At 42.4% G+C, this 105531-nt stretch overlaps 5 protein-coding genes across 9 annotated transcripts; 2 read left to right on the forward strand and 3 right to left on the reverse strand.

Annotated features, from left to right (window-relative positions):
- The first annotated feature begins 9265 nt into the window (after nt 1–9265).
- Nucleotides 9266–49730, forward strand: tab2 (TGF-beta activated kinase 1 (MAP3K7) binding protein 2). Of its 2 annotated transcripts, none has more exons than XM_084031299.1 (7): nt 9266–9611; nt 37323–37511; nt 38762–40457; nt 43325–43485; nt 45303–45396; nt 46630–46725; nt 47658–49730. In XM_084031299.1, exons 2-7 carry the CDS (start codon nt 37410–37412, stop codon nt 47795–47797), a joined length of 2289 nt encoding a protein of 762 aa, XP_083887425.1. In that variant the 5' UTR covers nt 9266–9611; nt 37323–37409; the 3' UTR covers nt 47798–49730. The 2 variants fall into 2 exon arrangements, with proteins under 2 accessions (XP_083887425.1, XP_083887426.1); XM_084031300.1 differs by having other exon boundaries at nt 46630–46710.
- Nucleotides 49731–52651: 2921 nt separating this feature from the next.
- On the reverse strand, nt 52652–60907 carry LOC311026931 (endoribonuclease ZC3H12A-like). The gene is made up of 6 exons (XM_084030652.1): nt 60764–60907; nt 59393–59840; nt 56321–56460; nt 54454–54688; nt 54256–54362; nt 52652–53993 (listed from the first exon to the last, which is right to left on the reverse strand). The coding sequence occupies exons 2-6, from the start codon at nt 59686–59688 to the stop codon at nt 53116–53118; spliced, it is 1656 nt and encodes a 551-aa protein (XP_083886778.1). The 5' UTR covers nt 59689–59840; nt 60764–60907; the 3' UTR covers nt 52652–53115.
- A 5928-nt stretch (nt 60908–66835) lies between these two features.
- ppil4 (peptidylprolyl isomerase (cyclophilin)-like 4) lies at nt 66836–72459 on the reverse strand. The gene is made up of 13 exons (XM_084030657.1): nt 72368–72459; nt 71981–72048; nt 71184–71248; nt 70943–71060; nt 70412–70554; nt 69928–70024; nt 69580–69696; nt 69371–69495; nt 68873–68939; nt 68561–68672; nt 68080–68176; nt 67837–67969; nt 66836–67125 (listed from the first exon to the last, which is right to left on the reverse strand). The coding sequence occupies exons 1-13, from the start codon at nt 72435–72437 to the stop codon at nt 66919–66921; spliced, it is 1419 nt and encodes a 472-aa protein (XP_083886783.1). The 5' UTR covers nt 72438–72459; the 3' UTR covers nt 66836–66918.
- Nucleotides 72460–72499: 40 nt separating this feature from the next.
- ginm1 (glycoprotein integral membrane 1) lies at nt 72500–76941 on the forward strand. 2 transcript variants are annotated; one of them, XM_084030967.1, is made up of 8 exons: nt 72500–72641; nt 72758–72829; nt 72940–73039; nt 73759–73913; nt 74397–74556; nt 74638–74867; nt 75040–75203; nt 75276–76941. In XM_084030967.1, the coding sequence occupies exons 1-8, from the start codon at nt 72546–72548 to the stop codon at nt 75403–75405; spliced, it is 1107 nt and encodes a 368-aa protein (XP_083887093.1). In that variant the 5' UTR covers nt 72500–72545; the 3' UTR covers nt 75406–76941. The 2 variants fall into 2 exon arrangements, with proteins under 2 accessions (XP_083887093.1, XP_083887094.1); XM_084030968.1 differs by having other exon boundaries at nt 73762–73913.
- An 801-nt stretch (nt 76942–77742) lies between these two features.
- Nucleotides 77743–84868, reverse strand: katna1 (katanin p60 (ATPase containing) subunit A 1). Of its 3 annotated transcripts, none has more exons than XM_084030196.1 (11): nt 84728–84868; nt 83665–83830; nt 82961–83100; nt 82223–82427; nt 81350–81465; nt 80901–81006; nt 80653–80811; nt 79877–80003; nt 79549–79683; nt 78820–78946; nt 77743–78379 (listed from the first exon to the last, which is right to left on the reverse strand). In XM_084030196.1, the coding sequence occupies exons 2-11, from the start codon at nt 83824–83826 to the stop codon at nt 78181–78183; spliced, it is 1476 nt and encodes a 491-aa protein (XP_083886322.1). In that variant the 5' UTR covers nt 83827–83830; nt 84728–84868; the 3' UTR covers nt 77743–78180. The 3 variants fall into 3 exon arrangements, with proteins under 3 accessions (XP_083886322.1, XP_083886323.1, XP_083886324.1); XM_084030197.1 differs by having other exon boundaries at nt 84711–84730; XM_084030198.1 differs by lacking the exon at nt 84728–84868 and adding an exon at nt 84457–84476.
- Nucleotides 84869–105531: the final 20663 nt, after the last annotated feature.

Consider the following 105531-nt stretch of genomic DNA (forward strand, 5'->3'; position numbering starts at 1 on the left):
GCTATACATTGTGTGTGTAGATAATGCAGACACGTCTAGTTCACACCTGTATGACATCTAGTGCTCTCCTCTCATGTTTTTGATAGTCTTGCATGTGCCTGTCTTTTTCTAATGGAGAACTTGAGCACTTCCTGTTGCCCTCTCTTGGCAGTTTGTACAGATGGACGGACGCTCCATCTGCAAATCAAAGAGCTCCTTCCTTCCAAGCCTTCTTTTCTGAGCTTGTGTCTCAAAACATGGTCACAATATAATTCTCTGTCCCTCCACAGCCTCTTTTAACAAGCGCCTCCTTAACTGGGGAGAGATGGAATGATGGGGTCTGACAGAAAACTACAAGCCCCGAAGTCTCGGGAGCTGCATCAGCAGAATACTTTGCAGGTTGGGGCGTCTGTCCGTACTTCTACATACTATCTGTATTATGTGTGTGTGTGTGTGTGTGTGTGTGTGTGTGTGTGTGTGTGTGTGTGTATGCGTGCACACATGTTTGAAAGTTTGAAATGTACATATGGCCTAAATGTATTGTCTTTTCATAGCATTTATAGTTAAGGCAGCAATAGCTCAGCGCAGGAATTCAAATGTTTATTTAGCTGCTTTTAGCAAAATTTCACTGTATAGATGATAAATGAGAAAAAAGTAATGTATATTTATTTTATATCCTCTATTATAATAAAAATAAAATCTCTCTTGTCTCAATCACCTTCAAGTGAAGTAATTGTTGCAGCAGCGAACCACAGTGTTGCTGATCCCGTTCACCACTTGATGTCACCCAAGGGTGACTATTCACCACGCCGGGTCCTACAGAGTCTGAATGCTATTACTGTCATCTTTTTGAAGGAACAATGCATATTTTGTATTTTTTTGGGTATAATATTTTCAAATAAAGCTCAATCTACTAGATTTCGGGGCTGTAAATCACATCTCGTGGTCTTGAAGACACCACATGATTGAGGTCCTGGTGTGGACCAGAGCTTAGTGGTTGTAAATGTGGAGGTGCTTGGATGTCGATCGCCTCCTTGATCTGTCTCCTGTCATCCATCAGCTCCAGTGACTTTTATCTCCTCCCTTCAAATGGTTTTATTATTTTATTATCGGAGATTATAATCTCCAGTGGTAACCGGGCGGTTAACCTCCAGTTCAGTGAAGCCAATCTTAAACTTGCAGTCTCTCTGCGGGCCATCAGGGGGCAACTACTTGAGTTGGGGTGTCTCTGTCACATGTTTTCCTCAGATCCACACGTCGCTCTTCCGCAGTCCAAATATGGTCACTTCCTTCACTGGTTGCAAAAGTTCCAAGGAAATCGTTGTAACCACCACTGATGAACTGTAGCAACATGAGCGTGTTAGCAGAAGGAGCATGTGCACAGTTAAGCTAACATTATAACACCACTGATCAATGTTTTGCAATGTGACCTGAGTCTGAACTGAGTCATATCGGAATTCATGCAACTTTTACGTCATTCTGTCGACATTTGTCAAAATCCGTCGCAATTCTTCACAGGACCCTGACCAGTTCACACACATTGGGAGCTGATATCGGCAACATAATTAGTGTGAACAACCAAACAACGCAAAAAAATTGATCTAAACAGTAATTCGTAACTAAACGTTAAGGCTTGTACTGTGACCGTACCATAACCTTAGACACAAAAAATTGGTAAAAGCACTTATTAAGTGCTGAGACTCAGAAACCAAATATTCCTTCAGAAAGATGCAACACATGACAAAGATCTCAAAATATCATCACAAACACAGCATGTAGCACTGATACAGCAGAACGTCCAGGTGGCTTAAACACTGCATGTGTTGCATAAAGCGTCATGATGACGTCGGAGTGAATGTGTCTGGATGATTTGAGGACTTTTATCCACCGTTTAGACATTCCACAAGATGCGTCAACCCAAGTGAGGTCTCTTCATCGGGCCGGTGGTTTGACACGTGAAAGGAATACAGGCAAGCTGAGACTTGGCATGGAGCTCGTGAGTTCTGGCAGAAGCCCTGGACCTCCGGCTCAGCCTGCAGTGTCACGGCTACCACCTGAAGGAAATTTATGAGTTGGCGAGAGCTCAGCAGAATGCTTTTTTACACAGATGATCCCATTGCCCACTCCGTCTCCAGGTGCTGCAGCTTGGGTGTACACACATGTAGACCTCAACCCAGTCAGGCCGCTGTGTTGGACTGGATGCCCAACAGACAGGGACCAGGGTTCCTCTGCACTTCACATCACGGGGCTTCCGTTAGTCCTGATTTGAAATAGTCTCATTTGGATTGCATAATTTAGTTTGGTGCTTTTGCTTTTTTTTCCTTCTTCCCATAATGTAGTAACACACCTGCATGCAGGTACATGCAGCTGACAGAGTGTAGCATGACACGATATGACATGACTGAGGGTAAAAAATGTGACAAAGACATGACGTAAACATGACATGATACAACCTGATTTGATATGGTGTAAAACAAACCCCTGATGCTGGCCATCAGGGGGCGACTCCTCTCTGATGGCATGGAAGTCTATGAGAAAATGACCCTACTTCTCTCTTGATTTATCTCAGTAAACATTATAAACATGAGTTTATGGTCTCAATCTCTAGTTTCAAGTCTTCTTCAATCCAGCATGATGTTCATTTAGTACATTATGATCCATTTAGAGTCAAATAGAACATAAAGCAGGGGATGGTTTAGGGCGGGGCTACTTTGTGATTGACAGGTCTCTATGACGCTACCAATACAGTTAGCTACTAAGATGACATTAACACTTAACGATTGAGTTGACCTTGAATTATGAAGATTATTATTTTGTTAACATCTTCACACCAGAATCCAGATGGATCCAGATGTGTAGGACATATAAGTGAGTAGATGCATCCATGCATGGCTTATTTTCTTTACCTTGCATGGCAGCTGGATTCCAGCGACGCCATGCAATCATTTTCAAACACCCAAATATACTATTAATGTTAAATACATTTCTGAAAGACCACACAGCCATTCATTTTCCAAAAATAACTTCAAAACAAAAATAACTTCCCCTGTCATATTTTAGAATAAATCTCTTGAATATGTGATGGTTTTCAAAGATAAACTACGCATTCACAGCGTGGATTATTTCTTTGCTGGAGGGTTATTTTGGGTCTATTGTGCATTTAGGGTAACACAGTACCAGTGGCCACTTCTGACTCTCTCTGTTGACCAGCTGGCTGCCTGGCATGGGATGTTAGATCGATGTCTTGGCCTGCTCCTCCTCCTCAGACTCTATTGTGTTGTGGTGAACTTAGTTTTTGTGCCAAGCTGTAGAATCCTAACGAGTAGAGCAGGTTGCACTTGAAAGAACGATTCACCTGAAAATCAATCAAGCATCATCTGCAGTCATCAGGAAATGACTGGAATGAAATGTGGTTGTCCTTTCACTCTATAAGAGAATGAGTATAAATGGCTTTCATGACCTAAATCAGAAGTCTCAGATGTAAATAATTATTTTTTGGGCTGCATTTGCTAACATTTCAATCTGCAAATGACTTAAAACACAGAACCCCAAAATATGAAATATTGAAATAAATGTGACACATTTCACAACCAACACAGACTTAAGGAGGTTTTCTGCTGTTTTTTTTTTTTCTTAACTAAATAATGGTGCTTCGTAACAGTTAAAAGATATAAAGATAAAAAAAAAAAAATAGTACCTCTTCATTTAATCTTTTTTCCTTCTCTTTCAGTTGGATTTGCCAGACTTGTCTCTTTTCCTGTCACGTTGCCCGAACGTTCCCCTTCAGACACAACAAGACAGCGGCACCGCTGTGCTCTGAAACCTATTATTTTCAGTGGCTCTGCAGATCATGAACGTCTGTAACAAATTTCACGGCAATCTATTAAATAGTTGTTGATATATTTCAGTCTAGACCGAAGTGGTAGGCCCAACTGATCCACGGACCCACACTGCTAGCGTGGTTGAAAATACTGTTAAGAAAGTTTCCATAATGACGGCGAGGTGTTTCCCTTGTAAAATATTTTCACCACTGAAAATTACCTTAATTTTAATCTTTCTCAAGCCAGATCCACGCTTACGTTATCAGCCACCATTTGTTTGCAGATCGGCTGAGCTGCAGCGCAGCGAGTCCTCTCTATCCGCTGCAGCTCTAGCTGGGAAGTGCCGGGTCCATCCACAGAGTGTCAGTTTGACCTTAAGGGTAGGAGATCGGTGTCTGGAGCTCCGCCATCACACCACTCACTCCCAGTCTGCTCTTGAAGCTGCCTCCAACCACAACTCGATGCTTACAATCCACAGACCTTGACATTTCAATTGCCTCTTAGTAATAAACTCTCCACTCTGCTTTTAAAAACAGGCCCAGGCTGTGTTTGTATCATTATCTGTTACCTCCTAATGAGTCCAGGGCAAGTTCTAGCTCTACAGCAGTTTTGCAGATTGTCTTTAATACAGTAGTTTGTTTTGTGTAAAGGTCAATCGATTATATACGTATATATATATATATGCATGATCATGTGGATCTCAGGGGTCAATACTGGTCTGTACACGGTTTTCTGCACAGAACGAAAATCTGAGAACTTGTATGTTACCATTAAAATGCTGTTGACACAAAAGTATATTAATCTTGTTAACGCTACTGAATTCCAACTTCAGAGCATATCTTTGATTGAGGGACTACCTCCACCCAGCTATCAGGGCAACTGCTGAGCCAGCAGCTAGCAGCTAACAGTTCTAACTTCATAAACAGTGAAACAGCAACATTGCTGACAGTGCTAACAGTGTAAACCTGAGGAACTGGAGGGAGGCTGCTTCTGCAACAATGGCATGGGTTGGGATGGTGTTATCAGCTGAGACGGCTGTATGAGTGCAGTTCAGAACAGCGTCCATTAGCTAGCCAGGGAGGTGCGGTCACATGTATACATACATTACCTAAACAAAGCAGAGGAAGAGTGACTTCTTTCTCAGCTCAGGTAGCCATTACTGCACTATAATAGTTTTTGCTGCTTTATCAATGGTGCTTATTTAGAATTTAGCAACTTTAAGTCACTAGCTGGATGCATTAAAGACAAAAAGAACTCCATGTCACACAACACGGGTCCAAGTCACGTCTAAACAAAAAAAAAAGCGACTTTTTATTCATGTAAAAATATATCAGTAAGAGGCTTCTTGTCTCAGATGGATACAGACAAACCCACACTTGTCAGTTAGCAGTTAGCTTCTCCCAACCATGAGGTGCTTTACAGTTTTCACAAGGAGATTGTGTGGAAGGTCATCTCATTTGAAACAATACATTTATGATATGATGTTAAAATATATAAACAAATATGCACACCTGTAACACAGCATAGATGAACGAGAGAGCCTGCACAACCACAAATGTATTCCGAAAATCTCCACTCAAATACATGATGCATTTCTTGTCTATTAACAAGACTAAGACTAAAAAGAAGGTATACCATAGATACAGTATATGTTTACAAATCTAGATCAAAAGATTTGTTAGGGTATTTGTTGTTTTGTCTATTTCATGTATTATCTCTTTGGGACTGATGTGCTTTTAATTCAGTTGCAGTTGGGTACTTTGGTTTTTGGACACTTATCACCCCGGGGTTGGATGGTTAACCGTACCTGTCACAATAAAGCCTATTGTTAGATACAGTACATGGGTGAGGTAGCCATTCCTAAACATATTGACCTGAGGAGGCCTGACTGTCCGAGTCAGTGTGCAGCCGTTGCTCTCTTCACCAGCTACAAAGTTGGGTCGTGCTCATAAAATAAGTGTTTTCACATGTCACTGTTGTGCGTTTGAGAATAGAATAACTTCCTGCTCTGTCCTTAACACAACTGTGTGTTGAGCTTGTTGGCACTGGAGCGACTGCATATGGCCAGTGGACAAGCACAGAAGTTTGCTTAAGAGGGGGGAATAATGACTGGAGACCCACTGCGGAGCTAAATCTAAACTGCTGACCCGTGACAAGCTGTCCTCGGACCGTGAGAAACGGGCCTCTTTCCATGCCAAGAATGTGGGTGGCCGGCCTCCTATCTGAGGAGTGTGGCCAGTTGCAGCGCTGGAGTGCAACAGCAGGTTTTTTTTTTTTTTGTTAATGTCTGATTTCTCTCAGGCTGCTGCTGTTATGTGCACATGTTGTTTTGGACGAACCGCGCTGTCATTCATTGTAATCTTGGTCTACATACAGGATGCACAGAGGGAAGTGGACCTGGTGGAATGGGAGGGTTTACTTCCACTTCCACTTGTAAGGTATGTTTTGTGAAATAATACCAAAACTGTTGAAATGCAACCACATTCATGAGGTTCAGGCAATGGAAATTCTTGAGAATTTTGATTCTGCTGCACCCCACCCCTGCTGATTCCCCATAACCCTCACAACACCAGGACATCGCAACGTCTGTAGGGCATTGTATAAAGTAATGAACCCTCTGTGAGAGATCTGGTCACAGAGGATAAGAGGCTGCACTGTGCTGTCAGTTTGCTACTCGCACTGAAGGGGATTTCAGCTCCCCGGGCTTCAAACCCAGAGTCAAAGGGGTCACGGTCTGCGCAAGATAGCAGAGGCCACAAACTGTGTGTGTGTGTGTGTGAGTCACTGCAAAATGCCGACACATGAGACGCCATATGTTTCCACCCAGTTCACGGGAGAACAAATGCACTGTCCTTTTTTCATGAGCATTCCCACCAGGGTCTCATTTTCTCACTTACCCCATGTGTGGGGTCAACGCAGCAAGAAGCAATAATGTTGTAAAAGACGTAAAGAAGTATATATATATGGGTCACCTGTTTATGATGTCCGTGCAGAATGAAACAATGGTGTCTAAGAGTGGATGTGACTGTGAGAAGAAACTGGAGGAATTCTTGATGGGCAGATTAAGCCTTCAAAGCAACGTTTTTTTATCATGTGACATCAAATAACCCTTCTACCAATTAAAATTCCATAACTCCAGAGGCTTTCATCAAAAATGCTGGAGCAGACCAGACCAAACTGACTGTCATGGCTATCCCTATAGAGCCACGCCACCGCTAACACAAACGCAACACTAACACTATAAACTGAGAATGAATTAATGACGGAGCTGTAAAAACACACTCTGCACTGATGCACTTTCACTTGCTACCTGACAGCTCTGCCTGAGTAGTTGAGCAAAGAGTGTTTACAATCCTCCAATCAGGGAACACATCGCAATTGGTCTTCACTTGCCAATTTCACTCGTCCTTTTTAGGCTGAAACTTGGACTCCAGGCCTCATGTACTGCAAAAAGAACTGCAGCAGGTCTCATCCGGTCGACTGTCGGATTGTTGTTAAAAAATGTTTAATGCGGACAATGACATGGAGTCATGCATGCTTTGTTTAATTTCAGTTTTGTGTCTTGTTTGACTCAGAAAGCGTAGTGTCGTCTCTAACTCCGTCTAATGACAGAGAGTTCAGATGAATGAGTCGTCTCAAATGAGTCCATTGCTCAATGGGGGGGACAATCATTGCGAGTAAGAGAACACAACAGACTGAACTTTAATGCTCACAAGCAACATGCTCATATTTTATCAATATTTTATCAATCAATCTCCTCATGTTACGGCAAAATGACTGTGAAGACAGAAGCTTGAGTTTAATTATCTCTGAACCAGAGACTGTATATAAGACGTGGACGTAATAATCATCATGACGTCACCGGTTCATGGACGACGGTTTTGAAGCTTCAAGTTTGACATTTTAATCGTACCAATCTTGCAACCTGTCAATCACAAGGTAGCCCCGCCCTAAAGCTGCTATATGGTCTATGTGACTCTAAATGGATCATAATTTACTAAATGAACATCATGCTGTATTGAAGAAGACTTTATGTAGACCACAAACTCATATTTACAATGTTTACTGAGATAATAAATCAAGTGACAGGTAAGGCCATTTTCTCATAGACTTCCATGCAATCAGACTTCTTTTTACAAGCAGAGGTGTCGCCCCCTGATGGCTAGCAGAAAGAATGCAGTTTTAAGGCATTTGAGGGTTTGGTTTCACTTTTCAGATTTGGAGGTGCTCTGGACAGATATGCTGCTGTGTATGAGACGGCTTTGTATTTCACACTCAAGTATGAAATGTGTTGTTTTTCTCTGTGCGGGGACGTGTTCATCTATAATTATTTTCACATTCTAGCAACTGGAAACGTCACATATGCTGCTCAGGTGACACAGATCTTTCGGAGTCACTCAGAGTTTTACACAATAAGGTTAATAGTTTTTATTTTTTTCCGATATCCGAGTTATTTTTGCCAGTATGGAACCAATTCCGATGCAGAGTATTGGATTGGCACATGCCTAGTAGAAAGTAGGCCTACAGATATTTGTTATATTGAGAGTCAAATTAAAACTGTTGTCAAAATAAAATAAATACTCAAGTAAGGTACAGATACCTGAAAATTCTACTTAAAGCTATGGTCTACATTCTTAAAATCAGTTGAGCCTCTGAGACAGATTTGAAAAAAGCATCCCCCCCCCAACCAAACCAAACCCCTCCCCTCAGTGTTCCACGATTCGACTGGGTGGGAGTGGACGAGGCGGGATGACGAGGAGCAGGGGAGACGAGGGGATTGGAGGGTACGAGCCAATGGGAACCTTCCAGAGCAATGGCTCCCATTGGTCAATTTCTATGCAGGCCTACGGCTGATAGACTGAATGGATTTATTTTTATTCCAAATCGTAGACCATAGCTTTAAGTACGGTAACAAAGTATTTGTACTTCGTTTTTTCCCACCTCTGCATAGTGGCCTTCATCGTTGAAATTGTTGTCATTGTCCCATTCGAATAGTTTTCATTCCAGAAACCTTAAATGATCAGAGTTTTTCCTTTACTTGCAATCTCAACTCTGTATGGAAGCCTGCCACTGTCAGAAAAAAACGAGAAACTTTCTCAAAATAATAACTTAGTATCTCAACATAATGAGAAACTTTCTCAAAATAATGAGAAACTGTCTTAAAAGATTGACTTAGTATCTCAAAATAATGACTTAGTATCTCAGTTAACATCTCAATATAGACTTGGTATCTCAGAATAATGACATACTACACTAACTAATTATTAAGTGCCTCATTATTTTGAGACACTAAGTCATTATTTTGAGATACTAAGTCATTATTTTGAGAAAGTTTCTGTTTTTTTCTGACAGTGGCGGAAATGAGCTTCCATATTCAGCAGCACAACTTTGGGAAACTCTGAAAAGAAAAAAAGAAAAAGAAAAACAGCTCTTCCTCTCGCGATAGTAGCTTGCTTATGCAGCCGCCATATTCTTTGACAGTATTTTGATTCGTATCTGCTGGAAGTGAGGAAAAAGAGAAAAGTGAAGGGCTGTCGAGGGGAGGGGGGGCTGAAGAAGAGGAGCTGTCAAAAAGTTATTCCCGAGTCTCTGTCAAACGGCGGAGAGCCGAGGCTCGGTATCCCTCCCCCTAACGCTATTTCGAGGACACACAAGGCCCGGGGGCCTCGGTGCAGTTGGCTCTTCGTCTCCCTTGCAGTAGCTGGATTCCTCTCGGCTTCTGCTCTCACAGTTCCGCGGCCCTCCGGAGGTCCGGCGGCGGTCTCGGGTGTCGAAGGCGGCCCGGGGAGCGGCGGCGGCGGAGACGGAAAGGTACGTTACATATAAGTTATCTAGACGTTGACCAGCTAGCAACAGCCGGAAGAATGCAGTTTTTAATAGCGTCACTGTGAAATGAAAAAAAAGCATTGAGTGTATTGTGCTGCGAAGCGCCTTTTATATGCAGTCTCATTCCGTTTGAAAGAAAATGGAGAAACAACTTTTCAGATGTGGGGAAAAAGTTTTTGTCTACGGTGAGAAGCTAGCTGGGTTAGCTTTAGCTAACTTGAAGTGTTTGGAGGCTGTTACCGTCTCGGCCGAGTTGGCAAATCACCGTGTTAAGTTTTAAACACGTCCACCACCACCAAGTCCGCTGTAATATGGATGTATGTAAATGGGTATTATTAGTGTTTTTTACTTTAGCACAACGCTAGCTGACACTACATGTTTTGTAGCCTGTTTTAGCTTGCTTTTTTCCATTGAGCTCCCATTTGAAACGTCGACTTGTCGTGGATGGAAACGTCCAAACTGTAGCTTCACTTAACGTTATTCGCGGACTATTTTATCTTCAACGAGCCTCAAAATAACGCGGCTCAATGAATGGTTTACCTCTTGGCTACAACACGGAGACTATTGTTTTGTTTGCTTGTTGGTGTAACATGGAAACTTTCAGTTTGGTGAAGTTGTGCGTCAGTGAATGCACCGTACATGCAACGTTAAGTCATTGTTCGTGTAAGCTTCACTGTGTGTGCATTCTGTCGTTTTTCTGTTTTTCACAATAATACTGTGCACATACAATAGAGATGATTGCACGACTGGCCGAGTTAAACCACAGGAGACACAGTAAACTTAACAGTGTGTGTGTTGGTTGTTTTTAAGTAAGTCCTCACCTGTTTGATAACTTAAAGACACTTCGTGGACCAGATGTTCCTGGTGGATATGATAGAAACTCATAAGGGAGGAGGGTCTGAGCCTTAGTCAGCCAAAATGACAGCTCAGTTTGTTTGTATTCTTGGTCTGGTTACGATGGGAGATGTTTCCCCTGATTTCTCTCTCCTGTTGGGTTTATCTAGTCGAATCCACTATGGGTGCCTGGTAGGCCCAGGTTGCAACATTTGACCTACTTTTTGTTTGCTGTTTGTTTGAAAGGCAAGAGTCGGGTATTTGGGAAACCAAAGACATGGAAGTCCTTTCAAAGGTTGTGTGATTTAAAATTTGTGTTGCTTATTTTCATGTTTGCACAGGACTAGTATTATGGGGACCTCACATGATTTAGAAATTCCCGATCCCTGTGTTTTGTGCGGGGATGAGCAAAGTCTGTATTTTACTTGAATTTACCAACGTTCTCCCCAGATATGATTGAAAATATCAAGACCTGCATAACATTTGTTTCCTGTATCCTGCTTTACTTTTTCTTGCGTACACACTGAAATAATGCAACACTAAAAGCATTTATATTGAGCTTGTTTGAAAAATAGAAAAAAAAGTCTTACCGCATGCTGCCATGCTTGTCATCCATCCTATCATCCTTGGATATTTCACTTTTTTGTTGGATTTAAGCTCGCTCTGTCTGTATGTGGGTGTCATGTAGCAAGATGAGCCTCCTGAATTTGCACCCAAAATGCCGTCAAAACATTAATTTATAATTTCCAATGCAGCCTGAATTTTTACTCTACGAATAACAGACATGGCCGATTTGCACGGGTTTAACAACACAGATGCAATTATTACACTTTACTGGAGGTCCCTTGATGAGTCCCGTGCGAATAGGGGTTAAGTTGTTTTTAATCATGCTGATGGCAAACAACCATAACAGAAATATAACTGTTTTATGATGGGTATGTCAATTCTTTCTTTCTTGTAATTGCAGCATGTGGTTATAAAGCCTCTCTCAGTTCGTCGTAGCTAGGGATGCAAACAATTAATCGATAATCGATTAATTGTCGATAAGAAATTACTCGATTAAAATAAATAAATTGCAATTAATTGCGTTTTGAACCCGTAATTCCCCGCCAGTCCACGCAAGGGCGCGCTTGACACCAGACGTACTTGACGCACATGCGTGAACACAAGCGAAGCAGGGCTCTGACGACAACAAGACGAGAAGTGGTGTTTCCCACACATTGACGAGAAGCCTCCATAGTCTCGATGTTCGCCCAAAATTATTTTATCAAGGCAAATGATCTTAACTAGCGGCTCTAATAATAGGCCTAAACAGGAGGGCAGCAGCGCTTATTATAAGGGGAAATCCTCGCGGCTGGTTTGGCTCATCAACGTTCTGTTTTCCACCGCTGCCATGGCAAGGCGTCCGCCGCGCCGACCCCCCCTCAGCTGGCGAGTGTGACGCCGCGTATAGCCCCGTTCAAATACGTCGCTACTCGCCCGTCACTCGCTTTCTCGCTGAATTCTACTCGCTGGCAAAAAAAATTAACTGCCGCCGACGGAGAGTTCAAGCAGCAACTCTCTGTGGAACTCTCTGTTGACGTCGACTGTCAATCATCTCTATTCTACATTCTGATTGGTACTCGCTTCACTCGCGTCGCAGAAAGTTAAAGTTATTTTATCTCCGTCCCCACCCACATCGCATCGCCTGTCCTGGCCACGTCCCACTAGAACACGTTCACATTCATTGACAGCTGTCGCTCAGAGATGGACGAGTGGAGACGTATGTGAACGAGGCTTCAGTCAAAACCAAAACACCAAGGAAGGCTGAGGAATAGTCACCCACTTATAATAAACTAATAGTTTAAAGTAGGGATGCAAACAATTAATCGATTATCGATTAATTGTCGATAAGAAATTACTCGATTAAAATAAATTAATTGCAATTAATTGCGTTTTGAACCCGTAATTCCCCGCCAGTCCACGTGAGGGCGCGCTTGACGCCAGACATACTTGGCGCACATGCGCGAACACAAGCGAAGCAGGACTCTGGACAACAACAGGTAAAACGAGAAGCGGGAGCAGTGTTTCCCACACATTAACGAGACTATGGCATAGTCTAATTTCGGCCGCCATTTTCTCGATGTTCGCCCAAAATTATTTCATCAAGGCAAATGGACTTAACTAGCGGCTCTAATGATAGGCCTAAACAGGAGGACAGCAGCGCTTATTATAAGGGGAAATCCTCGCGGCTGGTTTGGCTCATCAACGTTCTGTTTTTCCCCCGTCGCCATGGCAAGGCGTCCCCCGCGCCGACCCCCCCTCAGCTGGCGAGTGTGACGGCGCGTATAGCCCCGCTCACATACGTCGCTACTCGCCCGTCACTCGCTTTCTCGCTGAATTCTACTCGCTGGCAAAAAAAATTCACTGCCGCCGGCGGCTAGTTTCAAGCCGCAACTCTCTGTGGAACTCTCCGTTGACGTCAACTATCAATCATCTCCATTCTACATTCTGATTGGTACTCACTTCACTCGCATCGCAGAAAGTTAAAGTTATCTTATCTCCGTCCCCGCCCACATCGCATCGCCTGTCCTGGCCACGTCCCACTAGAACACGTTCACATTCATTGACAGCTGTCGCTCAGAGATGGGCGAGTGGCGACGTATGTGAACGAGGCTTCTGTCAAAACCAAAACACCAAGGAAGGCTGAGGAATAGTCACCCACTTATATTAATCATAATAATAATAATAGTCATAATGATAATAATAATAATCATAATAAACGAATAGTTTAAAGGCTCAGCACTGTGTTTTAGTCATTTTTGTTTTCATCTTTTCTTGAATGCTTAAACTCCTCAACCCCATTTAGTATGTCAACATTTGGATCAGAACCAGCAGTTTGTAAGAAATTGGTCAGGAAACGATATGTCATATTTTGGTTCTCAAAATTCCCCAAATCAATGCATTAAAATGAAATTATTCAAAATATGATTTGCATTTTCTTTACATCATAAGGAAGATAGCATTTTATGTTACGTATACAGTAGATAGAACCTATTCAGAGGGAAATTCAGCTTCTCAGAAGAATTGCCGCTTATCAATTAATCGATCATCGATCGATAAGATGAAACAACTATCGATTAATGAATTACTCGATAATTTGCATCGCTGGTCGTAACGTTTAGTTTTTTGTGGTGGTCTACTTTGCACAGTGAAAACCCGCTCAGGGTGTGTTGAAAGTGTTTCTCCATGTTGTATCGCTGAAACTGGTCTTCATATTAACGTCAAATGATGCAACATGTTAGGTTATTGATCTGTGCCCAATTAGTGTTTTTACTCTAAATTTGGCAGCTATGCAATGCAAATTGAATTCAAACCCTAAATCGACCTTGTGAAACAACGTCGAGGGCTTTTACTCTGCTGTGTTTAGAAATCACAAATTTAAAGTACAACCATATTAACTAGAGATGTTCGGATACTAATTTTTCCTTCACAGAGTACCAATCCATTAAATCCAATGGCTCATAATTCCCTCTAACATTTGTCATATTCCTGTGAGAACTTCTCCTTCAAACAACTGTATTTATTCAAGTTTATCGCCCAAACTTTTGGAATACATTTGAACGCATCATGATAACGTTATAGTTTACCTTTGCTTAGTAGTCCTTTTTTTCCTCTATTTTTTTCTGAATGGAGATTAAACGCATCAGAATGTAACTCAGTAGATAATGTGATTTTTGGATAGCTGCACAGACTCCCATAATTGCCTATACCCGATCCAGGGTTTTAGGCTGTATGAGGCATTTCTGATACTTTAGATAAACTTTATACCTGAGTGTTTAAAAAAAAACATTTAAAACCCAGGCTTTTTATTTTCGTCTCCATTCTCAGCAGACGCTGACCGGATTTCTCTACCCATCTGTTTGCTTTGAGTTTATTCACAACTGTAAAGAGCTCCAGAATTACTTTTCCGTCTGCATCTAAACACCTCCAATCTAAACTGTGTTCCCATCATAGCTAGACTGTAAGAGTGTATATCATTCATTAGCAGCATGTGCCTGTCTTGACTTACCGTCAACATTGCACTTCCTGACCAATAAGCTGCCATGGCCAACTGTTTATAGGTGCAGACCCCTAACTGAAACCATATGTGCCTGTAGCAGGGCAAATATGTTGCTAGGAGGCCTTGCAGATTTGCCACTCTTTGGAGACTCTGCATCGAATTCTCAGAGCCTGTATGATAAGTGCTAAATCAGGATTTTGACGAGGATCTACACTTGTGCAGAACAGTGGCTGCTAATTGCTTTGTTTGGATGTCATTTGGCCTACGCTAACATGGCTAAATCAGCGTGACTAATTGAGGGCATGCAGATCTAAACTCAAGATCGTGTCACTGAGGTTGCCTGGATGCTTGTTGACAGAGGCTCAGATAGAATTGGGCTCACTTAATGTGTTTGCTTTTGTACAATACACAAGCAGGACTAAACACCAGTGTTTAAGAACTTTTCCAACAAGCTGAGGTTGTGGCATGTTGTCGTAAAGTCTGTGCCAATACTTAAATCTTATTTCCTGAAAAACCTGCTTCCTGATTCATCATTTGCAGTTTGCACAACAACTTATCACCAATCAGAGCAAAGGGTGGGAGTGTGTAGTTTTTTTTTCTCCTTCATTTTCAAGGAGAAGGATAATTGCTACATTCGAGTGTGTCAGTTTAACCCAGGAAGTGATTTCTCTTTTTCAGATTCTTTCTTTAAGAGGCCGCAGACTTTGAATTGGTGCAGATGTATAACTTGAGATGTGTTCTTTCAGTCAGCCTGTGTGTGTGCATGTGTTATGTTTGTGTGTGTGTGTGTGTGTGTGTGCGCATCAAGAGTGTCAGAGTGCCTAAAATGCCAAACGGGAATCGAGTAGGTGGAAGGGGAAGGATCCATCACATTGTGCCGTTGTTGCAGACTCAGGAAGAGGGCTTGGTGTTTTTTAACCCTCCCCCACTCCAGTGTGGCTGTCAGGAAGAGAGGCTCTTATTGAAGCCCCCTCCCCCTGTCGAGCTCTCCTGGCTTCTCCGCTTTAAATGGAGTCCACTGCTACACATGCTGCCTGTGGTCTGCTCCAGTTCAAGGGTTAAATTGCATGCATCGGGGCTGACGCTGCACAGTCCACTGCACCTCTAGCTGTTTCCTGCACAGAGCGTCTTCATTTTTCTTTTTTATTGTTGTTGTTGGCACCTTTTGAAGCGACTTTACAAATTATCCACAATTATAATTAGGCATGGGGCGATGTGAGAATTTTAGCTTGACCAAAGTAATTGCGATTCACAATATTATCCTGATAATTATCAAAACACGTTAAAAACTCTTAAAATTTCACTAAAACATACTGGAATCACTTTAACTTACATTTAGTTAAGAAACACATTTTTTTTGCAACAGAGAATACTTGAGAGAATACTTTTGCGAAAAACAAATAACAGGGCTCCACAGTGCGACCATTTTGGGCACACATGCGACCAAAATTCGGTGACGTGCGACTAAATATTTTCCTACACACCGGTACGCCTTGTGTGTAGCAAAATGTTTTTTTCCCCACAGCAAACGGCGAAGAACAAATACCATGGTCTGAGGTCTGAGCCAATCAGAGGCCGAGTAGGGACGGGCCTTTGTCTCTAAAAGGCTCTGTCCGAGCCGGTGTCGTGAACCTGGTGGTGGACGGTCATAGTTTGAAGAACCGGTCGTTTTATTCGGCCTCCAGTTCGCCGCGGGCGGGCCGACATTATGCAGTACAACCAGAGCCAGGCTGGGAACACTGCCTTTACTCTCAGAGCGTCATCGTTCGGAATCGTTAAAAAAGCACCAGAAACACAACCGATACCTGGACAGGTGTGTGGTGGGCCGAGTAGCCCCCCTCCCCTCCCCACGGCGTCTCAGCGTCGGGCAGCCACAAACCAAAGCAGTGAGGAGTCAGACATGATAATAACTTTTAACACCGTTTATAATATCACCAAAGATGAGCATTTTAAGTTTATTTTTAAACAATTTAGGTTATTTTGATTTCTTGTTTGTGAGATTTAAATAAAGGAAAAACCTTTATCTTTATCTTTTTTTCCTTTCTTTTTTGTTATCTTTATTCCTGTTTATAGTCATTGACTGAATGTGTTTTAAAATTTCCAGTGTATATGGGCACTATAAATAAAATGTATAATAGGTGTATTATTGCGCTGCCAAAAGGCGCAGTGAAAAATTAATAACGTTATCGCAAATAATAAGAATATAACCAATGCATTAATTTACAGTTCTGTTACTGTCTGCTATGGACACATTTGGTTTATGGTCAAAACCATTGAGGCTCTCCTTAACCAAATCTAAGTCAGACATTTATTTAGCTGATGTGATGAAGTTTTATATGCCAAACCGACTAACTGCACACAGATTGGGTAATGTAGATAATGTAATGGAGATACACAAAGATTAGGTAATTCAAGCATTACATTATAAATGATAATGGAATGGAGTGACGTTCCTGTTGCCTCGGGGGCATTTTCTATTCAGCTAAAACTGTCTTATTAACACTTGTATACAGTCTTCCACTGTTTTCTTAATCTGGATATAAAGAGAAGTGCCACTGACAGTTTTCCATTTTATGTGCTGGGCTTGAGTTTGGTGATCGCTCATGGCATTTTCTTAGATGTTCCTGTGTATTTCTTGTTGTGCCTCTTCCTGTTGTCTGTTTGAAATGATCGAACACCTGGAAGGTCTGAATGAGGTCATTTCAATCACAGTTTGCGTAACAAAAAAACTATAACATCCGAGTCATTTTGAAGGGTTGTGGTGCAGCTCATGTTGTGTGAAAGATACTGGTGATAATTGGTGGGTAATCTTGCTGCTGCCTGATTTTGTCCAGGCCTGTGTTCCCTAAGATGTATAGATCCCAGGTAACTCTAGCTTTAGTGTACAAAACGTTTAGCGTGAACTTTGCCACACACAGAAAGCAGTTTCAGGCGGCTTTATCCAGTGTTGCTGTCGGGGCACTTGGCCCTGCGACACTGTGCAAATGAGATTCAGTTCCACTTTGTTGGCCTTCTGTCGACATGCCTCACATCCTGCAGTCACAGGTATTATTAAAGCGCACCGTCTTATTGTCATTGCATGCATCAGCAAACGGGGGACGAGTGAAACTCGTCCTAAACTGAGACTGCGTGCTTGCTGCCCCCCTCCCCCAGCCCTGTGCCCCTCGACTCGGGCTCAAGGTTCCATCTCTGGTGGCTTTTCTATCCCTTTTAAAATCACTGCCCCAGCTTCCTGACACTGACATGCAAGCTGGACAGACCTTGAACTAGTTTTCTTTTCCAGCCAGTCAGCTCGACGGGTTCACTATCAGCACACATTTGCACATGCACACACATGTACAATTCACTTGGGAGTGGTCCTGCAAAAACCTCAGTCTTCTCCTGTATGAAGAGACCTGTATGGGTGCAGCAGTTAGAGGGATATGCGCGGGCAATGCTTGCCATAAGGAAGCCGGTGCGAGTTGTGGATGTCATCGGGACTTACACATCTAGTGCAAAGGCTTCGCAGGTTGTTGTGTGGCACCTGGTTGTGCACCTCTGGATAATATATCCTGCCTAGTGACTAGTGTTGTCACGATACCAACATTTTGGTACCGGTACCAACATGTGTTTCGGTACTTTTCGGTACTTTCGATACTTTTTCAAATAAAAAGTGAACGCAAAAAATGTCATTACTGACTTTATTTTAATAGAAAATCTTAGAACAAGAACATATTAATCAGCAAATAAAATAAAATACCACAAAGACAAGCTTTTCTAATGCACACAATTTAAAAAATGTTAAAATATAAATACAATAATATAATATAAAATATAATAATATAAATAAACCAGCTCTTTTTTTTTTTCTTCCAGAGCTACTTTTGTTAAGAGTGAAGGGCGGTGGCGCTTGCTTTTAGCACTGAATGTGGGTTTTTCTTCCTGAGTAAATGACCTGTCGTTCCCTGAGCTCAGTGTGCAGGTCTGGGTGCTTGTCCTTTAAGTGTTTGGCTAAGTCGGAGGTGTTTCCACCGTTAGCCATGCACGTTTTAAACACCGTTTACACAGTGGTGCATCAGCGTTAACTGCCTCGCTTTGCGCATTTGTTTTAAGCTAAAGTACGGCCATATCGCACTTCGCGGCGCTGGTTTGTCCGCAAGTTGCGGCGTGGTGACGGTTGCAGCAGCCAGCCATTCTCCTCTCCGTGCTTCGCTCTCTCGCGCTCTCTCGCGCTCTCTCGCGCTCTCTCGCGCTCTCTAAGCTTTCCTCCTGTTCAGTTTGTTTCTCCAGTCCACGCTGCTCCCTAACTTGCTAGCGGTTTCCTCCGGCTTGCCTTTTATCTCCCCAAGCTGCGGCTCGCTCCTCGTCCTCTCAGCTGTAGTTACAACGCGGTGACGTCACGTGGCGAGTTCGCCGCGCTGTTGCGGGCGCTGCCGGCGGCGCTGCAAGTACCGGTCCCGTCCAAATGCAATATGGTACCGTTTTAAATGCCTCAGTACCCCGGTACCAAATTAGTACCGGTATACCGTGCAACCCTACTAGTGACAAATAGTTTACTGCTTAAAGCACTATTAACTTGCGTGAGTATTTCACAAAGATGACCAATTTGTTCTTTTTAATGCTGTAGAAATGGGAGCTCTAATAATCTACACTTGAGTAGATATTTTTGCCAGCAAAATCAGTGTTTACAAGATATTTAACCTTTCAACCTGCATTTCATTATGATGACAGGGCTTCTGTAAAGGTGTTAAAGTAAATCCATGAATATGTGATTTGAGTTTGCAGTTGATTACAAATCCTTCTCTGCATTTAGAAGGTTGGTTCATGCTGTTTTTGCCGATAACACTCAATGACTCTTAACAATATATTTTGTTTGTACACTCTGGCGTTGAGCCTTTGTGCGTGCCTGAAGCTCGTAGACTTGCACAAGTAAACAAAGCTTTAAATGTCCTGGTTACCTGGGTGTTAGATCACACCTGACAGCCTTCTGGTCCCATCCTTTGAGCATCAAGGCTACTGGGGCTCCATATTTTATTACAGATATTCACTATAAAATGTTTTTGCTACAAAAATGAGAGAACCTGTACATTTACACGTTCACCTGTTGAGGTTGTTCATGTCATCACTTAAGTTGAATGCATCTTGTGCATAGATAGTAGAATAATGCAGCGATGATTCACTTGTGTCTAGTGTTGTCACGATACCAACATTTTGGTACCGGTACCGGTACCAACATGTGTTTCGGTACTTTTCGGTACTTTTCGATACTTTTTCAAATAAAAAGTGAACGCAAAAAATGTCATTACTGACTTTATTTTAATAGAAAAAATTACAACAATAACATATTAATCAGCAAATAAAATAAAATACCACAAAGACAAGCTTTTCTAATGCACACAATTTTAAAAATGTTAAAATATAAACACAATAATATAATGTAAAATATAATAATATAAATAAACCAGCTCTATTTTTTTTCTTCCAGAGCTACTTTTGTTAAGAGTGAAGGGCGGTGGCGCTTGCTTTTAGCACTGAATGTGGCTTTTTTTCCTGAGTAAATGACCTGTCGTTCCCTGAGCTCAGTGTGCAGGTCTGGGTGCTGGTCCTTTAAGTGTTTGGCTAAGTCGGAGGTGTTTCCGCCGTTAGCCATGCATGTTTTAAACACCGTTTACACAGTGGTGCGTCGGCGTTAACTGCCTCGCTTTGCGCATTTGTTTTAAGCTAAAGTACTGCCATATCGCACTTCGCGGCGCTGGTTTGTCCGCAAGTTGCGGCGTGGTGACGGTGGCAGCAGCCATTCTCCTCTCCGTGCTTCGCTCTCTCGCGCGCGCTCTCTCCACTCTCTCGCGCGCGCTCTCTCCACTCTCTCGCGCGCGCTCTCTCCCTCTCTCTCTCGCTCTCTCCAAGCTTTCCTCCTGCTCCGTTTGTTGCTCCAGTCCACGCTGCTCGCTAACTTGCTAGCGGTTTCCTCCGGCTTGCCTTTTATCTCTCCAAGCTGCGGCTCGCTCCTCGTCCTCTCAGCTGTAGTTACAACGCGGTGACGTCACGTGGCGAGTTCGCCGCGCTGTTGCGGGCGCTGCCGGCGGCGCTGCAAGTACCGGTCCCGTCCAAATGCAATATGGTACCGTTTTAAATGCCTCAGTACCCCGGTACCAAATTAGTACCGGTATACCGTGCAACCCTACTTGTGTCATTTAAATACTACTCTCTACATTTGCTAATTATAGTACTCATTAATACTTGATGTGAGCTTGTTTAGTGGGAATACAAGAAAAATAGATCAACATGACTGAAATTGATAGTCATTATTCATTATCTTAAGTCTGGCAATGAGCCAAATTAACCCTAACAACACCAGAGTGCACAGACTTGGTGAACTGTTCAGTGAAATAAATTAACTCAAAATAGAAATCTTGTGTAACTGGCGATAATAAAGCCTCGACACGGTGGAATAATTAAAGAGCAGCTTCTTTTCATGCTAATGAAGTGATTTTCAAGTTTCCTTTGCAGAAACTCGGCTATGAAATAGGATAGTAGCCCAACCATCAATTAAGGGAATATAGCAGAGCTCCTTCGTCGGCTTCCTTTGGATGTAGCATTTAAACTAATTGGAACCAGAACCGCTGGTGTGTTAAACAGGCATGTTTGGAGAGACAGCATTGTGGCTCTTGAGACACTCGGGCATTGTTCGTGGGATCAGTGTTGTGCTCGAAGCGTTCCTTTCCAGTCTTGTTTAGTTTTTTTATGATTTATTGGTCAATAGTAGCGGCAGACAAGTTGAATCACATTGCCCATTATTCTGAGTGACAAGAAAATGTGCTGTTGCAACACTATCACATTAACATGCAATCACTTGGGCCTGCAGAAGACTTGTTTACTTCCTGTTGTTGGACTTATGATCTTGGTGTGGTTCACTTTCACTTAAGGTGCCAGAACCAACAGGTTTCAGGGATCAGTTTGACAAAAAGTAAGTAGTTAAAAAATGTATATACTTAAGTAACGTAACTTTGAGCAAGGGGGAAAAAGCATTATTTTTTTTGGATTACAATTAGCATTTTGACTTGTGATGAGTGGTCATTATTCAATATCTTCAAAATATAATAAGGAAAAGTTTTTCAAGATTCCACTGATATCCAAACACACAACCCATCCTGTCTCCCTCTTCATTGCTCTGTTAACTACAAACCGCTGCGGCTAGCTCTTCACTCAACTTCTTATGATTGGATATTTTTTTGTTAATGCCCCTGAGTGGAGGATGATGCAGGATCATCACACATTTAAAAACCGTAACGGATGCTGAAGACACTATAACTTTCATGTTGCTGGCACTTTACAGGCTTGACATTTCGAGCAGAAAATATCTCTGGTTTCAAATTGGCAAAGCAGCTTTTTCCAGCACTGTTGGACAAACAAGAAATCAAATGTTAACTTTAATTACAAGTGTCTGTCTTTGGTTGCTTGATGGCTTTCTCTTACATCTACAAACTACTGGCCTGAACGTAACGCCGGAGGCAGCGCGCAGGAAGATGGTTCAGTGGTTATCTTTGACCTCCGTGCTCCTCAGTCGTACACACACCATTCCATCTGCAGCAGGATATGTGCATGTGTGACATAAACACTTCCTCCCATAATGCATTGCTCTGAGAAACACCTCCACATCACATTTGACCTCCACAGCTTTGTTGTACTTTTTTGGGTGTGCAGAGCCAGAGTGTCATAATAATAATATTAATAATTTAAAAAAAGAGGTGTACAGGGAGTAAATTCAGCTCCATCCATAGTTTGCAAAGTTTCTTTGAAAGTTGTTATAATCTTAACTTTGAGCAGTGGCCACTTTTTAATCATTGGCATTGTGTTTAATACTACAAAAGAACATTGTTCATCACAGTTGATGCTAGACAGGATCCCTGAGACATGGAGAAATGCAGACACACACTCATAGATGCTACTGGTCAACCCATTTCTTCTCTACCACACAGGCGTGACAGGATGTGCATTGTGAAGAATTGACAACCTGATGAAATTACTTAAGATATCTACAACCTCATTACCTCATGTACTGGTTGGTGTGGTCTTTATTACAGTCTGTTTCTGTCTTTTTCTCTGCTCTGAAATAAATACTTGACTCCACACTGATGTCTAATGGAGCCTTTCCAGACCTTGCATGACATCCTGGACCTGCATGCTGTTTTGGGGGAGGTTGAAAGGAGGTTTGGTCCTGGTTTTTGTGTACCTTGTCCGTGTAAAACTCCCATCTGCTGAAGTTAAAGCTTTCGCGCGGATGCTTTGTATCCCTTTTTATTTTTTTTTAAAATCAAGCTCTATTTTTTTACTCTCCCTTAAATGACCTCAAGCTAGACATCTTCTCGGGATAAAAAAAAAAACACTCATAAGTTGATGGTGGTGAATTTCTGTTATCAGGATAATCGTAAAAATATCCACACGAATGACTTGAAAAAGATGTCTAGCTCGATTTACTAAAATAGTTTTGCAATGCATCCACTGTATTGATGTCATGTGAAAAAGCAGCGAGTTCACCTCACGGCTCCTTGTTTTCTGTACCAAGGATATTGTGGGCTCCCGTCTTATCGCTCCTCTGCTTATCCTGTTGGGCAGGTTCTGGCCCCACGTCCCCTCAGACTCCCTCTGACTTATCCCTGTGGATGCAACACAGAAAGCTTTTCTTATTCTCTCCTGTTTTGTAAATGCCATACGGGGACCGCTCTGTCCTTCATCATTTCTCCCACAGTCTGCTGATGGTCTTTCATCTTGCTCAGGTTTTCTGGAGAGGGCTTTGATCTCATGTCCTATCAGTAACGGCGTGGGCCTCCAGGCTCTCATACTCCCTTGCTCCCTTGCTGTCTCACTCTGAAAACATATTGTCAGGGCGTGGTGGACAACGCAGTCCACCCCAGCTGAAAAGCCTTTGTTTGTTGTGGTTCAGTGTAGCTTTGCCAATGGCAACTGCCTGTGTGGGTCTCTATGAAATTCTTGTAGCAATAGTGGTCTGTTTTAATAAGACCCCATGTTCGCTGATGTTTTGCAACCAATCGCATCTCCGATACAACCACCTGAGCTCCGGGGGAAGAAAACAAACCTTACTTCCCATAACACTTTTGAAGGGAGTGCTCCCCCCCTCCTCCCTTCACTGGAGATTGCACAACAGCACTGCAAAGCATACACACAAGTAAAGCTTGTGGAGCCTTCATCCTCACATCCGCAGTGTGCGAGGATTTTTATTTTGAGTGCAGAGACAAGTTTCTAGAACTAACCTGGTTAGTGCGAATCCACTAAAGAGGACTTTGTCTTAATTGTTTAAAAAGGGAAGTGGAGAGTGTAGTTCGGGGATGTCCCTGACTTAGCCAAGTCCACCCTGCGCCCATTCCCCACTCACTTCCATGACGCCCTTTGGCCTCACAAACCCGCTGGCCTGCCTCGGTTCCTGGTTAGAGATGTCATAACAAGAACCGGTCTGCTGTGGTATTCCTTATGGGAATTTGCTGCCTTGGATTTTTGTGTGTGTGTGTGTGTGTGTGTGTGTGTGTGTGTGTGTGTGTGTGTGTGTGTGTGTGTGTGTGTGTGTGTGTGTGTGTGTGTGTGCGTGTGCGTGTGCGTGTGTGTGTGCGTGTGTGCGCGTGTGCGTGCGGTTTGGCTGCAGAGTGTCAGGCAAGTCTGCCGCTGGCACCCTCCAAGGCACACCTGATGGTGCCAGTCTACGCAGAACCAGCTCTTTGTCGTAACGCCGGTTCTCTGCAGGCAGCACAGCTGATCACAGACGCACACTGCACCTCCACACATGGGCCAACTGTGGCTTCGTGGGATAAGACAGCAATTCATGCACACACTAATTTTGCAGCATAGAGCACGGATGATTGATTGAGAATGGACCACAAGTCAGTCATATACAAATCTTTGTTCAAGACAAAGGAAAATAAAGTGAGGACAAAAGAGGTTGACTGATTAATTGGTTTAGCCTGTCTGCATGACATACTTTTTATTATTTAGATAGTTTTCAGGTATTTCTTTCAGAAAGCGTGAAAAAGGCTTCAACACATGTGTAACATGGGGTGTAAGATGCATTTGCTGCATTTTACCTCTCACTGTCTTCAGTGCAGGAATGTGAATGATTTGATCTATGATGTGATTACATCTAGAGATGGGACGATATAGGATTTTATCTCACAATAAGTTGATCGTGGTGAATTTAATAAGGGTTATATTTATATTGATCACCAACGATTGTTGTGATGATATCAAACAGGGCTGTATTACAGGTCAATTAAAAAAAGAAGTCTGCTAACTGAGGGAGACAAGTATGACTATGAATGTTTTGAGAAGGCTGCAATGAGAGCAAATGGCATCTCAGCAGCAGATGAATCACGTGACCTGGCTGCTATTTGTCTTTTGGTTGGCCTCAAGGTGGAGAATGATACTCCTAACAGCTGCGGGAAGCATTTCCGGCGGTGGGTTTTCTCCTCAGCCAAGCACACGGACGTCCAGCAATACACTGAAGCAGGGATCCATCGATAACTACTTCTCCACCAACTATAAGAACTCTTAGCATTTTGAAAGTGTGGAATTGTGCAGTTAAAAGGCCTTACTTTGACTGAACCATATCAGGGGTCACTTTTGAAATCTGTTTTTTTTTTATCAGATTAACTATTAATGGCCCTGTTTTAACCTTTAACCAAAATCTCATGCAGCATCTGGAATAAGGACGGATGAGAGGTTAGAATGCTTCATGGAGGCATTTTTTTCCTGTGTGAAAAGACTCGATCGCACCACGAAAAGTGGAGTGAACAGAATGAATAAGCCGACCAAAGACCGAAGTGCTGTTAATGTCCCACTGTCTGTGTGCTTCAAAGAGCATGATGACATACAATAAGTGCATTCGCCAGGCAATAAAGGGTGAAGATTTGGCTGGTGCATACTTGGCATGTCATCGCTAAGCGCCTGAGTGCAAGCAGTCTCATTGTGTTCAATTGCCTCGCAGTGAGTGTTGAGAGATGGCACTGCCACCCAAAGCTCGGGCTACAGTGAGCCGGAAGGTCACCAGTTTGAATCCCAGGGCAGCTTAGTCTGTGAGGTGAAATCGGATGAGAAATGCGTTAAACTTCCTCAGTTGCTGCAGTGGAGGTGCTTAAGGAAGCTGTAACAGTTGGGGAAGTACACCGTTTCAGATTTAGGGCATGTAATGTAATTGACGATTGTACCTTCTAAACCACAGCAAAGGTGATGTTAGTGTTGAACTAGATGGTTGATTCATGCTGTGCGTTTGGTGTGAACGCGCTTCACACTGGGAAACCTGGCTATATCATATTTCTGGAATTTTGACTTTAAAAATGACTTGAACATATTCAAATAATAATCTAAATATTCATTTATGTTATTGTTCTTTTTGACACTTGACGAAAATATTTTACAATTAATGAAACAAATAATCTATCTATAGAATGAACATTAGTTGCAACTGTAGTTTGCAGTAATCTATTCTGGGACCCGGTCTTAAATGTACAAATGTACAGCAGGAACATTAAGTATACGTTGCAGATGAATACAGATTTTAGATTTTAGAGACAATTCAAACTTCAAATCTGTTTTGTTTTGCAGGAAATATTGGGTGTGATCTTTGAGAGAGATGGCATGTTCTGTTTGCATGTCTGCATTGTTGCCCCACTGAGAGAGTGTGACTTCCTTGTGAAGGTGGGGCTGTGGAATGGGATTGACATGGAAGTTATGTCTGGTATTCATTGCTGCTTTTTGTATGCATCTTTGTTATCTCAAGGACTATAAACCAGGTATTAGTCAACCTCCAGACTACTGAACATGGTACGCGTGTTGCACAATTTCCCTCTGAATGTGACAAATACATGCCTTGCATCTGACTACTTGATATGAGAAATTAACTATAACCACAGCAAAGCACACTTGCCAAGATAACCACACAATTCCTCCAGTTTTATTGGTGCATAATTGGATGCTGATGTACATATCTAAACACTTACTACTAAATCTTAAACTGATGACTTCTGTCAGATCCTGATTTGTATGGGTTTATTGCTAAGCTAAAGATAACTCAAAGAATTCCCAAACTTCGGAAGCCTTTAGTATGACATCCTGCTGCAGAAACTGACAAATAATTTATGATTGTGAATCATGGAGTGGAGGAATTTGGTGCCACGCAGCTGGCCGGCAAAGCTGACCAGCCTTAGGAACTCCCGGCGGAAAATCTATCAGAACCCAACTGTTTCTGAACCTTTTTTTAGCCCACTACCTCGCTGCAGTCCATGTTCATCCAGCCCTCACTGGTATCAGATCAGTTTCCACATAACTTGGGTTTCCTTCAATTCATTTGGTGTCCGTCTGTGACATAAATGAGCAGTTGTATTTTCCTGAGCAGAGCAGTGACCACTCGCTCCGTTTGGTAAATTTAAACAGGCTGGAGTGTTTTTTTTTACCTGATAAATGCAGTTCACAGGCTGCTTGTACAACACTCTTCCACTTTACAACTCAGCTGGTATTTAGTTGTTTTTAGTAGCAGCCAGCAGGTTCAGTCTGCCACATGTCAATGAGTCACTGTATGAGTCGTTGTGGATAGACTCAGGAGCCCCTCCACACAGTGCAGTGTTGCTGTGATCAGTGAACGCTGAGCTCCTCTGTGTGATCAGTGTGAACAGTGGAGTACCTTTACCGCTGGCCTGACTGCCTGCTGCATCTAATTATTCAGCACTTTGGCTGTTAAGGTGTGTTTGTACGCAATATGCGTCTATCTAATATGCAGAATATGCTAAAATATGGCACAGGCCGGCATTGTGCGGTGCGCCACACGCATAATTCATGTAATTAGCTTATTTCTACTTGAGCAAGAAATTCATGCGAATGCTTATCAGCTTTAAGATTTTCCTCTTGTTGAATCAGAAATGGAGGCAAAACATGTTTGCGGTTTGAGGTCACCCAGAGCTCTACCATAGAACCTCACATTCGTGGAGCCGACCTCCTATTGAATCCTCAGATGAACCTGACTTCAGTTTAACAGTGTTGGCACACAGTTTTGTGGCCCATTGAGCTTAATTACCCCCGGGCTAAACCAACTAGCATGCTACACCTGACAACAACTGGTGAGCTGCCAAAATGTTACAGGTAGAACTCCAGACTTTCTGCTCCGCATGTGCAAGTAGTAAAATCAAAGCTGTTTGCATCACAGGGCGAACCGAACGGATGCCTCGTACCAAAACAACGAGCTGGTACCAAAACTTTCCAGCATGAAAACGTGTATCATTACACCCCTACTAATAATCATTTTGTACAGTAATGGGAAAAATGAGCCGAGTATTATCTTGACATTGATCTATTGGCATAAGCCGGCTAAGCCGTCCTACGCACAAGTGTCATTTTGATGCAGAAATTTCTGAATCATGTTTTACTGACCTGTAAACTTAAATCAACAGGATGATCGTTGGCAGTAAGGCCCTGCTTCCATTCAAGAGCTGGTGTAGTCTCTCGACATCCTCTGTGTTTGTGACTCAGAGGCCAAAACACAGTGGCTTTATAATTACCACTTGACAGCTGGTAAATGGGAGCTTTGGACACACACACATAAGGGCAGCGTTGGTCCTTCCAGTGATTGACGGCTGCCTGCCAAAACCTCTGGCAAAGTCAACAAACGGATCTGCCATAACCTAAATTTACCAACAGTTGGGTTATGTCTGGTCAATTTTCTCACTTACAGACTTGAGGGTAGGGGGGGGGGGGTTCTAAAACTGTATACAAACCCATTTGCTTTCACAGAAGTGTTTATTTTTTTAATTAAATTTAAATCATTAACTGCTCATTCATTAATCTCGGTTTTAAAGTTCTGAGTTTGGTAATCGATCTTGGATTCTACACTACACTACAATCTGGTGGTCTGACTAGTGCGTATAACGGATTATAGTTCAAATGATGAGTTGATTAATGAGTTGATTAGAAATCCATAAAAAGATTTCCAAAACAATGAAGTCTAAACGCAGAACTTTTTTTAAAGCGCAAAGAAAAGACTTTCCCATTTTTCAGCAAGACCGTTGCCATGTAAATGTAGCCAAATGAAGATATTAATTGTCAGAGTATTGTATTGTAACAATACAAATAATGGTTAGTTGCAGCCTTTTAATAACCCTACAATACTTCTTTTCACTTCACAAATAAACAAACCTGTTTGTAAAAGCACAAAAGAACAAACCATGGCTTGCATTAAAAATGAAATGTTACTAATTGTGACACTTTTTATGAATTGCATTTGTTTTACTGAGTTGTCAGATTTGGTGAAAGCCTGGCTTTGCTTGTGTTAAAGGAATAGGAAGAGCAGGGGCTTTTTTTGTGACTTGGAGCTGCATCACTGAATCTGTCAGCCTTCTCAGAAGACAGGAAAATGCCTTTATCTGTCTGGTCACCCCTTCCTGGTACTCGGCAACAAAAATATGTCTCATCTGCATCCTGCATTCAGCATTTTCCATTATTGGCTGCTGCACACACCTTGTTGTTGGAGCATGTTGCTTTTTTTTGGGGGGGGGGGGTATCTCAGCCACTGTCCAAATATAACAGGATCATCCAAGATGTGCAGCATCGGGGAATAATAAATGACATTATATGGAGCAGAAAGTCAATAGCTCTCCAGTGTTTGGTCAAGCCTGAGCCCTGCTGCTGCACTGTGCTGACTTCATACTATCATGCAAAACAAAGTGCTCAGACATGCATCAAACTGCCTTGAATGCTCATTTTTTAATGTTTGCATTGCTCCCCACCCCTTCCAATCATCCCTGCTGTGATTGGTGGGGTAAAATCTCCACCCTCCCCTGGCCCTGTGGCAGTATTTGGAAGAATAATGCACTACTTGCAATCAATGCCAACAGTTTGTAAAGTTGTTGCCTCCTTCCAAGCAAGCTATCCCAATAAGGTGTGAAGGTACGGTCACGTGGTTTGGATACCGTTGTGTTGCTGAATGTTTTATGGCTGGAAAAGTACCCTATGTCATGTAACCCGTCTTTCCTGTAAGTTGATTGGAAAGTTTAGCTTATAACTTTTACTGTACCTGCTCAACAAGAGTCTGTGTTGGTGCTTGTCAGCTGGCATGTTTCTATAATGTGAGGAAACACACAGCACAGTGCACCACTGAGACAGTCTTTGTTCAGACTTGGTCTTTCTGTTCACTTATTCATTTTTGCTTTGTAGATTGTCACACCCTCTCTGTTATGTTTAACATTCTGATTGTCTTGGAAGAAACCATAGGAAAAGAGTAGTGGTTTAGGATAAGGCTTTTCATGTTGCTGGGGTTTCTATTTTAAGCTCAGGCTGTGGTCCTGACATATAATGCCTAAGGAAAGAAAAGCAGGGAGGAGGGCCTTCAGCAACAACTGTTGTGCAAAGGTGGAAGATACCATTTGGATCTGATTTGGGGTAGCTTTTTTTCTTCTTCTTCGAGTACTACCTTCGAGTAGTTAGCTGGCATTCATTTTGACACAGTCATGGTGCTTTGGGCGTATTTGGAGCTGGTTCGGGTCTTAAAGGCCTTTCAGTTCGGATTGTTGTATGATGGTTTTGTTTGACACAAATTTGCCTTTGTTTTTTTGTCTTTATTTATTCTTCATACATATATATATATATATATATATATAGCCAAACTTCTGTAGCCAAACTTCAAAACCAAAAACAATTGTAGATATGCGGCAAGAAAAAGCTTAATCTGGGTTTCAAAGAATTTCAAAAATAACATAGACCTGTAGTTTGCAACTGTTTTGGCTTGCACACCTTTTAAAGTGAAGCAATGTCTACACATGAGTCATGATGACACTTTAGTCTGAGTTGTGAGCAGTTCAACCAAAGAGTGACGATCCCTCCTCAGACGGTTTCATTTGAACAGTAGAAGCCTGAAGAAGTTGAATTATCCAATGTTTTACAATAATAAAATAAAAACACAGATGAGAGAAGTCAGGAATAGTAATACTATACTATCCCGATAATTATCAAAATATTTGTAAAAGTCCCTTGAGGGGCCACAACTGCCTCGGATTTACCTTTTTTGATCAGGCTGTATTAATTGATGACAGGCCTGCGAACAATTTGCTTGTGTTGGAGGTGACTGCAGGTGAAAGCAGCTGTCAGGCTCTGTGATGGAAGACACACATTTGTACTGTTTAAGAAGCTGCTGGATGAGCTCAGCATTTTGTTGCCCACAGAAATCTTGTGTTGGAAGAGTTGGGGGGAGGAGGAGGAGGAGGAGGAGGAGGGCAGGAAGAAAAAGTAGGAGGGAGGTCGGAGTCGACTGGTGTCTGAGTCCATGCACACGTTCTGACACAGACAGAAAAGCAAGCCGCAGCAAGCGGCTTCACCTACTTACCACTTCTAAATACCCCCTTTCCTCTTCTTCTTGCCTTATACGGCCACGACAGGCACAACTGATACATTCACAGCGTTTATGGCGGAAAACCAAAAAAGTTGGACTGGCAGTCCATTGACTGAACAGAGAGCTCAAGAGAGAGGCGCTCCTTCATGTTTCTTAGACCTCCCTGTTTCCCACAGTGCCTTGGGAGGGGTTGGTCGACCTGGGGAGCTGGTGCCCTTGCCTGCTTCCAATAAACCACCAGCTGCAGGCTGCGGTGCTGAAGAATTTTTGATTTCCTGAACACATACTCCCCCCACCACCACGCACACACACACTTGCACACAAACACTCTGAAAGCCCTGTTTTCAAAAATTGGGCAAACTAAAAGCCGAACAGGCTGTGCTAGCAGAGCTGATCCCAGCTCTGTGTGCACTGTGAGGCCCAGGCTTCATGGCACAGTTGAGTGCAATTTGGGTTCTGCACATAAAGTGTGGTTTGTTTCTGTTCTAGAGACATTGCCTAGAACAAAAGAAGTGCTTCATGCATGGGGCTCGTGTGCAAGCCCAACATACTGAACAGTAAACGTGTTGTCTGCTGGTGTTGTCATTATTATGGTGAATTTAAATTGTTTGAGGAAAATATTATTGTCTAAAATGCATTTGTCTCCGTGATGTGGGGAATTTTTCATTCTGAGCACATAAACTGGTAATAAGAATCAAGATTAATGCTCTTGGCTTGGTCCGACCTTTTTCAGGATGAAGTTTCAGAATGTTTTAAGACAGTCTTGTTGAAGATGCACAAACGTTTCAAGTTTCCACTGATGACACAATTGCAGTTCATCTTGAAGTTTAGTTGGACTCATGACATTAATATGGTGGGAAATCACTTTGATTCAGTGGGTCACAGCTTTTGTGATGACTTGAAAAGCTCTTCTGTTAAGACTAGTCTCCTGTGAAGTTTCCATGCAAGCCTGTGCGTTCCTGTGCTCCGTGGGAGGCAAGGTATGGCCTGTGGTTCTTCAGAGTCATTGAATCAGAATGAAACGTTCAAATTCAAGTTTCTTTAAGAACGATGAGTGGATATGAGTAGTTTGCTGAAAAAGGAAGAAGGTGTTGCACGAGTGGAGACTGCTTTTGGTTGTTTCCATTATGGCTGCAGTCTGACGCGAACCACACTGCAACCAAGAAACCAGGCTTTGTTACAGCCCAGCTAAATCTTTACTCCTCTAACACACCTAACCGATCAATATGTAATCGGCTTGGATTGTTTCTTACAGTCCATCGCATTCTTGGCATTCTCAAGCATAAATAACCAGCAGATATTTCAAGTGATTTACTTTCAGCTCCGTTTTTGCATATTTGCCAATTAACTTGGAGATGTTGGCATTGTTGTTAAAAGAAGTTGATATGGCACTCTGTTAATCATTTTGTTGATTGTGCACTCCACACACACACACACACACACACACACACACGTCTATTGCTTCTTTGGAAGACTGGGGGCGACGGCTAGCGGTGCCCACTGCCGATTAGTCCCTTGATGTTTGTTTAAATTTGTGACAGAGCAGTTAAGGTGTGTTCACACCAAATACGAAGTATGTTGTGAAGTCACAGATATGCCAGGAAAACAAATGCCTTCCTGTCTGAATTAATAGCATCATCCAGAGCTGCTCTGTGAGTTTCACTGAGCTGTATCCACTATGAATAGCAAGATACAATTCTTACTACAGAGAAATTAACCCAAAATCAACAATTTTGTTTTGATTAAATAGCAATAAATGGATAAAAACGATGTCGAAGTAACTACATAATGATGGTGACAAGTTAAAAGTCTGAAGTCATGTCTTGTTAGGTAAGCAAGGAAACAACTTTGAAAATACTTGTTTTCTGAATGGAGTTTGGATTGACCAGATGTAGCTATGCTAACACTCCATTAACACTCAAAATAACATGATATTAGGTTCGATTGTAAAGCTCTGGGAGACCTTAGACTGCTACAGTATAGTTTGTCTCCATTGCTGATCCAGTGAAGACAGGAGAATCTCAACGCTGACGAATAAGCCTAATTTGCATCGCGTCATTTGAGCCTCCCCACACCTCCAAGGGCAAATTTGTTTGGTTTTTCTACATTGACTTTGTATGCAATATTATAGTGCAAAAAATTAATTTGCTTTGCGTTTGGTGTGAACGCACCTTTAAACATCCCGAGAAATACTGTGGGGCTGTTCCTTCAAGCTGCTGAGGATGTTTCTGATTGATTGATGGGATCCTTACTGTATATAATGTAGTATACACTATCGTATTTCAACTACCATTTCTGCAATATTTTGTGGAAGATTTACTTTAACAAGATCGGTTCTTTCGCAAACAATCAGCATTAGAGCATCTAGTCTTTGCAGGCTGCAGAGAGAAAGGCATGACATTTTGTTGCGTTGATGTGTAGCCCCTTTGTTTACACCAACTAGTTTTGTGTGGGTTATCACGGTGGCCACAGCGCCAGGTGCCAGGCTGATATTTCTGCCAATGGCTCCTGTTGATTAATTATACAATGTATTTAGGCTTTAATAGATTGGGACATTTTTAAGGTGCATTTGCTCTGGCAGAGTGAATGAGCCTATTGACGGAGCATGGCAGGCCTTCTACTTCCAGAAATGAGAGTGGGACTTTGGGTCAATGCTTTGGCACGGTTAATAACAGCCTCAGCAATAGAAGCTTTGTCTCTATCTCTGCTGGCAGTGCAGCGCTGCCTCAGGCACTGTTCCACCACCTCCTCCAGGGACTACAAGGACTAATCGGCCCCCCCTCGTTGGAGCTACCCCCCCCCCCCCCCCCCCCCCACACACACACACACACACACACACACACACACACACACACACACACACACACACACACACACACGTACACATTGGCCCGGCTGCAGGCCTATAATTACATACAGTGAAGAGGTGTGGACTTTTTTTGTTTTTGAAGCCAGGAAACAATCTAACCACACTGTTGACCTGTATCTGGGTCAGCCGCCAAGTAGTGAATTTCCTTTCCCACAATGGTTGAGTTGCCCAGCCTGAACAGAGCCTGAATGGTGGACTGTTGCTCTCTCTCTCTGTGCAGTGCAGTCTCATATCCCCCTTTAATTCAAACAGGTAGATGCTTTAGGCTCACAAAGTGGTGTGTCAAGTTAACTACTTGAAGGGGGGAGACATGCTTTAATGGAGGCTGTAAGATTTGATCAAAACATGTAATCTGAGACGACAAACTATTCTTCTCTGGTTTGCATTTAGAGGCTCTCCATGCTGTGTTTTGTGCTTCTTTTTTGACACAGAGAAATTAATTCCATAGTAAAACTTGAGATTTCCTATGAAATTGACAATTATCATACAAGGTATATTTGCTTATCTACAGTACTGGAAAAAACACACCTACAGTATGTTCATTGTTAATAATCAGAAGAAATTACATTTACAAACTCACAGCTGATGTTATTTTTAATTTAGTAGTTCATTTAGCATGCTTATAATACCAATGTAAACATGCTTTTTTAAAAATATATATAACACATTAAAGTTGCATGCAATTTTTTAAAATCAACTTGAAATATATACACATGAGTGAAAAATGAGTGTGAATGCTTAGTGTGATTGCATACAGAGTTGCGAATAGATGCAAATTTGCCCTGGGAGGCGTCGGGTAGTCACAACACATCGCAAATGAGGCTTATTCCCTCAATTATTGAAACATTTTTAAAAAACCTGACGTGAAAGCCTATCGGCGTTGAGATTCACCTCCTGTCATCACTGAATCAGAAATGGAGAAAAAAACAGATGCTAGTCGTCTGTCATCTCCCAGAGCTCTACGGTAGAACCTCACATTAGTACACAGACTACATGGAAAAACCAGAGACTGTCTATGGTACAAGCAACAAGGTTGCTGCTGTATTTATGTCTAGATGGTGCCATTTTAAGGGGTGATGGAGCAGCTAGAATGTTAGCATAGCCTAGCACCTATCAATCCAAACACCATTCGGGGAAAAAAAAAGTTGTTTGCTTATCGTCTTGCAGACAGACCTAACAAAGCATGATATCAGACTTTTTACAAATTGTCATTATGCAGTTATTTTGGCATAATTTTTATCCATTCATTGCAATTAAATCGCAACAAAATTGTTTCCTTTTGTGTTCATACCGCTGTGGTAAACCAGCCGATGTGTGTCTTGCTATTCACAGTGAGTACAGTTACGTGAAATGTACGGAACATCTCTGGGTGATGTTATTAACTCGGACAGGACGGCGTTTAGTTTCCCGGTGTATCTGGGACTTCACAACGTGTACAAAACAGCAATATTATTATTTCAGCTGTGATGGATGAAACGTTGGTGTCTAGCATGTATAGTGGAAGTGACACAAATAAACACAACTGATCCTGCATTCAAACTCGTGTGAGTGATGCAAGGTGAAAAGTCACTGCGCGTTTGTAAACACACCTTTACAGCTGACCCCCGACTTATGGCATTACACATCCTCCGTAGTTTAGACGACACAGAAGCACAGCTGCTCGGATACCTTCGCTGTCTTCCTGGCAGAAATCAAAGAATGATGTGATTGGAGGCACATCATGAAATTGTGCGTACAAGTACATGAGTCCTCAAAATTCCCTTCCTCTCATGTATTAAGATCGTTGTCTGCATCGCACTGCATCGATCACCATAGAGCAGAACAGGGCGTGTGCTCTATGTGTCACAATGTATTGAATGGCATATCTGAACCTCTCAGGATGATGTTTTCGAAAGAGTGCGGTTAGAAGAGAAGTGTGTGGCCGATTGAGATACAACTGCAAATGTCTTGAATAAAGCCTTGGCTGCTTTAGAGAAGTTGTACAGTGGCTCGTAGTAAAATAGTGTGGTTTCCTTGGCCAGCTCCCAGGTATGAGTATAGCTTATGCGTAGAGAGTGGATATGGAAACAGTAAAGCACTTCCATCAGTGAACACCCACCAGCCACGCATTTTTCTCACCAGCTAACATTTGAAAACATACATTCAGTTTGCCAGTTTATAAGGTACACATCTCATACAACACCCGTGCAATAATCCCACCTTCATGAATTTATAATAATTTAATTTCAAAAAGACTTTACTTTTGTTTTGCAGGCTGATGGTTTTTTTTTTGTGTGCTATTGAACTATATTTTTTTGTACTGAGAGGTGTTTAGAATATTTTTTTTCCTCTGCTAAATCAATTTCAAGAAGGGCAGACTAAATATTCAGCAATGTGTTGAATAACAATCAACACACTGAAGGCTTGCATGTTGACGAAGCTGGTGGCAGCAGCACTTCACAGTGAGGAAGGTTTTGGTTGATTTGCAGTTGAACAGACATCTGGTCCCATTAGTCCCACATTAAACCCAGGTTGGAAAACCAATGTTGAACCCTTCACACCAGAGGTGAGCACTGGGCTTCCTTGGATGTGTGGATGAATGTGTGACACGTTAAAATAATGATTTTAATGATTCCAGTGCCGCTTTTAAGAGCTTTAAGCATATTTTGATGATTATCAGGATAATATTGCAGTTATTTTGGCAGGATAATCAGGCATTCACTCAAGAAACCCTTTACATATGACATTATGGTATAAAAAATAAATCAAGTTAGAAACAGTCCCATTACAGCACAAACATAGAGGTTGAAAGGGAAAATGTTTTCTTGTAGCTGTTTGAGCTGTAGATGCAAAGGAAAATACACACAGCTTCACTGTTTGCTTCCACTGTATGTGGAAATTTTGCCCTTAGGCCCGTTGGAAAAACCTTTAAGGGTTAATGGATAAATTAAAACGAATGTCCGAGATTTCTGTGCGAGACAGTCGAGGGCAAAAAAAAGTTAATAGCCCTGCAGCTCCGTCTTTGTGCTGCATTGTCAGAAATAATCCTAGATTCTTGGGAATGAACTGTTCTGCAGGGCTGCCTTACGGTGAAGCTAAACGGATCTTTATGCTGAGATTTTCCTCCAGACCAGACTACTGTTCACCCCCGTCTTTAATACGTGAATGTTGATGTAAAGATTAGTTGGAAAGGCCAGTTTTCCCAATAGCGAGTCAGAGGTGATTTCCTCTGCTCCACTTTTATTAATGTGGGGGAGAGCTTCTGAAGTGATTGCCATTGATTATCACTGAAGATCTGTGAAGTTTTGTTTAGAAAGCTCCCGGCCACAATGAAACGACAATCTCAAATGTCTGGCTATCGTCTTGTAGGGTGGACTTTCAGGTGACCACATTGGCTCCTTCCCTGCCAATTTTTTTTACGTTACTTTTTTCATTGAATAATAACAAAAACACAGACTTCTCCAGCTCATATGACTGTCCAGATTCCTTTTTGAGTATGGACTAGAGAGAGATTGGATTCTGCATGTTTTTTTTTTGTTTTTTTTTGCAGCAGTCATAGCGAGAGCAGTTTCTAATGAGATGTTTTCCTTTTCCCTTTTCTTTGTTTCAATTTAGAAGATGTTCAAGATGAAGGCTGTTTGCTGCCTCAACTGACACCCCAGTTCAGAACAGAACAAGCAGTCCTGACCTGGCAACATACGAATGGCCCAGGGAAGCCACCAGATTGACATTCAGGTTTTGCATGACCTGCGCCAGAAGTTCCCTGAAGTCCCAGAGGGTGTTGTCTCTCAGTGTGTTCTGCAGGTGGGCAAGTTTAAACTTGAATTAAGAATTTTATGTTCACGCAAAATAGTTCAATATCAACTGGGCTCTACTGCTAAGCGTTGCTGTTTTAAATAACATTAAATATTACTACCCGACGGACTGAAATTAATACACAGTCTGACAACAAATATATCATGAAAGATCTGAGTAAAAATGTATTTGAGCATCTTTGCCTCTTTACCTTTCATGCAGTGTTTCCCCCACGTTCACACAGCAGCGGCGCGCCACCGCTGCTGAATTTTCTCCGCCGCTGCAATAAAAATCCTTTAAAAAAAAAATTTTTTTTTTTTTTTTTACGTAGCTCCTTTTGGAAAATGTACAGCGCGTAACGTCAATTGCGTCAATTGCGTCAATTGCGCAGCACGCGGCACATGTTTGAGAGTCAGCATCAATGGCCCCCCCACCACCAAATTCCCCTACAGAAGAGCCCTGGAGCTCTTCTTTAAAAAGCCCAGGAGAATTAAATGCTCCCAGGCTGGATGTAGCCTTTGTGGATGAGCAAAAACTTCACAGTTCTCCATCTGTTGTCTTCTTTGTCCTCATCCTCCTGTTGCTCTCTTGTCCTCTTCCCCTGACTCTCACTGTCTCACAAAGGAGCTGAGCTCACCTGAGGTCTATTTGTAGTGCTAAGGCTCACACTGATTGGTATTCAATTAGCTTTATTTTTTATTTTTCATGTGTGTGAGTCTGTGTTTTTTTCAAATTTTAGTTAGCTTTATAATTTAAAAAGATGTGTTTTGCCCATTGTTGCAGGAGATTTCATTTTTGAACAAAGTGTCTTATGTAAAAAACAGTTATGCTTTGGGCATAGCAACCATGTTTAGTGTTTAAGCATTAGGCAAAAATCTGTAAATAAATTGTGCAAATTATATTTGCGTTGTGGCATTTTTTGTTAAATATTACTATACAAAAATATAAAAATCTGTAAATGAAGACACAAAAGGCAAAGTTACAACACCAATAATCCCATCTACAGTAATACACAGGACTGTTTGAATAGGATTTAAGTGCATATTCTCCTCTCAAAGTGCACCAGATTCATGCATTCCAATGTAAAGGGTACAAAAAAATTTCGGCCGGGGGGGCATGCCCCCGGACCCCCCTCGAGGGTTAGGGGACAACACCACCGCTGCTGAAAAAAATCCTGCGGGAAACACTGTCATGATTCTTCATCTGAAACGCTGATATAAAATAAATGCATTTCCTCTCTCTCTCCTTCTCTCCTTCAGAACAACAACAATTTAGACGCCTGCTGTGAATACTTGTCCCAGGTCAGTCCGGGCTACCTGTACAGTGAAGAAGGAAACCTGAGCTTTTCTGACGACCCCAGCTTCATCAGGCTTCGTAATCACATGACCCAGTTGAACCTGGGCCTGCAGTCTCAGAATGTGCATGTGGCCCCGGTTCGGGACGGCCTGAGAATGAACGGCAGTCGGACTCTGGCCCACAGCCTGAGTGACGGGCCCCTCCAGACAACCCAGGCCCCCAGCAGTGACTTCTTTCAGCAGGAGCCTCAGTCAGCCCCAGCACAGGTGCCCTCCAGCATCAATGTATTTGGTGTGATGGAGCCCACACGCAAACCGCAGCCTCCACAGCACCTTGGACTCTACCCTCTAGGTGTCAAAGGAACGACTATGGGTGTCCAGCAGACACCACGCTTCAACCCCATTACCGTGACGCTAGCCCCAAATATCCAGACGGGCCGCAACACACCCACTTCTTTGCACATACACGGCGGCCCACAGTCGGGCCTCAGCAGTCCACAGGGTAACTCTATCTACATCAGGCCCTATGTTAGCCAGTCTGGTACGACCCGGCAGAACCAGCAGCAGGGAGGCAGGGCGCAGTACAGCCCAACCTCCCAGCCCCAGCAGCAGATCTACCAGATCTCACACCCCTCCTCCCTGTCCGGCTCCTGGTCCGGCCCTCAGCACGCCTCCTCCTCACATACCTCACAACACCAGACCCAGGGCCACCAGACCTCTCACGTCTACATGCCTATCAGCTCCCCCACAAATCCCCAGCCGCCCTCCATTCTTCCAACTGGAAGCCAGGCCTCGTCCTCCGGTGTCTCCTCATGCTCTTCTTCCTCTTCCTCCTCCTCTGTCATGCCCACCTCCCTGTCTACCATCAGCCAGTACAACATCCAGAATATCTCCACTGGCCCACGGAAGAATCAGATAGAGATCAAACTTGAATCTCCTCAGAGGAGCAACTCTACAACCACGACTGCCGTGCTGCGGACAAGCAGTGGTCCCCGGTCTTCATCCACCTCTTCTTCCTGCCCTTCCTCTTCCTCCTCCTCAACCGGGGTGGCTACTGTCCCCACCACTCCTCTGTCCATCGGAGGCCCTGGTCTGAGTCGCAGCCAGCCGACTGTTTACATCTCTGCCAGCCCGCCTACTGCTGCTACCACTCCTTCTGAAGAGGCTGTCGTGGCCTCAGCCGGCTCCCGCTCCCAACCAAAGTTTTACATTTCTGCCAACGCTTCCAGCGACGACAGTGGGGGTCGGAACCCTCCCACAGTCTACATCTCAGCCAACCCTCCCTTGCAGGGGCCCTCGGGGGCCAGGAACATGGGGGGCCAAGTGAGCATGGGCCCTGCGTACATCCACCACCATCCACCAAAGTCCCGCGCCTCTTTAGGAGCGGGAGGCACAGCTTCTTCCCCACGTGTGGTAGTGACTCAGCCTAACACCAAATACACTTTTAAAATCACGGTGTCCCCCAATAAACCCCCTGCTGTGTCCCCCGGCGTTGTGTCCCCTACGTTTGAGCCCAACAACCTCCTCAGCCTACCCTCAGACCACCACTTTGTGGAGCCAGACCCTCTCCATCTGTCAGACCCGCTGTCGCCGCACAGGGAGAGGCCGAGTGAGCCTCGCAGACTCAGCATGGGCTCGGATGATGCAGCGTACACGCAAGGTGAGCGATTGCCGAGTATCACTTTTTGATCGTAATCCCAGTCTTTATGCCATAACAGAAACAAATGCAGAAGACCATAAATGAATTAATCTCCTAGAAACAAATGTCTTATAAGTGTTTATATTGTTCCATGCCTTAACTCGATCCTATGTAAATAATTACAAACCTTTTAAAACTTTTCATGCAATGTTTATTTCATTTTTTTTCTTACAATACTTGACATTATAGCTTCAAGCGTTGTTTTCTTGCGATTTCTTGATGCTATTTTCACAGATCATGTCTGCAGGTTTGCAGTACATACTTTAGATAACCAGTTAACACCCACAGCTTGGACTAAACACACAGAAATGTCCAGCAAAGGTTTACGCTGTGAATCCTCCACCAAGTAGGCCTCTGATGGCTTGTTAAAGCTGTTTGTTTCGCTGTTTATTGGTCTTTTAGCAAATGTCAAGTGGCTAAAGAGTGCACAGTGATGAGGCCAAAAGACCGGTTAGACCTAATAGACTTGGTACTATGCAGTTTTCCTTTTTTTGATACCAGCAGTGTGTCTAAATGCTTTTTCCATCGCTTCTTGCCAAGAAAGTAATTTTACTATTAAGTATACTGTGTGATTTTTAAAAGTCTCCTTCCATAACATTGACTGTAATGCATTTGTTGAGCCAAACTGTGTATACTTTCTGTCACTAATGTTCAGTCGTGCTCTGCATCTCCACCTCCACGAGGTAGATAAAAGCAAAGGTTACTGGCTCGGCGACGGCCGCTGTGATGACGGTTGTCTTAGTCCTCTGCGCTAAATGCCGATGACCCCTGAGACTGGTGGATTCTGTAGTGTGAGTCAAACGTGTCAGAGCGCGCTGCTGTTTCCTTTTTTGGGCTTTTGACTGCATCACATGTGAGTCACTGGCTGTGGCTCCTGCTCTGCGGTGACTACCACCAAGAGGGGCTTCACACCAGGCGTGCTGCCTCTGCTGCTGACCCTCATCGGCCCACTTTCCCTCTGCTTTATCTGCTTTGGCTTGGAAAAAGAAAATGTCAATTGACACCAGAAGTGTAACCGATAACGACACACCTGTCACCCCATAACTGTTAATAATTAAACATGAATTGCAGATGTTAATCGTTGCCATTCGCACCAAAACTGTAGCACTTACTGTTTGCAGTGTTTCCCCACAGGATTTTGTGAGACTATGGTGGGTGGACCTTGGACCCTCTAGACCAGTGTTTACCAAACCATTGTGACCTAAAAGGCCTTATCTATAGATCGTGAGACGAGAAAATGTGTGTGTAAATGAACCTTGCTGACTATCTTTACAGCCATTTTAATATCACCTTATAGTATCTTGAACAGGTAAACCAGCCATTTCGAAGAACACACTCAGAACTTTATTTTATGCTTCTTGAAAACATATTACACATGTTAAATATTTTATAAATGACAAAAATTGCATTTACGTGGAGTTAATAGTTCATGTATGTTCGCTCTCATCAGTTAAACAAACAGAATTTATGCTAGCCTTTCATATTAGATGTTATATGTAGACTACAAATAAGAGAACAATCGGAACATTCAGGCTCCCTCGTGTGGCTCAAAGCTGTACTGCAGATATGTGTAAATTAAAGACTAAATTCAGAATATTTACTGGGCGACTCGAATAATATGTCCTGAAACCCACCTTTTGGGTCTCGACTGCTCTAGAGGGGGGTCTGAAGAGGGACGAAGAAGTGCACCAATTAATCCAATTAAGAGTTCTATGAAGAACTTGTGCCCTTTAAACTAATTTGTGCTTTTGTTCAAGACAGTGGTGCACTGTAGCTAACTACATCTTTGCTACTCAAGGCTGCTTGAGTTTCTTTACTTGGTTATTTCCTTTTTAGGCAACTTAACTCTTCAAGACCACTATGTATCAGTGGGGACTATTGTACTTTAAACTTCACTACATTTATTTGTCAATATTCTACAATATAGGCCTACTGTAAATATATTATTTGAAATGGGCTATTCTGTACACTGGATATACTTTTACTTTTGGTACTTATAATTGCGTATAATTTAAATGGTAATAATTTTGTATTGTGTATGTTTAGACTGCTGGTTTTGTTGTGCATTGGTTACAACATTGGTTGTATAAATATTGGTTGCATTATTTCCTTTCCTCAAGGTTGGTCTAGTGTGTCCTCTGTTAAAGGAGATAAGGAAGGAAGCAGAGAAGCACCTTTCATGGCATTTAGAGGATTCGATCAGCTCTTACCGTGGTTGACACGGGTCATTTCACTCAGTTAAGCAAAAGAGACTATCAGACTGCAGCGCCGGCATTTAATCACCAGAAGTGGCAAATGTTTATGTGTAGCAGCACAGAGAGGGTTGTTTATCACTGAATGTGTGTGTAGGAGGTGCCACCACCTGTCAACAGATACAGGAACTATAATGAATTATGGGAAACACGTTTTGGAGGCTTGACCTGAACGTGTGTACATTAAAGGTTTTGTATTAAACGTTGCAGCACAATTTTCCCCGCAGCAGTCCGCTAACCAGGACACGTCTGATCTCTTGGTGTTACCACAATAGGTGATGAAACGCAGACCGATGGACAACAGTGAGGAATCTGATGTGGTTCCCCCGTCTCTCCTTACACAAAGATGGTTCTGTGCTTAAAACTGGTTTGACGAGTGTATCTGAAAATGTGTCGGTAGTTTATCCACAGCAATGATCCTTTTTAAGTGAATGTTATCAGCGGTTTTTATTTCGTTTTGATCTGCATTTTTTGTTTCTCAATGTATAAAATGAGTTGTAGTTGTTGACTAGCGACTGAGTGTCGCACAAAGAAGGCAGCTGATAACTGAGTGCTGTGTTTGTGTGTGTTCTCCAGCGTTGTTGATCCATCAGAAGGCCCGCATGGAGAGGCTGTGGCACGAGCTGGAGCTGAAGAAGAAAAAGCTGGAGAAGCTAAAAGAGGAGGTCAATGAGATGGAGAACGACCTGACCAGGAGACGGCTGGAGAGATCCAACTCAGCCTCCCAGATTCCTTCTGTAAGCTTTTTTTAATTATTTTTTTTGAGGCTATAATTTGATAGTGACAGTTGAAATACAGACAGGAAGTGATAAGATAAGGGCTCCAGACTGAATTAAACATTGCAGCAGTGGGTGCGACGGTTTCTTGTGGTCGGTCATATTGACGCAGGTTGTAAAAATTCAGTCATAATCTATTATTACCTGCCATTTTAATTATAGTCTGCAATTTTCCGGGGAGCGGTACGCCCAGTTACCCACCCATGCCTGCCTCCATGATGCTTTTTCGGGCTGTGCCGATGTCCTTAGTCTGCCTCCATGAACTGGCCCCGGATAAGACCAGGGTAATGGATTTAAATTGCTTTATTATAAGACATAGCCGAGGCATTTTTGAAAAGCAATGCACCTTTTGTCAATCAAAGTGGATCAGACCGAGCCACTGGAACTGCACTGTCACTTTTTCTTTGACTTTTTTAAACATTCAAAGCTTCTTTTGAGGTTTTTGAAGGAAGCTTCTGAAGGAATACTGTGAGCCTCCCTTTTGTGTGGGAGAGCGCAGTGAAAATGTTTTGAAACGGTTAAATGCCAACATGTGGATTGAAGGAGGATATTTCATTAGATATCCTGCTGGAAATTATTACTTCTGTCTTTTTTTCAATGTATTTTTGAGTTTAGGACTAAGACGGTGGCGCACACGGCAGCGGCGGCAGCGCTCACTGTACTGAATGTGTATTTTAAACAATGAATTAAGACTACGGAGCAAAGGACGATGCATTTATAAGGACATGGAGAGTTACATGAACATCGACCATGAGGTCACTTTTCATGTCAACACCCGAAGCAGGATAATTCTATTTTTTCCTGTTGTCCTCCGACAGACGACTTCTCTGGTCTTAACAGACTCTCTGAACATGAGATTCACTGACCCTAAACATGCTTGCTTCACCTGGAGGAAATCCTGCAGCATGTGTCCTTCTGCAGTGGTGGCGTCGATGCAGCGGCGTCGCTCAGTAACCCGTGGTGATCACTGACGAGCTCCAAGGCCCTCCAGTCTGCAGAAATATTCTGTTCAACCAGTAGACCTCCACATGCCCCTGCAGCCCAATTCTACGCATTTGTAGTGTTGGTAGTCATATTCCCAGCTAACACGAACTACATTGTAGAAAAAGTAAGGATGTTTGAAAGGAAAATGTCAAGGAACTCAATCCAACAACTTTCATTGGCAGAGCAATCGCTTAAAAAAAGAAACGAAACAAGTTCAATATGATTTGAGAAGCAGTCATCAGAGATCTTCTTCATAACTGCAAACAGATGCTTTTTCTTTCTGGTTAATACTGACAGATAAAGGCTGAACAGACAAAACAACACGATCTGGGTCACATCGCTCCTACACCCTGAAACTATGTTGATTACAGGGTCGGGATATGATTTGGCTGCTATACTTCCATATTTTCAGACTTGACAGAGCGCACAGCTTCTGTCAGATTCGATTCACAGTTCATTCTGCAGCCATTCAACAAGTTATGCAGCTAAAAACGAGTTTGTCGAAGCCTCACGGGTTCAGATTGTGTGCCGCTCTTAGCTTGTTGAGTCAGTTGTTTTTGTCGGGTGTTGCAGTTTGGAGGGGCAGCTGCGACAGGTTAATTGGCTGGTGTTGCTGAGCTTGGTCCAGTGTTGTTTACTGAGGCGAGCCAGCTCTGGAGAGTTGCTGCACTTGCCTCCTGACACCGTCACAGATCTGCTCCACAGACTTTATGGACCATTTTGCGCCTTAAAGCTGCCTGCGTGCGACGGCTGATCCCTTTCCTGTCTCATTCTGTTTCCTTTTTCTTTTTCAGATTGAGGAAATGAAGCAGTTGCGCTGCAAAAACAGGTTACTGCAGATCGACATCGACTGCCTCACCAAAGAAATTGATCTCCTTCAAACCAGAGGTATGATTCTGTGCATCTCTCTCCGACCCGGCATTGTACTCGTCTGTGTTGTATAATAATAATTGCAGCAAGTCATTGAGTAAGGGAGGTCAGATTTGATCCAGGGACTGCAGCTGCTCACATCCTCCACATCCTCTCTGCACACACATTGAAGGCGCTGCCATTGTGCTGTTAACTACCGGTTCTTCCTGAATTGCATCCTGTGGCTGGTTGGTAAAGGGGTTTATTGGGCTCCTGGCAGCACTTCACTGCTGACAGAAACTGAGCTGCTGACCGGCCGCGTCACACGGCGGCTCACGGCAATGAAAAGGGGATCAGTTGTGTTAACTCGCCCACGCGACGGAGAGGAGGCGGGGCTTACCGCCATGTAGACACCAACAAGGTTTCATCCACCACAGCTGAAATAGAGACTATTGCTGCTTTCTACAGGTTGTGAAGTCCCAGATACACCAGTTCGTAATCACCCAGAGGTGATTTAAGTGCAGTAAACAAATCATTTTTATCTGTTTATTGTAATTAAATCACACCGCTGTAATAAACCAGCCTGCGCTAAAAACGAGTCATGTTTAAGAGGCCACAGCTCTATAATCACCCTTTAATTATTATAATTACAGTACAGACGATCAGTAGTTGTTTCAGAAATGATCAATTCAATTAAATTACATTTTATTTATAGTGTCATCAGAAGTCATCTCAGGACACTGAACACATTGAGCAGGACTAGAATACGCTCAATGTGTTCAGAGTTAATAAGTCCCAACATCACCCAGGAACAAGCGTTACAGCGACTGTGGTGAGAAAAAACTGCCTTAAATGTCTTCTAGGCAGAAATCTGGTGCAACCCAGGCCCTTGGGTTCCTACTGCATTTGGTGTTGGTAGAAGAAGTGTAGTAGTAGTAGTAGTAGCAGTAGTGGTGGCATTAACAGAAGCAATAGTATCAACAGCAAATGAATCCGTTATCAAATACTATGTCAGTATGGATGTGATCAATACCTTTCTGAACACGGTCCCTCCTGCCACTCCTTTCCATCAATGTGACGTGACGTGCGTAAGCTAGGGTAAAGTTAGTTTTCATGTTGGTCAGTCCGTCTGCTGGACATTTGACTGCATTAAAAAGGACTGAAGCGAGATGAACCTATAGTGAATGAATATATATATATTTCTATTCACATACATGTATTTACTCCAGGTGTTGACTGAATTGCACATTATGTCATTCCATCCGTTTGCAGGACCACACTTTAATCCCAGTGCAATCCATAATTTCTATGACAACATTGGATTCCTCGGTCCTGTCCCCCCCAAACCCAAAGGTACTTTATCTATCGGTAAGTTTAGGAGGTTTGCATGGTCATTTACTTAATCTCTTTCTATTGGATTTACTACATTAGTGTCACAATCTTATTCATAGATTATATACATTTCTCCCATCTGTTACCTTAAACCATCAGCCATAACATTACGACCACCTACCTGATATTGAGTGGGTCCCCCTTTTGCCACCAAAACAGCCCTGACCCCTCGAGGTGTGGACTCCACTAGACCTCTGAAGGTGTGCTGGTATCTGGCACCGTCAGCAGCAGATCCTTTAAGTCCTGTCAGTTGGGAGGCGGGGCCGACATGGATCGGACCTGTGTGTCCGGCACATCCCACATAGGCTGGATGGGAGTGAGATCGGGAGAATTTGGAGGCGAACTCATTTTCCTGCTGACAGAGGTCAACAACAATGTCCAGCTAGGTGGTATGTGTCAAACATCCACATATATGGTTGGACCCAAGGTTTCCCAGCAGAACTTTGCCGAAGCAACACACTGCCGCTGCCAGCTTGCCTGACCGTTCTACGTGTGTTCTGACACTTTTCTAGCAATTTGACCTCCAGCCGCTCTTCTATTGGATCTGACAACATGGTCAGCCTTCACTCCCCATGAACTTGTCACCAGTTAATGGGTTCTCCATCCCTGGAGCACTTTTAGGCAGTCCTGACCACTGCAGACTGGGAACATCCCACAAGAGCTGCAGTTTTGGAGATACTCTGACCCGGTGGTTTAACCATCACAGTTTGGCCCCTGTCAAAGTTGCACAAATCCTTCCAACATATCAACGGCAGGTTTCAATTTAACCAGATCATCAGTGGTGTTCACTGATGTTATGGCTGATCGGTGTATGTGCTACAGGTCAAACCGTGAAGCTTAGCCAGATGATTAACACATTTAGATATTCATGTTTTCATCACTCCTCTTCCTCATCCTCCTCTTCACAGACTCGGGCAGTAAGATTGTGAAGCCCATCGCAGACCAGGAGGAGGACGAGGGGACGCAGTGGAGCTGCACCGCCTGCACCTTCCTCAACCATCCCGCCCTCAACCGCTGTGAACAGTGCGAGTTCCCGAGGCACTTCTGAGCCAACAAGGCTGCAGCGTGCCGCCCCCCCCCCCCCCCCTCCCCATCACCTCTGCCAGCCAGACCACAATAGAAAAAGGGGCTTTCTGTTTCTTCTTTTAGTTGTATGAAAACTTGGATGGGGGCGTAGCCATCATGCGTCCAGTTTTTTTTTTTTTTTTCCCTCTCTCCGTTCTCCTTTCCTCCCTGAGGTTTGTAGAATGCTGTCCACTGAAGGCTTGACTGGATAGCGTTTTAAAGCTTGCGTTTTCCGTAACGGCTGGCAGAGTCGGATGATACCTCACCTTAGAGACTCAGACGGCGTGGGGTCGAGTCTGCTGACGGGCAACACTTTTCCCCGGGGAGACCTCGCTGCTGCCACTTACAGTATTACGAGTGTGGCTCTGCAGTGTGATGGCACACCTACACACACACACACACACACACCTACACACACACACACACACACACACACATACATTTCTATTGTTTTTCTTCCTCTGTGGTGGCGTGACCAGGGAATTGTCTCTCCATCTGAAGGGAAAACTAACGGACTAATCGTGGACTTTAAAGTTTGTTTGCTGTTTCTAGAGGATGTCAAAGAGGGAATGTGCCCCTCGTCCTCCCACCTTCAGTATCCCCCTTTTCCATCTCTTCGGTTCATAAAGAAAAAAAAAAGAAACTTAAGTTGCATGCTTTGTGTACAGTACATGGAGGCAGAAACTCCCCTTGAGCTTTTTACTGTACATAATTTTAGAATGTGCCTTGAAAGCCTTCTTCCTCACACTATGAATCACTTGTATTTCCTGTAAGTATAGCTTTATAGACTTAATTAACTTTTTGTTTTTGTTTCCCTCTTTCAAACAAATAAGCACCATGCTCCCTTTTTAAGCTTTTGACTTGATTTCTGTGAGAGTTGAAGCCTTGCAGAAGGAGCAAAGTCATCATGAAGCTACGTCTGCCCGGTCCGTTACGTCGCTTGTGTAATTGCTGAGTTTCCTGTGTACGATCTGCAGATGCAGCCGAGACAAAGGCGATGGAGGAGTCTCTTTTTTTTCTTTTTTCTTTTTTTTCAGGACGCCAAATATGTCGGGACTGTCGGGGGAGGGAAGGGGTCAAAAAATAAAAGCCAAATTACAAACTGCCATTTTATCTGACAACTGGAATGTAGGTTTAATGTTTCGGGGGACAACTTCACCTCAGTGCAAAGAGACACTCGTTTTCCAGTACAATCAGGACGCTGCTGCAGATCGATGGGATCATCCGATTGGGTTAGAGGTTTCCATGTTGCTGTGTGCGCCTGAAATGGGTTTTTGTGAGGTAACAAAGATCAAACGTGAATATGTTTAAAGTATTCCTGTGATGTAGAAATATTCATATGGGTCCCATGCCTTTATATATATGACAGGTCGCAGTAGTCACAACATCTTGGAAGCAGACAACATGACTGTCCACTTTGTATACTCATTTCTATTTGGCTCGTTTCATCCTCCTAAGCTTTTATTGATGAGGGTGTTTCAAAAGTTTACTTATTGTCATTAACTTACCTTAACTGTGGAGTAGTAACTTTTTTTTTTCCACACTTGCGAAATGTTGCCTTGCGTCAGTGCCTTTTAGAACTATTGAATTTGTATTGATTATCTATACTGTCACATCCAAGTGCCATTTTTACAAACAGAATGTTAGTATTTTTTTAAACCCATTTTAAAAGTAGAAGATGGATTATTGTCTCAAGCACTTATGCCATAGTTTTTCCTCTTTTTTTTTTTTCCAAATCAAAGAAACCAGTTTTCAGCTTTATCTGCACCTTGGTGTGAAGAGGCAGTTTATTCATGTTTTATTAAATGGAAAAAAATAATTTGGATATCTAAAGTGTCTTTTTGATTTTAGCTGGGAAAACTGTCTTTGTAACAGATAAGTTATTTGTAAAAATAATTAAAAAAAATCTATTCTGATTTTTTTTGGAGGTTTGTCTTTGTGATGCTGATGTTTTTCCATCCACTAGATGTCAGAAACGACCAACATAGGTTTCAGTTGAGGCAGCTCATCTGACTTGGAGATTACACTCGGTAATGAAACTAACTGAGCAAAGATTTTTGTTCAATATGGGTGCATTTGGATTTTATGGCTCTGGTATTGGGATCTTTTTATTTATTTATGCCTTTATTCATAGCAGAGTGATGGGGGAATACAAGACGGTATTGGACCTCTCCACTTTTTACAATCCGACTTAACTAAAGAACTTAAACGCACTAGTACCGCACTTCCAACTCCCCTTCATTTTTTGGGAAATTTCCCCCCAGGCCTTTATGTAAAGATTGTTAATTGTGTAATAATAATAATGATGATATTTTGTGGGGAGAAATGAATTGAAAACGCTTCAGATATGATATCAATTCCACTTGTCATCTTATTGTAAAATTTTCTGTTCCTGGGATCCCAAGTTTTAACCCACATTGGAAAAAAAAATACTTGAGGAGAGAGTAACTTTTTCTTAAACTCCAGCACACAAAAGTCATAGTAAATATGTCGAAAAAGTAATAAAAAAAAGTCTTCTGAAAGTCATAGTATAGTACAGCAAGATTCATGCAGTCATAGTATAGTACAGCAAGATTCATGAAGTCATAGTATAGTACAGCAAGATTCATGAAGTCATAGTATAGTACAGCAAGATTCATGAAGTCATAGTATAGTACAGCAAGATTCATGAAGTCATAGTAGTCAGCTGAAAAGCCATAAAAAGGCATAGTATCCACCCAGAGAATTGTTTTTGTTGCTGTTTACATTCCTTCTGATCCAAATGACCTAAAGGAATGCACTGCTGTTTTTGTTTTGTTTGACATGTTTTACTTGTGTAGCAAATGGGCTAAAACTGCATGCATAAAGACGAAATACATAAATGGTTCTTGATTCCACCAAAAACATCATAGTATGTATGTCGAAAAAAGTCATAGTATGGTATGACGAAAAATGTTCAATAGAGTATGTCGAAAAAATGTTGGTATAGTATGTCCAAAAAAGTCATGTCAAAAAAGTTATAGTATATTTTAAAAAGTCATAGTATAGTAAAAAGTCAAAAAGAGTCAAAATGGAGTATGTCAGTGCACTGTGGTGGAGTTGGTGCCCACGTACCCAGGCTAAGTCCTCACTGCAGCCCCCCTCTGTCCCCCGTCACTCTCAATAAAAAGGCCAGAAAATATGTCAAAGGAAGTCATAATACAGTGTCTTAAAAAGTCATAGTATAGTATGTTGAAAAAAGTAATAAAAAAAAGTCAAAGTGTAGTATGCTGAAATAAGTCATAGTATAGTATGTTGAAAAAAAAAAAGTCAATAGTATAGTATTTTGAAAAAGTCAAAGTATAGTATGTCGAAAAATACTACACTTTTCCTTTGCTGTCCCCAATCATTTGCTGGGTCCAGAAACCGATACGAAGCTGTTGTTGTAGTAGTTCTATTTGATGTTGTTGTAGTAGTAATAGTTGTTGTTGTAGTAATACTGGTAGCCGCAGTGGTAGTAATACTGGTAGCCACAGTGGTAGTAATACTGGTAGCCGCAGTGGTAGTAATACTGGTAGCCGCAGTGGTAGTAGTATGCTCAGATGAATTTAAATGTCATTTTCGTCTTATATCATCCTTCTCTTCTTTTCTCCATAGGGCAGAGTTCGTGTACCAAAACTGAGGAAGAGTTTCAATCACGTCATCTACGTCCTCTTCATCCTCGTCTTCTTCATTTTCATCTTCGTCTTCTTCTACTGTACGAATGTCGAGAGATTTTATGTTCGTCCAAGTGTTGATCATGTCCTGTCGAATTAAAACCTGAAATACTCTTTGTTGAGTGCAGTGGTTCCTTTTCATTTCATGCTGCTCCAGTCCAGTTATGATCTAGTGTTTAATAAAACATCATGAATAATTATGTTGATATCTGGATACTTTGATTTTTTTTTTTATGTTATGAGTGATTTGTTTGAAGAGAAAATCAGAATAGAATAGTTTGTGTAATTGTTTCATAACACGGAGGAACAGTGCTCCTTCTGTTCCTCCGTGAACAAAGGAGCAGATATCGGTCCTGCTGTTGGGTTGTTGTCCTTCTTCGGCCCCCTCCACGTCTCCTGGTGTACCGGCCTGTCTCCTGGAATCTCCTCCATGCTCTTGACACTGTGCTGGACACAGCAGACCTTCTTGCCACAGTGTGCATTGATGTTCCATCCTGGATGAGTTGCACTAACTGGGCATCTTCTGTGGGTTGGAGAAACCGCCTCATGCTACCTCTAGTGGTGCAAACACTGCCGAAATTCAAAAAAGAAAATAATCTGCCAGAAAGGCCCAGATCAGAGAAATGGTCTCTGGTCACCACCTGGTCTTTGATTGATTCCCAATCAGTGCTGCTTCCTAATTGGACAGGCTGATATCTCAGAAACATCATTGACTTACAGTTACATGATGTTGTTTTAGTGTTCCCTTTATTTTTTTTAGCAGTATATATATATATATATATACACGATGACAAATTGTGACACTTGGTATGGTTTACTATACTACTGATATTTTATGCTATATTAATAGAATATGATATGATATTTTCCTAATACAGGACAAGTGGTAGACAATGGATGGATGGATGGATGGATGATATTTTCCTGCCATTTCACATTATGATTGTATTTCAGGATATTTTTATGACATACCATAGTATTACTTTTTTATGACATCTTAATAAAAAAAAGTAATACTATGACTTTTTAATAACATTTTTATGACATACTTTACTATGTATATACGTTTTTAAACCAGCAGAGCAGTGCAGCGGCAGCTCCCAGTTTAAATCACTGTTGATTCCTGTTTATTTAACACCATGTTGAAGATTCATCTGACCCACCTCAGGACAAGCTGATATGATCAAGAAACCTTGTGATTACCAGAGCGATTTAAGGTGCTTTTATTTCACAGAAACTGCGAAAATGCAAAAATCATATAAAAGCAGATCAATGACATTCTTATCACAAGTACAAGTACATTATAATAGAGTTCCTCACTTTGAGGCAACATGAGAAAACAACACATGCTGCTTTAATAAAAGACTGTCACTGCTACAATAAGTAGCATGTACGGAGCGTAGTGCATTGCACCTTTATATTAAAGAAATAGCATTCAGTCTGCTACATTTTCAAGACTTCATCAGATTGAGTCACTTTTAATGCTGAAAACAAAGGGTGAGTTTTGAGTGCGAGTTGTAATAATTAAGAGAAATGCTCTCTTTTTCAGGTTTCACTTTGCTTCTGGGATGAGAACTCTGACGGGGACTCAGTTTGAGTCAAACAGACCAGAACGAGTCTTTCTAATCTAATAGGAGATGTAGCTGGTCCTGTGGCTCTGGATGAGAGAAATCAGTTCGGTCACGTCCGAGACGTGCGGGTAGGCATTCATGACTTGCTCCACCATGTTCTGAGGGAAGAGGGTGCTCAGTTGGCTCCTCAGCCCCTTCCTCTCGCTGGACGGGCTCTTGGCTCTGTCCTGCACCCATGGGTCCCTTGGTAAGCTGTGGCTCTGTCTGTGGCAGGGCTGTCTCAAGTACTGCTTCTCTGGAAAACGGCCAGGATGCGCCCCGTTATGTGGAGGCAGAGCAGGGCAGGAGCTCCACCCTATGTGGTGGTGGGACAACCTCGTCTCCTGGTGACCACACCTGCACTGACCGTTGTGTTGAGGGTAGAAGCCTCCTTCGCCCTGGCTGGGCCCCTGGTTGTTCCCGCCGAAGGAACCTGAGAAGGAGTAGTTGTCGTGGCTGTAGCTGCCCACGCCGCTGCTGAAGCTGTGCAGGGGACGGTCCATGCTGTGAGGCACATCCTTGATGTACATCCTGGACATGGAGCTCTCCATGGAGCTGAAGGCCTCGTCCACTTCCAGGCTCGGGCAGGGGTTGAGGCTGGTGTTCGGTTGGCTTTGCGGGCTGCCGGTGTCTCTGTGGTAGATGAACTGCTCGATGGGTGAAGCCCTGAGGGATTGATCCTCTGTACTCAGAGGTGGAGGGGTGGATGAAGTGCATCTGTGCTCAGGCTGATAGGCAGCAGGGCAGCAGTGGGAGTCCTGCAGGCTCAGATTGGGCGAGACGTTCTTGGCTCTGTCTCTCGACGCCCTCAGTTCATCAGCCACGGACAGTTGTGATTGGTTGGCCCGCTCCGGATGGTAGAACTTGCATTTGACTCCATAAGTACACTTCTTTCCTAAAAGAGCGAAATATTATTCATGCGTCATTATTATTATTATTATTATAGAGGATTATATAAAGGATTATAAAGAGGACTATATCGAGGACAGGATGCAGACATTAGCATTTAGCCTGAAGCAGAGCTGTGCCTAGGAGCAGCCTGCTAGCATAACACATTACTGCTGTTATTGTGCCGTTTCGATCCCACGGGAGAGGACAAGGAAGTGTAAACTGAGCGCTGGTGTCTTTTGTTGGGTGAAACTGAGAAGGAAACCAACCATAAGGACAGTGCTGCAGCTTGTTGTCCGGGGTCCACTGCTTCTTCTGTAGAAAATCATCAATGGTGGGACCGTTTCTACCCAGAGGGTCGTCCGGAGGCATGAATCTGCAGCAGCACGGAGACACAGTCAGGATCGGGTTCGAGGGGGAAGCCTCTCTTCAACCACACATGTAGAAGAGCTGTACAGCGACCTTACTTGTCATTGGCGAAGGTGTACATCAGCAGCCTCTCCTCTATGAACTTCTTCCACTGGGGGTTCTCTGTCTGCAGGTCACGGTAGTTGTCGTTGGACACGATGATGCCGTCCGACTCGAAGGCCAGCTTGATGATGTAGCGGTCATCGTAGCACACCACCCTCTTACCGTTCCGCCAGCGGGAAGGCGTGTACACCAGGATCTTCCTCCGCTCCAGCTCGTGGAGAACATGTTGATCTGTGAACACATGACACCAATGTTGTTTTATCGTTATTAAATGGTCTTCTCGGTCATTTGGTGGAGCACATTTTGAGCTGCGACCGGCTACATCGTCAAAATGATGACTGAGCAATTGCTAGCTGATGTTTGGCCCTGAAATATCCCCACGATGCACTGCGGTTTTCCAGATCTAGACCTTTTCAGGTAGGTTCCTTCCAGGAAATTAAGGAGTGTCTGGCTACACACCCATAGGTAACGTGATCTACCGAGGCAGGTACCCTGCATGTGGCTTTCATCTTTATCTCAGCATCCTGGTTGTGAGCTTTACACCCGCAACCATAAAAGGTGCTGATTTGGCATCGGGGATCACTTCCTTGATTTTAGCCGACTTGCTCCAACATAAACAAAATAATGGATTTCAGTTTTGTGAGACACACTTCCTTATTACATGCAACAGTTTGGTGCTTGTTGTCATATTGGTTGGCCTCCACTGTGAAGGACGAAGCCGCCAAACAGGATAATGTGGCATTCGACATGCCAGAACAGTTACTGTAAATACAATAGTCTTCTTTCAGTGATTTTGGTGATAAGTAATCCTTTTGTTTATTCACATGAATCCGCTCGTTTTGCTGCTGTTATTGTAAAAATACATAATTCATTGTGAGGCAGGCTTTGGAAAAATAAAGTACATGAGGTTTAATCAATATTTTAATTTAACATCAAAAGATTAAAACAAAGCTGATATTTATTGTTAGATTAAAAAGATACGTCTATTAAAGTGTTGGGGAAATTATACAATTATTATTAATTATAGATAAGATGGGCCAATGTACCGTTTTAATATTATTACATTGTTGCAAAAGTGGTTATTATGGTGACACCAGTGAGGAGACGGGATGACTTAGTTGACATAGTGAGCATTTAGAGAGAGACTTGGTGGAAACCAAAACCAGAGCTAAAAGGAGACTAAATAGTGGACCTTGTCTCCCCGTCGGCTGGATGTGTAAATAGGAAATAGCCTTGCTAACACGCTTGCTGAAACAACGGTATAAGCTTCTTTTTCTGCCCCCAAATGTACCAAAATCAATAAGTGCAGCTTTAAAATGGAAGTGACATCAATGACGTATTAGCGGAAGCAGCGAGCTGTTCAGCGCCGGCATCGGCTTGTGTTCTTAGAGCGCCTTCTAATTGGTATCGAAGTTTCCCGACTGCACCTGACGGATTCTGGATTATGACTCCCACATCAGGAATTCACCTCCTCACAGATGAACTGAGCCTGTAACACTCTGTCCTGGAGCTAGTCGCTGCATGGCAAGCCTTTCCAACTAAGCTGGCGGGTCAAATCTGGCTCTGCTACAGTGGCACGTTTAAAAATGTGGATTATATTCTGATCGGTCCTGATTAGCGGATCTTAAAAATGATGGTTATTGTGCTGGTTGAGTGACACAACTTCCTCATCCAGGCCACACTCTGTCCATTGTCTTTAAACCGCCCCTAGCCATGTTGAGCTGCAACATGACTATTGGGTGAGGTCAGACATCAGGCTTAAGGGGCAAAAGTGTGCAAACAAACCTGATTAAACTGTCGTAAAGGAAAAATATCAGCGTGGGAATTCTTACGGTTGGTTCCCTTTATCTCAGGTGACCTCACCTGTGATGCGTGACTCTGGTCGCGGCTGCTCCTTCCTCCACAGGGGGACGAACACGGTGATGTCTCGCAGCCCTTTGTCCCAGAACCAGTTCACTGCCAGCTGGAGGCCCTGGCATGAGAACACCTTCTTGTTGCCATGGCTACAGAGACACAGAAGCCAGAGTCAACAAAAAAGAAACAAAAACAACCCCAAAAAAATCCCCCTACTTCTTCTTTTGCATTTCTGTGCACGTTACTGTATGTACGCACACACACACACACACACACACACACACACACACACACACACACACACACACACACACACACACACACACACACACACACGTCTCTTCTCCCTTTTTCAGGAAGCAGACGTGTCGCAACGCATGTTCTCAAAAACACAATTGCAAAAGCAGAGATGAGTCTGTTCACGTTTCCTCGAGGTGTGACTCTTATTAAAAGTGAATTACTTTTTTATTGTTATTATTGTGTTTGAAAATAACTCAAGGAAAAATAATAAATTATACTGAAAAAAACTGTAAATATTTCAATTAAATGTAAATTTCCCATCTAATTTTATTCCATCAATTCAATACAAAGGGTCAGATTTATAGCAATGCTTTTCTGTGTGAATTAATTCATTGAATTAAATTGATTGAATTAAACTGATGCAAACTTCTACATACACATAATGTGCTTATTCAAGTTTTACAGATAAAGTAAAGGGGGACTTTTACATAAACATAAAGCGTTATTCAAGTCTTACACATTCGTAATAAAAAATGTTTTTAAAACACAGTTCAGGGTTCATGTCGATGAAGTGACGTTTCCTCACGCTCGCTCATGCACACAACTTCCTTTTGGGAAAGCAAGGTTTACTTTTATTGTTTACACTAAGTATATTTACGTTATGCTTAGGTTTTTGGTAGTAATAGCAAAATGTTTTATATATTTCAGTTATATTTTACTGTTTCATATTCATGCGAGCCAAGCATTGTTTGTTTTTAGTTCACAGGAGCCATGTGTGAAGAACACGTCATGTGTTCCTTCTCACACTCAAACATGCCATTTCCCTAAACTAGACCTTGAAAAAGAGACTGAAATGTCCTTGAATTCAATGAATAAATGAGCGAGGATCCTTATCACAGCTTGTATGGGCGCTGCAGTCTGATCTGCTGTCTGCTGTGTTCGTCCAGGATCACCTGGCAAACATCTGTGCTGTAACTGTGTTACCAGGACGCGCTCAAGAGCTGCTGAAGAAGTAAACCGGATTGTTTTGCCTGCAGGTGAAAGTTACAAAAGTGTGTCGCCACATGCAAATGTAGTTCCCCTCCTCTCCATCTGCAAGAAGCGGTGAGGCGCGTTGGAGTACAGCGAGTCCCAAAGACGCCGTTTGCACGAGTTTATGGATCCTGAATTTATCTTTTCTTGCAGTGTCATAAAGTTGGCTTTGAATTGCTATTTCTTATAAAGGCATGCGGCAGCTCGTTTTTTTGCTGACTCGTACATTTTTATAGCTTGAACGCGTTGAAACATGAAGCCATGAGAATCAACAACTCTTTAGCTCCACTTTGTTCACCGGCTAGCTGCTAACTGCCACCGTGTTTCCATCAACAGGTTCGGAATGAATGACGGAGTAAACATAGCAGAAGAAGAGTTTGTGATTAGGAAACAAAACATTTTATTGTATTTAGATTTAAAAAATTGTGGTACATTTTCATCATCGAGTTGAAAAAGCTGTCTCGCTCGCCGTCACGGAAGAGAAGTGAAAAATAGAACCTGATTTAAAGATACAGGACACAAAGATACCAATATTTGAATTGTATTTGTGGTTAATTCCAGCTTTAAGCTCTCACAGTGCTTCATATTCTACACTCTTATCAACAGCATTGCTTGTAAACTCATTCTCCAAAATATAGTTGGTAACTTCATCCGTCTCATAAATGCAGTAAATAAATGCAGACTATAAAAAGGACTATGTACAACGACCATCCATGATAAATACCAAAGTATTCCTGTTGTAATAAATCCATGAAGTACGTTCATTAGTTGAAAGTTTAGTTCCCCTGTTAAGCAGTGACATTCATTTCTAGGGCTTTTATTGTGAAAGGTAAGAACGATATGGTAATAAGAGAATTTCCCCAAATTAATAAATAAAATTTAAGTGCTTCTTGACCGATGCTCGACTCACATTAAATATATTATTTTCATGGATTTGTCTCGATCACCCGGCTCTCTCTCTACTCATTCTTGCTCTATGCATGATGGTATATAACGCTCAGTCAGTGACCATCGGTTTTACACTCTTCACCAAAGTGAATTGTGGGATACTTTGAGTCGATTTAATCACTGAGAGTGAATGAAGGTGAACCACGTTGTCACGGAGACAAAGTGTAGGTCAGTTTCGCTCGATCGAGGTCAACCAACTTTGACGATAAAACGTAAAGAAGAGCGTGATGAGAGTCTCCCTCGCCCGAGGCGTTGGCACGCAAGTCTCACCTGGGAACACACAGGTATACAGTTAACATCCCTCTTTAATGTGCTAACTGGAACACGGGACGCTCTCTTCTTTCCCATGAACGAGTTCACACCTTCTTCTTCTCGTGTATTTGTTTTGGTAACGAGGAAGTTCAGAGTCAAAATCTGCTCAATGTAGGTCAGTTAGAAAGGTGGCGGCCGCGACGCAGGAATGTGACCGTGGTGTAGTGTTACGCACTGCACGGCGTCGTGTAAGAGCAGCTGGAAGGTGACGGGAAGATAAAGCGAAGGGTTTTCACTTCCTGCATCGCCACAGAGGAAGTGTGAAAGACGTGAAGTGAAACCAGATTCAAGCACGATGTTGAGATTTGAAATGATGCTACTTCCCATCACCTCAGAGTGATGTTTGTTTGACAACCACGGCTGCAGATGGAGATTTTACGACAACAAACCTCCATCTACTTCTCAAATATTACGCATCAGTACAGACAGCATGCGAATAATGATAAAAACACAATGCTCTGAAATGGACCAACGAATACTTCTACTTACGTTACAGGAACAATCTACAATCACAGCAGAACTGTGTACAAACACAAGAAGTCCACTCACCTCATGGCCACGTTGCTTCCATCGATCACCACTGGTCTGAAGCCAGCGACGGGCTCTCTGTCTGACCCGGGTCTGGACGGACTGGGACTGGGACCGGGACTGCAGCCTCTGGACACCAGCTTGGGACTGTTTGGGCCCCGTTTGTCGCTGCGAGCGTGGCAGGTCTTTATCAGCTCCTCCAGGATGTCGTTGGTCTGGGCGTCGTGGCGGAGGCTCTCCAGCACCCTCAGGATGTCAGTGTGAGAGTATCCCAGCTTGAGAAACCGCTCCACTTTGGCGTGCTGATGCTGGTCCATGCTGTACGCCGACGATTCAGAATCTCTCTGTCTGTCTGCCTGGGGGGGATCCTCACTCAGCTGTTTGTTCTGGCAGGTCTCCACGGCAACGCGTTTTAGAGTGGTTGACAGGTGTCAGAAGGGGATGGAGGCCGAGTCAACCTACCGTCACACTGTAAACACAGGAAGCACAGCTGCGGTTGCACAGGGGGTTTTCAGACACATGGATGGAGGTTTTGGCGGCTGCTGATAGACGCTGCTCTGGTTACCACAACCTTGTGACTGCCAACGCAAGCACAACGCCGGCTCACGTCACGCCGGTTAAGAAAGCCCCCCACAACAGCAACGCCAGGGGCTAATTTTACCTCCAGCTTCATTGAGGTCATTGACCAAAACAAACATGAATGGAACCGATGCGAGTGTGAGGTTATTAATACGACAAGCTTTACCCAACTCCACGCACATTTCATTCACTTCACGCTTTCTGGAATCCCCCCGCCACTCCATACCCAAAGAGAGATCACGTTGTTGTGTTTCCAGGTGAAGACAGAGCTATTCTGAGTACCTGAACATACTTCTCCCACCTGAAACACTGAAAGCACAGAACCACTATAACGGCAAGTGAGAAGACATATCACATTTTTAAACTGTAAACACATCCATCACACTTTGTTGTTTCTTTGTACGGAGGGTTTGATCCTCGCTATGCGAGATGGTTCGATTACCTTGCATTTCATGTGTCAACTTAACATGAAAAGTTGTTTTTGTGTGCGGCACACTGCCCTACTCTGCATTTGCCCTTGGTTTTTGCACAAGCTTGCTGCAGACCACATCCTTTTTTGCTGCCGAGTTGACATTCAGTTTGTGAGCGAGGCTCTCACGCTCACTGTTTGAAAAAGATTATCTCAAGCCTGATTGCCTCACAAACTCCAGCAACCTTTGCAACGCTGTACACAAGTCAACATACAAGCCGCCTCTGGCTCTCCTACAATCTGGAACGTTAACAAGCCCCAACAAGACGACAGTGCTCTCACTTAACGCAAACATTCGAGCCAAATGGTCACATGACTCTCAAATTGGGTGATTCTGTACTTACACATAGAACGAGTGGTGGATCGGAGCCCGGGTCTCTGCCTCTCTCTCTCTCTCTCTCTCTCTGTGAGTGTGTGAGCTGCTCCCAGTCAGTCTCTCTGACAGGCAGACCGGTCTGTGTGAAGCTTATTCATTGGAGGAAGTGACTGCTCGCTGCTGAGAAAAGAAAAAAAAACAACCCAGCAAGGTAGGGAACAGTGTAAATTAGTCATCACTACTTCCTCATCAGGAGTCAGCGCTGATGTTGGAGCCTGAGGGGTTTAGTTCACCGTTTTTTTTGTTTGGTTTGGTCGTTGGTTTATTCAGCTCTTCCTGTCACTGAATGTCTGTGACAAAGCAGGAGTATGCCATGGGTCAACTGAGGCATCAGATTATTGAGGTTTTTGATCAGGCAGCAACCTCCAGTTCTGAAAAGTGAAGCAAAACGCAGAAGTGCTTTAAACTTGCATTCTCTCTACTGGCCATCAGGGGGCGACTCCTCTGTGATTGCATGGAAGTCTATGAGAAAACTTGATTTATTACCTCAATAAGCATAGTAAACATGAGTTTATGATCTCAATCTCTAGTTTCAAGTCTTCTTCAATCCAGCATGAAATTCATTTAGTAAATTATGATCCATTTAGAGTCAAATAGACCATAAAGCAGGGGATTCTTTAGGGCGGGGCTACCATGTGATTGACAGGTCGCTACCAATGCAGTTAGCTACTAAGATGACTTTAACACTTAGCTGTAAAGTTTACCTTGAGTTATGAAGATAACTTTGTTAACAGTTTTACACCAGAATCCAGATGGATCCAGATCCAGTAAGGTTTCTGCTCTTCCGCTTGTGTTCATCAGATCTACCTGTCCTCCTCCAGATTTTAATTCAAAACTTTAGTTTCACGTGGGAAAACCAATCAGCTCTTCTAGCTCTCTGCCAGAAAGCAAATAAAAGTATTTCCCAAAATGTCAAACTGTTCCTTTAAGTGCTGCTATCTGCGGCTACATAACATACAACATCATCTGCATTGATTGACGTTGACGAAGTGAGACCTGATCCATGTTGTTCACACTCACAGTAATTTAAACACCACCAGCTGTCAGACTGAACAACGACGACTGAACTGACTGAACGAGGTTGTCATGTTAAGACGTTTTTCTTAATCCAGTGCACTTGAGTTAAGATTTACTTTTAATAACATGACTAATTTCATGAGTTTGATTGTTATTGCCATTATCATTAAAGGTGGTTTGAAGCCACAAACTAACCCACGCCAAGAACCCCCATATAGCGTCTCTGGCAGGGATCCTACTGTTGCAAATTTTTTACATTATGTGTACATTATGATGGCAAACATACAGCTTCTTCATATATTTTTTTTAATTTGTATGAATAATCAGTCTTTCTTCTGTTATAAACATTCCTTGTCGTTTCTGTCTTAATATTCAACAGTAATATTAACAGTAAACATTTATGTTTAGTCATTTTCACTTGCTATTCTTTCAGCAGACGCTACAGGAGCAGCCTAATGCCACACAACGTGTCACACAATTTAATTACAGATGTCTTTCATATTGCAGCAACAGATATGCCAAGAGTAAGGGCGAGGAGGACAGAAAGAGGTCAGGTTTCTCCAGAAATTCACAAGGAGGCTAACAAGGAAGTGATTAATATTAATGACATCTAAACAAAAAAACATATTTAAAAATGTAAGTCACATTTTCCCCTCTAGGACCCCTACTTTGAAAAAACATATTTTAACCACCTCATTCTGAAATATGCAGTGATCAGAATGCACAGAATGTTCTCTGCATACACACCTGCTGACCTGATGAAGACCGCCGCCCCTTTACTCAGCCCGTGACTCGTTGTTGATCTTGGCCTACATTTTGACACCTACACTACGCACCTGTGAAGTTCCGTGACACAGTCTGTCAACAGGACAAGGAATTACTCAGCACAATTAAATGGCCCTTTTAATGCCGCCTCTATTACAGATGTTTGCCCAGCCAGGATGATGGACGTGTAGAAAAAAAAGTCTATGTGGGCGTGTGGATTGAAACGAAGCCATGGGCGGGGCAGCGGCTGAAACGTCTGATTGGAATTCATACAGTATGTGCAAGTACACTGTGAGTTGGCAATTAAAGAAAGTAGAGCACAAAGGAAAGTTTGATATGAAAGAACAAGGAAACAATTTCCTGTACACGATGACATTGGAAACTGCAACATTATATGTAGAGACACATTTACTGTGCCTCTACATAGAACAGAACTTTTTTTACATATCACTTTATCCTGTTAAAGAAACATCGAAAATTTTATTATTTGGTACGCATCAATAATAACGGGAAAAGTTCTGTGATTAGGATTGCAGCGTTGTGTCTAGACTGAAACAGCTCAGCAACTGTTGGATGTGCGGTCATGAAGTTTGTCAGACATTCATGGTTGTGAGGATGAATTTTATTTTAATGCTCTGTAAGTTTTCACTTACAACTTTATAAGTTAAAAACACCTGCATGCAAACGATCACGGTCTGTCACCCACTGGTTTGTGTACCACGGTTTTAAAGTCTCGAGTTCAGCATTATGGCCGTCACTATCTTGGATGTTTGCAACCAGTGAAGGAAGTGACCATATTTGGACTGCGGAGGAGCGACGGGTGGATCTGATGAATACAAGCAACCTTAGTGGATCTGGATCCATCTGGATTCTGGTGTGAAGCTGTTAACAAAGTTAGCTTCGTAATTCAAGGTCAACTTTAGAGCGAAGTGTTAAAGTCATCTTAACTGCATTGATAGCGAGCTGTCAATCACAAGGTAGCCCCGCCCTAAATCATACTCTGCTTTATGGTCTATTTGACTCTAAATGGACCATAATGTACTAAATGAACATCATGCTGGATTGAAGAAGACTTAAAACTAGAGATTGAGACCATAAACTCATGTTTACAAGTTCACTGGTCACACTTCAGCCAATTTCTAACAGTTTAAGTGCTTTTACTTCAACGGAAACCTTCAGCGCTTACAATTTAACAGGTACGTCAAGTGCTTTCATTGTTTGCATCTCCACAGACACTTCAAACCCTTTCAGTGCTTCAGAGTTAAACTGACACCTCGACTCCTTTCAGTGCTTCAACTTAAACTGGATTCATTCACCGCTTTCATGAAGACATTTACAGCAGGAATTGTTTCAGCCAACATTGGGTTGTTTTTTCATGAAATGCTTCTTACCAAAACATATGTGCTGCTGTTCTACAGTAAACCATCTGTCTTTTGTCACCAGTCTTCTCTCTCCAGAGATTAGAAACAAAATCCAATCGTTCATTCAAAAAGAACGTCAAGACCACTACTACATGACTGACTCCTGAAGAGCAGGCGTGTGTGTTTGTGTGTGTGTGTGTTTGCATAGGTGAATAAATGTTACAGGGTATGCGTTAATAACCCGTCTGTCACAGGAACTTGGACTTACAGCTTGCCGGACACAACATACCATTCAGCTGCAACAGCCTTGAGTTAACATACTGAAGTCATGGGTGAGTGAGCAAAGCAGCAGAGAACAATGCTGACACAGATCTGGCATTTATTCCTTTTGTTTGTTTGTTTTTTTGAAAACGCCTCAGGCTCGGTTGAGTGCGACTGTAAACCCGGTTCTGCTCCCTCGGTTGTAACAAATGACTCCTAGTGTGACTTTAGATGGTTTGCGTTATTAGCTGCACAGGTGTGAAGTGATTTTGCAGAAGGTTAAAGATGACTGTGTGCAGCGTAGGCGGCTGGGGAAGTCTCTAGCAGTGGTTCCACTTGGGGAGGGGGGGGACGCGAAGCCGTGCAAGCCTTTATTTCCACGCTGCTCTTTGCTGTCAACTTTCAGAGTTTACTCAGCTTCACTGCGGAATACTTATTTCCATTTGTGCTCACCACACAACCTTCCACCCACTCAAAGACCGCGCGTTTTTGGGAAGTTCAAAACATTGTGTGGCGACTCTTGAGAATGACGCATTCAATCAAAATTGACTGTAAATGAGATGTTTGCTGGTGGTCATAGAAATCATTTTATTCTTGCGACTGATGCAGATTTATTTAAAGCTTGATCGTCGAGGATAAGCTCTTGATTTCCTTCATGTAGGCAGAGGTGGGAAGTACAAATACTTAATTATTGTACTTTAGAAGAATTCTTTTTCCTCCCTACATAAAAAAAAACTCTCTTTACTTTAGTTTTAATGCATTAGAGTTGAATTACCCTTTTTTTAATTAATATGAGGAAGATTTAGTAAGCCTTGCAAAAAGTATATTTCAGAGACTGTAAGTTCCACTTTTACTCAAGGAGTAGAATCAGTACTTCTACTTCTACCCGAGTATTTTTGAACTTAAACATCTGCACTTCTACTTGAACACAGAATATCTGTACTTTTGACACTGAACCCAACTAAAAATGTTGCCCGCAACACAAGGTTTGAACTGACATTTCTATCCATCTTTTGACTGATATCCCAGGTATCATTCAGTTTAAAAGATTACTTTCTATTGTTTTTATTGCACCGTCTAACTCGTAAACATCCCTCCAAGCATGTGCACGCAACTCATGGACTGAGATGCGTTCGCTTCAAGTTTGTGGAATGAAGCGTCAGGATGTTGTTTCACCCAGATTCAGTAAGTGGGTGGAGGGAGACACCGGTGAATTCCCGTAGTGCTGTGGAGACACACTACGCCCAGACATTTTCCATCCCCGCATTATATGAACGTGATAAAAAAAAAAAAAACCCAGCTGATAGAAACTAAAGTCAAAAGTTTGGTATTAATCATCTACCGAGTTTGTTCTAAATCGGTCCGTGAGGGGAAGAGGAAGATGCAGAGGAAGCAAATAACAAGAAGGGAAGTCTTCTGTGGAATTCAAGTAAAACAAACAGCTATCAGTGGAGTACTCAGAATTAAAGTAAAAGTAATAATACCACTCTGTTACTACAACTACACTCAATATTTCACTGTTATTATTCAACCTAGACAGCAGCAAAATTAAAGTGATATGTCTCAGTTCATGTACTATACTGATCAATATCATAATATATTCTGAAATGGACCATTCTGCATAATATGTACTATTACTTCAAATATATTTTGACACTTATAGCCACTTTGGTGCCTTTACTTACAAGGTAACTTCTGTATTTTTAACCCGTAAGAACCCAGAACAATACATTTTTACTAATCATTTAAATCATTTGACATTATTTTTTTATGTTTGTTTGTTTAAACGTTTTGAATTCAACAACATAAAAATTTATTTATTTAATCCGCCAAGTTAATTGAGCAACTCACTATTTTTCTTATTGTGACAACAGACGTCACATCGGCCTCGCTACCTTGCAGTTACATTTACATTTACATTACATTTACATTACATTTACATTTAGGTCATTTAGCAGACACTTTTGTCCAAAGCAACTTACAATAAGTACATTTGTCAAAAGAAGGAAACAAAGAAACCACAACGTATCATTGCCAATAAAGTAAGAGCTGAAAATAGAACAAGTGTTAGGTCCTCATCTGAGTAAAGTAGTACCTTAAGAGCAACAGTTAGCTTCTAAGATGACTTTAACACTTGAATTATGAAGGTAACTTTGTTCACAGCTTCACACCAGAATCCAGATGGTCATCAGATCCACCCGTTGCTCCTCCACACTCCAAATATGGTCACTTCCTTCACTGGTTGCAAAAATTCCAAGTCGCCAATGACTGAAATCCAAGATCCAAGAGACGGCCAAAATGCCAACTCGAAGCTTCAATGCGTGTCTACAAACCGATGGTTGACGTCACCATGACTACGTCCACTTCACAGTCTACGATAGTAATCAGTAATCATCAATTTAGCTCATTTATGTTGCGGAGTAGTATAAAGTTACAGAAAAAAACAAAAAGTTTTTTCAGTATGTGCGTTAAAGTACTAAGTAACATTCCACCAATGGAAATAAATAATTGATAAAAGACAGCCGTCACATTTTGTTTTTGTCTTGTTTTTTTATTAGAGATATTAAAAAAAATGTATCAAACATTTGTTCTTTGAGACAATGTGATTTTTTTATTTAACTAAAACTCAAAGTGATACTAATAGTGAGGACAGCTTGTGAGTATTTAAATGCCGTGTAATTCATGATGAATACAGTCGACCCCTCCAAGCCGAAGCCTCTCACCTGTACCTACTCCTCTCTTTGTCCCCGGACTTCTTGGAGGAGCTGCTGTGGCCCTTGTGGCTTTGGCCGTCTTTCCCATGTTTGAGCTGGGATTTCCCATGTTTGTGATCCCTCTCTCTGGAGTGGGAACGTGAGCGGGACCGCGAGCGGGATCGCGAGCGTTGGCGTCCCATCTTTCGGTCTCGTCGGCTCTCCTTGCCGTCCTGGAAAACAAAAATTGTAAAAAAAAAAAAAAAAAGAACAAAAGTCAGTGGTGGAATGTAGGTAACCAAATCCACGTAGTCGTACTTTTCATTCCGTGCTACTTTATGCTTCTGCATCACTAAAAGTCTGTGTACAAATAGGACCACAAAATAACATCTATTTGTAAAGACAACTGTATACAACCAGAAAGCATGAAAGGCCATTCAAAGATAAAATCACATCTGATGGAACCCAATCACGCTTTTGTGGCAGCTGTGAAAACTGTCACCGTGGCTTACAGGTTAAACATGTATTTGGTCATCCTAACTGGCCTAAAACAGGAGAAGTTTAGTCTGATTTAACTTCAGACAGTGAGAAAAAAAAAGGTTTGTGTCTTTTTATACAGTGTATGCACACTTCTGGTTTCAACTAATGCATACGATCAAAATGCCCCCCACCATGCTGGTATTTGGACTTGTCTGATAAAATAAAATAAAAAAAGAAAGAACTGTGGGGTTTTTGTGTATCTTCTGATGATTTGTACATCACAGGTAAAGATTAAAAAAAAAAATGCAATTATGTGTATGAAGGTTCCCTCTCAGATAATACCACTTCCCTGTAGTAAAAGTCAAAATAAATGTGCAGCAGCAGAAACTGCGCTGCAATAAACGCCACCCTCCCAGAATAACCATAGGGATTATTATTGTTATCACAACATGGTTGGAAGATACCTTGTGCTTTTTGGGCTTCCTGCTGTCCTCATCATCTGAATGATGATGGTGCCTCTTCTCCTTGTGTTTCTTCTCAGAGTGCCGGTGGCTCGTTGCCTCCTCTTCCTCCTCAATTATCAGGTCATACTTGGAACTTTTGGGGGAAAAGTTATGGAAATCTCCATAAAGTTGACAAAGTCAGTGGTAAAAAACGATTAAATGGCTGCCGCAACAGAGGTTGTTAAGTTCAATGCACAAGGATACTCTTGTTTGGGCTTCACTTGATCCTTGAGAGCCAGTTTAGATCGGTTCTCCACGTCCTTCTCATAGGCTTTGAAGTCGTCTTTAGTATACTTCCCACCTAGGAGGGGAAAACATGGCTGTGATCACTGAACAGTGTCTCAAGGTGCGTTCACACCAAACAAAGCAAATTTTCATATTTGTAAAAAGTCTGAAGTCGTGCTTCGTTAGGTCTGTCAAGCAAGCAACTTATAAAATGCTTGTTTTCTGAATGGAGTTCAGGCTATGCTAACATTGTAGCTGCTCCATCCACTCCATTTAACTTCATCTAGACTTCAAATAATGTCTTTACGTTTGCATCTTTACTTGTGTACACACTTTCGGACTCGACTGAATGGTGAAAGCAGAATACAGAAACGAGACACGGCTTGGCGTTAACATGTTCACCCTTCACAACAGGAAAAAAAGATCTTCAAAGCATCCACAGAGGTTTCAGGACAAGCACCTTTGCCTTTCCATCTGATCTTTGAGACCGACTGGCTGAAGTCTACGTGGATGCGGCGATCATCGATGAGCACGTTGTCCATTTTGAAGTAGGCCTTTTCACAGTCTTCTTCCTTTGGAGACAGAAAGCATCAAGAGATCTCATATATATAGCCCCAAATCACAAGTCACGTTCATATTTGAATACATAAAAGACAACCACTGGGAAGCTACAGAACGATATAAAAACCTCTACGAAACCCCCCAATAGATAAATAAAAACACAAACGCACAAGTGGACATTGTATGTTACGTAGACACATACGATGCTCACCTTTTCAAATTCAATAAAAGCATAACAGAGGGAATCTCCACTTTTCCAGTCTCTGATGATCTCACAGCTACACACAACAGAAACACAAAGAAAGGTTAGACACACAATTTCCACATGTACAAGTCGTTTGTAGTCATATTGACCAGCGGGTGTAACCGTACATTTTCGGTACAGGAAGTTTGGTTCGGTGTGCGACATCCGAGTTTTACTTGGAAAGATTTGGCAGCGCACCGGTTGTTGTTTATCTTTTTTTTTTGTTATTTATTTGTATATTGACAATATGCTAGAATTTGAGTGACTTAACTGTTAAAGTAAGAATTATCGCCAATGAGAAAATATTGAATGTGAATAATTTTCAAAACAGATTTCCCTACTGTACCGAAATGTTACCCAAAAAATGGAAAACATACCGCCAGAGAAAATTTTGTGTACCATCACACCCCTAAATTTGACTAAAAAAACTAGCATTATATAGAACTTGGAGATCGGCAGCATCACCTTTTTATAGTCCCAAACCGAGCAAAGATGATGTCCAGGTCCTCGTCCGTGGTCACCGGGTTCAGTTTGCACACAAACAGCACGTTCTCTGGCGGCCTCATGTCTGCATCGGGGAGGTCACCCACCTGGAGGAAGGTAATGACACTAGAGTGCATAAATAAAACAATATATCTCCGGTTGAAGGCTGAGAGCACATCTCCTCTTCTCACCATCTCCAGCAGGATGGCCTGAGTCTTGGCTTCTTTCTCCTTCAACCTCTCCTCCAGCTCCTCAGCTCCTTTTCCATCCGCATCATCGATGACTTCGTCCGCTCCGATTCGACCGCTCTGTACAGAAGGAGTTCATAATAGAGCTATTTAGAATGTGCCATTTGCACATATATTGTATACATTTTTATTTCATGATTATTCGTCCAGATGAGGTTTGCTGGGCGTGAATCGCTTCCTCTGAAAATCTATTTTTGGATAATCTTAAATTGTTTTCTACCGTATATGTTTAACTGAGAAAAGTGACCGTCAGGGGTTTCCTTAGTGAATAAACAGTGTAAATGCACTCACATCTAGCTGCTCTTTGGTGGGCTCAGGCGATCGATCAGGCACCGGCAAATCAGGAGGGTCATCAAAAGGGTCTTCTAGGATCACCGTGTGGTTTATCCTGCAGCAAAATGACACTCATTAGGGGGCGACCAATATGGCTTACCGATCATTACTAATCTAGGAGACCAATAACTGATGTTTATCTGCAGTGTTGATAATTGGTAGGCCTCTACTTTTTTAGTAACATGCTGAACCGCCACGGTACGGGGAAAACGGTGCAGTGCTGATGCCAGATCAACAAGCGGATGTCGAAAGCAAAATGAAATGCCGGGGCTATGAGTTCTCAGTTTGTTCAGAGTTCGGCAAAGTGTAATACAGATGTGTTTGAAACGTTTCCTCGTTTTAAAATAAAAAGATGATTTACCAAGTTGTCAGCGGGCAAAATGCTTGAGACAACCGTTACTCCCAAACTGTGATTCTGTGCACCATTACACTAACAGCTCACCTGATATCCTGAAATGGGACAAAGTCCTTGTCCACAAACGTCTCGTTGATTTTGGCCAGGATGTCCATGCCTTCTGTCACTTCCCCAAACACAGTATGAACTCCATTCAGGTAGTCCAAGTTCTCACCCGTAGTAATAAGGAACTGAGGACAAGAATTAAAGATGATACACATCAAGCAACACTTTCAGCAGGGAACATTTGATCTGTAAATAAGATATCATTTACATTGTACACAGCTTGCCATCTATTACACCAAAAACACGGTTCAATATAACATGATACAATATTACATTCTATAGTTTCTACAAGTTATCAGCTGATAAGATAGATAGATAGATCTGGTGGTTGGTGTAACGGACCAACTGTGAAAATTAAAAAAAAACAAACATACATAAGATATTTTGTAACTTTGTTGATCAAGTGAAACCATCAAACCATAAGGCATTAAAAGGCACGCTGTTTTCTCACACTCTGGAATATTTTTGCACCTTGCATGACAAAAAGACAGCGTGACTGTAGATGTTATTCACCTGAGAGCCATGCTGATCGTTGCCATTGTTCACCATGGACACCGTTCCCTTCTTCCGGTGTTTGATGCGTGGCATTTTCTCAGCATCAAAAAAGCCAGCCTGGTCCCCATAGAGTTTGCTAACCACACACAAACACAAACACATGAACAAGAGAAAGTTTGCCGCAGTGGTCAACTTGCAAAAACACACAACAGTGTTGTTGTTGTTGTTGTTGTTGTTGATGATGATGATGCTGACTGACCTGTAGACAGATTCTCCACCACGTCCTGTCCCAGTGGGATCTCCCGTCTGTACGATGAAGTCTCTCTGAAGGGGAAACAAACACATTGTTAGAGCATCTAACAGTATCCACGATCACAGCTGGCCAGATGAGTTAAGAGAGCACCAGATCATTAACAGAAGCTAAAAGTCACAACACTTTTGAGACAATGCTCTCTGCTGTTTTGTTCACTGAATGTATTTGTGTGTTGGGAAAAGTAATGCAGGGGCCACTCAGCAGGCCAAGCGTGACCATCTACTGTATATCTGGCTTCTGTGCAAAACTGCATGATTACTGTGGTTAGCTTGTTTTGTGATTACGGTAAAGCTCGTGAGATTGTGTTTTTAGATTGATATATGGAACCTGAGCGATGCCACATTAATTTGCCGTGGAAACCCAAGGTAATAATACGCCTCCTCTCTGTACACTTCTTGGACCAGTAGAGAACCCAGACTGCAGAGCTCGACCTCATTTTTAGTTTTTGCTTCAGCTTAGTTTATTTTATTTGTTATAACTGATATCAACTGCATTAATTTCCGACGGAAATTAAAGTGTTGCATCAGTATCTGCAGGTGCAGTGATGGTATTTGGGGGCTTGGGCTGTACACCTTGATCACAGAAAGTTTGCAAAAAATCGGCCACCTATGAACAGTCGCCTGAAATGTATTTTCAAATGTCTAGGTCTATATCGCCACCCTCAGGCGAGTTAAGGAGTGCTTCGGCTGATATTGATCCATAGTTCTGTGACAGGAGTTTGAAAGGGGACCATCTAGTTTTACCTGAACATTATGGATGAGGCAGTAGTTGTAGTACTTTATCTTGCACAGCTTCACAAAGTTTAGGCAAGCTGCAAAACACAAGAGCAAGCACAGAGGTTAAACCGACAGTCTCACATTACAACGACAGTGAGACACGAACAAACCCTGAATAACACTTCTACTTAGCGTGAATACATATAAAACGATCAAAATAAGGGGTTATTCCAGCGGTGTTGTTATAGCTGGCTAACTGTTTGCTAAATGAATGGACGCCTGCAAGCTAAGAACCTTAGCTAGTAGCCACGTATTCTGTGCTTTAACTTGTGATTGGCTAACGTTAACTTAGCTAGCAATCAGTTCACGGAACTTGATGCCGTCACATGTTAAAAAACAACGTTACTTTCTTACCTTTGGGTCTTTCTTCTGTAAACAAATCAATAACAATATCGCCAAGCGTTGTTTCAAGAAGCACCGCCATGCTGATGTTCCAGATCTCGCGATAACAGTGTCGACAAAGCTGTCTTCCCCACGCATGCGCAGTTCGTATTCTCTCGCTCAATGTTTATCTGGTTTTTGTTAACACAAAATGGAAAAGACGAGTTCATCGTTAGCAATTAGCTTTTTCTCTCTTCTTTTTGCCTCGGCGATATGCGCAGAGTCGTCGCCTAGGCAACTGAATACGGTAAAACGTCATCAGCAGCAAATACGGAGCGTGTGTTATTGATGCTAGCTTAGCGTTGGCTGCGTTGTTAACCTCACGTATGTGTGTTTTGTCCACTATTGCTTATTGATCGCCAGGAGAACATCCTGATCAACGTGACGGCGGGGACACTGGCGGACACGCAGCTGCAGGACTCCAACAACTTGCAGGTAAACAGTGACGCTACAAGCTAACTTACTAACGCTGCTAACTGTGGTGGGTCGAGCAGTCAGCCTCCACGGTTTCTCTCCTTTATTGTATTTAAATTGTTTTATTTCAGATCAATTTAAACATATCGGTGGGCGAAGAGCAGGTGCTGGTCAATGACATCCCAGTGGAGCTGTCAGGGGTCACCAGGTTCAACTGCCAAGCTCTTCTCTGTGAGTTTTCTCTCACTTAGTTATGAACGATCCCAGTGCTTAACCACAACACCACAAACCAACAAACTAACCGCCCGTTAGAAGTGAATTAGTGCTTTTCCCCTCCACATCTTGTCGTGACTCTGCTTTAAAATGTCAAATTGCAAAGATACTCGATCAATAATGTGTTTCTGTGGCCCCGGTCAACACAACTCGCCTTTAAAAACATGTTATTATTCCCGTTAACCGCATTCTGTTCTCCTTAGTTCCCACATCTGTATCAAACTAAATTTTTCTACTTCGTCCATCGCACTATGACAACACAAGCTGGAATATGAGAAACAATATCCATCACAAGCAGTCTGGCTTGAGTGCTGCCTTCACGTGGTATCGGAATTATGGGGAACGTTGCCGGCTCGGAAATTGCTCACGAATTGCCTTAAGGTAGAGCGATGCTATTTATCGTTTCACAACAAATGCACTATAGAATCAAAAAGGAGGTAACAGCAAACCCTTACGTCCGACATTTTTTTCAAATAGTCCCGACGAACAAAGCACTTGAACATGCCATTCTCGTAATTGGGGGCTAGGATCTTCCAACTGTTGAATGAAGGCGGCATACATGTTTTTTTTTGTCAAACGCATTACATGTGCAATGATATTAATACGCAAAAAACGGCAAATGTTTGGAATTGTACTGGTGCAGGAAGTGTTGGAGAAATGACTCATATATTTTCCAGTAGACAGCATCAATGGAAGCAGCGAGTTCGAGTCTGGGGACTTGGTTTCCACCGTCACTCGGGTGATGGTGAGCCAGAACCGGCTGTACAGCGACTCGGAGGAGGTGGTGGCTCTGCAGGTGTTCAGTGAAGTTATAGAGATGGAGGGCAAGGAGGTAAATATCTCATTACCATGACTATTGCAGATCATATATTAGGGGTCAACCGATTTGGCTTTTTCAGGGCCCATACCGGCTATTACTAATCAAGGAGACCCATTTTATTTGTCTGCAGTTTAATTCAAAGAACCTTTCAACTTGGCCTGATAACAAAAGGTGCAGGGAGCTATAAGCAGCATATTATAAAGTAGAGCAAATGAACAAACAAATAATAAAATAGTTCCCTGAAGTTTTATTAAGTAAAGTAAAATAAATGAATGAATAAAATAAAGACCAGATAGTAGTGATTGCGGCTGCATCAGAGCAAAAGCAAAACATTTAAAAATGAAATTATTTTATCGGCAAATCATATATATCCATGTTTGTTCTTACTTACAACCTGACAAACCATATACATTATGTTCAGAACTGACAGTAATCCCCTGTGTGTTGGAATAGTAGTATTTAGACATTTTTTCACACCCTTTTTTTATCTTTCAGGTCCAGCAGCCTGACATGTGTGAGGTGAAACTACTAATGAGCCCAGACTTCCAGAAGCTGGCTCAGTTTACCAACATCTACCCCATCGGACACAGCGAGATATTCCGGGTCCCCAGGGAGAACGACGTGGTTGTCACAGATCCGCCAAATCCTCGAAAAGGTCTGATTTCTGATCCTCATTGCCATGTGTAGCAGTCCAGTCCAGTTCAGTGTATAATATTAACTTCCCCCTGCAAATCAGACGAAGAACAGCTGATCTCCCAGACCACCAGCCAGTACTCCCTGAAGCACACAGAGACCACGCAGGAGGAGATCGCAGACCCGGGGAAGCTTCCAGAGACTCCGCTCCGCATGGACCCCGACCTGCTGTATGATGTCAGATACGATGACGACTTTGATGTCAGGGAGCCGAGCCAGCCGGATCAGATTCAGATGGAAACTCCACCCAAAGAATTTGTATCATCTTACTCTGTAAGCCAAGTCTGGTGCTTTGGTTACATTGTGTGAAGTGTTTCTATGACGACGTGGAGCCGATTGCCTGCGTACATCGCCACTTGTTTTTGAGTTTTATTCATTCGGTGGTCGTTGCAGACACACCTGTCGTGGATCGGCGGCACCTTACTAGTGTCCTTCCTCTCCTCAGGCCATGTGTCAGTGGGTGGAGGAAGTGAGGGAGCGTCTGAGGCGCTTCGGCTCCGAGTCGCTGCCTCTCTTCTTCCTGGTCATGTGGGTGGTGGTGATCGGAGTCGTCGGGTCAGCGGTCATCGTCAAGATCCTGGACATGATCTTCCCGACCTGTGAACACAAGTGAGTTTGTGATTTATGAGTGAGCGACTAGCATCCCGCTGAAAATGCTGAACTCTCACCTCTCTTTTATAGGCACATTTTCAACCTAAACCCCGTCACTCTCATGCCGGAGGATGAGAAGCACATTCTGCTGGAGAGCGTAGAATTAGACGCAGAAGAAGAGGAAGAAGAAGAAGAGAGGAAGAGAATTAGCCTTGAATGAGGAATAACTTGGCCAGCTCCTTTTTGTTTTCAGTTTTTTCTTGTTTGTTCTCTTGACATTTGTTACCCGTGTTACGTTTGCAGCATGGCCTGGTTCCGTCGCTAGTTTATTTTCAGATTTGTGAACCAGTCGCTTTTGTTTCACCTTAGTGAACCCTGTGAGCACAATGGCCATGAAGGAGGAAGGTGCTTTAAAAATGCATCAAACTGATTGAACTCAGTAGTCCACCTCAAATTTAGTGACACGATCAAAACAATGGAAAAAGAACGTGAGTGATTCGCGGTGCTGATGTGATGTAAGCCATAAAGGCACAAAGAGCTACCAGATAAAATGCCACTCTTTTAGGATGGAGTGTTGTTCAGCTAGCAGTGTGATAACCTGCAACTTTGCTCCTAGCTGCACAGAAAGTGCATGGTCATCCATAGCGCCAATGCAGGCGATATTTGTGGGCGGTCATCCCCCACACACACACACACACACACTTCTTTGCTATTGTCTGAGGCTGCGACCTCGCCGCTCAAAACTCACCAAAATGGAAGTACGAGGTTTGCGCATGTTGTGATTGTTTTGACAGAGTTTATGGAAATCCACTTTTATCAAGTCACAAATGGCCATAGTTTATTTGCAAGTTATGTTGAGTACGTTGTGCTTTAAACCCAAACCACACCCTAGCAACATGGCTTATTGTTCCAAATCTGTCGTCATTATTGATTTTACAATGTAAAGCAAGAAGCAAGCGAGGTTGATCCTTTCATCCGAGAAATGAAATGAAACACAATTTCTAAAATGTCGAACTACTCCTGTAAGCCAACACGGACGAGACATCCAAAAAGATATACGAGCAGATATAAGAACTGCAGGTTCAACCAATGAATATGAACATACTGAACATTTCAGAATCATTTTGTCGTTACGTTCACTGGAGAGAGCTTTCTGTGTGTAGTTCTGTACAGGTAACACTTTATTCTCAAACTATGCTTTATTCTAATCAAAAACGTTCAGCTTTATTGTTAACAATTGCAATTTTATTCTCAACATTTCAACGTTGTTTTCAGAATTCATATTTTCATCGTGGCTGGCCTTAACAATCTTCCGTAGCTTGTGACCCTCAGAACAGCTGAGGTCGTGGTTTCGTCTCCCGGAGGCTGAATGCATGAAGTGCATGTGTAGTCTTAGCTAGTGAATGCAGGTTCGCTGTTCAAACAGCAAGTTATACATTAAAACCAAGACTCTGCATGACGCCTCAAGGGGCTCCACCCTGTATTGGGTTCAGTCTCAAAAGTCCAAATTGATTAAATCGATACAATAAAGTGCTGTAGATGACACCCAGTTAGCCTGAAGGCAGAGAAAATACCGGGCATGAATTCAAATGTGTCGCTAAAGAATCAAACAAAACATATATTTTGATTTGCTCCGTTTGTGTGACCCATGTGTTACTATTTTCAGACATTTGTGTGCATACATTGTATGAATTACAGCTGGACTGTGTATTTGGGTCTAACAATCCTGATTAAATGCTTTCCTTACGACCATCAAGCCTTTGTCTTGTGTGATTACTGTGATTGTGGAGGCTAAAGAGAGCTCAACAGTGTTGTATCGGATTTGAATGAGCTGCGTAGTTTCTTTTACTTGGTTTGCATGCTCTCTGTTAAAACCCCTGAAAACAATGTGTATTTAGGATCCCATTGTCCAGAGTAATAAGCTCATTAGGAAAATAGGTTTCCAACTTTCAGGGTCTTTAAATGAAAAGTGAAGCCGATTCTGAAGTGCCTTAAACTTGCCTTTTCTCTGCTGGCCATCATGGGGCAACTCCTCTGATTGCATAGAAGTCTGTGAGAAAATGACCCTAAACCTCACTTGATTTATTATCTCCGTAAACATGAGTTTATGGTCTCAATCTGTAGTTTCAAGTCTTCCTCAACACAGGATGATGTTCATTTAGTGAATAATGGTGAATTTAAAGTCACATAGACCATAAAGCAGGGGATGCTTTAGGGCGGGGCTACCATGTGGTCAGGTTGCTATCAATGCAGTTAGCTACTAAGATGACTTTAACACTTAGCTGTAAAGTTGACCTTGAATTATGAAGCTAACTTTGTTAGCAGCCCCACACCAGAATCCAGTAGTCCAAATTTGGGCCGTTCTCTGGTTGCAAAAGTCCAAGATGGCAACGGCTAAAATACCAAACTCGAAGCTTGTAAACCGTGGTCCACAAACCGATGTCTGTCTCCTTTGCATCTAAAGGTTCAAAAGTAGTTCAGCCGGGTTTATTTACAGTGAATGTTTCAGAATTAATGTTGTAGTTTTACTCCCCAAAAGACAAGACGCAAGACAATGTTAATATTTATAATCACTAACTTTATTTATAGAAATATATTGCATCATCATCATAATGCGAAAGAGCCACAAATAAAATCAAGGGCATTAAAAAAAAGAAGTTAGAAAAAACAGAAGTAACATTTGGTTGGCAGTTAGCATCGTATCTCATTGTCACATACAATGGTACAAAGCATGACACAGCAGTAAAACATCTCTGGAATTATCTCTACTATGTTCTCACACTAACATGAAGACTTTTGCATAACATTAACATAATGTGCAATCGGAGGAGGTGGCCGTTTTTAAAGTGCACATTTATACCTTCAATAAAAAAAACCTACTCTTCAATATCACCTGAATGACTCAGAGAAAGCCAACACTACAACTCACCATTATCCTACAGCAACAACAACATGCTACACGTTCACCTCCAAACCGCTCAGACGCTGGTGTTTATCAGCAAGACCCGAACTCTTCGATCCACTTCTCGTACTTTTCCAGGTCGGATGCAGACACAGACTTGGAAACTTTCTTCAGAGCGGACTCAAAGTCCTCCATGGTGGTGGGCATGTGCATCTCGTCCCGGGAAATGTTACGGATCTCCTCTGGCGTGAGGCCCTCGATCCTCCGCCTCATGGCCATCAGAGAGGCGTCCCTGCAGCATGACGACAACGGTTTCATTTGAAGATTTACATTGAGTTGTTCAACTTCCTATAATAATCCTTATATTCCTCACATTTATTTAGGTATTTTACGTCAACCAAAAGAACATCTCTTACAATATAAAACACATTTGTAATTGTTTTCAACCAATTTGCTGCCGTTTTGCCCAAAAAGTTACAGTGGTGGACGGTGGCAAATCAAAAATCAGGATCTTACTGTATGTTATTTTTTGATTGTATGACATTTTGCCTTTATTTGACAGTAGATACACGGAGAGGAAGGGGTATGACATGCAGCTGTACTGTACAAAGGTTTACTGATGGAGACCCAAACCTCACTGTTTCATCATCATTTATCATCTCCGTTTAAAATACTACTGTAAAGATCATCATTTGAAGTTTGAAGGATAGAAAAACAGCAGAGATGACTGACCTGCACACATTGGTGATGTCGGCTCCTGAGTAACCCTCCAACTGCTCTGCGATCTTGTTCAATTCCACGTCGCCGGCCAGTTCAAGCTCCTTCAGGTTGATCCTGAGCAGCTCCACTCGCCCTTCGGCTGCAAACATTTAAGCAAATAAGTGAGTGGAGCAGGCAGCAAGCTCATTTTTTCTGCTCAGGAGTAGCTACCACACATGCACCAACCAGGTAACCAGGTGTAAAGAAGCCACTCAAAAGTGATCAATCTGGCAATGCAGACAACTGCTCCGGGGACCCTGAAAGGCCCAGGTTCACGGCATCTAATCTTTGGGCCCTGACTCAAAATCTAGTTTAAGGACTAAAGGTGTGTTCACATCAAATGCAAAGCTAATTTTCACATGATGTGAAAACTTATCAGCGTTGAGATTCTCCTGCTGTCGTCACTGAATCAGAATTGGAGACAAAACATATGCCAGCTGTCTGTCGTCTCCCAGAGCTCTACGATAGAACCGAGACCGAACCAGGCTATGTGTAGAAACCAGACGTCTATGGTCCAAACAATAAGGTCACTGCTGTATTTATGTGATATTTTAAAGGGACAGTGTCTAACATTTTAAGTAATTTATTAGCTTAAATCAATATCTTCATTCATAAATAGGTCCTCATAAGTGTATAATTACCTCTGCCAATAATCTGATTTATCCTTGTAAGCAAACTTGAGCAGCAAAGAAATGAGCGTACTTGAAGGCAGAGGAATGTAGATCCTCTTCTCCAGCCGTCTTCTCAGAGCCTCGTCGATGTCCCATGGGAAGTTGGTGGCAGCCAGCACCATCACCATCTTTGATGGATCGTCGTTTTCTGAAGCTCCACCGACACCTAAACATAAGTCACAAAATGTAGGAAAAAAGCCTCAGAAATAGTCATGCTTCAGTTGGGGAGGCTTACATAGAGTTTACATACAGCCTCTAAAATGCTGGGAAATTGGTGATGCGGCCAACGGAGGAACATGTGTAGTAAATAACATAACTGTAGTTGTGTTAGTGTGAACAACAATGTCTCATCATTATACCATCCATCTGCACCAGTAGTTCTGCCTTGACTCTCCGGCTGGCCTCGTGTTCCTCCGACGTCCCTCTGCGGCTGCACATGGAGTCAATTTCATCAATGAAGATGGTGGTGGGAGCATAAAAACGGGCCTGACGAGAACACAACATATTATCAGGTGTCACTGTGCAAACTGCTCGAAAGAAGGTTAGACTGAATGTGAGAACAGATGCTTATTCCTACGATGGCGTATTAGGGCCATTGGAGGTAAAAAATACAATTAATTAAATGAAATAAAAAAATGCCGGGGCGAAATAATAATAAAAGAAAAAAACTTCAGATGAAACTTGGATATTTAAAAAATATATTTTTACCTATAATGGCCCTAATACGCCGTTGTATATTTCAGATTAAGTCTGCACAATTTATTGTATGTTAATCATGCAATTTTCATCCAAATTTAAAAAGGTGTATTTAGTGTTTTTCACCACTAGAGGCAGAAAGACTCTCAAAAAATGCTATATGGCTAACAAGTCACATCTAGACATCATTCAACATGGAGAAATGATCTTGATCAATGCACTTTGTAGATACTTTGCTTTCCTCACTAGTTGTTGACTTCAGCTATTTGCTATTAATACGTTTGACTAGAGCCTAAACCACTCGTGTGAGCAAGAAAACCAAAATAATGAGCTGCAAATCTGAGATTTCAGACTTTGTTGAACTTGCACAGGAAGCTTAATGATAACCTGAATACCAAAACATTACTTGGTCATCACTGGTACCCATCGAAAGTCTTACCATTTCAAAGAGAAGGCGAACTAGCTTCTCAGACTCTCCTCTGTACTTGGAGGTGAGAGTAGATGAGGAGACGTTGAAGAATGTGGTTCTGCACTCGGTAGCAACTGCTTTGGCCAAAAGGGTTTTCCCCGTGCCTGGAGGTCCCACCATAAGCACACCCTAAAAAGTGAAGAAGTTTTCTGTGCATTTTCTTTGCATCGATACACATTACTAAACAAATGCAACTAAAAATGGTTAAAAATCACCACCTTCCATGGTCTTCGTATGCCCTTGAAAAACGCTGGCATCCACATCGGCAACACAACCGCTTCTTTCAGGAGTTTCTTTGCATCTTCCAAGTCTGCAATGTTGTCCCTAAAAAAAAAGAAAAGATTGTACCGAGGTCACAAGTAGATCATAAGAAGGCTGGTTGATTAAAACACACCACCAATGATTCATGTTCGGTGTGTGTTTAACACTAATGGTGTGATTTCTTTGCCATACAGCAGCCCTTACCATTCTGAACCAGACAATAAAAGGCTGATGATTTAGGGGGAAAAAAATTCCAACTGTGATTTGTAAAGTTTTAGTGCCATTTTAAGAGCACATTTTGAGGAATTATTTTGGCCAAAATTACTACAAAAGACTAGAAGCAGGAGTGAACTGCTAAGACGGCAAACAGCCGCAGAATTCCACCACATTTCTGATGAACACATACCATCTCACATTTGGATTCTGAGATATTATATCTCTCTCCAGAGCTTCCACAAGGTCTTTATCATATCCTGTCCCGTCAAACTTTTTCACTTCTTTCTCCTGGACATCTGCTTTGCTCTGGAAGTCAGACGACAACAACAACAACAACAACATTATTGCTTTTCCCCGTTCTCACTGGATGTGGTTTCTTCCAGACAAAAGAAACTGCACTGAATTGCAGGTTAGTTCGGGGTGTAATGGTAGAAAAAAGTCACAGTTCGGTACGTACCTCGGTTATTGGGTCACGGTTCAGGCTGTTTTCAGCTCAACAGGGAAAATTAAGAAAATAGCTAACCGTTGCTCATTGGCCATAGTTCTTCCTTTTAACAGTTAAGACACTCGAATACTGGCAGATCATGACATCAGCTACTTTGGCTCGCTGTGAATCTACAGTGGGAGGAGCCTGTACGCTGTGAGGAGGAGGACTCGCCAGATGCCGTTGTAAATGAAAGGTCTGAAGTGTATGCTCAGAGGCACCAGATTTCAGTTTTACAGTGTCGGTACACAGTTTCCTGGTCCACTGAGCTTAATTAACCCAGCTAAACGACCTAGCGTGCTACAATTAACAACAACTGGTGCACTGCCAAAATATTCCAGGTAAAACTGGCTCCAGAGTTTCTGTTCCCTCGTGTGCGAGTAGAAAATAAAAACAGCAGTTTGGGCCATGGGGCGAACCGATAGGATGTCGGGTACCGAACCGAACATCCTGTGCTGTAAATTTCCAGTACGAACGTGCGTACCGTTACACCACTACTGTCTAATAAGCAATCCAAGTAGTTGTCGCTGAATATATGTCATGTAGGGAGAAGGTGGTGTGATGAAACATGGTGTTCACCTTGTCATCCTTTGCTTTGCCAGCGGCCTCCTTCACCTCTTTGGACTCCTTCTTTTCTTTGCCCTTGGATGGTTTGCTCCGGTCCCCATTGGCCCCTCGAGGCGAGTGCCTCTGCTGGGCCCTCACAGACACGCTTAGCCTGTTGTTGGGAGGTTTGCTGTCTTTATAAGGGTTGGCTGGCCGCCTGACAGCACAAGGAGAATGTCTGTGGAAAGAGACGCCCACAACCATCAGCACTGTCAAATAATAATATGACATGATTGTTTGTTTTCTCAGTCCCACGGCGGCCACAGAGCTCTATTTAATTCCGTTCCTTTTCCTGATGACATAATGTACTGATCCCTCTGATATTAGACGGGCCATTTCACCCAGTATAACAAAAAGTGCTTCTGAACAGGATTACATACCCCATCTTTAAGGCATTGTTAATTTAAAAACCAAATAATAAAAACACCATAACTAACAGGCAAAAAAGTGAAGAAACAAATACAATAAAAAGAACAAACAAAGAGGCAATGTGAGGTTTCCAGAGGGCAGAGCAGGAACAAAACAGGTTCACATCAGGGACTCACACCTACTAATCTCAATCATATGACTACATCAGAGCTATTGTTCACAGGAAAATAGCTTCGACAACCCCCAAGCACAAATCTGCTAAGTCTACAGTGTCCAAATTGGTATTAGAGTGAACAAATAAATAAAATGAAAAATGTATGCGTGTATTACTAATTGTGATACCTCTGTTCCACGTGCACAGGCCTTATGTCACAGTCGTCAAAGTTACTGGGTTTCGCAGGCGTCGTGTCCAGCTGAAAGTTCTCCAGCGTCGACATTATGTCCTGAACTTGTCGACTCTCTTCACTGATTTCTTGCCACAACTGAGAAACAAAGAAAGATACACATCAAAACCTTCTCAGGACCTTTTGATACCATTTGAATTTACACTATTGCTGTTTTGTACATGTTGTGAAGTCCCAGAAACCAACATCACCCAGAGCTGCTCTGTGAATCTCATTGAACTGTATTCACTGTATCTAGCAAGACACACGCCGGCTGGTTAACTACGGCCGTATGAACCCAAGATAAAACATTTTTATTGCGATTTAATTGCAATAAACGGATAAAAAGGATGATGAAATAACTACATAATGACGACAATTTGTTTGTTAGGTCTGTCTGCAACACGACAAGCAAGCAACTTTTAAAATGCTTGTTTTCTGAATGGAGTTCGGTCAGATTGGAGGAAGACTATGCTAACACTGTAGCTGCTCCATCAACACTTAAAATAACGTTTATCTAGACATAAATACGGCAGCGACCTTGTTGATTGTACCATAGACAGACAGTCTGGTTTCTACACATGTAGAAGGTTCTATCATAGAGCGAAATGCACCTTTACTCTCAGGTTTTGTTTTGTATGGGTTTTTTTATGCCATATTTACCTGTTGCCATCTCTGCTGAAAACTGCTGTCCCGCACGGTGTACACATACTTCTTGATTTGATCCAACAATCCATGATAGAGAACACTGGCCGAGCTGTAGTTTCCCAGCAAGGCGTATTCGCGGGCCAGCTTCACGTTCTCAATGATCTCTCGTAGACTCATGGTGCTGAGGAACACAGACAGAAAACCCATGCACAAAAAGGTTATTGCAGCTACCTCGACAACATTTTTTACTGGCAACATCGGGAAGCAGAGGTTGTTTTATCCAGCAGACATACAGAAAGACAACATCATGGGATGATATGATGCTCATCCGAATAGGCTCAAAACTCGTGTAATTGCACCAAAACACACTGGTATCACTTTATCTTGCATTTTGTTAAGAATCAAATATTTTGTATTGCATCACAGAGAGAACATTGAACATCCATTTAAGCGAAAAACATACAATTTTAAATAAAGTAATCATACATTACAACATTTAATTGAATAAATAAAAAGGCAACATGTGAGTTTTTTAAAATTACATTTTACAATTACAATTACTGCCTGCATTTTTTGTCGTGAGTTTTTTTTATATGCCGAATAAAAAAAACCGTGAGTCATTCTTTTTTATATAAAGTTTCTCTTTTTTCTAAAAGTGGCAAGCCTGGGCTTCCATACAATTTCCCTGCTGTTCAGTGGAATATACACTAACAGCGTGGCTATTGTTCCTCACTTTACATTCTGGTTCCATGGATTAGCCGGAGCCTCGCCCAACTGAACCGCGACACAAAAACAATTCTTACGTACAAGATCCAAGCGATCCACACGCGTCCGGTAGCTTCCGTGATGATGTTAAGAGTGTTACCGTCGGACAGAGCAACTTCACCACAACTATTAATCTACGTAACACGGTAACGGTTATTTCTTGACGTTACTAGCAACAATCTTCACTCCCAATGTCAACTATTTAAATGCGCCGTTGAGGTGGTTACCTTTACGAAACTCGACGCGTTCGTAATATGAATTGACATATAAACACGCAAAATAAAACTGGTTCGTACTTGGTTTTATACTCAACTTGTCAGACAAACAGCACGCACAGAGTCCTTCTCGTCGTGGCAGTTCAAAGAGAGGCGACGTAAAGACGTCAACCGACCGAAACACTGCAGTCGGCGACCTGTGGACGTTTGTAGTTCAGTTTTTACGTCACGGAAGTCAGCGCCGGTCCCGCGTGCAAAAAAAACAAGAAAAATCAACTTCGCCGTGGGAGTAATTACTTGCACTTCCGTTTAGGAACTTCAACATAAAACCAGGTTACGTTCAAGTGCAAGTATGAAAAGTCTTTACGCAGAGGGCAGGAGTTAATGGTGCCTTCATGTGGTATCGGAATTATAGGAAATACGAGACGCCGACTAGAGATTTCCATATGAACGATTGGGAAATAATTTTGATAACCAAGCTCCCAAGTTGGGGTTACTAGAACCTTTCAATAGTCTGCTGGCGTGGTGCAAAGTTATTACATCAGCTGACTTTACATTGCCCACCGTTATTTATATCAGAATGTAATAAAAATAAGATCAGGATTTTCCTAATACGCAGGTTGGTAACAGCAAACCTTACGTCCCGAAATCTTTGAATTACATTAAGGTCATTTAGCAGACGCTTTTGTCCAAAGCGACTTACAATAAGTACATTTGTCAAAAGAAGGAAACAAAGAAACCACAACATATCATTGCTGATAAAGTAAGAGCTAGTATGTTGTGTCTATTGTTGTGTGGTATGTGATCCTGTCTGCAACCAAATTGCCCATTTGGGACAAAGAAATAAACTGAACTTACTGGTAGTTAAACACTTCTTTTTTGCCTAAATGTTTTGTTCATCACAGGCAGCCCCCCCCCCCCCCCCCCTTTTAATATTGCTTTGTAAAATAATGCAAATTATAATGAATGAGATGACAAAATGTAGTGCTGTTGCTGATCTGAAACATTTTCACCCCCAAACTTATATGAATTGGCCTAGATGATGAATGATACAAATATTATTGTAATTTAATCCTACAGTATTATTTAACTACAGATAATAAATCAGTATATCCTCCAGAATGTGCGAATCCAGTCCCACATCTGTTTCCGTAGTGTAGTGGTTATCACGTTCGCCTAACACGCGAAAGGTCCCCGGTTCGAGACCGGGCGGAAACATTATTCTTTATTTACCCCACGATGTTAAACTCACGCATGCCCAGAAGAGATCAGCAATCCTGAGGTCCCAACGCTGGTCAGTCTAGCATTCCTTGCTATGGCTTCAGATGTGTTGTCCAAATTCAGGATTCCCTCAAAGTGCTCTTTCTGCCTTTCGACAATATCCCCCGTCAGGGTCAGCAGTTCTCCTCCATTGCTGAACACAGTCTGAAACCAAGGCCTGCCTTCAACTCTTAGCCATCCATCAGACGTGGAGCCAGAGCCATCAGTTTATTTTCACAGATCATACTTCTTCATACATTATAATAATACATAATATAATATTGAAGAAGTGATGAATAAATGCTAGCTAATGTTAGTTAGATAATGTTAGGTGAATTTATTATTAGATGCTATGTTGCTTTTTTCAGTCATCCTCTGTGTCTCTGGTGTTGTCGTATGTTATCTCTCTAACTCGGTGTGAACCAGTTAAACCATGATTAAGCAGATGCTTTTGACTCTTTAACTCTCTTAACTTTTCCCATTCATTCTCTATGGTAGTCCTTAACATTACCGATGTAATATACTTTTGACCACAAGCAGGATTGCGGGGGCGCTGTTTTGTTTTTGATTACTTTTGTCAAATTTGACCTGTGTCTATTGAAATGGATTTCAGATCCACTATTGTGGGTCAAATCAAGGAAATTTGTGGGTTTAGGTAATTTTTAAACTGTAAAACTGTATCAGCCATGTCTGTGTGTATTTTTTAGGGGACAGTGGTGACGGAGTTCAAGGGGGCCCATGACAATTTACGATAACTGTGTGTTCCCTCCACATTAGATTCAGTTTTATTTATAATGTCATAACACAGCAAAGTTATTGCAGGAAAGTATACACATGTGCAGGACTAGCCAATGATTTCCAAGGTTCCCACAGAGACGGCACCTGCTGTTCTTTGAAGGGTCATGGGGATATCTCATAACAGTGAAAGAGGAAAACAGCATAGGAGTGATTATAGGAGGGATCATGATTTGCTTAAGGAGCAGAGGTCAAAGGGGTGCCCTGACACCAACATGAGATCTGCACCTTCAAGCTCAATCTCACTGCAATGTAACAAACTAATCTAAAAATAAAAAAATAATTAGAATCCATTCATTCTGAGCTAACTGAGATCAAAACAGGGGTCAAACGAGGTATTGGGGGATAATTAATCCATTAATTGGTACCAGACAGGCTATTTAAACAAGATCTGTAGTTCAAAAATCAGTACAGACACGTGAGGAAATTCTTGGCTCTGGTCAAAATTGACCCGTACCATACTGTGAAGACATGGAATATGAACAGTATGTAAGGGTTAAGACCTATTCAGAGGAAAGCCTCCACAACCCTCGGAGGTCTTTTGAAGACTCTGCTGCATCTGCGTTCTTTGAGCGGAAGCTGAAGGTCGCCAAATAGAGAGGGGTCGAATGGAGGTAGGTGGCAGTAGAGAGGCCAAAGAGGACATCAGCGTTGCAGCTGCCAACAGATCGTCTGTGCAGGTTCTGTCACCAGTCTCTGAAGAAGTACCCCTAGAATACAAATATTATATTAATATAGTATAAATATAGCATTACTTGCACTATAATGCATGTAATTATTGTACTGGAATAAATAGTTATTGCCCTAGAATACTGCTCAAAGGATGCAGCAAAAACAGGAGACGAGACAAGTTAAAAGTAATAAATAGACTTTTATTTGTTAAACCAAAAGAACCAAACAAATGTGAAATGTCAGTGATCAGTAATATGCAGAGTGAATGTGTCTTTATTAAATAAAGCAACAGCCATGTAACAGAGGAGGCAAGAAGTAAGAAGTAAGAAGCAAGACACAGACCCCTACTGGATAGGAGGGTTTGTCACAATACATTTAATTATTATACTAGAATACGCATGTTTGCATTAAAATAAATAGAATTAGTGAACTAAAATAATATAATTATTGCAACTTTACATGCACACCACTGTGCCTGTTATGTCATCAGTCTTATCTTGTATATAAGTTAAACCCCTATTGTTCCCCAGAGGGGACACATTAATGCCATTGTAGTGTGTATGCATGTAGAGATTACAATATTTGTTCTCAATCAGTTTTAAACTTAAAACAATACATTTCTGTCTCTTCACAGAACACATTCAGGATCTTGTTCGGACAATATGCAAGATATAGAGATTCTTTCAAAACATTGAACAAATTGGCATTGCCTATAACTATATTCACAAATTTTTGGTCGGAATTGTGTGAATGATGGTACTAGGTTCAATTTCCCACACTTCAGGTTGACTGTAAAGGCATCGTGAGCAAGCTAGTTGTTTTTGCTTTGATGTCCAATCCACCATGAAAGACCTGCCGGAGTACAGGTTAGAAAATACACGGCTGAACTGTGTTTGAATTCGTTTATAATTGTGTTAAATATTATCGGACATAATAACGTTTATACTTGGGCCAACATATTGATTATTTAGTGATAAACAACTACTAGCTAACGTTAGTTAGGTAATGCTAACTAACTTTATTTCGCTAATGCTAGCTGAATTAGTTATGCTATGTCGCTTTATTTGCAACGTCATCCTCTGTCTCTGGTGTCGTTATCTCTCTGGCTCGGTGTGAAACAGTTGAATCGTGGATTAAGTAGATGTTTTGTGGCATTATGTCAGCAAGAGAAAACGCCACGGAAAAGAGCAAAGTCAGCAGCAACCAAGACATATGTTTCCGCCCGGTTTCGAACCGGGGACCTTTCGCGCGGGGGCCGTGGATACTAGTCCTTAACTCTCTTAACTTTCCCCATTCATTCTCTATGGTAGTTCTTAACACTACCGATGTAATATACTTTTGGCCACAAGCGGGATTGGGGGGGCGCTGTTTTAACCTTTTCATACAAGTAAGGACATTTGAGCTTTTTGACATTTGACAGCAGTAAAGATGCCCTAAATGTCATTCTTTTAGCCTGAAATTTGATTGCTTTTGTCAGATTTGACCTGTGTCTATTTAAATGGATTTTAGATCCACTAGTGTGGGTCAAATCAAGTAAAATGGTGGTTTTAGGTCATTTTGAAACTGTAAAACTGTATAAGCCATGTTTGTGTATATTTTTTAGGGGACAGTGGTGACAATGAATTTAAGAATTTGCCCAGGTTCCCACAGAGACGGCACCTGCTGTTCTTTGAAGGTTCATGGTTGATACCTCGTAACAGTGAAAGAGGAAAACAGCATAGGAGTGAGTAAAGGAGTATGATTCACATAAGGAGAGGTCAGAGGGTGTCCTGACACTAACATGAGATCTGCACCAGCTCAAGCTCACTGCAATGTAACAAACAATCTAAAAATAAAAACATTCGAATCCATTCATCCTGAGCTGACTGACAGACAGGCTTTTTAAACAAGATGTGTAGTTCAAAAATGGGTATTGACACTTTATTACACAGAAATGTTTGGCTCGGGTCAAAATTGACCCATACCATACTGTGAAGACATGGAATATGAACAGTATGTATTAAGACCTATGCAAAGGAAGGCCTCCACAACCCTCGGAGGTCTTTTGAGGACTCTGCTGCATCTCCTTTCTTTGAGCGCGAGCTGGAGGTCACCAAGAAAAGAGGTGCAGAGTGGAGGAAGGTGGCAGAAGAGAGGGCAACGAGGACGTCAGTGGTGCAGCTGCCAACAGGTCATCTGTGCAGGTTCTGTCCCCAGCCTCTGAAGCAGGACCCCCACAGCCCTCATATACACACCACCTTCCCCGGGGGGTCTGGAAAGTACAACTACTGCCCCTCCAGAGTGTTGTCCCTGTACCAGGAGCAGGCCATGGTGAAGGAGATGACCTGGGGGGCGTTCCAACAGTCTGACTTCAGAGAAGAGGAAGTCATCGTTAACCCACCAACCCCAAATACACTCTCATACACAGCAATGATTTATTTATTGCACTAGTATGAATGGTATTATTGAATTAGAATTAATATGAATCTTTACTATGATTATTATTATAGAAGAACAAAATATACTCTTCATATAGTGAATAAAGTATAAATATACCATTACTTGCACTAAAATAAATATAATTATTGTACCAGAATGAATAGTTATTGCCGTCGAATACAGGTATTATACAATACAGGAGCATTTGGAGAAAAACACTATAAGGTAGTGACAGTGGTGTCATTCAAGATGAAAAAAATATTTTGCAAATTAACATAATGAAATAAATAGTAAATGACTGCACAATGTACTGTATATTTACTGGGTATTTCATTTACTGTTCATTTGTTTTATTTGTGTAATTTTTGAAGTGCCTCTGGTCAAGAAAAAGTCTCCTACGGGTATACGCGGTTGTTATTGTACTTGAATGTTCGGGTATCTTGTACTTTACTTGGATATTTATTTTTCTGGCTTGTTACTTTGGTTTCTATGTATTTGAGGGGATTTTTGTTTTTCTTATTAATATGAGGCTGGCCCCCGCGTGTGAGGCGAACGTGATAACCACTACACTACGGAAACTGATAAATCTGTCTTATCAGCATATTCCAGAATGTAGATGTAACTAATACACGAACATATATCCTCTATTCTCCTCTATTGCTGAACATTGTTTGTTGTTATTGTCTGAAGCCACATTACACATAGCGGGGTATTTACAGAAAATAATCCGATATGGGTTTTTCAATGGCCGATGCCATATATATATATATATATATATATATATATATATATATATATATATATATATTAGGGGTGTCAACATCTACACGTGTAAACGGGTACACGGCTAATAAATCATAACCATTTAGAAAAATCAATAACCGTTTACACGTCATTTTTGCGGGTCGCCCTACGACATTCACGTCAGCAGGGCCAGCCTATGGGCTGGCGTAATGTAATAAAGAGCTTCTGTTGAGGGCACGCAGGGGGCGTTACCCATAGTGAGACACGAAACGAATGCTATGAAAGAGAACTTGTTCATAAACGATGGTGTCAAGACTTCTCATTTGATGACACTGGCAGTTTCATTGACATAAATACTTGCTTTTGAGGAATGGACTGTCCATTTTGAGCAGGTGACGTGCTTTTGCAGGTTATCCACTAGGTTTTGCAGTTTGCACTAATTGTTTTGAGAAACTGCTGTGCAAATGTTAATAGTGATGTGAGAAAAGCACCAAAGCGACTGAGAAAAACTTTAATGTTAGCTTGCTACTAGCCCTACTATTAAATCAGTATATCACACGGAACATGCGCTTGAGGGTCCTCCATCAGTTTCCGTAGTGTAGTGGTTATCACGTTCGCCTCACACGCGAAAGGTCCCCGGTTCGAAACCGGGCGGAAACATTCTTCTTTATTTGCACTTACCCCACACTATCAAACTCCCACATGGCCAAAGGAGATCAGCAATCCTGAGGCGCCCACACTGGACACTCTACCACTCGTCGCTCTTGCTTCAGATGTGTTGTCCAGTGTCAGGATTCGATCAAAGTGCTCTTTCTTCCTTTTGACAATATCTCCCGTCAGGGTCATCAGTTCTCCTCTATTGCTGAACACAGTCTGAAACCAAGGTCTGCCTTCAACTCTTAGCCATCCATCAGACGTGGAGCCAGAGCCATCAGTTTATTTTCACACACATATATATATATATATATATATATATATATATATATATATATATATATATATATATATATATATCCTCTATTCTCCTCTATTGCTGAACATTGTTTGTTGTTATTGTCTGAAGCCACATTACACAAAGCGGGGTATTTACAGAAAATAATCCGATATGGGTTTTTCAATGGCCGATGACATATATATATATATATATATATATATATTAGGGGTGTCAACATCTACACGTGTAAACGGGTACACGGCTAATAAATCATAACCATTTAGAAAAATCAATAACCGTTTACATGTCATTTTTCCTCCTCCTCGTTTATTTCTCACCAATATAGTATTATTATAGTATTTTTAGGGATGATAATGTTGCCTGAAAGCTTCAGATAATAACATTAACTAACTATACAATTAAATGTTTCCACGAGTGCAGTTATCAGCATATATCAGGGCTATTCAATTGGCAGCCCCCGGGCCATATCCGGCCCGCGAATGAATATTTACTGGCCCGTTTAGTGGAAAAAAAACATTTAAAAATGCTGGCCGTATAGTGGCCGATATGAGCTGCCCTCTCTCATCTCCGCGCAGCACAGTGTAGACTTGCGCCCCCCCCGCTACGTTCTTCTTCGTGTACGCGCTTGGTGTTGTTCTGATGACCGTCCGCCTCGTTGAACCACCACGATGTCGCTTTGTACTTTGAAAACTCGGAAAGTTGACACTGTATTTTGATAAGCTGCTGCACTCTTCAGACTTGTGGTGTGAGCGGAACCAGACCGGAACCGGACCAATACTTTTATAATAAAAATGCGTCTGTGTCTCCGTCCAAAATCCGCTGTGCTCGCGCTGCCTGCTCGCACAGATACGCTCGTATTCACACGTGCTGACTAGAAATATATGCAGACCTCCTTCAAAACAACATCAAGCCATGCGTGTGTAGTATTATGTACAACAGGCAATCGGGCTGAATCGGGCAATCAACTGGCCCTCATTCAAAATTAATCTAACAGCCCTGGCATACATGATGGTGCACAATGTTACGTTGAAAAAACCTGCGGCCACAGCCAGTGTCGCGTGACTTCAAGTTGACTCGGGGGCGAAAAGCAAGCACAGCACTGTGTGGCAGTTTTTTACCATCACTGCTCACTACATTACAGACACCTGGAAGTTAAAATCAAGAGTGCTGTGCACCACTATCATGCCGGAGAGACACACCGCTGTGAATATAGCCCAGAGAGAATCCCACGTAGGGTTGCAAAATTCCGGGAATTTTCAAAAGTGGAAACTTTCCATGGGAATTTATGGGAATTAATGGGAATTAATGGGAATTTATGGGAATATACGGGAATAAACTGGGAATTTTTAAAATTGATGGTTGGCTCTTCAAAGGGGACTTAAATATAGCTGAGGAAAGTTATTTTGTAGCATAATCTTGACTAAAACAAACAGATGCCATTCAAATACACTTGAATATCCATGCCATTCCTAAACCACATGCACAGAGCACACTGCTTAGTGCATGTGCTTAGTGCCCCCCCCCCACACACACACACACATGCACCCCTCCCCTCTGTGCTCTGTGCTCCTCCGAGCTCGTATCGTTCTCCCCTCGCAGCCTCCCACCTCCCTCTTATTTTACAAAAATAGTTCACTAAAATGTGTTTCTGAAAACATTTTAGGAAAGAAATAAGCTATGCAGTTGCTGAATCTGTCTTTATTTTAGATCGACATCGGTCAGTTTAAAAGATTTTCGCAAGCTTGCGGGCGGCGGCGCTCCGTCTCTCGAAATTCGCTGCTCCGCGACGGCATTGCACGGCTTCTTACATAGACATGAACGGGAACATTCCATTCCATTTTTGAATGAGTGGAGTTGGGAGTATTGAACCTAACATTCCTGTTTTTGACTTCACCCATGAAACAACTAATTAAAACATGTTCTGTTCTACTTTCAAATAAATCTGTTGAAATATCTGTTGAAAACATTTTGTATGGATGTTTTCTTATGACTTCTGTTCATATTTATGCTTGGATATAATATATTCCCAGTTAGTTCCCCTAAATTCCCATTAATTCCCATAATTCCCATTATTCCCATGGAGAGTTTCCAAATATGGAATATTTCCAAAATTCCCAAGCTTAAGTTCCCGTGGAAATTTACCGGAAACTTTCCGGAAATTTACCGGGAATTTTCCACCCCTTTGCAACCCTACGTCAGACTGTCCTTCATCTACCCAGTCCTACTGAACGTGGCTGACAACACACTGAGTGAGAGAGACTCTGATCTGGCGGCTATTCGTTCCTTCAAGAACACCGTCCGGAAAGAGCTGAAAACCCACTTCAAGCTGATGTCGCGTTTGTTGGCAGAATCCATCCCGATCACGGCATGCATGCTAGATCCCTGGTTTAAGCATCTCAAGTTCCTCCCAGAAGATAGTAGAGAGAAAGCACAGGCGCGCCTGACTCAGCTGGTCCGTGAAGACGAAGAGGAGCAGACTGGATATACAGGTAAATATAGAACCATGTACACCAGATATTTACTATCTCTGGTGTTTTATTTTTTATCTGTCTGACTTGATAGGAACCAGTTGAATCATCACTTAACCACATCGGAACATGCATGTGTTTCTCTACCTGTTTCCGTAGTGTAGTGGTTATCACGTTCGCCTAACACGCGAAAGGTCCCCGGTTCGAGACCGGGCGGAAACATTATTTTTTATTTGGACACTCTACCGCTCCTTGCTCTTGCTTCAGCTGTGTTGTCCAACGTCAGGATTCCCTCAAAGTGCTCTTTCTGCCTTTTGACATCATCCCCCATCAGGGTCATGGGGATATCTCGTAAAGCCTCGGTTATGCTTCCGCATAGTGATCACGCAATGGCCACGCAGTTGCTTGGAGGCCGTGCTGGTTCTGCGTTGGGTTTACGTGTCGAAATGCAATTCAATGCCACACCGGTAGAGGCCGCTATGTTTTTTGTAAAGACTGACCGACCGACCGAGACTCTTGACGTATATAGTCGTTAGCCTCGTTATAGCCTATTTGTTTACCTTCTGGCTTTAAATATCCACAATTTTTCAGAACTTGGTGTTTTATTTCTTTGTGCAAAAGCGACAAGGTGCAAACAATAAAAGTAGCCTATTAAAAGTTTAAATGGCGGTGTTTATGAGTGGAAACCTGAAAAGCGGTCTCCAGCGGATGTAGTTAGCGGACCAATCACAGCCAATGCCGCTGCGTTGGTGTTGCGTCGCCTCGACCCACGTCTAGGATTTTTGGGAGGTGCACGTCAGGCCGTTGGTGATGGGTGTGGCGGATTTCAGATTCAGCTTGGCGCAGCGGAAGTTTCGTGGCAAAAAGCCTCACCGAGACTGCGCCGAAAGCCCGCCAGCTCCAACCTGGTCTACTCTTGGCGCAAGGCGAATTACAGCTGGCGGAGTGGCAGTTTGGCTCACCGGCGCGCAGTGCGCACACGTCACCAAGACCTTACAGGCAGGTTTCCACAGTTCCACGCACATTTAAATGCAATAAATAATCACAACAAACACTATTTAATGCAACTAATTGAATCAACACCAGACTGCACCGTGCACGAAACTTGCAAAGTCCAGGCGGACACACCCCGTTAGCGTGGCGCCTGGTCTACGAAACTAGGGCCCTTTGTATTAAGACCTACCATAAATCCTCTAATATAGGCCCGGGCCATTATTTACTCAAGCGCATCGCAGCCTAGGCCTTTATTGGAAGGAGGCCAGAATTAGAGACAGGCCCCTATTTCTATTTGAGCAAAACGGACTACCAGTAGAATGAATAAAAATTCATTATTGAAAAAGTCTCCTCTTTGGCTCCGCAGCTGCCATATTACGGTAAACAACGTTTACCGCTTGCCAGTATTGCATGCTTGGTTGGCCATTAGAGACCAGCCGGTATTTACCTCCGCCGACAGCGAGACCGGCCAATGTTAGAGACCAGCCGGTAATAAAATACAAGCCAGTATTAGAGTATTTACAGTATGTGTATTATGGAATATGCTGATAAACATTGTACAACAGTTTCCGTAGTGTAGTGGTTATCACGTTCGCCTCACACGCGAAAGGTCCCCGGTTCGAGACCGGGCGGAAACATCAGTCTTTATTTGGACGTTCTACCACTCCTTGCTCTTGCTTCAGATGTGTTGTCCAACGTCTCGGTCAGCAGTTCTCCTCCCTTGCTGAACACAGTCTGAAACTACATTTACACATAGCTGGTCATTTTCAACAATAATGTTGTACACACCAGATCATTTTCAAAAAAGTTTTCGTTGACATGAACCTGCATAAATATGCCGTTATGTGCCATCATAACCATACCAAACCTATCGGCGGCAGTGTAACGAGAAGGATAAAGCCATGCAGGCCAAACAAAATCCTCAGAATCAACAACAACAACGATTGACGTGAGTGACTTCCTGAGGGCTTTTGCACAAAGCAAACAAATATTTTGACACATTTTGACTCGCCTTTCCGCCATTACATTGGAATTGTCTGTCTAAAAGGGGTTATAGATGCTAAGTATTTTCTGTTTTCAACATTTTCACGAATCTCCACTAATGTTAACTAAATGAGTTATGCAGTCGCTTTTTTCATGATTTCCTCCTCTGGTGTCTTTGGTGTTGTATGTTATTTGTCTGGCTCAGTGTGAACCAGTTAAATAAGAAATTAAGCGGATTATTTTGTATCGATTGAACATGGGAGGACTCATCCTCCATTGGTTTCCGTAGTGTAGTGGTTATCACGTTCACCTAACACGGGAAAGGTCCCCGGTTCGAGACCGGGCGGAAACATTATTCTTCATTCACGCTCACCCCACCATATCAAACTCACGCATGGCCAAAGGAGATCAGCATTCCTGAGAAAAAACGATTGACGTGAGTGACTTCTTGAGGGCTTTTGCACAAAACTAGAAATTTAAATATCCAGGATAAATGCTTATGCTGGGTTCAACCTATCCCAGTGAGAGCAGCCGGGTTTAATCGGTTGACGCGTCGCTTCCCAGTATTGCACGCTTGGTGGGCTGCCACTAGAGGATGATTGACAGGCGCTCTCTAAACAACAATTTTTTACGAGTGTTCGCGAGCGTTCCCGAGGCGGCGAGACGAGCCCGGCGCCTCTGATTAGCATAAAGTAGGTTCGACTTCAACTTTAGGCAAATGAAGAGTAGCATTTATTCATCACTTCTTCAATATTTGTATTATAAGTATAATCTGAAAAAAAAAAATACTGATAGGCTCTGGCTCCACGTCTGATGGATGGCTAAGAGTTGAAGGCAGGCCTTGGTTTCAGACTGTGTTCAGCAATGGAGGAGAACTGCTGACCCTGACGGGGGATATTGTCAAAAGGCAGAAAGAGCACTTTGAGGGAATCCTCAAACCACAACATATCATTGCCAATAAAGTAAGAGCTAAAAAATAGAAACAAGAGTTAGGTCCTCATCTGAGTAAAGTAGTAGCTCTTCAGCAAACATACCTTAAGTGCTATGATCAAAGTGCTATAGGTAAGGGTTTTTTGGGGGGGGTGTTGTTAGTGGGTCATGCTATGCAGAGTCGAGGTGAAGTCCGAACAGGTGAGTCTTGAGCCTTTTTCGGGTTTGCTGTTCTTCTTTGGGCATGTGTGAGTTTGATATCGTGGGATGAGCGTGAATAAAGAATAATGTTTCAGCCTGGTCTCGAACCGGGGACCTTCCGCGCAGGGGCCGTGTATAGTAGTCCTTAACTGTCTTAACTTTTCCCATTCATTCTCTATGGTAGTCCTTAACACTACAGATGTAATATACTTTTGGCCACAAGAGGGATTGTGGGGGCGCTGTTTTACCCTTTTCATACAAGTAAGGAAATTTGAGCTTTTTGAAATTTGACAGCTGTAAAGACGCCCTAAATACCATTCTTTTAGCCTGAAATTTGATTAATTTTGTCAAATTTGACCTGTGTATATTTAAATGGATTTTAGATCCACTACTGTGGGTCAAATCAAGGAAAATAATGGCTTTAGGTCACTTTGAAACTGTAAAACTGTATAAGCCATGTCTGTGTGTATTTTTTAGGGGACAATAATGACAGAGTTTAAAGGGGGGCTATGACAATTTCACGAGAACTGTGTGTTCCCTTCACATTTCAATTTATTTTACTTATAATGTCACAACACAGCAAAGGTTCTTGCAGGAAAAGATGTGCAGGAAACGACAATGATTTTCAAAGTCAATTAATCTAAGAATGTGTTTCTGAAAACATTTTATGCGAGAAATAAGCTATGCAGTTGCTGAATCCGTCTTTATTTTAGGTCGACAACGGTCAGTTTAAAAGATTTCCGAGAGCTTGCGGGAGGCAGCGGCGCACCGTTTCTCGACACTCGCTGTGAGGCGAATGCATTGCAGGGCTTCTTACATACCGTAACTCCCCTAATACAGCTTCAGCCAAAATCTTCGCGACGTGAGACATCGCACGGCAGACAATGAATGGGAAGCATGGAAATAACGCTGCCTGTGGACACTTGCCCCGGCCTCCATTAGAGACCAGTCGGTATTTACCTCCGCTGACAGCGAGACCGGCCAATGTTAGAGACCGGCCGGTAATAGAATACAGGCCAGTATTAGAGGATTTACGGTATGTGTATTCTGGAATATGCTAATGCACCTTGTCCAACAGTTTCCGTAGTGTAGTGGTTATCACGTTCGCCTCACACGCGAAAGGTCCCCGGTTCGAAACCGGGCGGAAACATTATTCTTCATTCACGCTCACCCCACCATATCAAACTCACGTATGCCCAAAGGAGATCAGCATTCCTGAGAAAAAACGATTGACGTGAGTGACTTCCTGAGTTTTAAGTAGACTAGTCCGGAGTTCTATCTGAACACAGCGTTACGCCGCCAACAAAGTTCTATGTAAACACTTAGGTTCGCCGCATATTTTGACTCGCCTTTCCGCCATTACGGTGGAATTGCCTGTCTAAAAGGGGCTATAGACGCTAAGTATTTTCTGTTTTCAACGTTTTCATGAATCGTTAGCGGACCAATCACAGCCAATGCCGCTGCGTTGGTGTTGCGTCGCCTCGACGCACGTCTAGGATTTTTGGGAGGTGCACGTCAGGCCATTGCGGTGGACGTAAGGGGGGTCCGCAAGGACGTAAGGGGTCCGTAAGCCCCCTTGCGTTGCGTCAACACGGAAGCATAACTTGGGCTTTAAGAGTGACCAGCCAGTTAAATAAGAAATTAAGCGGATTATTTTGTATCCATTGAACATGCGTGGAGTCATCCTCCATCGGTTTCCGTAGTGTAGTGGTTATCACGTTCGCCTAACACGCGAAAGGTCCCCGGTTCGAGACCGGGCGGAAACATTATTCTTCATTCACGCTCACCCCACCATATCACACTCACGCATGCCCAAAGGAGATCAGCATTCCTGAGAAAAAACGATTGACGTGAGTGACTTCCTGAGGGCTTTTGCACAAAAGTAGAAATTTAAATATCCAGGATAAATGCTGTTGTGGAAAAATGAATCTGCCCAATAAAGATCAACAACCAGGATCAGCTTTTTCTCCGAGGTTTTATTCCACTAAGTATTCTCATCTGCAGAGGAGGTTCACCCCTGCCTTCTGATGCAAAGGTTCAGACTCAGCAGGAACGACCCTGAGTCCAACAACAATCTCCCTTTTAAGGAGGAGGAACCAAAGGACGGATCATGTCCTATCTTACAAAGACAAGATGTACAGGCAAGGTCAAGATTTACAGAACACAGGCGTCATAGTCCTGAAATTATCTTATGTCAATGTGGCACTCATGTTCATATCATCTACAAACAGGCATTACTTTTCGTCATAGCATAACAGTCAGATGAGGAGATGCGGATCGACGTCTGGCCTGACAAATATTCTGATTATAAAGTACAAACATCCAAAATTCCCATTACAATGCTTATGCTGGGTTCAACCTATCCCAGTGAGAGCAGCCGGGTTTAATCGGTTGCACAAAGACAAAAACCAGGATGAACAGCAGCGTCTATGTCAAGCCAGGTGCAACTAATCAACTAACCTAAGATCGATCACTGATTCCTTGATGCGATCCCAAATTCTCCATGAAGACGTCGCGTGCAGCGTTCTTCTCACAAACTGAGCACATGCTTCTGATGGAGGCTCATGGGTAGGTCAAGCTCCTCCGTTAAAAAGAAGTACTTTTGCTTAATGAACCAGATGATGTTATGTTGTTACTGTAGCGCTTTAATGTGGAGCTCAAATACTATATGAAACAACTTCAACAGGTACAGTGGCTGGACAGGAACATACAAGGCGAACTCGTACTAGTTGCTCGTACGAGGCCGCCGATATACACATCGACATGTTTATGATGCACAGCAACTTCGCTTGCGGTTCAAGAGTCGTGTAAATATGCGAGACGAGCAAAAGTCCACCCTTCGTAGTTGTTTTGATATGCATCGAGCTAATCAGATTTCAGATGCTCATTGAATACACCACACGGCTGACGAGTCCATAGATGAGATTTTTTGACTCGCCTTTCCGCCATTACGGTGGAATTGCCTGTCTACAAGGGGCAATAGACGCTAAGTATTTTCTGTTTTCAACATGTTCATGAATCTCCACTGTTAACTAAATTAGTTATGCTATGCCGCTTTTTTCATGATTTCATCCTCTGGTGTCTTTGGTGTTGTCTTATGTTATCTGTCTGGCTCAGTGTGAACCAGTCGAATCAACAATTAAGTGGATCATTTTATATCCATGGAACATGTGTGAACAGGTCCTCCATCAGTTTCTGTAGTGTAGTGGTTATCACGTTCGCCTAACACACCAGGGCCAGCCGCGGATACCCGTAGGAGACTTTTTCCTGACCAGAGGTACTTCAAACTTCCTCATAATAAGTGTCAATACCCATTTTTTAACCACAGATCTCGTTTAAATAGCCTGTCTGATATCAATTAATGGATTAATTACCCCCTCCAATACCTCTTTTGACCCCTGTTTTGATCTCAGTTAGCTCAGAATGAATGGATTAAAAAAAAAAAATGTAGCTTTAGATTATTTTGTTACATTGCAGGTGAGTTGAAGGTGCAGATCTCGTGTTGGTGTCAGGGCACCCCTCTGATCTCTGCTTCATCATATATCATATATCATATATGATCACTCCTATAATCACTCCTATGCTGTTTTCCTCTTTTCACTGTAATGAGATATCCCCATGACCCTTCAAAGAAGAGCAGGTGCCCTCTCTGTGGGAACCTTGAAAATCATTGGCGTGTTCTAGTCCTGCACATGTGTATAGTTTCCTGCAATAACTTTGCTGTGTTATGACATTCTAAATAAAATTATATTGAAATGTGGAGGGAACACACAGTTCTCGTGAAATTGTCATGGGCCCCCTTGAACTCTGTCACCACTGCCCCCTAAAAAATACACACAGACATGGCTGATACAGTTTTACAGTTTAAAAATTACCTCAAAACACTATTTTCCTTGATTTGACCCACAATAGTCCATTTCAATATTCACAGGTCAAATTTGACAAAAGTAATTCAATTTCAGTCTAAAAGAATGACATTTGGGGCGTCTTTACTGCTGTCAAATGTCAAAAAGTACTTGTATCCAAAGGGCAAAACAGCGCCCCCACAATCCCGCTTGTGGCCAAAAGGATATTACATCGGTAGTGTTAAGGACTACCATAGAGAATGAATGGGAAAAGTTAAGAGAGTTAAAGAGTCAAAAGCATCTGCTTAATCATGGTTTAACTGGTTCACACTGAGTTAGAGAGATAACATACGACAACACCAGAGACACAGAGGATGACTGAAAAAAGCAACATAGCATCTAATAATAAATTCACCTAACATTATCTAACTAACTTTAGCTAGCAATGATTCATCACTTCTTCAATATTTGTATGAAGAAGTATAATCTGAAAAAAAAAATACTGATAGGCTCTGGCTCCACGTCTGATGGATGGCTAAGAGTTGAAGGCAGACCTTGGTTTCAGACTGTGTTCAGCAATGGAGGAGAACTGCTGACCCTGACGGGGGATATTGTCAAAAGGCAGAAAGAGCACTTTGAGGGAATCCTCAAACCACAACATATCATTGCCGATAAAGTAAGAGCTAAAAAATAGAAACAAGTGTTAGGTCCTCATCTGAGTAAAGTAGTAGCTCTTCAGCAAACATACCTTAAGAACAACAGTGCTTTGATCAAAGTGCTATAGGTAAGGGTTTTTGGGGGGGGGGTGTTGTTAGTGGGTCATGCTATGCAGAGTCGAGGTGAAGTCTGAACAGGTGAGTCTTGAGCCTTTTTCGGGTTTGCTGTTCTTCTTTGGGCATGTGTGAGTTTGATATCGTGGGATGAGCGTGAATAAAGAATAATGTTTCAGCCTGGTCTCGAACCGGGGACCTTCCGCGCAGGGGCCGTGTATAGTAGTCCTTAACTGTCTTAACTTTTCCCATTCATTCTCTATGGTAGTCCTTAACACTACAGATGTAATATCCTTTTGGCCACAAGCGGGATTGAGGGGGCGCTGTTTTAACCTTTTTATACAAGTAAGGAAATTTGAGCTTTTTGACATTTGACAGCAGTAAAGACGCCCTAAATACCATTCTTTTAGCCTGACAGTTGATTATTTTTGTCAAGTTTGACCTGTGTATATTTAAATGGATTTTAGATCCACTACTGTGGGTCAAATCAAGGAAAATAATGGCTTTAGGTCACTTTGAAACTGTAAAACTGTATAAGCCATGTCTGTGTGTATTTTTTAGGGGACAATGGTGACAGAGTTTAAAGGGGGACCATGACAATTTCACGAGAACTGTGTGTTCCCTTCACATTTCAATTTATTTTATTTATAATGTCACAACACAGCAAAGGTTCTTGTAGGAAAAGATGTGCAGGAAACGACAATGATTTTCAAAGTCAATTAATTTAAGAATGTGTTTCTGAAAACATTTTATGCGAGAAATAAGCTATGCAGTTGCTGAATCCGTCTTTATTTTAGGTCGACAACGGTCAGTTTAAAAGATTTTCGAGAGCTTGCGGGAGGCAGCGGCGCACCGTTTCTCGACACTCGCTGTGAGGCGAATGCATTGCAGGGCTTCTTACATACCGTAACTCCCCTAATATAGCTTCAGCCAAAATCTTCGCAACGTGAGACATCGCACGGCAGACAATCAATGGGAAGCGTGGAAATAGCGCTGCCTGTGGACACTTGCCCCGGCCTCCATTAGAGACCAGTCGGTATTTACCTCCGCTGACAGCGAGACCGGCCAATGTTAGAGACCGGCCGGTAATAGAATACAGGCCAGTATTAGAGGATTTACGGTATGTGTATTCTGGAATATGCTAATGAACCTTGTCCAACAGTTTCCGTAGTGTAGTGGTTATCACGTTCGCCTCACACGCGAAAGGTCCCCGGTTCGAAACCGGGCGGAAACATTATTCTTCATTCACGCTCACCCCACCATATCAAACTCACGCATGCCCAAAGGAGATCAGCATTCCTGAGAAAAAACGATTGACGTGAGTCACTTCCTGAGGGCTTTTGCACAAAAGTAGAAATTTAAATATCCAGGATAAATGCTTATGCTGGGTTCAACCTATCCCAGTGAGAGCAGCCGGGTTTAATCGGTTGCACAAAGACAAAAACCAGGATGAACAGCAGCGACTAAGTCAAGCCAGGTGCAACTAATCAACTAACCTAAGATCGATCACTGATTCCTTGATGCGATCCCAAATTCTCCATGAAGACGTCGCGTGCAGCGTTCTTCTCACAAACTGAGCACATGCTTTTGATGGAGGCTCATGGGTAGGTCAAGCTCCTCCATTAAAAAGAAGTACTGTTGCTTAATGAACCAGATGATGTTATGTTGTTACTGTAGCGCTTTAATGTGGAGCTCAAATACTATATGAAACAACTTCAACAGGTACGGTGGCTGGGCAGGAACATACAAGGCGAACTCGTACTAGTTGCTCGTACGAGGCCGCCGATATACACATCGACATGTTTGTGATGCACAGCAACTTCGCTTGCGGTTCAAGAGTTGTGTAAATATGCGAGACGAGCAAAAGTCCACCCTTCGTAGTTGTTTTGATATGCATCGAGCTAATCAGATTTCAGATGCTCATTGAATACACCACACGGCTGACGAGTCCATAGATGAGATTTTTTGACTCGCCTTTCCGCCATTACGGTGGAATTGCCTGTCTACAAGGGGCAATAGACGCTAAGTATTTTCTGTTTTCAACGTGTTCATGAATCTCCACTGTTAACTAAATTAGTTATGCTATGCCGCTTTTTTCATGATTTCATCCTCTGGTGTCTTTGGTGTTGTCGTATGTTATCTGTCTGGCTCAGTGTGAACCAGTCGAATCAACAATTAAATGGATCATTTTATATCCATGGAACATGTGTGAACAGGTCCTCCATCAGTTTCTGTAGTGTAGTGGTTATCACGTTCGCCTAACACACCAGGGCCAGCCGCGGATACCCGTAGGAGACTTTTTCCTGACCAGAGGTACTTCAAACTTCCTCATAATAAGTGTCAATACCCATTTTTTAACTACAGATCTCGTTTCAATAGCCTGTCTGGTATATTACCCCCCCCCCCCCCCCCCCCCCAATACCTCTTTTGACCCCTGTTTTGATCTCAGTTAGCTCAGAATGAATGAATTCAAAAAAAAATGTAGCTTTAGATTAGTTTGTTACATTGCAGGTGAGTTGAAGGTGCAGATCTCATGTTGGTGTCAGGGCACCCCTCTGATCTCTGCTTCATCATATATCATATATCATATATGATCACTCCTATAATCACTCCTATGCTGTTTTCCTCTTTTCACTGAGATATCCCCATGACCCTTCAAAGAACAGCAGGTGCCCTCTCTGTGGGAACCTTGAAAATCATTGGCGTGTTCTAGTCCTGCACATGTGTATAGTTTCCTGCAATAACTTTGCTGTGTTATGACATTCTAAATACAATTATATTGAAATGTGGAGGGAACACACAGTTCTCGTGAAATTGTCATGGGCCCCCTTGAACTCTGTCACCACTGTCCCCTAAAAAATACACACAGACATGGCTGATGCAGTTTTACAGTTTAAAAATTACCTCAAAACACTATTTTCCTTGATTTGACCCACAATAGTCCATTTCAATAGACACAGGTCAAATTTGACAAAAGTAATTCAATTTTCAGTCTAAAAGAATGACATTTGGGGCGTCTTTACTGCTGTCAAATGTCAAAAAGTACTTGTATCCAAAGGGCAAAACAGCGCCCCCACAATCCCGCTTGTGGCCAAAAGGATATTACATCGGTAGTGTTAAGGACTACCATAGAGAATGAATGGGAAAAGTTAAGAGAGTTAAAGAGTCAAAAGCATCTGCTTAATCATGGTTTAACTGGTTCACACCGAGTTAGAGAGATAACATACGACAACACCAGAGACACAGAGGATGACTGAAGAAAGCAACATAGCATCTAATAATAAATTCACCTAACATTATCTAACTAACTTTAGCTAGCAATGATTCATCACTTCTTCAATATTTGTATGAAGAAGTATGATCTGAAAAAAAAAATACTGATAGGCTCTGGCTCCACGTCTGATGGATGGCTAAGAGTTGAAGGCAGACCTTGGTTTCAGACTGTGTTCAGCAATGGAGGAGAACTGCTGACCCTGACGGGGGATATTGTCAAAAAGCAGGAAGAGCACTTTGAGGGAACCCTCAAACCACAACATATCATTGCCGATAAAGTAAGAGCTAAAAAATAGAAACAAGAGTTAGGTCCTCATCTGAGTAAAGTAGTAGCTCTTCAGCAAACATACCTTAAGAACAACAGTGCTTTGATCAAAGTGCTATAGGTAAGGGTTTTTTGGGGGGGTGTTGTTAGTGGGTCATGCTATGCAGAGTCGAGGTGAAGTCTGAACAGGTGAGTCTTGAGCCTTTTTCGGGTTTGCTGTTCTTCTTTGGGCATGTGTGAGTTTGATATCGTGGGATGAGCGTGAATAAAGAATAATGTTTTAGCCTGGTCTCGAACCAGTGACCTTCCGCGCAGGGGCCGTGTATACT

Source organism: Eutrigla gurnardus (genome assembly GCF_963514095.1).
Source record: "Eutrigla gurnardus genome assembly, chromosome: 16".
In the NCBI taxonomy this organism is placed as follows: Eukaryota; Metazoa; Chordata; class Actinopteri; order Perciformes; family Triglidae; genus Eutrigla; species Eutrigla gurnardus.

Excerpts from the sequence above, each read along its gene's own strand:
- tab2 (XM_084031299.1), top strand. The coding sequence starts at position 37,410 with ATGGCCCAGGGAAGCCACCAGATTGACATTCAGGTTTTGCATGACCTG. Across the intron at positions 43,486-45,302 it reads CAGCCTCCCAGATTCCTTCT|ATTGAGGAAATGAAGCAGTT; the intron begins GTAAGCTTTTTT and ends TTTCTTTTTCAG. Across the intron at positions 46,726-47,657 it reads CAAAGGTACTTTATCTATCG|ACTCGGGCAGTAAGATTGTG; the intron begins GTAAGTTTAGGA and ends TCCTCTTCACAG.
- LOC311026931 (XM_084030652.1), bottom strand. The coding sequence starts at position 59,688 with ATGGACCAGCATCAGCACGCCAAAGTGGAGCGGTTTCTCAAGCTGGGA. Across the intron at positions 54,689-56,320 it reads ACCAGAGTCACGCATCACAG|ATCAACATGTTCTCCACGAG; the intron begins GTGAGGTCACCT and ends ATGTGTTCACAG. Across the intron at positions 54,363-54,453 it reads TACACCTTCGCCAATGACAA|ATTCATGCCTCCGGACGACC; the intron begins GTAAGGTCGCTG and ends GTGCTGCTGCAG.
- ppil4 (XM_084030657.1), bottom strand. The coding sequence starts at position 72,437 with ATGGCGGTGCTTCTTGAAACAACGCTTGGCGATATTGTTATTGATTTG. Across the intron at positions 70,025-70,411 it reads GTCCCATTTCAGGATATCAG|GATAAACCACACGGTGATCC; the intron begins GTGAGCTGTTAG and ends ATTTTGCTGCAG. Across the intron at positions 67,970-68,079 it reads CAAGTGAAGCCCAAACAAGA|TTCCAAGTATGACCTGATAA; the intron begins GTATCCTTGTGC and ends TTCCCCCAAAAG.
- ginm1 (XM_084030967.1), top strand. The coding sequence starts at position 72,546 with ATGGAAAAGACGAGTTCATCGTTAGCAATTAGCTTTTTCTCTCTTCTT. Across the intron at positions 72,830-72,939 it reads AGGACTCCAACAACTTGCAG|ATCAATTTAAACATATCGGT; the intron begins GTAAACAGTGAC and ends GTTTTATTTCAG. Across the intron at positions 73,914-74,396 it reads TAGAGATGGAGGGCAAGGAG|GTCCAGCAGCCTGACATGTG; the intron begins GTAAATATCTCA and ends TTTATCTTTCAG.
- katna1 (XM_084030196.1), bottom strand. The coding sequence starts at position 83,826 with ATGAGTCTACGAGAGATCATTGAGAACGTGAAGCTGGCCCGCGAATAC. Across the intron at positions 81,007-81,349 it reads CAGAATCCAAATGTGAGATG|GGACAACATTGCAGACTTGG; the intron begins GTATGTGTTCAT and ends CTTTTTTTTTAG. Across the intron at positions 80,812-80,900 it reads GCATACGAAGACCATGGAAG|GGTGTGCTTATGGTGGGACC; the intron begins GTGGTGATTTTT and ends TTCACTTTTTAG.